The 144,179-nt window shown below is 37.4% G+C and overlaps 2 protein-coding genes and 1 long non-coding RNA gene across 4 annotated transcripts; 1 reads left to right on the top strand and 2 right to left on the bottom strand.

The window, feature by feature from the left end:
• Positions 1-9,377: 9,377 nt before the first annotated feature.
• On the bottom strand, positions 9,378-116,667 carry CRPPA (CDP-L-ribitol pyrophosphorylase A). 2 transcript variants are annotated; one of them, XM_038126986.1, is made up of 10 exons: positions 116,364-116,667; positions 109,163-109,442; positions 91,186-91,335; positions 77,152-77,256; positions 69,732-69,777; positions 61,725-61,822; positions 59,498-59,587; positions 58,626-58,718; positions 52,988-53,116; positions 9,378-11,850 (listed from the first exon to the last, which is right to left on the bottom strand). In XM_038126986.1, exons 1-10 carry the CDS (start codon positions 116,522-116,524, stop codon positions 11,746-11,748), a joined length of 1,257 nt encoding a protein of 418 aa, XP_037982914.1. In that variant the 5' UTR covers positions 116,525-116,667; the 3' UTR covers positions 9,378-11,745. The 2 variants fall into 2 exon arrangements, with proteins under 2 accessions (XP_037982914.1, XP_037982915.1); XM_038126987.1 differs by lacking the exon at positions 116,364-116,667 and adding an exon at positions 115,959-116,357.
• Positions 116,668-129,955: 13,288 nt separating this feature from the next.
• On the bottom strand, positions 129,956-136,206 carry SOSTDC1 (sclerostin domain containing 1). The gene is made up of 2 exons (XM_038126988.1): positions 133,511-136,206; positions 129,956-131,273 (listed from the first exon to the last, which is right to left on the bottom strand). The coding sequence occupies exons 1-2, from the start codon at positions 133,713-133,715 to the stop codon at positions 130,858-130,860; spliced, it is 621 nt and encodes a 206-aa protein (XP_037982916.1). The 5' UTR covers positions 133,716-136,206; the 3' UTR covers positions 129,956-130,857.
• LOC119697012 lies at positions 131,218-132,126 on the top strand. The gene is made up of 2 exons (XR_005255696.1): positions 131,218-131,352; positions 131,744-132,126. It is a non-coding gene; the product is annotated as an uncharacterized LOC119697012 (long non-coding RNA).
• Positions 136,207-144,179: the final 7,973 nt, after the last annotated feature.

The following is a 144,179-nucleotide window of genomic DNA, read 5'->3' on the forward strand; positions in this document are numbered from 1 at the left end:
GCACATACTATCCTAAAGAAAGAGGGCAAGTGAGAGCCAGAGAAAAAGTTCTTTGGTATGGAACAGATATTTATCTTCATCCTTTGCTGATTCTATCCTTAGCCATTAATATGTGATTGCACGACATTGTTTTTAAGATAATGAATGTTCACAAATGTAATTTTAAAAAATTCTGTGTAGGATTTGCTGAACAATATACTTTCTTCTTGTAAACTTTTAAGTTTTAATACAGCTTCAGTTTGGTGGGGTACCCGTGAGCCTGGGACATCAGAGGGCAGATTTTACGCTGTCCTCCTTCAGCTGAAAATCCACAACCTGAACCTTGGTCCATGCCAGGAGGCCGCCCTTTGCCCCGCACACGCGCATCCACCTCATCGTATCATAAAGCCCTTTGCATTCGCTAAACCCACCGACCAACCTTTATCACCCAGAGCGCCTGAATCACCGCTGCCAGGGTCGGGCTGCCGAGGCGCTCGGCGGGTGCGGAGCCGGGCTCGGAGCGCCCGCGGGAGCCGCGGGAGCCGCGGCCGCTGCCGCCCGCTGCCCATTCCTGGTGCTCGACTCCCCCTGCAGGGCGAGCGCCGCCGCTCCCCTGGCCCCGACCCTGCAGTCACCCACCCCGCACCGCCGCCCGAGCACGGGCTTCCCGCTGAAAAGCTGCTGAGACCTGTACGATTATCGCAGGAGCTACCTTACCTCCTCATTGCTTACTTTCTCTCCTCTTGCTCAGTGTTTAAGGGTTTCAGCCCATTTCTTTGTGGCTCTCAGGGGCTTTCAGAGATGTTGTTTTCTCCGTCCTTCCCTTTCTGGTACAGCCCCCTCCTCCTGCACTGCTGCTTCCAACACACCTCTCCATCGTCTCTCTCATCACCGCTCTGTGGCGAAGCTGAGGGGCACAGATGATTTTTTTTGTCCCTCCATGAAGTCTGGCATTTGAATATCTTCAACCAATATCAAAGCCAAAAAATGGCATTTTCTTTTTTATTTTGTTATGAGTAGTGAGAAAAAAAGGAAATTTTGAAACATCTATCTGAGTATTTTCAATCAAAGTAAAACAGTTTGGCATCCAAGTACAGCTTGTTTCAAATGCTTTGTTTGGTTGGGGTTTTTTTTTGTATTAAACTGCATTTCCCTATAATACTGTATTGCCCCCTGGGAGGAATATTCTGCTGTTTAATGCCACATCTTGCCAATGGAGTAGTTTTCCTGGCTGGACATCTATCACGAAGACTCCAGAGTTGTCCAACTTCCTCCCTGTGCCTGCAGCTTGCTTCAGTGCCAAAGAAGAAGAAGAAGAAGAAGAAGAAGAAGAAGATGATGATGATGATGATGATGATAGTTGTCCCTCTGGTACTTGGCAGAGGACAGCTGCAAGATGGTGATGAGAGCCTGATCTGCTCTCCTCCAAAGCCAGCACAGAAGTACAAAAATGCTAGGCCATGGCTTTGGTGAATTGATTGAAGCCTATGTGTTTCAAATGAGCTAAAAACCCTGACTTATTTCAGTTTGGTTCCAGAGATCACTTCAACTTAGTAGACAACATGTTTTCTTCCCAAAAATTCATTCAGGTGGAATATTCCCAAGTGTGGTCTCCTCCTCATCCTACAAAGTGTCAGCTTCAGCCCTAAGCAGAGAGCAGTCAGCAGTGAGGAGGGATGTGGGGATGTTTCCTACTGATGGTCCCTGGGGGGAGCATGGTCCTGAGCTCAGCCACCATCCCCAGCCTTGTTAGGCTGGGAAGGGGCTGAGCCAGCAGCCAAATTGGGCTGAGGGTGCAGGGCACTTTCAGCAAAGTCTGCTCAGGGATCAAGAAGAAGGCTCTGCTTGGAAATGAATGCCAAAGAGTTGCCTGTCTCCAGCCCTCTCCTCAGGTTCCCCAGCCAGCCCCACCTCTGTTCGTGGTGGCACAGCCTGGGCTGGCAGTGTTACACACATCTGTGTGGCCAGCCGTGCTCCCCTAGTGCTGCACACACAAGTTGAAAGTCCAGTCCTCTATTAAATGCTTTCAAAAAACACCAATTCTTAACAGCACAGGGTCAATGGCTCTGTCCAAGAAGGATTTCAGCTCAATTGACGTTGCTCATACACAGCATGAACAGAGATGAGCATTGGTAAATCTACTGCACAACATCAAATGAGTCAAATGAGAAACATGGCCGAGTAAATTCAATACACTGATAAATTCTGTAGTCCAAGGTCCTTGCCTGTATTTGAGGTACATGAGTAATACCACCTATTACCTCTAGAGCCACTGAAAAATAAATGCAGGCAAAACAAGATTTCCATGGTTCAGCTGGTTAATCAAGGGCTCCCTAATACACGGAGTTGTTTTCACCACTTGAGTATCATCTCAGCAGTAATAAATTTTACAAGACAGCTCCTTCAAGCATTTATGGTTTTCAATTTACAAAATACTTCATAAATATGAATTCACTGTAAGAAATGCTGCTGTGAAGTAGCCATTATTCATATTGCACAGAGGGAGAGGCTGAAGTTTACCAATCTGCCAGCTCTCATTTTCCCTGAGCAGGACTAGTGCCCAGGAAACCAGATTCCTTGGTCTTTATTGAGACATGGGACCATGTGCACCATACTCACTTTCCTCTTTAATGGGGGGAAAGGAGGGCAGCAAGACAGTGGGGGCCTAAGGGGTCTCTGTGATCACCTCACCATTCTGGAGCTTCGTGTTTCCTCAAGCAGTGCCTGGGTTCTTGGCCTTCCCCAGCCTCCTTACGGCATCTGTGTCCAGCCTCACTCCTTGGATGGTTGATTTGGGCTGGGGAATTCCTTGGAGAGCAGTCACTGTTGTAAAAGTGGCTGGCACACTGACATCTCAGTGAAGATCAGGAACCCAAAGCAATGCATTCAGTGTACAGCAATATGTTCGTTTCTTCAGAGATACTTTGGCTAGACAAGCATCTGAGTTCAAATTTTGTTTCTACTAATGAACACAGCAGTGACAGTGAGAGCCATAGCCCAGAGAGCTTGCAGGAGTTATCCTTTTTTCAATTACATATATAAAAATACCTGTTTGGACCTGTTCTAGTATATAGTGGAAGCCTCTGCCAGAATCAGTAACCAGCAGTCACTCTTGAAAACATCATTGGTATGAAAAATAAGGTATCTTTGATGTTTTAAATAGCAGATCACCTTCTCAGCATTTCTGGCTTTTGCATCTTTTAATTCCTTTAATCATGATTATTATTATTATTACTGCTATTGTTACTGTAATTAATTCTTTCACCTAATTATATATATCATACTTCTTCTTTCCTCCCCAAGAGTCCTGTTCTAGGAACTTCAGGACTGACCTTTGGCACTGTAGAAGCTGACCATTTCTTCTTTCATCCAATAAAACTTTTATGCACATTTCTCTTCAAATATAAGTAGAAGGGCTATGGTGCACTATATCACAATTTTGTATGTCCAAAATTTGAAATTAGTTGAATATAATGGAGGCACAATCAATTGAATAAGACACTTTTTCTCAGCTGCTTTTATAACTGTTTTGGGTGGGATGAATCACTTTAGATAATTCTATGCAAAAATATGATCAACACTTTCTAAAAGCGATGCTAAAAAAAGTTACATGTAATGATGAGACTCACAGTTGCTTTTAAGTAGTTTATACAGTCATCTGTACATTGCTTCTACCTGACAGCAAATATGCATGAAACTCCAGACCTGAGTGGAGATGGATGCCTGCATGTAGAGAAACCAGCAAGGATTTCACACAGGAGGGCACCTCTGCTTAATTCTGTGCCCTCAGTTCTCTCTGTGTAAGAGGCACCACTGTGAAAGCACAGGATCATCTGCATTACTGTAATGCTTGTAAAATGTGAGTGGATAATAAAAGTCACGACCTAGCCTACAAGGTTAGGCAACTAGGCAGCTCAAAAAGGTCAGGCAAGCAGGCAACTCAAAAAAATTTCCAACAGTGTTTGCAGTTTTACAGTTTTCCTTAACCCTGGGTACTGAATTCTGCAACCAGGAAAAACAGACTTTGACTGCACAGACACAAAACAGAGTTTTAACTGCAGAGGGCATGAAAGAGCTACTGAAGAGCAGAGTGCTTCACTTCCAAGGCATTATTACCAGCAACATAATTTTCTACAAGTTTAATTTTTTTCCACACTGAATATCTACAATATGGCATTTTTGTTTCTAAAGATCCTCTGAGGATCCATCTGAATCCTTTCTTTTGGAAAACAGAAACCTAATAAAGAACATAAATTATTAGACTCATTCTAAAGGATATTTCTTTATGATAATCATGGACTAGAAATCATTCTGTTATCCTCCCTGAACCTACTGGATGTCTCTTCTTACTGAGATTTCTTTCCCATTTTACTTCACACTTAAAACAGGGGTTTTTTAATTTGCATACAAGATTGGTAGTGTAGGCTGTGCTTACATTCATCTGTTTCCCACTTACTGCCATTATGCCCAGCCATTCATTACTGCTTATTTGAGTCACAGACCACATCTAACACAGCGCAGTACAGATAATATTTTCTAGGTTTTTTTTCTGATGCTTCTAAGGTTTTATCAAATTTGGCTTAAGATTCATAAAAATAAAAATAAAAAAATTTAAAAAAAGGAAAATACCTGAGATTTTCACTAAAGTACAAAATAGAATTCAAATATACAACTTGAATATCCATAATTTGAACACAGAATTGTTCAAATGCCCCTTTTGTCTGTAATTTAGGGTTTTCCGGAAAGCTGAAACAAATCTCACTCAGTATGTGTTTTGAAAGGAATGAAAAAGGTCTGCAAAAACCACTACCAAAAATTCAGCCTGAGGCAGATACTTGTTGGCAGGAGCTGTCCCAGACGATAACAAATGCTTTGCCATCCTCCACCTACACACCCTGATTAGCATAAATCCCCATTTTTCCATTAGCCCACATGCTAAGGGTGTTTTCCAGCCTCCTATTGAAGGTAGTTGCATCTTTGTTTTTCACTTTGTAGCTGACACCGTGCCCAGAGTTTTTTCATCCCATCTCAACACCTTAGGTTATCACTGCTGGGAGGGAATCTGAAAAGATGGAGAGAAAAACACTGGCCCTTCCTCTGCCATCAGCAGTATTTGTTGATAATAGTTAACTTGGGGAAGCTTTCAGATAAAATATTGCTGGACACCAGCAGAGGGTGCATTGCTGCCACTGTAATGACCATTCTTATACTGTAAGTAACCATGGTGCAGCAAAACTTTGGACAAATCCTGCACATTCCAAGGCTGTGGAGCTGCCTACACAAAGGTGCACAATCAGAAGGAGGATTAAAGACCAAAGTCAGTGAAGCCAGTTGCTTTAAAGATTAAGAAAAAACCAAACAACCAAGGAGAAGCAATGTGTATTTTCTGCTGTGCACTCAAGGCATTTTGCAGCTTTTCTTGAAATATCCATCATAAAAGTACTTCTTTGATCTGCTGTAAGCAGCCACTCCCAGAAGGGGTGAGAGACACCTCGCTTCCTTCCTTCCTTTTCTTATCCTGACCTACCAGTCTGGAATGCAGTTCACCTCTGAGCATTTTCAGATTTATCATTTTCAGAGAGGTTTGCATGTCACAACACACAACCAGGCTCACTTTACTGCTCGCAAAGACTGCACATGACAGCCAAAGAGAGGAGCCACATCCAGCGCCTGACCCTCCTGCACTTCACCCATGGATATACGCCCTTTAGAATAACAAACACTCATCTTGCTCTCAACACAGGCAGGACCTGCAACTGCAAAGTTAAGAAAACACTGCCCTGCAGTTGAGTCACCGTTTAGGCAAACCTGTGACTCTATTGCTGCAGCCCTACATGCCTCCAGCACATCCCTTTGCAGCAGGAATCACAATGAACCTTCTCTCCCAAAGGCATCCCACCTGGTGACTCTGGTGAGAGCTAACCACTTTTTGCAGGGTTAGTTTCCAGACAGGTAACAGTTTTTCAGCTTCCTTGTCTGAATTTCTACAGAGCAGCAGAGCCCTAAAAGCTAGCATACAGAAGAGAGGGACAAAATACAGTGTCCAAAAGAGGCCAAGTTTTTTTCTAGTCCTGCACAAAATCACTGTTTCAGTCTTATTGTGCTGTCATTGGATTCAGAGTGAGTACTCAATGAGAGATTTTAAATTCTGAACTGCCCTTCAAAAGTGTCCCTATAACCCCATGTACCACAGGCCTGTGGGTGCCTTAAGCTGCCTTAAGCTGGAGTCACAACCAAATTCCAAAACATAGTAGGCATTAATGAAGACCATAACGTTCCCCACCAAATGGCAAGGGAGTTGAGCACAGCATAAATACACATTTATAACTGCAGCACAATAAAAATAATGATGATGATGATGATAATAATAATAAGCCCCTAGCATAACCAGCATGGTCATGTGTGAGTTAGCTGAAGATGGCTGGAGGGAGGAGATGCCATGCATTCTTGAGTGCACTGCAAGGAAATTTCAGTCCCACTGACTTCAGTGGGGCTTCAGTGGGGCCATGTCTCTGCTGTGGAAAGGAGCTGCTTAACACGGCGGGGTTCGCAGGGTTCCTTGCTTTTTGTCTCTGAGCAACTCCTGGCAAAACCAGTGGTTACTAAGTGAAAACACACTTTTTCCAGTCACCAGGACTGTAAGCCATACCTGGATTTGGCTTTTTTTTTCTTTCACTTTTTGTTGTTGCTGCCATTCTGATGGATTTGCAAATCTGGCTCCCTGACTAGGTGCTGACTTTACAAACCCTAGTTTGGCTACTGAAGCAGGGGAAGGGGGGTCTGGCCATGGGGCAGATTGTTCCCCCTCCGTGGGATGGCTCTGCTTACAGCTTGACTCCAGCTAACGGGAGGCACTCAGTGTCAGCCCAGCAGCTGCCATGCAGGAGGTCTGGCCCCTGGGGCAGCTGCTGCTCATCTGCCGGCAGCTGGCAGCGGAAATGACATCTGTTTTCAGTCCCAGCTGTGAGCAGCTCGGAGGTGCCAAAGCCCAAACGCCTCAGTTCTCGATCCAGGAGCGAGGAAGGGTTTCTGATGCCAGACCACGGCCTGGCTTGCAAGGGAAGGGAGGGGGGGATTGTCCCTTTCAACGATGGTGGGCCGGGAGGAATGGAAAAAGAGTGACAAATACGGGGAGAAAGAATAAGCAACAGAAGTAGGGGAAAGGATGGGAAAAGAGCGCAGGAGAAAACAGGAACAGCTGAAATGAAAAGGAAATATGAAATTTGAAGTGACCAGTCTGAGGCACCAAAACAAAAGGAAGGAGGCAGAGTAATGAAAGAGATGCAGAAGTAACAACAAACAACTACCCAAGAGAGACAGTTATCTAAAATGGCTGCTGAAGAGAGAAGTGCCTTAATGAGCTGCATCTGAAGTGCTACTGAACCTGGAAGGCGTTCCTGCCTGCAGCCCTTAGCCCATTGTGCCATTCAAGGGGTCTCCCCTGCAGGTTTTGCTATCTGGTGGAGCTCTGGTATATTCTCTCTTGCCTCCTTCTCTACACTATTTCAATTCACATTACTTTTTTCTTGTCCAAGTCTCTTGCTCTCTCATTTATCTTGGTAACTGTGTTATAATTCAGTGTTGTGGCATTTTAACTGAATTATAATTTTAGTTTCTGAGACAGGAATAGGTGCAGGATGAAGGACAAGATCCATTTCAATCTAAATAGTAAAGCATACTTTAATTAACCTTGTAATAAATATATTAAGAAATGCCACTTTGCTCCCCAGGTTGATGTTTGCAAGAGAAGTGAATTTATTCTATCACGAAAAGTATTTTCACCGTGGGGACTGTTTCCTCAGCACAGGTGCTGAAATTGTGGTTTTCAGATCTCTAAATTAATTGAGTATTCCTGGAAGAAATAATGAAGGAAAGTGAATATTTAACAAGTGCTTTACAGCCCTGTCAATCAAAATCAAGCTACACTGGGAAAAAATGCAGTGTCAGTGACTGCTTCTTTTCCTTGGTGCTTGCCAGAAGCATGAGAAAAACTGAATTCTGGTAAACAACTGGGATGGGAAATGGGCTGAGTGAGATAGATGTCATAAAAAATTACCGGTCTGAAGTCAAAAGTGCGGGCACTGGGGCACAAAGATTTGAACCCATTTTCACCCCGCCTTTGGTATCTCACTGTAGGCACCCAGAGCAGGGCATTAGTCATCAAACTGTGTGCCTTTACAAATTATTCAAAATCAGGTGCAAAATTGGATTGAGTTGGGCAGGAATAATCTTTCTCCAAACTCTGGCCTACAAAAACACTGTTAACATAAGCTTATTCTTGAACTCCCAAACCTTCCTCAACAGCAATGAAGGGACTGTCCGTACTTTGGTGGATGGTTGATAAGATGAACTAGAATTTTTCAGATCAAAGTTATGGATGAAGAGGGAAGAGATAGAAAATAAAAAAAACTTTCGTAGGTCTCAAAGAGCTCTTCTTCAGAAATAAAAGCCATACAAAAAGCAGTGAGGAGTGCCAAGTGTCTGAGGCAGGGAGAACATAGCAACCAAAGTATGACCCTTCTCTAGTGGAATGACCTACAGACAGGAAAAGTTGCTGAATCTTCAGAAATTGCCAAGTAATTGAAAACTTTATGTCTTTGGAAGCTTCTCTTTGGACGGAACATAGAACAGCACTGTGGAGAGGATGAGACTTTGGTGTCACATAGAAATACAAATTTCAATACACAAAAGGCTCCATGGGATCAAAAAAATTTTTGTTTGGCAGCCTACATGAATTATTAAGATAAGCTCAATCAAAGTTGACTCTATTATTCCACTTATTACAATGGGTAACATCTCACTTTCTTTCTCTTTGCTTTTTTTTTTCTCTTTGCTAGTTTGGGGGTGTTGGGGGTTTTTTTGTTTATAATGCCACCATCTTCTATCCTTTTCATTCCTTCCTTCTTCAGAGGACCATCAAGCCTTTTTTTTTCAAGCTAGGTTGTCTGAAAAGCTAAACAAAAAAAAAAAAAAGACTGAATAGAAAATCTTCTACCTAACTGACTGAAGACAAAGTAATACAGATTTCAGATTTTGCATGAAGTGGGTTAGTTTCAGTATACCAATCTAATTCATTCAACTTTGCATTTTTGAAAAGCAAAAACTTTGCATTTTTGAAAAGCATCTCTTGGGCCACACTCTGCATTCTCTTTTCTGATGAACACTACCCAAGGAATACTAATTAGAGTGCTTGAGGAGTAAGGTAAGCAAGGCTGGCAGAGTCTGAGCTTCTATTTACTTTCTGTTATCTCTGTCCAAATGTTCAAAGCAATATGGGTGGTGACTGATTCACTAGTTAAATTCAAAACAGCATGTGTGTACAAAAGGCTGCCAAGTTTCTCATGTATACTGCTATTTGTGAGAAGCTATGCACAGACAAAAAACAATCCGCCAGTTTCTTAATTTCATTTTATATCTTTATTCCCATTGTAAGTACTAACAATCACCCAAAACCCATTTAAATTTGGTTTGGATACACAATAGCATTAATCACAGTCTAGTTTCTTTTTTTTTTTTTTTACTGCAGTTTTAGTATTTTGTGATCTGTTTTAGTAGTTCTGTTGTTGGCATATTTGCCTCCAGCAAAATGGACTTTTCAGTGTTTGTAGATTATTTTAAAACATTGCTAAAGATTAAAAAGCCATAATGTAATGATTAACAGCACATTAATAAAGCTTATTATCTTCCATTTAGGATTAGTACTAAATATATTGGATGACCCAAAACTTTTTCTTGTGCATTGTCTGTTCTCCTTTCAAAATAAATCCATAAACAACTATAATATATTTCTTTTATTACAGCACTTCATTGCAGTATCATTTTTAATTGGATTGAAATCCTCTTAGGAGAATGAGGTAAGTAAAACAACCCTAAAAAATAAAAGCTCTGTTAAAGCAAATGATGTTGCACACAAGCCAATGTTAATGCAGTATCACAGTGTAAAAATTGGAGTGTATAGAAAACATGAAGGGTTTTCTAAATTCACCTTCTTATTATTTGTGGAAAACACATCACAGATTGCATTTTTGTCTTCAAGCAAACAAGAATAACAAAATACAGTCAAAGACACATCTTTCATCATGTCTTTTAAAAGCCTGTGGGACAAATTCCTTCATCAAATTTATTAATGTAAAAGCACATTCAGAAAACTTATTTGTGAGAGCTGTCCTGTTAAATTATGAATACCAGTAATAAATTCTTTAGTTCTTCATTTATTTGTGTGCTCTGCATATGAAGAGACATGAATATATGTATGAATAAAATATGCCTATTGTATAGCCATACACAGAGCTAATATGAATGCTTATGTTGTACAATGTCAGAAAAGGACATTGTACATTATTAATCAAAGCAGAGAGAAGAAAGAAGCAAAGAAGAAAGCAGATGATGCACAAGAACTTTGTTAGTTATCTTTGCATGACTTGTGTGGGGAAGAAAATGTCTGCCTTGGATATAGAACCATCAGCTGACAACTCTTTATTTTATTTTGCAATGAAGTTTGGGACCAAGATCAGCTTCTAAAAGGGATTTAAACCAGAGATATAAATAGTCGTGTGAAGGAAAAGGGACCAAGCAGGGAGCTTGTTATCCTAAGTTTTGTCTGAGCACCAGAGGGAGTGGAACATGGTGGGAGTAAGGGAAGGGATGCTGTTTTTAGAGGGAAACTTGCTGCACTGACAGTGATAGACTGAATCAGGGACTCACTGGACACTTCTGGTGGGGATACTTCTCCAAGACTTTATTCCAGCCATATCAAATATATAAGACACTAACCTAGCCCCTTCACAAATTGCAGGAGAGATAAAATTCCTGGGTCTGATGCACAGGGAAAGACACATGTTTTCAGGGATGCTGCTTGTATTGCTCTTAGTGGTTGTGATACCTGGAGACACTCCACATAATAACCATTCACCATTTCATCTTCCTGTCCCAATGGTCCACACTTGACTATCAGTGCAGTGTATCTTTGAACTCATAATGCTTGCTCTCCTTGCTGCTATTTACTACATGCATCTGCTAACCAGCAAGAGATGAGAATTGTATTCTTATGCATGAATTAACAGACTCTTCCTATATCAGTGGAGCTACAGGAGCTCTGAATGATGGCACATGGGCACTGGAAGAAGTGTAGCACCACAGAGGCTACAGCCAGAGCATACTGCATCTGGAAAACTGAGGGTTAGCACCTCGTTGTACCAATGTGTATCTTTTCTTTGATTTGAGGTTACCTTCATTCCACAGAGAACAGGTACCTGACCTTTCCAATACTTCCTGCAATATGCATTTCTCCTTATGGCAGGAAAGCCACACTCTGCAAGGAACTCTACATTCACTAATAGGTATTACAGCAGCAATTTTAAAATAATTTCACAAGTAGATGAACTGTGCTTTAGGATTAATTTATCTGAAAAAAAAACTTAGTTCATGCAGTCCTAGAGTAAAACACACACACATAGTTAAAGACCATTTTGCACGAATGCTTTGGTGTCCTCGGTCCACCTTTAAAATGATCAGTACCTTGAAAAACATTTCAGTATCATTCCTCACAGTATACACCCAGTGTACCTCAGAATTATTTGTATTTCCTTTTACACTTTATACATAATATTAGACTTGTATTTTTAATATCAAAAATATGCTATTAAATGATCTTAATAATAAATTGCATAAATCCAGAGTTTTCAACAAAAAATAAAATTACTTAAGAGCTTTGGTGAACAGATGATGAAAACTAACATTTCCAAAAGCTACACATAATTTATGGTCTTATGCTACCAACAGCTGGCCAATAAGCTCTGGGTTTCTGTCCTTTATCAATGCCATGATAAGAGCAGCAGCAGAATTTACTGTCTCCTGAAGCAGCAAAGGGTCCTGGAACAAAAAGAAAAGGAAAAATGAGGGAGTAGGGAAAACAATGTATTTACAAAAGTGGAAAAAACAAGTATTTAAAATCAATTTTCAATTATGCCAAATTGCAATATGACTGTTGAAGAAACAAAGCTCTTTATGAGAAGAAGAACTTCTAAAACTTTTATTTTAAGGAAGCGCAATTTCATGGTAATAACCATTTTCTCCGATCTCCTTGACACAAAATTGCTATAATTCCATCTACTCAGAGACCACCAAAAAATTGATTCTGTCACTGGCTTCCTAACTGAATTTTTAAATCTAAAAGGCAGTAAAAATTCTGGGGTTGAAAACATGGAACAAAATACAGGATTTAATTGACTGGCATAGTTAAAGACCTGCAACTTTAAGCACCTACTGAGTCCCATCTTGTAGTCTACCAACTACTTGAATTCACAAAGGCATTTAAGCACTGGGATTTCAATGATTTAGGCTGATTTTTGTATCAAATATCTTCAAAAATTAGTCTGTTTTTTATAGGCAAGTATAGAAACCAACACAGGAAACAGCAATAAAATGAGACATTGATTCTCTGTTTCTAATTGAGCAATCCAGCTCACATTTGAAAGATTCGTTTGTCTAATTACCAAGTTTTCTTAATTGTATGGACTACAAAAGGTTGGCCTCTTGCTACCAGTAAGATTTCCATTTCTGCACTGGGAAAATAGCAATAGGTGTAGTCAGGCATGGAGACATCCCTGGAGCAAGAAACAGGAGAGATCAATTTCTGTGAAGCAACAGAGAAAAAGAAACAGAGAATAACAAAAGTCTAGAGTGGGGGGAATCTACAAAGAGAAATCAAGAGCTGTTCTCCATAGCCATTATGGATAAAACAATAGGGTTTATCCATCCATTTATTCCATGATGGAAGCAATAGGTAAAGACTAGTATACAATGGAAGAGATTATTGGACAGATCATCATGAGGATCCTATAATGTAAGACTCAAATCCATGTATAATGTGATACATTTTACTATTTCCTGCCTGGGGTAGGAGGATGAAGCAGTTTGATTCCACATCTTTTCACCTCTTTTTCTAAGATGCTGCACGAAGGAAGAATTTGTAGAGAACACTTAAGAAATTTGGACTAATGGACAAAGAAAAAACCATTTCCACAACTTATACCAAAACACAATATCAAAACTTGCTTTTTAATAAATAAGGCAACTGCTGAAGGGATCTGCCTATTCAGCTAGCACAGAGGGGAACTAGAGATTAAGAAGTTGCAGTTGAAGAAAAAACTGAAAGGGAAAAGTGTCCCTGGAACATTCTCAGTCTGGAAACAGGGTCAAGAGGAGAACCACAAAAAATGAGAGGGCTCGAGCATCTCTCCTATGAAGAAGGGCTAAAAGGGTTGGGGTTGTTCTGCTTGGAGAAGGGAAGACCCTGGGGTGACCCTTTTGCAGCCTTTCAGCACTTACAGAGGGCCTACAAGAAAGATGGGGTCAGTAGAGTCCATAGTGACAGGACAATGGGCATGGTTTAAACTAAAATAGAGTCAATTCAGACTAGAGATAGAGAAGAAAGTTTTTATGATGGGCAGGTAAAACAATAGAACAGTTTTCTTAGAGAGGTGGTGGATACCCCATCCCTCAAGACATTCAAGGTGAGGTTGGTCAGGGCTCTGAGACACCTGATCTAGTTGAAGATGTCTCTACTTAGTGCAGGGGGGTTTAGGTTGAAGGAATAGGCAACTAACCTTTCAAGGACCCTTCCAAACCAAACTATTCTGTGATTTTATGATAATGTTCTTATTAACTTTTTTACTTATGCAAATGGAATTAAACATGGCAGAGAGGTAACTGGATTGAATTAGAAATAGGTAGTTTATAACTAATTTTTTTATCATTCCTGAAAAAACAATTTTTGTATTTGCCTAGCATTTTGTCCTAAATATCATGAAATAATTACAATTTGTAACCTCACAAAAGATTACACTCCTCAGAAATTCACGTTATATATTCCAATATGCAGTAAAATTATTTATTAGAGTTCTAAAAAACTGTGGTAGAATACAAACACTCATGACGTGTGCCTTGCTTGAGTGATGCCTTTTCAGTTAAACAAGGAGTGCTGAAGTCTGCTGAGGTCCTGCTCCTTCAGAACCTTTTGTCATGGGCCAAGGGTGCAAAGGCAAACTCGGAATTCACTGCTCTGGTTCAGCAGGGCGCTCACTCCCTCATTTCCCATGGGTATAAAGTGCTGGATAAAGCCCAAGGAGAGCGGAAGTCATGCGCACACCCACTCAGATGGCAAACGCTGCGGCTGCTTTCAAAATCGAGCAACGCAGCTCTTGCTATTCAGCAATGCCAAATCTCCTCGTGCCCTTCATCACTTTTTGTTCAGTTTATCTCAAGAAGCACTTCACAATTACAGACACTGTCTTCCAAATGGGCTTCCAGCCATATCTGAAGTTGGCTGGAGGTGTATAGTATTTTTTTTTCCATTTCACAAAAAGAAATAAAATACACCTGGCCCAGAATGCTCTTAATGTTTCTCCCAATAAATCTTTCCACATCCTCTGTTGGTTACTGGATTCAGTACACATTCCTTTGCAGTAATAAATTATTCAAGTTTCTGAACATAAAAGGAAGCAAGAGAAAGAAATTTAACTTTCACAGGAGAGATTGAAAGTTACACCATAAGATTCCTTTAGACTGAAAAAAGCCTTTTCTAAAGCTAAATCCAAGGCTTTGGTGCTAATTTCCATGTTCTGAAGGAAAGACATGCAAACGATTATGAGTAATATTTGGAAGGCAGGCAATGTGGCAAAGTAATGTGTACAGAAACCTACATGCAGAAGTGCTCTAAAAACCACTGAAACTGACTGCTGAATTGAAATTGGTTCAAAAACAGAAGCATAGTGAGTAAGCAGCACAAATTAGAACTGCAAGCTTTACAGTTACTTGACATCTAATAATCCAATTATTAATACTACCATTATAACCCTTCAGGAAACCTATTGGCCCCTGTGTAGGATTGGTCACTCTAAGTCTGTTATTTGGAAATAACCAGAAGTGTTTTTCTTCAAGGGAATATATATAATCTCATTTAGGATAACAAATGCAATAGGAAATATATTCTTATTGTAAATACAGTTCCAGTTGATGGTTTAACTGCCTCATGAAGTACACACTGAGGATTTCAATAAGGCAATCCTTTAAAGTATTTATCACAGGAGTTATTAATTTTAGATTTGTGCTGGGTCCTTCCCAGTAACATTATCCCATTCTGATCTCAGGGTCACCCATTCACTGAAGAATGTCCAGGACCTGAGCCCAGGAGCCAGCCTCTGAGTGCAGGAGAAATCAGTGCCACAGAAATCAAGTATGTGTTGACTTTAACTTGCTTTACTCTCACAGCCACAGTCTCATTGGAAGGAGGTAATAAATAACACAATGAACTGGACTCCTCCTGGAATTTCAATTTGTCCATCCTGTACCTTTCTGAGAATCAAGACTCCCTCTTATGATAACAATCATTATTGTAGTATCTGATGGTCACTGTCTGGGCATAACTTAAAACTTTTGCTGATCATTTCTAGTCATTATCACAACCACCCAACCCCAACCAAAAAAAAAAAAATTCCAGAAAAAAAATTTTAGCAAAAATTTTAGCTACTGATAGGTAACACATTGTTCAATGACTGATGAAACAGCTAAACTATATTTTAGGTATTCTTTCTCTTTTCAAAATCCTGCTAGGACTTTATTTTATTTTAGGCTATCACTCTGCCCATAAGCAGTTCTTTTCAACGTAATTTGAACACCAGAAGATTTTCTAAAGAAAATTAAAAAGAAATAAAATGACAGGATTCAGCAACAAGCCAAGAAAGGAAAAAAATCCTGTGGGTCTTTATTAATTTAAAGTTAAACAAACAAGTGAACACTTCAAGTCCCCTGACTATACCCTTTAAACACTCATGGTTTTGACACTGCAATGTTATTTCTGGCAACAATGCTGATTACAGCTGATAGTGCCTACAGGGAAGCTTCAATAAGGATGCCAGGACAAACTTAATCTACCACACCTAACTCCATTGCACATACAGGCCTCCAAACTTCTTTTATATTCAATGGCATAGCACTAAATCTTTCAAAAATCTCCTTATTAGTTGCAGGAAGTCAAATAATCAAGCAGAACCACGTCTTCACATGTTTAACTGCCTGACGTGTTTGCCTATATTGTAACCAGGATAAAACCCAGGATGTCAGAACAGGAGGATCAATACAAATCCTCCTGCAGCCCCAAGAGCTCTCGCACGTTCCTGCCCACCCACTGCTCAGCACTGCAAGTCCCAGGCACAGAACACCCTTCAGCACGCCAGGCAGCGAGTGCACAGCCCAGCACACACTGGACTGAGCAAACAGGAATAGTTCTTTCCCTCATTAACAAAATCCTTAAAAAAGACTGTGACCTTTGAAGACTTGGAGGCAGTAATAACTTTAATGGATTAATAACTGAAGTTCCACATGATCAACTGGTGTGCCATCAACTTCCCTCAAACCATTGTGATATTTACTGTCTATTCATTTCATCCAGTTGATTTAAATGATTCTCCTGTAAAAAGAAAAACCACCCCCCAAACATTTCTTGGCCATTAATAAATAGAATTTTTTATTGTTTGAACAGATTATTAACTACATTTATAAGCTAAAACCAAAACTTTTACCACTTTATATTTATGTACTTTGGAAAAGAAAGTATTCAGAAACACTGCCAATGTTATAAACCATAAATCCACATAACAGCACTTTGATTCCAAAATAAAATATCTACTTTGTCTGTTATTAAATAGTAAAAATATTCCAATGTAACCATATTGTGTGATGGCTGTAACTCATACTTAGCATTTATTTGATGTAGAGTTTCTGACTGTAGGGGTTCTCTGGTCTGCAGATTAAGACTGGGAATGGCACAGGGACAGAGTTAAAGTTGTGTTTGGAATATGTAATCTGATATTTTACAAATGTGCATTTATTTAAGAAACTGTGAGGATATCTGAATACTTACTGACATTTCCCTTACAATTCATTTCCTTGCTTCAATCTGTTTAGGATTTACTTTTTTTCCCCAACTGAAACTTCACATATAGTCATTTCAATTTACATATGTACTAGCTCAGTTTAAGAATAGTTTGAAAAACACACCTACTCTTTTCAGCTCAAAAAAAGAAAGCCTCTGCAGGTATCACCTCTGTCTTGTAGCGCCGAAAGAATAAAACTGCTGTGCTCCATTATTTTCACTGTCTCTTGCTCTAATATTATTTGACACTCCATTAAATAAAGTTTTTTAAAATTAATAGAATTGTATAGTCCTGATTATATGGCTGCCAGAAAGCCTGAAAACAGGATTTAAAGACACTGCTAAACTTAGGCAATATCAGTATTAACATGGTTATGTTTGTACCAGGAACAAAAAGAGGGCTGGAGCATGTGCTGGCATGCCAGCATGCTCCTGCCCTTGCTGTTCCATTGTAAGCCTGCTCCCTGGCACAGTTTTGGCTTCTGACAGCTAACTTGTTTCCAGACAATGGCTGGGCAGGGTTCAGGGGACAGCACAGGCCAAGGAATGCTCCCAAGGGACAGGCTGAATGAGGCCACCCTCTTTTGGGAAGCAAGAATGTAGCCATATGGAGATGAGGCATGCTGTGCTTTTTAGCCCTAGGACAAGAGAACCATCCCTGGCCTGTTTTACTTACCAGTATGGATACAGCCTACATACCACTGGGAAGTGACACTTGAGCCTTTCTGTCCCTACCAGATGCATCAAGAATACATAGAGCCACAATCAAATAGTGCCCCCCAGACTGAGGCAGAAATTCCATGTTGCTACCACATAAGCACAGTCATTAAAAAAATAAAAACTAACTACTCTGTAGACACCTTTCCCACTAAAACAGAGAAGGAGAGAGGGATGAACCACACTACAAGACAATAACTGTGCTACAATGCACATTCTTGCTACCTTAGGGAAAAAGGCTGTAGCCAAGAGAAGGAACTAATGCCCACTGCTCCTTTTCACAGTGTGGATATGGGTGCACACCAGGTACACCAGGAGACATGGGCAGAAAAGTGCTGAAACAGTCTCTGTTCTGGGAAGCATCTGGCAAAGGACTATGGTGGCAGTACAAGAGGAGCTGCTGCTAATTTAGAACTTCACAGAATGCTGCAGTTTTTACTAAGGCTATACCAGATCCCTCCAAAATTCCCCTGACATCACATACTCAGTGTTTTATTTACTCTAAGAGAAACTGAGTGGAGAATCTAGCCTCCAAAACCTCAACACTTGAAATTTTCTTCTTCAATTAATACTTTCTATTGAAACAGTTCTTCTGAAGAGGGACTGAGGTTCTTCCACTACCAAAAAACAACGATCTAACATGGTTTGTTGTTTAATCACACCATGAGGAATTCATCCGTAGATTCACCAAGAAGCATTTTTTCCCCCTCAAGATATGTACTGGCATGCATCTACACATTAAAGCAACCCCCATTTCTGTAATAGTACAAATAAATCTGAGGTCTTCTTTCTTCTTAAAATGCTTCCACATCACATTTTTAATCCATGTGCCAAAGGATCTATTGATAACTGTCATCTCATACATGATATCAATGCAACAATTTATCTCAATAAGAAGATAGCTATGCAGATCATTCTAAAAGATAAGGAAAGTATTTCTCTGAATATTTTTAGGTTTTCTTTCAAGCAATACATAAGTAGTTAAGGTAGCACTTGAGTTCAGCTAGGTAGCTGGGTTCAAAATTACTAGAGCAGGTTCATAATTGAACCTCTGTACACATAGCCTTCCTTTCTGAACTAAGAAAATGCAATCAATTTTTCATTTGTGGATACTCCTCAAAATATAAATAATTTTGAAATCTAGATACTGAGGATGCAATGAGGATTGAAAAAAAGTGAGTGGCACTCAAAGAACCAAGCTGTCGCTGTGCTTATGTAGTTTAGCACTTAATTAGTGAACTCTGATAGATCTAATTCCCTGCAGTTAAATGGGCATACATTCATGATAATCAAGCCAAATCTGGATAAATTGTGCATAAATACTGTACTGTAACTCTCTCTCATACTTTTGATCAGCCATGCTTTTTATAGTTTATACAAAGAAAATGGAGAGCCATCAAAATTTAAAATGACTATGTGAATCTACTGAGAACAAACAAATATTTTAAATCTTCTGGAGTCTGTGAGGATTAAGTCTCTAGTGCCTTTGCTTTTATCTTTTCATGTAAGATTCACAGATTTAAACCTGAAGGTAAACATTAGTCTTTTGTTGAAAAAAAAACCAACAAAACAGCACAAACAAATAAACAAATAAACTCGAATAGGATTCCTTTCTCTAGTATAAGAATAGACAGATTCACCCTAGATCAGCAGGTTTAAAACAGCTCCATTATCCAGCAGGTTTAAAACAGCTCCATTATCTACATGGTCTACAGCATGTAGGTGACCAGGGTTCAGTTCCCTCCTTCAGTTCTCCAAATCTTTTTTCTCCCATGTAAAAAATGCGGTTTGCATGATCATGCTGAATGATCAATAAAAATTACTGGACCAAAAAAATTCTGTGAAGAGTTTGTTATGAAGAACACTTTCAGTACATTCAATCACGGCAGCTTAGGAAGAATTTTCATTTAGCACTTAGCCACTATCTGATTGAAACCCTCTACAAGAGTTAGTGTGCCAGCAGTGACAGCACAATGCCTGTGAATCATCTTGCCCTCTAAGCTGCTCCAAAAGCTACCTAATGCTTGAGCTAGCAGCCAGTTCCCCCACCTGTATGGGACTGGTATAAAAATACTGGCAGAAATAGGCCATTTAACAGATGTGGTTGTGTGCAAAACTATATTATGTGTTTGAGGTTTCTTAAAGGTGGTCTCTTAATACAGTATGTTACCAAATAATTCTATAGCATGAAATGTATTCATGTTAATATATGTTACTGTGTTACCTACAGGCTCTATGAGGTGTCAGTCTGGTAACCTTGCAAAAAACACCATCAGGGTTTTTAAAGGGAAGGAAAAAATTATTCTTGCCATCAGTACAGGAAAGCTGAAATGCTCCAGAGGCACAGGAACGTTGCTTTCTGCTCTGACAAACCTGCTCTGTGACCTGCTGAAAACCTAAGATTTGTCTGAAGTTGACTGAAGCTCTAGCAAGTCATTCCTCAGTTTTCAGAAAGCTGTGGATCAATCTGATAGCACTAACAAATTCAAGTGGAAGTGGGATTTAAGTGGATTTAAGTGGATTCTATATGCTTCCCCACAACAGCAGCATATAGAATCACAGAATATCCTCAGCAGAAAGGGATCCACAAGGATCATTGAAGTCCCAACTCCTGGGCCTGCACAGGACAGCCCCAAAAATCACTCCATGGGCCTGAGAACATTTTTCAAATACTTCTTGAACTCTGCTAGGCTTGGTGCTGTGACCACTTCCCTGAGGAGCCCGTTCCAAGTTCCCAACCACCCTCTGGGTGAAGAACCTTTTCCTGATATCTAACCTAAACCTCCCGTGACACAGCTTCATGCCATTTCTTTGGGTCCTGTCACCAGTCACCAGAGAGAAGAGATCAGTGCCTGCTCGTGCCCTTCCCCTTGAGAAGAAGTTGTAACAGCATTCCCCTCAGTGTTTCTGTCACAGGCTCTCTGCTGTCTTGTCCACTGTGAGAGTCTATCAATACTTCAATGGGCTGCAGCATTGAGTTTTGCAGCTAGCCAGGAATACAGAGCAGACCCACCACAGAAAAAATGAGTTAACAGGTGCTGGCCTCCTGCAAAACATAACACCCTGATCACATAAATCATTTACAGACCGCTGCACTTCTCCAGGCACCAAGCAAAGATGGAGCAGCTACGGTCTGTATGACTGCATTTGACATGTGAGGCTAGTAGCAGAGCAAAAGCAGTTCAGCATAGTTTAGCTGGTTTTCTCCTATTACAAACAGAGAAATGCAGCACTTTCAAGCTCTGTTTCACTTGATGGCTGTTGTTTCAGCCCTAGCTGACAATGAGAAGGAAGGCAAAAATGAGATTGTAGAGAAGACAGAGAGAAGTGGTAGGGGAGCAAGTCAGAAAGGGGAAGAGGAAAAATCACAGAGTTAAAAGTTTTAATAGGCAACTATCTCAACCCTGAAAATATAAAAGAACCTCACTGCTAAAGATCAGGTGAGATTATATCAATGTTAGAGGCTCTGTCTGACAGGTAACTGTGTCATATACTGCAGGTGAAATCAATAATTTAAAAAAAGTCTACAAAGAAGCACAGAGGACAGTTCTACCCAGTGAGATCTGGGGCCATCAGTGTAAATATTACAAAAGAAAAAATAAATTACAAAAAATTTCAAAAATCTATCTAATGGGAACAGCACTTTTTCAATAAACTTGTAGCACAAGCAAAAAGTTCATATTTAGGGTATATTCAACACAGTATATAATAATATTTCACTATTAGAGGTTTTTCCTTTCTATACCATATTGCATTGACAACATAGATTGGTTTTGTCACTTCTCAAGAAAAAAATTAACACAGTAGTCCACAACCATCTAAGTTGATAACATTGTATAAGAAATTAAATGCTTTCACTATCACAGATTATAGAATTTGGCATACAAATGTGCTGCACTAGTTTCATATACTTTGTGACATACAATTTGTGATTGTGACTAGCAGTGTTATATAAAAAGACTGGACAACTCTTAATTAGTGACTAACAAAATTGTAAGGTTTTTGGAAAGAATGAGTGATGCATTTGAATCTCCTGAAGGATGCTAAAAATCAGTGCAGAGGAAATGTGAGCATTTTTTTTTCCTTTCTTCCAATCTAAAGCACATTTTTCTTCCCCCTTCTATAAGTGCTAACTTTATATGCAATATTAAGCATAATAGACATCCAGATTGCCAAAATAAGAAGAGGCATGTGTCCATTCAGTCTTTAAAATCTTCATTATACAATTCCTACGGACTGTGAATAATCTGAAATACAAGCACACAGCTTCAGTAACTAATTGATTGGAAACATTCCTTTTGATTACAGATATTTTATTTGAGATGGCTCAGAGGAAAAACCATATGGCCTTCTAATAAACAACAACAACAAAAATTCTTCTTTGGGGAAAGAAGTAAACAAAACCCAAGAGATACTGAGGGACAAAGTATGCATAGACATGTGCTGAGCTATTGTTCACATCCAGCCCTGTGGCTTCCAAACTTTTAGGACGATAAAATCAGTTCAGTGGGGTAAAGGCCACATTCCAATCTTGGTTACAGAAATACAAACCAAAAGCAATGACAGTATTACAAGCCTGGTTACTTTGCAGTTGCAGAGACTGAATTTCAACTTCAAACTCTGTATTTTGCGACAGGAGACCTAATATGCAATTGGTTTTAAACTGTTCTCCCAAAATTTCAAAAGCAGCTTTAAAGTGACGCAGATGTCAGTGTTTTGGGCAGCAAGACACAGTGAGAGGGAACGGCTGTTCAGAAGCTCATTGTTAATCATTCGATATCACAGATTTCCCTAATTTGATACTCTTAATTGAATCTAGCTAGTTGCATACAAAGCGTCTCTCAACTTGCATCATCTCGTCATTCTGTGAGGAGGGATTGATTCCAGAATAAATCATAAAAACTTTGTTTATAAGTTATGCACTGAAATACAAAAACATCTTTGAATCACACCTGAATGTCTATCCTAGAGCTTTCATCTTATCACTCAGATTCTACTTCTCTGACCGCATGTCTGTGATGTTAAGGCATAGTTTTTGTCCATTTCTGTCTCTTCCTCTCTATAACTAAGGCTCTACACCCTACTGGAATGCAAAAATATAAATTCCTTGCAATTCAAGACTTTCATGTAAGGCCAAGCTAGTTTACATTTAACAGAAGAACAAAAACTAAATGAAAAAATCTCAAACAAAAAATCCCAACAACAATGAAAGAAACCAACACAGGCTGATGAAAAAGCATCCAGAAATGAGACAAAAGGTTACAAGGACATGAGGTGACATCTCTCCTTGGAGAGTAAGAGGAGAGGAGTCAGCAGGGGTAAAACAAGTTACAACAGAATTTAGTAATAAGATTTATTCCCTTTGTCTCTCACACCAATATTGGGTTTTAACACATGAATTCTGCAGTAATTCTGATTGTTCTCAACATTCTTTTGCACAAAACACAAACTTGTTCCAGCTCCAAAGCAGTCTTGACACAGTGAAGTCTTAACACAATGTAATAAGCAGAAAAGGAACTTAAATTTCTTGCAAGCATAAATAATTCCATGAGCAAAGTACCTCTAAGCACAGGTATGCTCAAATACACTCAAACCTGCTGTGAATGGAGAAAGTGCATTTGCACTCTGTTGTTTTCCTTGAGATATTTTACCTACACAATGTTTACCTACTCACTTAAGACTGGACAATTTATCTGATCAGCACTCTAGGACATGAACTGAATGAATCCCTCCTCAGAAGGCACAAGGAAATAATAATAATAACTTGTGAAAATGTTGATCCAAACTCTCAGTTTCTCTATTCTTTATTTCTTTGTCATCCTTAGCCCACAGTCTAAAGTCAGTGCAAACAGAGCATCTGTCCTTTAGCTGAAGTTTTCAGCTAAACAATGGTGAGGGCATATGAATTTTGAATGATTAATCCTAGGGGAAGGATGAGTCTTAAAATCTGGTGTGAGCAGAGGTTCAGAAAGCAGCAGTGAACAGTCTGTACCTAATCCAACAGCTGGGGCAGGAAAGTATAAAAACACACTAGGAAACCACTGTGGTAAAGTGCTCTGTTTTCACTGGGTAGCCAAGAGGAATGGCAAACACACGACACTGTCTCTTCCCATGGAAGTGTGGATGGAAGTAAAGATATTTACTCTCTATAACTCCCTGAGAGGAGGATGTAGCCAAGTGGGGTCAGACTCCTCTCCCAGGCAACCAGTAACAGGACAAAGAGGAAATGGCCTCAAGTTGCATCAGGGGAGGTTCAGGTTGGAAATTAGGAAAAATTTTTTAGCAATAGTTAAGCACTGGAACAGGCTACCCAGGAAAGTGGTAGAGTCGTCATCCTTGGAAGTATTCAAAAAATTAGTAGATGTGGCACTTTACAATATGATTTAGAGGGCACTGTGGCATTCTATCAAAGGTTGGACTTGATGATCTTGGAGATCTTCTCCAACCTTAATGCTTGTGCTATGATGGCTGTGCTGAGTCTCACCCCCACCTGATCATCCCTCCACTGTTAAATCAAGTGGAGGACTCCCTCCTGCCACTAGCTACTGATTAAACCATGGCATAGCTGGAGGGTAAATAGCCAGTTCCCAAAAAAACCCCAGGAGTGAAGCCCAGTGATAGGAAGGCAGAAAAGAGCACTTAACTTGCCTTGCAGCAAAACCATGGCAAACAGAAAAAGCAGTTAGGAGCATTCCTCAGGGTTCACCAGTAAATCCTTATCCTTCAACTCAAAAATCCTTATAGCTGTAAGGGGACAGATGTGCTTGCTTTTAGATTCTAGTTTTCTCTTAGGCTATGAAGGTCCAGCTACACCACAAAGATAGAGCTCACAGATGCTCTTTTACATAAAAATCAGTTTGCCAAGACAGACTTCTCTTTCTGCCAACAAGTATCAGCCCAAACCATGTAACACAATAGCCTGCCTATATACAAACAAAAGCACTCAAAATGAAAATAGATCCAAGTGATAAAATTTGTAAAATAACCAAGAAATTGTGCTTTTAGAAGAAAGGCTATTTTAAAGCTTTAAAAAGAAACAAAAAGAAATAGAATAAAAAAAAGAATAAAAAAGGAATGAGTCCTGTTTTAGCTGATGGATTAATTTTACTCTATAGTTAAGATATTTTATTAAAAATAAGGCATATTAAATATTTTATTAGCTATGAACACATCTGTTTTTATGAGATTAGTATTCAATTCAGTGCTAATCCTATTCTTCAGGTATGTTGTATCTTGAGTTGCATAACAGAAGGGACTAAGAGACCTTTAACTCTTCCAATTAAACTGTTACCAAAGTTTCCTTTCAGAAATCCTAAAACCATCTTGTGCCTACTTGCAACTTAAAATATGTCTGTGACTGGCTGCACAGGCAAGTTTGGTTCTCCCTAGTACCTTCTGTACTAGGCATTTAAGAACTATCTATGGAAGTTTCCAAGGGCATGATTAAACATGACATGTAAGAGTTTATCATGGCACTCAGTCCTCACTTTAAAATGTGGGTCATCCAAAGCTAATTTAAATCCATGGGCTGAACAAGTGACCAGTGTTATTTTCATGGTGATGGATGGCATCAGTATTTTTCATAAGAAAAACGACTGCCATTTTTCCAAAATAGTAAGGTAGAAGAGGTGATATTGTAGACTCTCTTGTAGACTGCCTGCATGTGAAATGGTTTTGATTTTTACTTTTCCTATAAAAATTGAATATTCTGAATATTAAATTACCCTTGGGAGTATTTAAGAGTGATGAAAGGCTCATGATAATCATGAGACTTGGATAATTAACTTGTAAAATGTCTAAAGTATTTTAAAATATGCTAATTTTGAACAATATTTAAAACAAACTGAAGAATAATTTAGAGAGTTTAACAAAATTGTTGGATTATTCTCTGAATATAACAGTCAAAAATGAAAGCAAACAGAATACTAAGTAGCCTTCACTCTCATAGCAAAACTCTTGATAGCATCTAACCATTACAGATCCTGGATGTAATACTGCTGAGGAATTTTAAACTGATTTTTAAAAGTCAATACTTTTTAAAATAGAAACTTTATAACAATAACAACATTTATGTTTAAGGGAAATGTAGTGGCTTAATTTTGTGGAGTTCTGGTCTTGGTATCCATAGTTACCAAGGAAATAATACTCATGAAAAGGTCAGTTAGTCAAGTGGGAACACTGGATGGCATAGATATGAATCCCAGCATTCACCATGTGAGCTCAGTTATGAGAGCCTGCAGAGTTATTATGTCATAGATTTGTTTGGTAAAAAAGGAAAGGAATGTAGCTCTGTTTAAGCCTTATCCAGAATTAAAAAACAGTTCTGCTGTTCAAATAATTTAGGTGTTAGTTCCAACTAGAAAGCACAACTTTTACTTTTTCTCTTACTTTGACTCACTTTTATTTTTTTCCTTCCAGCTTCAGTATTTGCTTCCAAATTCACAGCTGCATTTAGAAGTGCATGTATCCTTTTACATGGACACTGATTTCACATTGTTCATCTCCTCAGCCTGTATTGATTAGATAAATGTGTGGTTTGGCTTTTCATGGACATGCTTTAAAAGTTTCCTCTGGACAAAAGAAGTAATCTCTGACTCCATTTCCACTAAATCCTCTCTTGATTCAATATCTCTTTTGTCTTCAACAAACTGTATTCCCTTGTGCCCACTCTTGGCCTCAGCTTTTACCCTGCATGTTCTGCTTCCATAAATCTGCTGCCTATTCAGTCAGCAGAATTATGTCTGCAGCAGTACAGACGTGCCACAGCCTCTTCTCTTGACACTCCAACTTGTCCTCAGTCACAATGTCCCCTTCATAACAACTGCTGAGATTCTCTTTCCATTACTTACTTGAAGCTTACCTGGTAAGAACTTTCACATTAACTTTTGCTGCTTAACACCTTTTATATGCTCAAAATGAGATTCCATTCTGCCAGTCAAACAAATCAAACAGCAACGTATTCCCTTCAAGGTCCATTGGGAAAACACAGGCTGTCTTTTGCTTGAGGTTGTTTGTGGACTTGTCCCAGTCCAAAGATGGAACTTAAAAATCCTTTCTAAGTTACTGCATTTTGATTATTTCCCACTGGTCTCTGTATACCCTTTCCTATAACCAGATCAGACACTAGCAGAAAGGATTTCCTGAAATGTTTAGGCTAATCTTCACCTAAAAACATATTCTTGTGTCCATACCTCAGTGATTTACTCTTCTTATAACACCTATGATGCAGCACACATTTTTAGAGTATATAAACTAGACAATATTATAGAAAGATGTAGTAGAAAAAACTTCCTGTCTTCCACTTCCCTGAAATTTTGGATTTTTTTTTTTCAAATATTTGCTCTCTTACCAATATCCTGGACAATATAAGCAATGAGTTCCATAATCTACACTTTCAAGACATAGGTCTTGCTTTTATAGAGGGAATCATTAAGTCCAAAGTCACTACTGAAATCTTTTAAAGTTGCAATTCATATATATATCAAGTATTATTCTTATTGGGAGTAAATTATCTGACTTACTCTTCCTTTTATTTTTTTCAATATACTTTTACAGGATTCTAATACTTGGATGGAAATTTCAAGATTTTAATTTTTGTGTATTTCTTCATGACCAATCTCAAAGCTTTATGAATATACACTATGATTAATTTGTTCAAACAAACTTTCTAATACTTGGATGGAAGTGACGATTTTAATTTTTGTGTATTTCTTCATGACCAATCTCAAAGCTTTATGAATATACACTATAATTAATTTATTCAAACAAACTTTAAAAAAAATGGTGTTGTACAAAATGACAATAAATATCAGTTAGGGGCATTATAATTTTGCAATGACATTTAGAATTATTAATCAGGAAATCTCTAAACATCAACCTAAATATCAGAAAAAAACATATTTTAAAATTCAGAGCTATTTATAAATTGTAATTATGCCAAAAATCATCTTTCCCAAAGCATTTCTAGATTCATTCCACCTCATTAGGATGCACTTAGGGAAGTAATAAATTTCAAAAGCATTGTATATGAATCCTTGTTTCTGCAACTACCATCATGCTAAGTAAACAAATCACAGAATCATCAAGGTTGGAAGAGACCTTCAAGACCAGCAAGTCCAACCATCAGTCCAGCACCAGCAGAATCATCCCTAAGCTATATCCTCAAGTGCCACATCCAGACACCTCTTGAACACTTCCAGAGATTGTGACTCCACCATCTCCCTGGGCAACTTATTCCAATGCCTGACCACTCTTTCAGTGAAACATTTTGCTTTTCTAATATTTAAATATGTGGCAATCAAATTCATATTCTGCAGCAAGTAAATACCAGGAGCTCAAAAGCCAAATCAGTAAGTAGAAGCAATCCTTTATTGTACTTAATTGATAATGTTCTGAGAAAGCTGCCATGGACCTCAGACAATTCTCCGTGTCCTTGTGTTGGCCACTGTGATGTTATATTCTGCTTTGACTTTGGTATGTGCTTAAAGGAACCAATACTGTATTTACACAATAGATAATACATAAACTGTAATAAGTTATGACAAGCATTGTATTTCAAGACAATTATAATTTGCCTCTAGTAGATTTATAAGGCATGGAACTAAATACCTATTGAGTTTTACCACCCAAGAAGTACTGTTTTGGAATGAAATGCCTGGATTATATTACTGATATAAAATGGAAAATAAACATCAAAATAAGGAAACAAGAAATAGACTGATTTGTGAATGATGTCATTGCACACCAACTCCAGGACATTAATTTTATCAAGAAGACTAAAGCTATTTATAAAAGCAATTGCTATCAGATATTTTTCAATTTCTTAAAAGTGTTAGGCAAAGAGAAATACAGTTCAGATGAAAAGAACTAGAAAAGTCTGATAAGCAGCATTACAAAGCAGAAGTATTGCATGACTGTGAGGTTCTGCCTGCACCCACTGTTTATAGTTCATGCACTAATATGATCTGATTTGATAACTTAAAATCTGAAAATAATAGTTTTTTGAAGTTCATATATACAGAATAGCGCTTATTCATGACCAAACAGTCAAAATTCAAGAAGCTTAATTGCATGCATTCATTAAAAAAAGACAGTCCATGAATCCTTTTATTTAAGTCAGGTAATTCAGACTGCTGTGTCATTTGCAACTGTACTTGAGGTTTGTAATTTGTGGAATTTTCTAAAGTTTATTTTGGAATCGGTTCCTTTTCTTGAAAGAACTGCAAAAACATAAAAAGCATCACATCACAAATCACCAGGATAGATTAATTAACTACTGCCCAGGTTGCCAGTCCCACCTTACGTAGAGAGACACATCCAAGATTCAACATCAACAGATCACCAAGACCTGGTTTCGTTTATTTCACTGGATGAAACCACGTCCCAGCAGAGGCCGTTGGCAATGACAAAATCCCTCAACCCTACAGTGGGTAGATATGTACTTTCTGATATCACACATAAGAAGCACCATGTACTTCAGGTGCACTAGCTGAGGATGGCTTCTGGCCAGTGCGTTGCAAGGCTCAGGTAGCATCTTCCTTGGAAAGGTGTGCAAAATGACTGATATGAATTGCTCATTTGTCACAAATATATCCTCAGTGCACTTAATCTGGGACTGTAAATCTTATTGGCTTTATTATAGCATTATTGATAATTATCTGTACCTCAGATATAGTTTAAATTATTCTTGATAAAACATGTAAAATGCATACCTTTGTTTCTACTATAAAAAATTTCAACTATGTTTTCAAATGCCAGACACCTGAAGGAGAAATCAGCATGAACAATGTGCTCACCCAAAGTATGTTTTGTTCACCACTTCTGCTACCTGTCTATTGTTTTCTCTCTTTGACAAATTCTGATTTTCAGCTGTGGCTTCAGACATCACATGAAAAGTAAAGAATGAAAACCAGAAGGTGGAACACTATTGTGAAGCTTAAATGAGCAAACTATAGAATTCAATTACATGAATAAAAATAAAAGCAGGAATCAGATTCCAAAGGCAATGTAAAAAAGGTGAGAAAACGGGCTTGTATATGGGTCAGAGTGTTTTTAAAATGTCCTTCTGTATAACATAAACAGTTCTGAGTGCTTATAGGGATGAAAAAGAGATGTAGCTACATCCCCTTTTTTAAAAAAAAAACAACTTTCTTTAAATTTGGACAACCAGATTGACACAATCCACAAGAAAGTCAGAATTATAAAACTAGGCAGTAGGAGAACAGCTTTTAACATAGCTAGTAAAATTCACTGCTACATCAAATGAGACAATCCAAAAATATATCAGAATTAAACACAGATTCACAGACAAACTTCATGATTTTCAATAGATCTTGGACAGAAAAAGGGTATGTGAGTTCAGAAGTACAACTTTCAAAATTCAAGGATACCTGCAAGTCAAGTAGTTGACGTGTTTGACACTATGTTCCTGATATACTCTGCTTTTGGAAGAGCCAAACTGCTAAAACCCAGAATCACTAAACCTAAAATCTATAAAACTCTCTATATTAACTTCTCTGACTTACTCAAGTAAAACATTACCTGCAATAAAGTGGATGGCTAAATCAGGAAGCTTGTTCCCCTCACACCCCTTCAAAGATATAAATGAACCTCTCCTTTCCTACACAGTGATTCAGATCAGGAGCCTAACACCTACAATTTATTTAGATATCATAGCTGGATGTAATAATCAAAAAAAACCATAATATGAAAATAAATTATTTTTGCTTTTTAAGATTCCATAGAGAACTTTGTATTTGTTAGAAAATCTCATCTAGCAGAGAAAAATTCTTGTGTGAAAAAGGGGCATTAAAAAAAAATCTATTCTAAAGGCAAACATACCCTGATATACATATATAAGCAGCAAAACACCAAACTAAATCCCACAGATTCTTATTTTTAATAAATGCTGTATTTTGTCTGTTGCAATAGCTTATGAAATTATTACTTGAATAGTCACTGAAAATAAAAGCTATATATTGTAAAAAGTGTTGTTTCATCATAGAAATATATGTAATTCTATGCCAGCATTAGCTGTCAGTCATGAACTGAAAATTACACAATAGAACTTCATACAATTAAATCCCTATAAATGATACCTAAGAGGAGGTTGGAGTTTGTTTAAATTGTACTTCAAAGCAGTTGCTATAGCTCCTCATTCAAACAGCCTTGTATTTTCTGCCTGCCTTTCTCTTGCAGGTTTATTTCCAATTTCCCATTTACTGAGTGTCTGTGTAAAGTTCTACAGGTTAAGTAACAGATATATTCTTAAAGACCTGTGATTGTCTGTCTTCAATTTAATTGATTTGCTCAGAATCTTTGTATATAATGCAAACATAAGTAAATTCAGATTCCAGGCATCTCGATTCCGTAGTTCAGGGTAGCAAAGAAGGTTTTACAATGCAAAGTATTAAGTTCAAATATACTGTGGTGGTTTAGTTTACATTAAAAATGAGAATTCTTAAAAGAATTATTTTTACAATTGTGCTGTGTTATTTTCACAACTTTTGTCAACTGTACGTAGAAGATTTTGAAACTGAAAACACTGATCTAGATATTTATATATAGAAAGAATTGAGCAGAATTTGAAATATCCCAATATCAGGATAGAGACAAAACAAATTAAAAACCTTTAAAATGGAAAAAGTTTCCATTCTTCCTTGTGGTCCGTGAAAAGAGTAGCTCTGCACATTAGAAGTCTCCATTTGCAGTATTTACTACACCTATCCCCCAAGGTAAGGTAAACCAATTAAACATGAACGTTTAGGAGTCCTCACACCTATCTGCCCAAAATCAAGTTGAGAAGTTCCATAAGCTTCAGTGAGGGTCAACCTAATATTAATCTCATTTGCATTTGCTAAATGCCTAGATTTATTAAACAAATGACAGAGCATATCAGAAAAATGAAATATGCCTGCCAGATACTGTTGCTTAATTCATGGAAGGTATACAGTGAAACAACGGATAAATGACACATAATGTACGTAACTCACAGATACTGCCAGTTCACCTAAAAGTTCATTTTAACAAATGAACAAAGCAGCTCTAAAATGCATTCTGCATTATCTGTAACTGCATGAGTTTATTGAGTCTATTCCCAAGCTGTACCTATCACACCCACTCAGGCAAAGACAATTGTTAATGAAAAAATATTTTCTAGTTCAATCTGCTCAACCCCTGCTACCAGTCAGTATTCAACAGTGCACTTCCAAGTTGCCTGAAGTCAAGTTTTCAAATTAGAAGCAAACACGCTGGAGGAAAGGAACTCAAATCTTCCTGTGCCATACTGTGTTTCCTCATATGTCCAAGTTTGAATCATTTCTCAGGAAGTATTTTTCATATCCCTTGTCAATAAATGTTCAATCTGTGCCTTAGCTTTCCTGATCCCATCCTTACACATCCAAACTGCATTCCTCTACATTGCCAAGGTTACTTGTCCTTGCTTCCACTGGCTATGCATTTCTTTCCTACTCCTCAGTTTAAAATCCTTGCTCAGATCTCAAGACATCCCTTCCAACCAGAAAAATATTCCTGACAGTGCTGTAACAGGCATCAACCTGTAGGTGTAACTGTCAACATTTACCAGCATATGAAGCAAAACTGGGGCAAAACACCAAAACAAAAGCACAATCTACTTTATTATCATGCTCTCTAAGCAGTGCTGTTCTCAGCTATACAAAACATCTCAGTGCACCAGTGAAAGCACTGCACATGTATAGCCTCACTGCTCTCTTAACATACCTCTTGGAATTATCTATTTCTCTTATAATGTCTAGAATGTTATTTTGCATAGATGCGTTTAGTCTTATATCAAACACAGTCCTTCTTGCTTAAGTTGAAGCTTGTGTTTCAGCAAAACTTTCAATCAACAGCAACAAAGTTTAAATGGCATTTATGTAGAAGGTTTTTAACAAACACCTGCCAGAACACATTATCTGCTTGTTCCTAGGTAATTATTGATGCTGGCCAGTGTCAGCAGGAGTGTGGCCAGCAGGACCAGGGCAGCGTCCATCCACCTGTACTGGAGAGGCACTGGTGAGGCAGCCTCAAAGGTCCTCAGACACCTCAGACACCTCCTGTGTTTGGTTCTGGGCCCCTCACTACAAGAAAGACATTGAAGTGCTGAATTGTGCCCAGAGAACGGAGCTGGTGAAGAGTCTGGAGCACAAGTCCTATGAGGAGCAGCTGAGGCAGCTGGGGATGCTCAGCCTGGAGAAAAGGAGGCTCAGGAGGGGCCTTATCACTCTCTACAGCTGCCTCAAAGGAGGTTGTAGCCAGGTGGAGGTCAGCCTCTTCTCTCAGGCAACCAGTGACAACTAAGAGGAAATACTGTGCAAAGGGAGGTTCAGGCTGGACATCAGGAAGAATTTCCTCACAGGAAGGGTTGTCAGGCATTGGAAAAAGTTGCCCAGGGAGGTGGTGATGACTTTCAGACATCCCTGAAAGTCTTCAAGAAACTGCTGGTTGTGGCACCTAGTCCCATTATCTAGTTGACAAGGTGGTGTTGGATCACAGGCTGGATTCAATGATCTTGGAGGTCTTTTAACAACTTGAATGATTCTGTGACTATTCACAGACAAGCCCTACAATTGTTCATCAAATCAGCAAGTCATCTGCTGCCTTGTATACCTTTGTAGATAGATGTTTACACTTAAGAGAAACACTCATTCTGAACTCTGAGCATTAGAGTTGACAAGCAGACTGTGTAAAACTGTATAAAGTTGCTATGTTAATACCAGCTGGCTTTAAATGTCCCTGCACACTGTGACAAAATGCTTTTTTGGTAATTGCATTCCCACCACTTCACATTTTAAAACATTCTCTAGTTAATGACCAAAATACTACTGAGCAATAACAATGCTTATTGTTTTCACACTTTTTTCATCTTCAGTCTATCAAAGTAAATTGCCATGAATAAAAGAGATGATGAAGACTTTTCCTACCAAGACAAGATCCTTACGTACATAATTTTTTTGTAAATTATGAATTGAACTTTATGAAGCATTTCTCATCACAGTTTGCTTTCCACTCAATTTTAGGCACATAGTACCTTCACTATCTTCACTGTCTTCCTCATAACCAAGCACAATCCTGAATATCCATGAAATAACTCGGGTCTGTGTAGTCTGCTCATCTCACTGTAAAAGCACACGAACAGCACTGAAACGGAACCACCAGCTCCACTTAGAATCATGCTGCTCTTGCAGAATGATTCAGATTACCACACATAGCCAGTGGAGAGTGTAATTCTGATTATCAATATTTGAGAAATACTACCTGCTTGGGACAGCCTGCTCAGAATATTCTCATCTGATGAGGGACATGAACAAAATAACATCTGGAAGTCTTTTATATCACCCACCCCTGTTAAAAAAAAAGAAAAAGCTATTGTCTGGGTTGATGAGTCACGGTTATAACTTTTCTAGTAACTGTCAACTTTCTGATGCCAATTATTTAAATATCAAAATAATATATTTGCCAGAGGCAATAAAAAGCAATAAAATAAAAGTTGGCAGTTTTACTTACATTATAAAAATCTCAATTCAAAGAGTTCATCCAATTAGTAAAAGAATAAATTGCATCGTGTACCTTTTAGCTAAAGTGTTTAATGCCGTTTTCATTTCGATTGTATTTGTGTTTGAGTCCAATAACAGCGAGTGAGAGTGACAGGGATCCATTTTGTGGATCCTGCCATCTGGCACAGGATCCTTTGGAAGAGTCATAGAACATCTGTTTAAGCACCAGATGCTCTTGAGGCAGACAGATGACTTGTGTGAGAGGCACAGATGGTAAAAGGTCAGTCAGATGGGTGTCTTACTGGGCTGGAAGAGGTCTCCTCCAAGGCACAGCCAATATACTAGCTTTTATATCCAGGCTTTTTGGGTTTGACTTGAGCCAAATACCCATTCCAGACCATTTCTGCTCCATACCAGTAGCCAAAAACATAGGAACTGAGTGGAAACTTCTGGACAGGGGTGGAAAAATAGGGGAAATGAAAATAATTTAGAGTAAATAATAACAGTAACAGGTAATTCTGTTCCTGAAGGGAGTAAGGGACAGGGACTATTTGATTATAAAAATGAGGCTGCTGCAGGTAAAAGAAGAGAATTTCCTGTACCAAAAAGAACAAAGGAGAAGGGACAATTGCCTGGCAAGACAGAAAGGCAAGCAGCTGTTGTAGGGAGAGGAGAATTGCTGCTACTTTCCAGTGCAGAAGGGACAGGAAACTGAAGCCCGGGTCAATATTTTAACCCAAAGAACCCAAGAAAAGAGTATCTTCTGGAGTTTCCTAAATTCAGCTGTCTTCACCAGGCAGAGCAGCACAGTAAGAACAGACCAATGCAATGATGCTGCTGAGGACCTTGTAATTAAGCAATACACATTTTGCAGATTTTTACTTCAGTCTAGTTCAAATCTGAGGTCCAGATCAAGTATTTTCACTCTGGCAATTCCAAGGATAGTTACCTCACAAATCTTTGGTTTCTAAAGAGCAGATATATCAGGTGGATACTCGGTGAAGCACTTCATCATCCTTTTGTCTGTCAGACATGGTAACACCAGGTGGCAGAAGCAATGATATTAATCTCCTGTATAAGCCTCACATATGGAGTCAGTCCTTTCTGTTCATCTTTGTTTCCACTTTGAGTCTTCCCGTCTTTCATTACACCGCCACCATAAAGCCACCAGGAGTTCCCTCCCTCTCCTACTCTTCCATCCCTAGTAGATACTCTGTGACAATACCCCAGATGAGCAGAATTCATGGAGCCACTTGAGTCTGAGGAGAGAATGTTTTCTAGGAGTCTCTACCACCACTGCTGCTTTGACTCTAGGCTGGTACCAGCTGGATGAGACTGCATCATTCTGGGACATGGGACAAAGCATACAGCATATGCAGAACTTCAGGATACAGAGGGTTACAGTCAAAGCCTTCTACTATGAGTTGGCATTGTGATTTCATCATGTCATAATAAATTTCAGGTGCCTATAATTTTTTTCAGTTACAGTAGGCAAATATATAATCAAGACTGCCAGGGGCTTTTTTCAAACCGTATTTTTTGAAAGTACATACATAACTCTACAGGGAGAACATCTTTCCTCACATGAAACAGTATGGTATGATCAAGTCTTGAACCTAGAGATGTACACATTACTCATGAAAACTCCAGTGGAACTGGTACTGGAGGGACAGTGGCCACTGACAGTGATGTCAACTGCAAAGACTAGGAGGTTTTATTAGTCTATAGCATGAGCAGAATATTTCAGTAGTATATTTCACATGGAGCAATACAATCTAGTATAATTCCACAGAGGTTCCCTTTGTCATACTAGTGTTACAACTTAACAAAAAACAAGCAAAAAACTGAGGCAAAACACCATAAACATACTTAATATTTGTCAGCTATTCTAAGATACTACAACACAAATACCAGAAGGTTACCTTGGGAAGATCCACCTGGGGCTCCTCCTTCTATACTGCTCGAGTATTGACACAGCCTGAAAACATTTCTAATTTGACAGCCTAAAGCAGCAATGAATTACTAAAAGGCTTCTCCAAAGCCTGTTCCAGTGGACCAGGCTAGTTCTAATTTTACAGTTAAAATGTCCAGAAAACATCTACAAGTCTTATGGGAAAAGTTTCTTATTTTTGCAAGTCTTAGCAAATCTGTGTATTTATTTTGGGGGTTAAATTTTACTTTGCAATTCCAAAGGAATAAAGGGCCCTACTATTGCTTTATGTCACTTTAATAATCTTACTTTAAAATGCTATCATCATTAATAATAAACTTTCCATTTTCTTTCAATGTGAAAGCTTTACTTTGCTAATGTTAATTTTTGTAGCATTATCAACCAGTCTGCAAAAACAGCAGGGTTTTGGGTTTTTTTCAATAGGATATACCAGCATTACTACAGAACTCAGTTGATTGACACTGAAATTATTTTTCCCTCAGCATCTCAGACAATAATTGGGTCTCTACTGAACATCTTCATCAGTTATTAAGGAAAGCTTTTTAACATGCATATGCAGGGAATATGAGGAGTAGTCTGGCACAATTATTTTCATAATTGAGTAGCTGTTATGAATGCCATATTTGTAAATAGAAGCATAAAATGAGGAAATCTCCACAACTTTCCTGTCCAAACTCTTGCTCCTGAGCGATCCACAATCATAATATTGAAAAACTGAAGTACCATTACTATGTCAACATGAACCATAACACTAACAAAACCCTGCTTCTCCCAACCACACATGCAGACAAACCCTCCATTCTCCTAGAACTCACAGGTTCCAGGCTTCTACCCAGCCTACTTTAAATTCAGCTTCCTTGAATATAATTAATGAAACCCCACATTGTTTATAAACATATATAAATACTAGAATGAGGTATCAAAATAAATTCTGAAATACTGCATAATTAATTTGCATGCCACTTGTGGAATATCAAAGCAATGGAATAAATCAAAATCTTACAAGGTAAAAAAACAGGCAAAACAAAACAAAAGAGAAACCAAACCCCCACTATTCAGCCTAAAAGCTCAGAGTGAGGTAGAATCTTTTCTCTATTCCGAGCTTATGATGGAGAATTCCTCACCACTTTTTCTTTCTCTCAAATCTGATCCTGTTCATTCCTCCCAGATCTTCTTACAAAAGATGACAGAGAGACTAAGATCTGTATCTCCAGATCTGGCCAGACACAGCATTCCCTAGAATGTGTTCCCCCACACAGAGCATAGCATCAGTGGTCATGTCATCAATCACGGATGCAGAGAAATGAATATAAATGTGCTTATTTCTAAACCTGATAGCTTGTTCATACTTGAAAAGAGATAAATCACTCCACAAGTATCTCATAAATAATGTTCACTTACAATGAAAGCATTAATAATTGCAATAGTATGTATGAAGATCTACGGAGAAGGCTATTCACCTATCACAGGGTGTGGAAAGAAAAAACTAATAGCATGAACAGTTCAAAAACTCTGAGACACAATAGACTTAAAAGACATAAAATGCTGTGGGGAGGAAAATGTGGAGTCACACAAGAAACTTGTGAAGTAAAGCTGTGAATCCGTACGCATTCCACTCCTCCACAGATACTGGCCTGGGGCTACTATACGTCTGGAAGAGGGTGTCTGTGTGGAGATTTACGAATTAACTGCACTTCATTTTCAAAAACTGCTATTCATCATCACATGGTGTTTTCAACAAGGGCAGTCGAGCTAAAATGCTTCAGCTGAAGCCACTAAGTATTTGCTAACTTGATACTGATGTCAATTCCAGGGTGGAGAAAAGCACAGAAATTAAGGATCGTGGTAGGCCAATTTCACACGAATTTTGCAGAGAACCCTATTTTCTGACTTTTACAACTCCTTTCTGCTACTTGAATTTTTACTACAGCTCATTCTTCCTCTTAGCTTACACTAAAAGCATTGCATCCTAGTTTCTTCTCTACTGAGAGATGCTGATAATCTCTAGCAAGTGAGAAAGATGGAATAGCAAGAACGTGATCTGCATCACTGGTTCTTTTATTTATATCTGACTGATTGAGCAAAAAAGAACAGTTTTGTAGTTGTTCCCAGTATAGCACTTTAGCCTTCTCTATGCCATGTTCATCAATACAATAGCATGCCATGTTTCAATGCAGGGTGCACTTGTAACTCCTGGTAGGCCTTGAGTGTTCCTGCATGGATGAGCATGTTTAGGAATGTCTTGGTTTAAAATAAACATTAGAAACTTGAGTAATAAATATATAACCATCATCTGGATAAGGATGCCTAAAATCCTACTGCCTCTGACTATAATTATAGTAATTAAAGTATTGCTGACTGATGAAGAAATGTACTATTTATGCTGCGGGGATTGCAAATCAACACTTTTTTATACTGAGCTAAGAATCCAGTCTGCATTATAAAACTTCATTGGTATATAAATTAATTACTCATTGGTACATAAAATAACTCACCTCTGGACTGCAGTGATTAATCCTTCTGGCTTTCTCCTCCTGTATTATCTTTTTACTATGATCTGTATTATTGCCATGAGAATAAACTCATCAATTCAAGACAATACTTGGTCTTTACTGGATAAAACATGTTTATGTAAAATGTATGCTCATTGTCCTAAATCATATCTTCAAGATATCTTTCATATGTAGTAAAATATTGTCTCAGTAGATTAGAGCAAATATTTCCGAACATGCCTACAAAGCACAACCCTCAGAAACTTTTTATCTTATTTTAATATCATATCTTTAATCTTATTTTGCTCACTATATCCCTGGAGTGAATATTAAAAAGAAGACCTATTTTACAGTTGTCAAGTGGGGATACATCATCTGAACTGCAAATTTAAATTTAAATGCTTTAGATCTTCTAGAAAGATTAAAAACGTGAGTGGTATTTTCATCTATATTTATGAAGTACGTATTGATAGAGTTTCCAAATTCTGTCAGTAGGAGTGGAAGAGCCTTCCCTCATTCAGAGATGATGTGGTTATTGCAATGCTTTTCCTGTTCTCAATGGAAGAGTTGTGGACTGTGGCCTACATTCAGTTGAGACAGTTTATAATTAATTTTACATTAGATGCCTTTTTGAGAAAATAGAGAGGAAATAAACTTTTCACTGTATCAGTTTTCAATTTTAAAATACAAAGGTTAATACAAGTGTCAGAACTCAAATAATTAAGGAGTTACTGTACAGACTATTTCAGGATATTTTTGCATAAAGCATTTTAATAGCATATGATTATTCACTTTTCACCCCACAAGACCCATTGGGAACAGCACTAACAAGTGTGGCAAACTACCAAGGCTGGTAAAATGATCATGGACTCCACTGTCTACTCCACCCATGCCATAAAAAGCCAAGTTCATTGCTCCTGCCCTGCTCCCAGTCTTATTTCTTACTTATTTCTCTCTCCTGCAATGTTCCCTTCTGTCTTGCCTTTTTCCTCCACACCTCGTTCCACACCCCCCCCCCCCCCCCCCTTAAAATGTCTCTTTACTCCTTATTCTCTCTTCTTGACACCAGGTGCCCAAGCTGAGGGTGGTCATGAACACATGAAAACCCTATTTCAACTAAAACACCACCACCAAATAGGAGCAATAAGCTACAGTGTGTTCCCTGGGGGAAAAAATGGGGAAAAAATGCCAAAGCCTCTGTGGGGTCTGTTCAAAATCTTTGTGGAAAGGGCAGCCATAAAGAAAGCTGAAACCCATGGACAATAATCCATGATGAATACAGAGGAATGTCTGCAAAGTTCACAGCTGTAGCTTTCACTAGCACCAACAGTGTACGTACAAGAGAGAAGGCTTATAGAGCTGAATCACTTGCCTAAATCTGGATTAATCATCAAATCATATTATATTCTCAGTTGGAAGGGTCCAACAAGGTTCACTGAATCCAAATCACAGGACAACCCCCAAAATTACATCATGTGCCTGAAAGCATTGTCTCACAAGAAAACAGTAAAAATTGTTCCTAATATTATGTTGGCTATCCCTACTGGGATGCAGCTTACCTTCCTCAGCAAAGAAAAGTGTCAAATAGGAATTTAAAATTAAATTAAATTCATTTACTGTAGCTTCCAATCCCACCTTGGCTTATTGCTCAGACTGGACAGAGTCTCCAGTAGCAGGAACTCTATCAAGGATCCCTGTGAACGGACAGAAGCTAGGACACTACAGTGGCTGTACAGAAGGAGGAGTTCATCAGATACATAAGAAAGTATGCCTAATGCATATACAGCCAAAATACTGCTCACTTTTGGCAAAGCACAGTGTTAGGACAGGCTACAAGTATTTCTAAGTAAGTGAGCAAATCATATAGCTCAAATGACATTGCACAGAGTAAATCCACCTTCATCTGCTAAGAAAACTATACAAATAAGAACATTTCTTTCTCAATTGGAGAACCACCTTTATGCACAGCCAAGAAAGTTTTTCCTAATGTTTCCAAAAAAGCATTCTATTTTTAAGTGAAAAGCTTTTCTTGTACTTACATTGATTACCTAATAAAGTCAAATCCTACAGATAACATAAATTTAGAGTAAACCAAATTTATAAGGATATCAAGTTACAGTGCTTACTAAAGCTTGTAGAAATAATAATCATGTTGCTACGAATGATAAAGTCACAGGAACAAAAAGAGCCATAGGACTAGTACCATTGAGGTGTACTAGCTTAACCCAATACCAAAGTACACAATCATAGGATCACAGCATGGTTTGGGTGGGAGGCACCTCTAAAGGTCATCTAATCCAACCCCCTTGCAATGAGTCAGCATGTCTTCAACTAGATCACATTGCTCAGACCCCTGTCCAACCTCACTGTGAATGATTCCAGGTTCTGGACAACCTGTGCCAGTGTTTTACCACTCCCAGTGAAAAAACTTTTTTATTTAATCTAAAAAACTCTCCTTGAGTTAAAAACCATTAAAGTTTCTAGTGCTTCTCTGCAGTAGCATTACTTTTGCCTGTACACTTGAACGTCTGTATTCTCTGGCTGAAAAACATCAGCGAGGAGACACAGTTGTTACATTATCAGGATACAGAGGGCTTTTTCTGCAAAACACTTGCCCTAGGACTGAAATTAAACTTGTTGCACTTCAGTATGGAAACAATATCAAGAGACATGTGCAAACATTCAATTTCATACTAACTGACGCTGCCTCAAATGATTTAGCAATGTTTTAGGGTGGACACTGAATATGACTCCAATTTTGGCACAATTTGGTGCAAGCTTATGCTATAAATTAGCACTCTAAGGTCCTCTGACCAATGTTCCCATCCCAAGTGAATCTGATCCTTCACATCCTTAATTATACTGGCAAGTACTCTCTTAAACACAGCTGTACTGCTTCTAGCAAAATGGAATATTGATACAGGATCTTTGGGGGGAAAAAAAGCCAAAGCCAATCTTTGAAAGTTTCACCAGTGCTTCACAGTTTTTAAGAAAAACTTATTATTTTAAAACAAATTTCCCACTCTCTTCTTCTGTAAAGAAAAAGCTATCTTAGCTCTGCCTCATTGTAGCACTTTAGTTTGTGGTGGTCTTTGATTTGAGGCAAGAGTGAACATTATTTTCAAAAAGTAACTTAAAGAAAGATCCTGACTTACAAAAAAAAAAAAAAAAGAAGTATTTAACTCTGATTTGAGCAGCTGCTTTTCAATAATAACTCTGAACATTTCTATATGTCTCTGTGTTCAGAAGGATGTTGCTCATGTCCCTCTTAACCAAGAATAAGGAGGTGGTAATTAGGCATGGAGCCAGTGAGTCTCCAAGCAGTTTGTCTTAATGCTGTAATATCAATTAGTACAAAATATGCCCTTTTCAAACAGAAGGAGAGAATGGCCTAATTCATACCATAAAGAATTAGAAAAGGAAAAACGTACTGAGTTAATTACACAACAATGTTTGCCAAGCAATGGATAGCTGAAATAGATTGGTATTCAAGACAAACACATTTCAGATGAGCTTTATCAAGTCACATAGGCAAGATTGATAAAGTTACTAAAACCAATACAGAAGGAAGGCAAAGACAACAACGTGTAGTTAAAGGAATAATCTTGTATGTAAAATAAAGGAGTTGGATGCTCATTTTTCTCTTAATTCCTATTTTTCAGTGCATGAAGAAAAAGCAACACTATTAGCCACTCGTTTTGTTCAGCATGGACGTTGAAATCCACCTCTTTTAGAAACATACCAGTTTCAAGCTCTTACAGTTGCTGGCACATGAAACCACGCTGGCCTTTCCACTAGAAAAGCAAACCCTGTAAACAACAAAAGCAGCAGTGCAGCTGACGGAACTGCCAACCTCCCTTTGCTATTGCTGTGACTGACACACAACCAGTCTATGAAAATTTTCACTGGCTGTTTTCTCACACCACTAAATTTCATCCCCACTCTCACTCTTGGGATGAACTATTTCAGCAAAGAGATTATATTGTTTAGGATGGAAAGAGGTTTTTTCCAATTCATGCCTGAAAAAAGTGGGGTGTCAAGGTACCTTGTAGCAAAACTTTGATCAGTCAGATAAGGAATTAAGGAAAGTGAGGAAATCATCTGAGTTCACTAGGCCAATTATTCAATAAGCTCTCAAAAGATCATAATTAACATTTATTGGATGATCCTAGGCAGTAAAATGCACTTTTCTCTATCATGAGGGAAAAAACCTAAACAAACTGCAAACAAGCTTTAGTAGAATGTTAAAAAGCTAAGAGGCTGCACCTACAGATAAGTGTTACCTCATCCAAAATTTCTATTTATTGCAAAATTTATGTAAAATCTGAAAAATTGACCTGCCAGTAAGAGTTACTAGTAAGTTAATCAACAAAATCTTACATCAACTGGACATAGATGCATGGTTAGCCCTTATTTAGTAACAGCTAACTACTTAAAATGGAGTTTGGAGTAAACTTTAGGAAGTGTGATTCTGACATACAAACAAACATGCTTAATGGAACTTCAGAGTGCAGTAAATTCACCCCAAAACATTTTCAAGCTCTATAAACAAAGCAGATTCATCTTCTCTCCAAAAGATTTAGAAATAGTACATGGAGAGAACATATACTTCCATAAAAAATAACTCTTCATTTCAGAGGAAAAGGCTTATGCTCTGCCTTTTGACACCATCAATATTTTGGTTTATGAACTCCATGAGCTTGTAAACATAGTTATGCCATGATTCTTTGGAAGAATCTCTTTGCCTTGAACATGGCAAGCATAAAGCACACTTTGAGGACAAAAATCAAAAGCTGAACTATGGAACTGGTATCTGACCTAGTCGAAGGAAAGTTCTGAACCCATTTTATTTCATTTTGAAAAATGAAAGACCTCACAGGAAAAACATCTAAAATTGCACAGTTCTATGAGCAAGTGACCATAAAAGTTGGTGTGTAGTGAGCCTTACAAAGCATAGTTCATTATACTGCTGCTGTTTAAGTAGAAATCACACATTATCTCCATCTTTCATACCATTTCCTACAATTTTGCCTACAAAATTCAACACCTAGTCTGCTCAATTTAAGCACAGAACACTGGAATTAAATAAACAAGGGAAAACCACTTGAGCTCATAGCTGCATAAGAATGGAAAGACTGAGTCAAGGAAAAAGTTGAAGGCAGAGGTTCTGCCAAAAATGTGCATTCATGCTGCTGCCAGTACCACACAGGTTGAATAAAACTCAAATGTAAACAATCCCCTTTTTTAAAAGATTCTGCTGGGTAGAAACTTCAAAGTGCAAAGCAGTTATAAATCAAGACGATTTATATAAGTACATTGCAAAGTAATGGGCCATGATGCTCATTAGAAAATATGACCTCTGACCTGGTGAGAAAGTACACTGCAAGGCTTGGAATATGGTTAAAATATTAGTTAGGAGGATGAATAAAAATTGGCTTAGGAAATCAGCTCCTCAAAGAATGCTTTAAAATCAAATTTAATGAGTTCAGACTGAAAATGCTGGAAAATCTATAATGGTGACATTTTCCACTTTTATTCACTCCAAGTATTCAGCTGGAAAATAACTTCCAGGATATACTTCACAACAAAATTCAGATGAAAATCACTACCCAGTGGAGGTTTCCTATGATCTTTCTCTGACTTCTGTTAAGCCTCAATCCATGCATTTCCACATCTTAAGAGAACAGTTTAATCTAACTTCAAATGCTCTGCATCTCATAGTCTTGAGATATGAACATATTTTCATATTCAGATGTTCCAAAACATATTTAGATGAAAGCCAGCTGAAATGTTTAGAAACTTAACATTGGTGAGATGAAGCTGCCACAAGATTTGCTCCTGTTATCTTTGAATGTTAAAAAATAAATAGTCCTCAGCAACCACAAGTCAGCACCAGAATGCACTGTGATTGTTCTGGCCTTATCACTAATGAAGAGAAGCACCAGGTTCCCAGTGGTGTGCATCATCTCCAGTTTAAAAATTCCCTTAGCAGGCAGAGCAGCCTGATAATAATTTCCAATTTAAAACAAGAAAATTCTGAAAAGATACAGAAAAGAAAGCTGTGACTCTAACAGAAAATTTAACAAACAATTAAATACTCAATAGTAATAGCAGAGAGCAAGTTAAGATGATGAGAAAGTCAACATGTATTTGTTTTTAAGTTTGAATGTGCATTGTCATGTATTTCTTCAAAGGAGTGGGTGACAGTTGATTAAATTTACTGGGATTTCCAAAACTTTCAACAAAATTCCTCCCCAAAGGTTTTGAAGAAAATGAAAGTTCCAGGACATAAGATAGAAGACCTGCCAGGGATAAATCCTTGCTCAAATGACTGAGTAGAGTGGATAGGAAAAAAATGCTTAGTCGTCAGAACAGAACCTACATAGTTCAGGTGGGATTTGTTATAGGATCTATGTTGTTCAACACATTCTTTAAAAAAATTGAAAAAATAGTAAGAAACAATATGAATTTGTTTATGATATGAAGTCCATTAGGGTAGTGGCTGACTGGCATGGAATGCAGGAAGCTCTTTATGAACTGAGTAACTAGACAATAAAATGATAAATGAAGTTGAATGTATGTGAATGTAAAACAATTCATCTGTATTTCAAAATCTAAATCATGAGATATCAGCATACCAGTGGCAAGCTCCTGTGCTTAGGACACTACTTTGCAAAGAACCATCTCTCTTTCTTTGTTTTCCAGTCTACATAGTTGCTCACTAGAGGACACAGTGGAGGCTAACATTTTACACAGATCTCAGAAGACAAGAGCATAGAAAAGAAACCCACCAGGGCTAATACTTCCACAGAAGATCTCTCTGGCTCAGAAAATACTTAAGTTAACAATTCTAAGTGTAAGGAGAAAATTTAGGAGAGTATGCTTGCCCTGGTCTGATCCTCTCCTAGGGATTTCCTTACAGCTGCTGTTGGACACAAGACAATGACCTAGACAAACTTCTGATCTGGTCCATTATGGCCATCTTTGATGCTGACATATTGCAGCATAATGAATCCCACTGCAGTGAAACCCAAAGCTGGGATGTATCAGCACAGATACTTCCAGAGGAGATGGGTGACAAATCTGAAAAAGGCCCAAGTGCACAAAGCAGCTCCTAGGATAGACAGGGTATCACTGGGATCTGATGGCTGTGCACGCTGGGGCATTTTTCATTCTTGACATTATTGGGCCTTTGCCATGTGTAATATCACATTTTAAATACTTCAGCACTGGGTATGATCCACAATGGATGACTTTCACTGAACAATTGGACACAAGCAACAAATAAGACTTGGGGCTTAGTGTCTCAAACACATACAGAAAACCCCAACCACAGGTCTTCCAGCCCTTCTAAAGAAATACCCCAAAGTTAGCCTGAGGCTGGATTGCTTCACTCCTGCTAATATACAGCAGGAGAGGATGAAAGAGGAAATTAATCCTCCCAATACAGATTTGATGGTTATGGCCTCTGCTGCACAAATTTTAGGAATTACCACTCTACAGGAGCCTGCAGAACTGTTACAGTCACTACAATGTACAGCTTGAAGGGAATTTTTGTGTTTAAATGGCTGACGAACTTCCTAAGTTTTCCTGGTCCAATATAGTGATGAAAGATGCTACAACCTTTGCATACATTCACTATAAAAACTGGAAAAAGTTATCTGAAGAATTTCAGCCATCTTTTTAATTGAAAAAGTGCACTCAAAATACAAAACTCATTAGGAAACCAACAAAACAGCAAGCTGTTAACATTTTCAAAATTCCTCTTAAGCACACAGAACAATTTTAGAAAGCTTCTTTGTTACTGTTGTTTTATGTAATCAGAGCTAAGCTAGAAAAAAAACAGAAGTATTCTGTACTATAGGTATTTTAGTTACCTGCTAAATTATGCCTCTGGGGGACAGCATGGAAGCCAAGTGAGAAGAATAATTTTTGATGTCCAACTTAGACAGTAAAAGAGTACAAACATTGCTTTAAGTAGAGAATTGCAGCACTAACAACTCAAAAGTGCAACTGCCCTTAAACAGATGCAATGGACTTCAGAGGTTTCTGTCAGGCAGACTAGCAATGGAAAGAAAAGTTAAAAGCCATTTGTTTGCAAACAAAATTTTGTGTCAAAGTCCTTTCATCTTAAATGTTTATGTTTCCATTAAAAGATAAGAGGTCAACATCAAAGCCTTAATAAGAAATAAAAATCAGAGTAACTCATACTATCAGATTTGAAGATGAAACTCAGATTTGATGCTCATAGTATTTGTTTTTGCAAATGGTTCCAATTCGATGTTTATTTCCTATTACAATAATGTATCCAGAATAATTAAAACTGACATACTTTTCAAGTTCCTATATTGTATATCACATATTTTCCTTTTCAGTTGAGTCTAGTAGTTCACCTCAAATCCACTTGATCCCCAAAATTCTTCACACTAAGAAGGTATTTTTAGAGCAATATGTATTATACAACTGAAATATCCACAAAAGAAACAACTGGCAACCTTTATTGAATAACACTGTCAGAATGGCTGAACTGAGGTAAAAGAGCAAGGATCTTTAAAGGCCATTTTATGAAGTCACGACTTTTAGGATATGTCCACATGCCTTAATTACTTTGGCTGACAAGTTGATGGAAGAACTCTGATTTCTCCAATTATAAGTTCAATAGCTGAAACAAGTTTAAAAAGGTCATGTGTAAAAGGCATAAAATATTAACCTCATAGTTTTCTGTGCAGCTTGTTAAATGCCCAGAACTTGTAATAGCAGAGACAAATTGAGCAACTTTCTGACCTTTCTGTGATAAAAACCTACAGCTATTTAATGAAAGCCCTAAAGGTTACCAATTATTTTTCTTAAAAGCCCATCTTCCTCAGACTGGGAAGTTGGTACTGCACTGAGAAATTGGTTTGTGGAAATCTTCATTTGAGTGCTTTTAGAAGAGTTGCAAATCTGGTTTGTTACCTGTGGAGGTAACATTGTTTGGGCAAGAAGAGGAGGAAGACTTGAGGGGAAACAAACGAACAACAGAGAAAGGTGTCAAGAGAAAAAAGGCAAGAAAATAAAAGAGCATGTATGCATGCATTCAAGGTAGACACAATAAAAATCTGAATAAATGAATAGCAATACAAATTTTTTGATCAATATTATCCAGTATCAAGCTTCAGGATATCTACTAAAATGAGCAGCCAAGCAGCTGTGCTTCCCACAATGTCACACACCAGAGTGTTGCAAGCAAAAGTGAGGTTGCAAAGTTCTGTGTTAATGACCTTTACTGACTGAAAGCCCATAACTTCCCCAACATTTTGGTAAAATTTGAACTAATACATTTCTTAATTGACTAATGTGCCAGAGACATGTTGTTTTTTAATTTCTTGACATCCTCTGAATGTACAAAACAGATGCAAAAGTCTAGGTTGATCAAATAGATTTCAGTTCAAAATACAATGCCATGTTTGTAAATCTTTCTCATCATTTCAGTTCTACTTATTGCAAAATATGCATTCATGACTGATTGCAGATAGTACTAATAGTTAAGGATAAAAATGTGTAAAGACTCCATAAATATCTATTTCTGGTTTTACTGGTGAATGACTGGCTATGAGTTTGCATTAAGAAAGCTACAGATTCTGATTCTATGAGCCTATCCATACAGAAAGTTTCAGACTGATTTGGTTTTCCTTTGTCCTAAACTCCATGGAAACAAGACCACTCTGGCTCATCACATAATTTGCACAATTTTCCTTGATGAAAGAGTGAATAGTCCTAGGATCACAAAATTTAAAAGTCCACCTTCTACCCCTTGAAAATACTAAACAGTAATTACTTGGCATTAAGGATTTCTAGGAATAAATGTAAGTTTTTATATTCATTACAATCTATTATGTCATCGCAGGTGAAACTTAAAAAAATGTCATTTTAAGAAAAGTCAAGTCTCCAGGCAGCATCCCAATCATTTTCATCAGATTGCAATCATTTGACCAATTCTATGCTGATTATTAAGTGAATTGAGAAGCATGCAGAGGTCATGTAGAGCAGAACCTATTTGTTTTTAATGAGTTTCCAAAGTTTTAATTTGTGATTTTACTTCATTTGCCCTCCAGCCTCATTACCTCACTACTGGTTGCCAAACCACCTTCTAGTTTGTGGATTATCCCATTGAGGGGTGTGTTCCCTTTTTTGAGAAACACTGCCTTAATGTTTACCCATGATACTATTTTAAGGGATCTTTGATGAAAAAGAAATCAAAAATGTTTACCTTTGGGGTTTACCAAGACAGACATAAAACACTTCAAGCACACTAAGTATTTCTCGAGCCATCAACCACACTGCAGATGGGCCTCTTGTCTTCAAAACATCTTTAAGGCTACAGTAAGTGATCAGAATGTTTGCATAACAAATCACCCATAGTTCAGGCTCCTTTCAGTTTCAAGCAGCTTCATAACAATTATTCTATTGCATCATTTGTCTCTTTTTAGTGTAGGTACTGTGATTTTTCAGGCTGTCAGCGAATAGTTCCTTTATCTTAACCAAATAGAAGTTTCAGAGGCAAAAGTATTTGAGCCCACTGTACCCTAGGCAAGGCTTAGCACATATATGCTGCTCTGACACAACATTCTGTCAGTCCTTCTCTGAAGTAGGATTATTTTGAATTAATACAGTTCTATAACCAAGATATATTAATGTTACTTTCTTATTTTAAAGCTTTCTGTGGTTTACTATGTCCGTCCAAATGTGCTTTATTTTAGATGATTACTGTTCCTTTTTAATCCCTACAAACAGAAACAAAGTCTTTACTGAAACTTACAGACCAAGATTTTTTTTCTGTAACCATTACAAGCTGTTGAATTTGGACTCCCATGCTAGGAAATGGTTTTTATTTTCTCTTTTGATTATTTTTTGTAATTCAGTCATAAGACTGTTATTATTATTACTATGAATATTTTTAAAGGGAGAAGAGCAGTTAATAAAGAAAATAGGGGGTTTTTTAAAACATTACTGTCATATTCAAGCATAACCACCTGTTTAAAGATAATAATGTATGTGTGTGTGGGTGTGTGAGATCCAGGCCCAATTTCAGTATTATTCTATTGCTCTGAACATAGAACAACAACATGCAGCTGAGATATCCTCCTGAATCTTGTGGCTCTAATGATATAAATCAATAGTTTCAATATCTATCCATCCCTGCATGGATGCAATGGTTTGAGATTAGCTTAATATTCTTTGGGTTTTTAGGAGTTCTTAAGTCTCCTTCTAAGAACAGCTTTGTTTATTGAAGAATTTTTTTATAGGTTTTCCTCCTAATATTCAGAATTAGCTTTCTCCATTACATCCTACTTGACTTGATTATTAAAACAAAGATTCTTATTCTAATATATAATACCATGCCAGTCATTGCTACTTTCAAGGTGAGCTCCTCATTAAATTAAGGAGTTGGAATTTTACTAACATTTTCATCAACATTTGCCAGTAATATTGTCCATAAAAAAATGGACCTTTCTCCCTATTTTAACACACCTTGCTTATCAACTATTTCCTTCAAATTACCTGAAAAATTGTCAAAAACTAATTCTCTAAGTTCAGACTCAGTTACTGAATACTCTTTGGCCCTTTGCATTTTGAATGTGCAAACCACTTCTAACATTGCAGAACTGTTTTAGAAAAGAAAAGAAAATACTAAATGCAATTTAAATTAACTGTATTTTCAGGATGCAAACTAGAGATTTTATGAAGTGGATCTGTATATTAATATCAGTAATGTGGTATACTATGCATGATGTTTATAAGACAAATAATTATTTGTGTACCAGGCACTTGTTATAGGCAAATGAAAGGTAAAAAGCAGGTAATTTATACAGCACATTAAAGCCTTTTCCTTTAGTTCTCCTGATTAGTTTCTTGGTATATCAAATAATCATAAAAATACTTGATATCTTTTTCTGAATACCAAACAAACACTGCTTTTAAGAAGTGAAAATAAAGGCTCATACTTTTTCTTAGGGCTTCATAGCTCCTTCAATGCCATCAAAACTGAACTCTGTGGTTCTACAAGCATTTAATTTCCACTTCCAAAACATTTTAAAAAAGCTATGTTTTCAAAATGTATTTATTTCAACAAACTTGCTTTTCTAATGCAAAATCCAAAAGACTGCCCCCGTTTTCTTTTATCCCAACATATCCTTACACCCACTTAATCATATAAGCCTATGAAACATAACATAATTCCACCTGAACATTACCATGGCCTTGTCTCAATAAATTCCCTTTTTTTTTTTGTTATATTAGGAAATGTGTACCCATCAACTGTGTATGTGTGGTAGTGATGATGTAAGTCTGTCAGCTAGAGATAAACTCCGTGAAGTAACCTGTCATCATTCTTTCCCTGAAATAAACTACAGCTTTCTGGGACTTCTAGAAAGCATCTAGTGACAGAAGTTACTGCATTAATAGGCTATCCTGCATTAGCACAGGTGTTTTGTGTTTCTACTTCTTCTGGACTCCCCATCATGCCTATATGTAATTCCATCCTTAAGCATGAACTCACCAACAGGTTCATCTATTAATGGCTTGTACTAGAAGTAAAATACCTTAGTGACTCTGCTTTAGACTTAAGATTAAAAAAAAAAAAAAAGAAACTTCTAAAGATGTTCTTCTATGTAAAAAATTGCTTTTGTTCACAGTCTCTCAGTCCTACCCAGACCAGCAATAAATTTGGGGCTATGCAATTTCTAGATTCATACACAAAGCCTTTCCATAGGTCTCTACCTAGAAACAATTATGTTCTATATGGGTCTGCAGCCAAAAGTAAACTTGATACGTATATCACATATATACAAATGATGTGTACAACCTATCCTTTTGTTATCGATCGAAGTAGGCAGCAGGAACTCAAGACTATATTCCTGTCTCTGTGAGCAGGGACATGTTTTAAAGCTATTCTAAAACACGACAGCTAGAAATAGTTTACTTACTTTGTGAAGTGTTTTACTCTATATAAGACTTTCTCCATGCTAAAAAAGTGACGATTCTCCCTGCAATGATCTTACATAATGATTCCAGCTTTTTATTTTCAAAGAATGGAGGCAGCAGTCTGCTGCAATCCTCTTATCACCACAGATCAAGAATTCCCACTCAGATCTCAACTGCTCTTATACGTGCCCGTTAATATTAAAATGGTTTTTTGCCATGCACATCAAAATCCACTGAAGATTATAAAAGATTTTGCCTTCTTCCAGTCAGCTTTACTAACTGTTGCTATCCACATATGTCTATTTGATTCACTTGCATATAAAATCATATACACACAATGAAGTCTAAAAGGCAAAAACTGCAGTTAGACCAAAGCAATATCTGAAGTGTTACTTTTTACCATGATAAGGTGAATCTTAGAGCTATATTTCAGTAGTTATTCAAATTATTTTTACAAAAAGAAGCCAGAATTCACCCTGAAAAAATGGGGTTTGATAGCAGCAGAAACAAAACTGAACAGTTGTACGTCCATTGGTGTTTTAAAAACAAGAGATGAACTTATGTCATATAACAGCAATGTCCATATTGTGTTGGCATTAAAAGTCTATAAAAGCATAAACTGATAGGTATTTATATTCACAGCTCTTAATAAAGCAATAGAATTTGATGGGAAAAATCAAGTGCTTGGTATTTAAAATTAAAGCCACATTTAATCAATTATATATAAACCCAAACACATAATTAAAAAAAAAACAGTTAAGATTAACTAAAAAAAAGCAGTTAAGATTACATTAATTCTTCTTTATTAAAATTTCCAGCTTACTTCTTCCTTCAAACTTCAGTTTGCTGAGTTAAAAAGCTGAAAAACTGCACCTGCACTGGAGGCAAGGCAGCCCACTCTTCTGGTTGACAGAACATGTTCCCCAGGCAAATGGTTTATTTTTAAATAGCTTTTGTGAGTACAAAGCATGCTGGAGTGCTAACTCTTTTTGCCTCCAGCTGAGGCAATTTGCTTCTATTACAGACACTGTTTCAACACCTCTACGCCATGCCCTTCCTGTCACCTGAGTACCAAACCCTGTTTTGATGAGGGACAAAATACTGCAGAACTACTGATTGAATGTACTTTCACTATTTTTCTCTTTTTCTAATGCTGAAAAAAACGATTTCCTAAGTAGAAAAGCAAAAAGGGTCCTGACATTCCCACGCATTTCTCAAAAATGCTTACCATTTATTCCTCTCTAATCAAAAAGCTTACATTTTTGTTCATAACTACAGGCTTGTCTGAATTTTGAACATGAACAGGCAAGAATCTTCCCAAAAAATCATTCTCGTGTCATATTTATTTCCCTTTGATTTTGTTTTAAATGAAGATTCTATCATTAATCATATAAATTGCAAAAGAAGATAATTTGCACACAGAAAGATAATTACATACCTTATATTGCATAAGGAGACCATAAACTAAAATGTTTTTCTTTTTAGTTTCTCTTGCAAATTTCTTGATCGTAGTTAGGTCCTCCATCCCAATGCTGAAAGAATTATTTTCTGGAATATCCAAGTGCACCTGCAAAAGAACAGATGAGGAAAAACCAAAATCCACTTTTTCCATAGCGTGCCATTTTAGACTGATGGTTTTTAGTATATAATTTTATGTGTTAAGCACACATAAAAATACAGACTAAAAATGGCTTTTCCTAGACAGCTTCTATTTACTACTGAACTCCACTACTTACACATTTAGGCACATGAAAACTATTTTTTTCAAAGCAGAAGAAACCAATATGCCAGAACATGTCATGCATCTTAAAAATATTCAATTAAATTTGAAAACAAAGAATATTCTTTTATTAGCTCTAGACTAACTTTCACAGGAGGGTTCTTTTTCTTTCTTTGGGTTTTTTACTATCAGAGGACTATAGAATACATGTGTCTTTCATAAGCATCTTGAAGGTTTTCAAGACAGAACTAAATTCTTCTAAGTTTACTTGGAAGCTTACTATCCTTTCAGTATAGCAAATTAGTTGCCTTAATTGGGTTAATTTCAAGATAATACTTCAAGTTTAAAAAGCAGAAACTACCTCAAAAGAAGGTAGGGATATGACCACCCTGAGCCCTTGGGCAGGCAAAGGCAGGTCTCATCTCCTTCAGGGATGCTGCACAAACATGGCAGGCATTACAGGACCTGAACTGAGTTTAAAAAGTGTTTGGACAACACTCTCAGGCACAAGGTGTGATTCTTGAGGTGCCCTGTGCAGGGCCAGGAGTTAGACTTGATTATTCTGATGGGTGCCTTCCAACCTGGCACATTCTATGATTATCTGAATTCACTCTTGGGTATTCTGTGCAGGGCCAAGAGTTGGACTCATTTATCATTGTGGGTCCCTTCCAACTCAGAATATTCTCAGAATATTCTGTGCTTCTGTAACTGGTATTTCCAGGGAGGTATCAACTTAATTCTTTCCCAAGTCTTACATATTCCACATTTTAATCAATTTCCCTTACAAAACTTCTATTAGCTGTAGAAATCAAAATTAAGTATGATGATTTGTGCATATAAGGTTTCAGTGTCTATTAATAGCAGAAATATATTTATTCCTAAAATGAAAATTATTTCAAGTTCTCTTTGTACTTTATGTTCCATTTATAGTGACAGAAAATAGGTCCTCACTCATTTTCCCTTGTAACACTTAAAAAAAACTTGTTTATTGCCTAAATGCATACTTACCAGAAGCAAAGCTATTGTCTTCTACTACACAAGCAGAGATTAATTTTCACAAACACTCATTATTTTGTTAATTCTACCCAAAACAAGGCTAAGTACTACTCATTTACAGCTATTTACAAGAAATTATAAAACCTATTATTTTGAGAGAACTTAACCTAACTCCTCTTTACCATTATCTTCTTTAACAGTTTTGAAAAGAGATTTTTCTCAAACTAACTTTGGTACTGAAGTGCAAATAGTTGCAACTACAGAGCTGAAGTACTAGCATTCCTTTCTTTCTAACCCTAAGCAAAGCAACAACATAAAAATCAAATCCATTCATACCATTTACAAACATGAAAATGTATTGCTCAAAAAAGCAACATCAGTTTAAGAATATGATTTGTCAGGTTACAGCAGAATTGAAGATACTGCTCTGATGCAAACAAGTAACTGCCTCAAGTTTACTTCTGTGATGCCTATTTCTCCTGTAACATTAATCTTCCCTTTTGTCCAGATATAGTAATCCAATTGCTGCTTCAGCTTACAGATGCCATGAAACAATCCAGTCAGGCACCAGGATAATGGATAGGCTTTGCATCTGTGGCAACTGATAGGTGGGAATATGAAAAAATGTCATTGTGTCCAGTGCAAGCTCATCCTTTTATTGGATCAATGCTCACTGGGCTGGTTAAACAGAGAGTCTGGCACAATAATAACACCTGTCATTTCTACAATTAAAAAACATGACTATTGGAAGGCAAAAAACCCCCTTTTTTTCTTAATTAACATATGATTATGAAAAAGTTACTTTTGTCATGAAATCAAAGAATAGACAAGAACTTTCCAATTACCCAAATCCAATTGCATTGGACTGTTCCTAGTCATGAGTTTGGAATGGAAGCAGTTAGCTGCTCTCCCCATTTATTCTTTCAAGAGTTTTACTTTTGAGAGCAGAAAAACATATTTCCCTTATAGCTGGTACTTAAGACCTATGCACTTAAATGTCAATATAATGCTAAAAGTTCTGATTCACATTTGTCTGAGTGTCATGGTTTGACCCTGGCCCAATGCCAGTGCCCCCATGAAAACCCATCCTCCCCTGGTGTCTGCTGTGAGATGTGATCAGAGACAGAGCAAAGCAGGCCTCCACTTGTAAACAAAAGGGAAAAAAACTTTATTATCACACACTTATACAATGAACACACAGAGCAGAATGGAAACCTGTCAAACATTCCTCCTCCCCCCACTCAATTCTCACAGAATGACACAAAACCTCAGTTCTTTATCCAGTCCATCACACTCTTCAAATAATCAACACAGTCCATCTCCACCCTTCCGACAATCACCTCTCATTTCATTGAGGAGAGAAGAGCCCCCCTTGTGCCACAGGCCAATGCCCGTCACTCAACAACTGCACGTCGTGACTTCTTCCTTCCATGTTCAGTGCTCTCACCACTGCACATGGACCAGAGCTGCTTTTAGGGTTTCCCTTTCAAGGATGCCCAGTTCCAGAAGAGAACGACAGTCTCTCACTGTTTCGGGACACCAGTCCCCCCCAATATTTCACCCCCTGGGGCCGAGGGGTCTCACCATTACTCATCACCTGTCGTCTCCGCTCACATCACTCCTTGGCGCCGCCTCCTCCTGTTCGGGACACCAGTCCCCCCCAATATTTCACCCCCTGGGGCCGAGGGGTCTCACCATCACTCCTTGGCGCCACCTCCCCCTAAAATGCAGTCTCTGTATTACAGGAAAGATTCTGCTCATGGCTATACAAGAAAGAGTCCAGCCAAAAGCCACTCTATCATCTCCTCCACCTAGGATTTCCTCAGCTTCTCTCCGTCGTTCTTCACTTGCACCGCTCTCTCACCTTTTATATTTCCTCTCATCCGTCTCTCTCTCCTTCGACTCCCAGAGGATCAGCATTTGCCAGGTTTCCACCTTCCGCAGAAGGGTTAAAATCACAGTCTCTGCTCAGCTTAAACTCCCACACTGCTACACACTCTTCATTGGGCACGGTTCCCATTGCCTCGGCCCGGCCGGTGCTATCAAGTTCAAGATAGCACTGGCACCTCTCTCTCACTCTCTCTCTCCCGAGGAGGGGGGGCTGCCCACTGCTTCTCTGAGTTCCTCCACCCCTCCGTTTCTTCCAAGGCTCTGGCTCACCTCCCTCGGCCGCGTGGCCTTTTCCCCTCCCCCACCCAGCCCGAAGCTGGGCAGGGGAGGTCTGAACTCTTCCATCCACCGGAACCAAGAGGGGCAGATCCCCCTGGGAGCTCTCGCTTTTAACCCCTGTGTTCTCAGAGGCGGATCCATATCCTCAATGGTCAAACCAGGTGCCAATATCCACATCTGGGCACCTATTGGTTTGACCACTACCACCTCCCAAAAACCCACTTCCTCTCAAACCACGACACTGAGAAATATTAATATGTCCTTTTACATTGAAAGAAAGTGTACTATAGGATTTTTCATGAACAATTATTTCAGTTAATATGTTTAGAAAGTATATATATAGGAAAGAATAAAGTTGAGGAAAATCCCACTTATGAGCCTTAGAGAACACCCAACATTGAATTTAAATTAAGACTGCTGAAGGAAGTTTCTGTCCACCACAACATCTGTAATGAGTTTTAGAGATCAGAAATTTTAGGGACTTCAGTACTTCCCAGTGATTAATACAAGACAATGATTTGTTAAGCTAATTCTTGTCACTCTAAACATACCTTCCAGATCTCCTCTTCTTCCCTTCTTGTACTTCTATAAGATAGTATGGTACATCCACCAGATGCCCAAGTGCAATTAGGCAACATAATTTTAACAAATGTATTTCTATCACTGTTTTAAATATTAGCAACTGTGTCCACCTAGTTATAAGATTTTCTTCCAATGACTAGTTCTTAGAAATTTCAAGTAGTTGCCAGAAACAACTGATGGATCTGGAATATAGCAAAGGGATTAAATGTATTATTTTCTCCTACAGCTATTTTAAAAGGAGTCTACCTAAATAATTTGTGCATTCTTCAGGCTCTTCAAGCAAATATACTTTTATTAAAAATGGTTCTGGGTTCTACAATGACTTCAAGACCTAGTATCTCAGGGGCAAAACCCAAGTTTCATGGGGAGATAGTGTAAGAATTACTTGCACTCCTACTTCTTAGGAGATATCAAGACCAGAATATTTATAGCTACAAGTATCAAACCATTTTCACATTCCTAGCATTGCACGCAAAAAAGTATTTAATTGAAAGTCCAGACTGGAAAGTGCTATCAATTGGGCAAAATAAGCATGCTTTTGACACCTTAGCATTAGCTAGTTGATAAATAATTCCAACTTTATCTTCACACTCAAAATTCAACACAGACAGAATTGGTTTTTTATATTCTTGCTAAAGGACTAATGAAAACTAATGAAGTCCAAAAAAAGAGTATTTTGCACATCCAGTGGCATTGTAAATGACCAAAAGATGACTGATTGGAGACATGTAATTGCTCTGATTATGAAAGGCAGAAGTAATTTATCTTTAAAAATTCAGTAAAATAAGGTTTTACCCTGAAGTTCTCCAGAAACAGGGTCAAGAAAATAAGATGGTCTAGAAACAAAGTGCTAAATATTGATGTTCATAGAATCACAGTAACTCACTCCAAGAGAACAGCATACACTAGGTGAGGCTATAATAGGTATGATAGGTTAGGCTCTGCAGAAGGATCTGGACAGGCTGAGGCCAAGGGTATGAGGTTTGAGAGGACAAAGTGCCAGGTCCTGAACTCGGGTCCCAACAACCATACCCAGCACCACAGGCTGGGGCAGAGTGGCTGGAAAGGTGCCCAGTGGAAAAGGACCAGGGGGTGCTGGTTGGCACTGGCTGAGCAGGAGCCATTGTGTGCTCAGGTGGCCAAGAAGGCCAATGGCATCCCGGCCTGTATGAAAAGCAGTGCAGCCATCAGGACCACACATGCATAGCAAAAAGTAAAGCCACTTAATTCTATTTCAACTGAGCATCCAAGCACAGCACATGCTTTGCAGCATCCCCAGCAGAGACAGAGCACAACTGCAAGGCGGGAGTTAAGAGTTCAGTACAACCAGCCAGCCACAATGAGCCTTTCACAGAAATATATAACTAATAAACTGTCATTTGCTACTCTCAGTTTGTTTCCTGACAGCATGCAGTACATTTGTTGAAGTGAAAATTAGTTTCTTTGGAGACCAATAAACAGTTTGAATTTACAAAAAATTGAAATTACGGCAGCAGTGTAAACCTAACTTTAAAAACATTTATATCACATATTACTTATATTTCTATTAAATAATAATTTAAAATAATTAATGAGATGCTTTCTACGGTAACTTACAGGAGTTACCTACCAAAATAAGGACAACCGGATATAAGAGAGGAATATTTGATTTTTCCAACATATCCACTAGTTCCTGGGTTTCTTGAATGGCCCACCTTTTATCCTAAATAAAAATAAATGTTTAGAATTACTGAAAACAACATTTATTTCATAAAAATGGAATTTGGAGAACTGCTATTTACCAAAAAAAAGAAGATAAATCACTTTTTTGCTTTTGCAGGGGGGGAGAGCAGGGTTTGGTTGATTAGCTTATTGCTTTTAATATACTTTTATGGTATTTTCTGGTAAAGTTATAGATGTTTGAAAAATAATGAGATCAATAATATTAATAACCCTTTATATACGTACATATATATATATATATATATATATATATATGTATAACCAAACAAACAAGATTAAGGGTCTTTTTTGGTCTCAGATATGATTCATCTAAAACCAACCTGTTCCCATACATGGACCCAAATAGATATCACATGCCATGCACATGTCCAGAATGGCAAACACTAATTTAGACCACAGTAGCAATGAATGCACAGTTAGACGAGTTCACATATCACAGGCCTCTCCTTATAATAATTCACTTCAATACAACAGGTATGAAAGGAAATTTGAAACTACTTCAGATTTCATCCCTCTTGTTCAAGAATTCATGGCTAGTTAGCAACACAGTGACAGAAGTGTGGAACCAGAGGAGAATGAACGGACCAGTATCTCAAAGGTCAAATTTAGTGCACATCAGAAACACCAAACATCAGAATGAACACAGTACATGAGGACAAAAATAACAAACAACTTATTACTCAAATATTTAATTATTATTTATCTAAATAAACTACAAAGTTTAAGTGTAAAATAAAAGCATGCATCCTTACTACTTACATTTACACAAACAAAATTGTAGCACTGTCCTGAGATGATGTTTTGTAGACAGCTATCATTTGTGCTTAGAGATATTGAAATAGCTTCAACCTGATTAGACAGAAAAAGAAAAAAAAAAATTAAAAATTCTAATTCAGCCTTAACTATCTGCTAAGCTTCCATCTCCGTAGCAGAAGCTGTTCATTTAAATGATTTAAAACCGGGAATTATTATTTCCACTACTGAAAATTGTAAAAAACTGAAAATTGCTCAAACTTTTGGGGCACTCAACAGTGAAGCATGGAGCCCGACATACACTGAAGTATGCTGATCAGGGTAGGCATTCCAGAAACAGCCCTGGGAGCATCAGACATGAACGCTCCTGCCTGAGTTAGGATGTTCAACTGTTTTGAGAGATGAAAACACTGTCCATAAAACAATCTTATGATTTTAGGCCTCTGATTCTGAGAAAACCTCTACAATACTCAGATGTATACATTTTGTCTTCATGAAGTTAAAAATAAAATAAAACAAGTATGCATGAAAGATCAGGTGCACTGGTATTCCAGGATTCTGCCCAGAACATGAGTACAAGACCCATGCAGAGTTTCTCCTTGAAATAATTTCCTCAACAAATATTTTTAAATACTTTCTTAGGTACAGACTTACTTATTTTGCAACCTTTAACACAAGCTAAATATCTTATCTCGGTTCTGTTGATATTATCATGTTATTAGAGACTCTCTCAGAAATTCTTCTAAGAAAATTTCTTTTTAATTCTTCTTTAAGGACATATGTAGAGGTTAACAAATATCCCACAAATAATTATGGTTGCTACAGAGAACTGGAGTGTTAAAAGTATCTAAAATGTTAAAATAGTGGTCCCAGCTAAAATGTACTCAACAGAATGTTTCCCAGTAGATCTCTTATTTAGATCAATCACCTTCCAATTATCTCTTTGAAAAGCTTTCAGTGCAGTACACCTACGTTGCTTAAAATAATTATTTTGCACAAAATCAAATCTCTCTCACACGAGGTACTGTGCTTCATTGGAGAACAAACAGGCTTGTACATATCTTCTTTCTAAGGTTTCTAACGTTGGAAATTCTCTGTATTGGTAAACTTAAAAATTAAATTCAGAGATTTTATTGTTTAAAGGCAGAGGGATAAGTGATATCCTCCTACTAATAGCAGAATAGTTTACACAGAGATAAGAAAGGGATATAACAATGCATCTGGTGTCAGTGAAATGGAGACATACTTCTGCCCCATCATACAGCTATTAACTTATTCAAGTCTGCTAATTTTTTTCACTTTTAGGTGTAGGCAATTAATAGATATAAAGCAAGATTCCATGCTAAATACAGTTCTTCCTGAACAAAACTCTCAGTGCAATGTTAAATGACATTTCCAGATATAGGACAGCAATACAGGTTGATAGGGAAGCATGTCCTTCTAATAATTAACACACCATGCAGAAGATCGACAGACATGAATAAAGCCATTGCAGAAGTAACATTATGCAAATCAGAAAATCTGAATTTTTGAACTATTGTTCCCTGTCTGTTTCTCTGGGTAACAGGAACATATGATATCATCACATGAGATATAATTAAGAGTCACCCTAACACCAGTCTAAGCAATTACCAAATGTTAATCACCTTTGGAAAATGGAAATATGATAGCTGTATTAGAAAGAATAATGAAAAAGGAAAAGATAGTTAAATGCCAGTAGAGCATTCCATCAATATCCTAAAGCAAAGGCTCCTATGAGCATTCACTGTGAGGGAAATGTACCCCTTTTGCTCTACAAAAAGGCTGATTAATTCGATTTTGCATTCACAGCTCTGCAAGAAAACAACCTACTCTTAATTGATTCAAACTCCAAGTCAGACTTCAAAGTAACAAAAGCATTTCCTCTGTAACTTATTTGCAACAATTTGGGCTTACTGAATTCATAAAATCTAAAGAAAATTGCCTCTCTGTTGTCTGCATTCAATTTATCCTCTAATCTAATATGGACATTTTAAGTGGATCTGTAAGATCCCCCTCTACAGCACAACTGGGCAGAAGATGCTTCTTTCTTGGTAACTTCCACACCTGATGTTAATCCCCCTGTGATAAATACTACAGTGACACAGGAAGTCTCAGTTTCTGTTTTCACATTATTAAGACTATTTCTTAGGAGTAGTGGCAACCAGAAAAAACAAATTAATCAGACAGTTGAGAGCCATAGAGTTGTACTTACTTTTATTTGGCTTTTCAGAGATTCAGGAAGGAGAAAACCTACTTGTGCAAGAGTTTCCTTCACATTGGTGATAAGACAAACTTGCTGTGATAGGTTGTCTGTGATCAAGAAAAAAACCCTTCGATTTCATGCAATAATAAACTAATCCAAATTACTAATCTGCTAAACATTACCTGCAATCCACATATTGTTGTTTCTTGACAGAACATTTTAAACAGCTGTAAATTTAAAGGCTACAAGGTACAGTTAATGTAATTACATAATTTACCTCAAAATTCAAATTATATTTTATATCATTTTGTACAACATGAAACCATTACATTAGGTCTGCCCCCAAAGCCCATTTAAATGTATTAAAAGATATTTGTTCAGGTCCACATTGACACTAGATGACAATCAAGAAAACTTTTTGAAAATTTCATCCCTCTTATCACTTCAACAGACAACGAATTGCAGTGTCAGTAATACTGAGTAGATAAAGGCAAAAAAAGAGACAAAAACCCCAGGAGATAGCATAAGTCCTATTCTCAAAAATATATACCAAAAAATTGCCAAAAAATGTATTAATGGTACTGTTTAAAGAGACAGCAAATGTAACTGTTCCGCTCAATAGCAAAGAAGTTGCAAAGTTGTGACAAAGATCTTGGCCTGGGCAACTTCCTAGATCTTTTACTGATGGGGCAAAAATCAGTATTTTGTTGCTATCAGGAACAACAGTTTCAAGTTATTGCCTGATTTGTTCCACAAAACCAATATTTCAGAAAATTATTAATTTCTCTTGTTATTGACTTCAGGTTTTCGATTCAGTGAACATTTTCCTTTCTTTGAGCTAACAAATCAAAACTCAAGTCTGAAACTCTCAAGTCTACTTCAGGCCTTTATCCTTTAGATGCTGATTTAGCACGTAGAACAAAACACAAGATTCTCAATGCTTTTGGCATAGCCATTCCATAAGTAACTAGAAATTTCATACATGTAAAGTCTAATTATTTTTAAAGCAGACTTCAATGAAACTCCAGAGACAGAAATATACCAAACACCACCACAAAATAAATTAGGAGTGAAAGACAAGAAAAATTATAAAAATATGGGCTAACTGGTCTTCAAACAAGTCTGGATATAAACAATATGTATTTGTTGCATATGGAAAGTTATTTCTATAATTACATACCACACAATAAGTTCAATCAGATGCATAACCTCAGTAGTGCAGAAACATCTCACTTTCTATTTTAAACTCACAAACTTCTTTATAAAAATAGACATAAAGACCTGAAATTTAATTTTAAATCTGCTGTAGAGTTAACATTATTAGAAAGTGACTTGTGATTTTTAAGCAATTTTCTGTGACTGGGAAAAGTGATTTAACCACTGAGAATTCCAAAAGATAATTAGAATGGTTTTTTGAATCATGCATATTTATTATGTCCTATATTTATAATGTGACAACAAAAATACTGGTGGCAACTGAGTTTGTATTAAGTTAGCAAGAAGAGGAGGGAGGAAGAAAGGGAGAGAACAATAAACATCTGCTTATAAACCATCACAACCAGATGGAAGTGAGAATTAAAAAAACACATGGCCAGTTCTCACAGGATTGGAAATCAGAGAATACCACAACTGTGGGAGAAATTATCTTCCCATAGACTCACTGGGCAAAAAGTATACTGAACATGCATCACAGTTGGCTTCTACTTAATAGAGAATAACTTTACAGTCTGAAAATGGGAAACCATATTGAATTAATTTCTTATCAGCAGAAAGAAACTAATGGGTAGATTGAAATCAGAGCAAGAGCCACTTGAATTTAGTACTGTACACAAAGTGCAGATACAAAATAGATACACATAATAAACCAGACTAGCATATCAGATTTCAAAAACTCAGACTTTACTGAACTAAGTAATTTAATGAAGAAGGTCAGATTGGAGCTATTACAAAAATTCACATGTGGAAGAAGGCTGTGGAATCCAAAAAGGCACCATAACTTAGGCTCAAACAGTTCTTTTTAAAAAGAAGTCTGTAATCAACAGCAAGTGTCAGAAGTAGTCTCACAAAAGACTGCTCAAAGGCTGCAGCTATAAAAACCCATCTCACTACTCTCTCCAGCCCTCTTAGATCTCTAGTTTCCTGTAATATAAATGAGAAAGGAGAGGCAATTACAAAAAAAGCAACTAAGATTTGCAGGCTGAGTTTAATAAAGAGAGAAAAAACAATGAAGTGTAGAAAACTGTATTTTTTATCCAGAGAAGAAATAAAACATTACAAGGGGAAAGTATGTTAATAAAGTAGGAGAACCTTAAAGTAATGATAATAAACACATTGAAAAGATGCTACATGCTTTTAAGTGATCAAGGAAATGAGTAAAGGAAGTCTGGGAAATCATATTTTATAAAATCATCATAGTAAAGCAACAGTTCTGTTCTAGTTGAGGTTTGAAACTCAACTGCCATTTAAATCCAAAGTATTTCAAGTGGTCAAAAAAGATCCATATGTTAATTTAGACTGCACCTTTCCTGCATTGTAGGAAGGAAGACTCAGTGGACCTTTCCTCCCCAAGACTGCCCGTGTCTCATTTCTGCTAAGACAATGGAGCTCTGTCACTTAGCATAGTCACACTGAATCCAGTGAGCACAGCTGGAGTGCTGCCTCATGACTCCATGAGCTTTTCTGCCTGCCAGTAAAACTGACTGTGTGCAGCATTGCCTTCCTGGTTTTCAGAATTCTGTTTGGGTGAACAAAATAGTCATTCTGGAAAGCCACAACATGGCCATGTCACAAGGAATTTTAATACTCAGCTAAAAACATTTTGTTTCCTATTGGACCCCTGGAAGGGTGACATCAGGAGGTCTCTCCTTCAAACTCCTCAAAGCAGGATCACCCACAAGGTCAGGCCTGGTCACTCAGCCCCTTACTGCTCAGCCATACAATTTCTCCAGGCAACCTGTTCACTGCTTGGTTGTCCGTCAAGAGTGAAAGAGGTTATTCCTTTTATCAAGTTGGAACTTCCCTTGATTGGGTTTTTGTGTTTCCTCCTGTCCTCCCACAATGAACCACAGTTCTACTTAAGTACTTTCTGCCATAATTTCCTTTTCAGCTGCCCAACTCTTTTTTAGTTGTTTTCTCACTATTACATTACATATCAAACTCTCTACCTTGCTTTGGCTTCCTCTACTTATTTAAACTTACTGTTTCCCTGGAAAATTCCTCTTGCCAGCCCACATCACCCATTTACTGCCAACTTCATTCCAGCTGTACCTGATAATGGAGTAGTGTTCCCTATTCACATGGATCACATTTGATCCCTTCCAACACTTTTTAACATACACTCAGAGCATAGTTTTTGCATTTAAAAAAAACCAGTTAATACTTTGTACTGTCAAATTTAAACATTAAATTTCCCTATCAGGAGTTTTCTTCATTAAAGCTAAATTTGATACAAGATTTCAGAATTTATTCCATTAAGCCTCTTTTTTCTACATCAGAAAACCTCATTTTCAATTTTTCCACACCCTCCTTTGATATGCTGAAAGCTTTAGATCACATTATTATGCAGCAACACCTGCCACAGTCTTTATCCTAGGATCATACCCAATTATAAATTAAAATGTGTTCATGTTTATGGAACTACCATAGTTAGATGATGTATTAAGTGTACTCTGATGGAAGACTTAGAAGTTTACCTTGAAGAGCATGCCACAAACAAGCAGCAATTAAAATAATACTTTGTTTGAATAAAGATAATAAATATCATATCCTAGAGAATTAATACCATAAGAAAAAAATGCATCTGAATGGCAAATAGGTTTTAGCCTACAGACATAAATTTTTTTCTCTTAATTGCACATATATGTGTGTACATACACTTGTTTTTGGAAACGTGTTTGTACCACACCATTCTTAGTTTGCTATTATAATTCTGATTATTTTGGAAGCACATCCTAATCATTGAAATGCTTTTTAAGTTTGCAGTGAATTCCAAGTAGTAAATTAATTTATCAGAATTCCATTTGCATTTTCTACATAGCAATGGTTTGACTGGTCTGGAAATTCAGTATGGTTTCCTCTGGCATCTTTAGAAACATCTTTGCTATGAGATGCTACTACTGTAAACACACGAAAAATATACTGCCAAGCATTCGTTCACATTCAACAGAATAGTTGAAATTGTTATTTGAATAATATAGGTAACCAAAAATATCAAACAAGTTTTTTGTTGTTGTTTACCCATCCTCTATGTCTCTGTAGCCACAAAAACTAAAAATCAAACTTGACACTGCCCCTACCAATATTAGTACAGAGGAAAAAAGGAGCATTTTCTGATAGAAGGCAAGAAAAGAGGGTTGTTTTCACCTGACAGTAGCTATTCCAAGGAGAATTCCCCACCTGCCAGTCTATTTCTTTGGCTCAGAGATGAGAACAGCCATTTTTTCATGAGCATGCTTATGAAAATGCAGATAAGATCTCTGTCCTTTGCTAAACAAGGCTTATCTCTTATTTTATTTTTATAAAAAGTCACATGGTTTCTTCACAGAACACAAGTCATAATATGTAGCTCCCAACAGCAATAAACAGTTTGAAGGCATTATAATATTTTTCTCCGCACTTGCAAAAATCATCATTTTATCTGCACCAACAGATACTTCTTTAGCCAAATGTGAGGGCAAATTAGCCAATCTGCAAATGCTTGCTCTTGTGAAAAAGTGATTTATAAAGTAAGGCCCTTGAGAAAAGAAAAACAAGAAGAAGGAGGACAGAGTGTCAAACTGTAAGTTACAAACTTCTGAGAAGCACCATTTAAAGTTTACATGTTGGAACTAGAGTTCAAAGTTATCTACCTTGAGGGCAGTAATCCTAATGGAATTTTTTTAGGATGTTTTGTATTATCCTGATCTTAACTACATTTCTAGATGAGTCACCCTTATTGTAAGACAATGTTTTCCTACTTCAAGACTATTAAAAATAGGCGTGTACCACCTTGTCCGCATACTCTACAAGTTTATACCTGCTTAACTAAAGAAAAGCATTAAATTTGCTTTTCACAAAAGATATAAAAGAGAATTAAGGAAGTCAGGAAACTAAAAAGAAATGTCTTAAGAAAACAGTCTCAAAAGAAAAATAACTTATTAGTCTGTTTACATCAGTAAAATGTTTCTTTGTGTTGCCTTGAATAAGAATGATATGCATGCATATAATATCTAATGTAAAACAAATGCATGTAGGGATATATGTTTTTCTTACTTCCACCTGAGTCAAGTTTAGCAAGGGAGAATTTGTTGAATTCCTGAAGAAAACCAAAAGTTTTGATCACTAATAAACTGCAGATGATATAAAATTTGGAATTGTAGTCACAAAATTAAACGTGTACACTCAGAAGTTCTTCATCACTACTGAACTCATCCAGAGATAAAATGTGTATCCAGTACAGTAAACAGGTAACTTAATAATAAACAAATCAGCTGGGAAGATTGAAACAGCAGTGGGGAGCAGTGTGAGGCCAGAGCCCTTAGTACCCAGCACTCTCCCAGCCCATGCATTCAGCTTCTGGGATATCTCTAGAGGACCTTGACAGCATGCAAGGCGGCATTTAGAGAGCTGGTATCTTGCAAGTCTACTTGACAGTCTTCCCCCTGAAGCACTCTACATGGCTCAAGAAGTGATGTGCAAGAGCACATCACTTACACAACAGCATGTAGTGATAGGGCAAGTGGGAATGGCTTCAAACTGAGATTAGATTAGATTCAGATTCGATATTAGGAAGAGATTCTTTACTGTGAGGGTGGTGAGGCACTGGAACAGGTTGACCAGAGATGATACAGATGCCCCATTCCTGGAAGTGTTCAATGCCAGGTTGGATGGGGCTCTGAGCAGCCCAGTCTAGTGAAAGGTGCCTCTACTGATGGCCATGGGCTTGGAACTAGATGGTCTTTAGGGTCCTTTCCAATCCAGGCCATTCTATGATTCCATGATTCTACAATATAGCGCCCCGTAGTGGGTTCTGAACTCGCAAGAAAAGCGGACACTGTGAAATAGTCAATTACCCAGCTTCTAGGAAAGGCCTAACTGGGCATGCCTAGGCTTGTAGGATGGTTGCCATTCTCTAAGGTGACCTGTTCTTGAAGGTTTCCCATAGGTGCCACACAATACAGCAGAACATAGCTAATAAGATTTCTTCTGTAAAACTAACAACCATAAGACAAAACGATGCCATACAGAGGTACATCAGGATGATGCTCCAAAGGACAAAAATAATTTCTCCTCTTAAATATGCTTCATGTGTGGAATGAACTGTGCATAAATCATCTACCTAATATTAATTTACGTGGTTCAACTGTCCACTACCAAAATAATTCATGCTATAGTCACCTGAAGGTCTGAAATTTTAAGCCTTTTGAAGGGCACAAAATAGATAAGGCACAACTTTCAAACTGCTATCTTGAAGGACTAACAGTGCCAATTCAAAACCCCATTAAAGATAATTAATGATGTAAGATAACTCTGTTATGCAGTCTAATTGGCTATGAAGGATTCATTATTCTACTTGCCTAATGAGCAAAGAACACATACAGCTTCTGCTTCCTGAACTCATGCAATGTAGCAAGAAGCAAATCTAAACTTCAACAATCTTAAAGTACAGATTGTCATAGAGACCACCATAATAAGACTACCGTGGTTACTGAAGCAGATATATTGCATGCTGCCACAGCAAAGGGACATTAGCTAAGTAAAGGGATTAGCCCGATTGACTACCATGAAGGTCTTCATTTTTACTTTAAACTACACAAGCTTTTTATTATAAGCAATAGCTGAAAAAGATTGTACTGGCTTTAAGGCCAAAAAAAGGTGGTAACATGACATATACATATATATACACACACATATATATATATATGTATATGTATATAGAACTAATGTAACAACTAATCTCCTTGAAAGACCTATGAGATTATTGAAGCCCTTGTATACACAGGAGCATGGAAATTCATTTGGATAAAGGTTAGTTTTGTTCCAAGTTTGTAATTTTTTGACCACTGAGGAAGAGTCTGGCTCCATCTTCACTGGAACACATTGCTTGTCAGAATCAGAAATTTCCAAGCTTCCCAGTTCTATCTTTTTGATTTGTGCCTGAAAAATTCAATCAAGTAGTTGTAACAATGCATCTAATATGAAATATTTGCCCACTGTAATAACGAGAGTGAACAACTAGCCAGTCACTCTCCGTGCCTCAATAGCACACAGGTTTTCCTCTAAATTACTTAAATAGGAGCTGCATTCTTTTCTCTGGAAAGGAATTTTTAATCCAAAGGGAAGTCCCTTTCCCTTCATCAGTTTCTGAGGTTTTATCCCTGAGTTCTCAACAAAAAGTCAGGCAAGGGTCCCCTGAATCACTGCCTATCAGTTTACAATAACCATCTCATTATACAGTATTTGAGAATTCTTTCTTCCTACATTGTTTTTAGAGTGAATCCACCTAGATAAAGGCTAAATACAGTCTTAATGTTAAACTGGTATGAAACCACTGCCACCAGGAAAAAGGTTAACTGTTAAACTGTTCAACAAAATATTTATAAATTAATGAAATACCTCTATATCACATAACTGCTATATCAATTTCGGCAACAACTGCGTGTATATAAAACAGTGAAGAGCCCTAGAGAGTTAATATTTAATTTTCACTCTACTATGTAGGATAGAAAGACAAAAGATATTCAGAATTGACCTGCAAATGAAAGAAAAAAATTGCTTATTCCTTATAAGGCCCTTCAAAATTAATCTCTATTTGACTGTAATATACACAGCTTTTTATAAGGTTCTGTATTCTGAGAGAAGTAAATAAAGATAAATATGCCTAATAGAAAGATTCCAGTAAACAAGCTAAAACAACTTGCCTAAGCACATTTTATCCATCATATAACTTTTCTTAAAGACATTTCAAACTATCACACACAAAGTTCTTAATTAGAATCAGGAATATGCAAACTGACAGTCACAAGGACAAACACGTACCCTTAATGATTGATTCAGCTGCATACAGATCCCGCTTGTAGGTCACCTAAAGGACAGACAAGCCTCATTAGATTTAACACAGCAGGAAGGAATGTAAAACCAATAAAACAATGCCCTGAAGGCAATTCTTTACATTTTAAACACCATAAACAAGTGATACTGTCAATTTCTTAATTTTGGTAAAATATCACTCGCAATTTATGAGAACAGAAGTTGCAGAAACTACTGGAGACTTGAGAAAACCTCTTTCCCAAACATTCAGATCTACTTAGAACTCATTTGAAATCTAAAAGTATTTCCAATCCTTGAAAAAATCACGAAAACATGATAACACATCTATTTTTTTACACATTCATTCTACTCCAATTTCACTGCAAATAGATTAATTTTTAACAGGACTTGGGAATATAAAATTGACAGCCAGGGAGAAACCTTGTTATTGCTTTTACTAATATAGGTGCAATCTTTCAGTAGTGCAATACCATTATTGTTAATGAGAGTCCAAATAACCAGTGGGAGTCAGTGAGACTACAAGTAAACAGTGTGAGCTTTCAGAGAATTAATAAACATCAAATTCTTCTTGAAGACATTAATCAGATCAAGTTATATTAACAATAAGATGCTGAATATTTACTTGGTACTTGCAAAAACACTCTTCATAACTGTCTTTATACCCTCATGATGCCTGACAGTCGCAATAGGCTTTGCAAATAAAATCACAGAAAATTAAAGTCAGCGTCTACCCAGGACATTATAGTCTTTGCTAGCAATGCCTTCACAGTGACAAGCAGTGGCTTGAACTGACATGAGTATTAAATACTTGTATTTGTTTTTACTGTAAATTTACTGTTTTTACTGTAAATTTAATGTTTTTACTGTAAATTCATTTTATGCTAGATAAAATTTTACTGGACTTTCTGAATTTTTTTTTCTCCTGAGTCTGAATAAATTTTTTTCTTTCTTTTTGAAATGAACTGAACAGGATTCCAAAAGCTTTAGTGCTGCAAGGTAAATCTTTCAGCAGGACACCACTGACAGTATCAGCATATTAGTCTCCAAGTAAGTGATTACTTGATTTTAACATAAGGATTCTTGTAACCACTTTCCTTTCAATCTCATAAATTAGCTCTGGATTATCGTCAGACACAAATTTCCCACTGCATTATATTCTTTTAAATATATTATATTCTTTTTCTCATGATTTCCCACTGCATTATATTCTTTTAAAATGAAAAACTAACTTACTTCCCTACAGTTTGTCCTGCAAGAGGAGCAGCCAGAGAATTAATCTACCCTGATAAATGTTTGGAGGCTGACTTTACATACAGACATTTACATTTCTACGTAGTATTGGGAAGAAGCAATGTCTTGAAATTAGATTTAAGGATAGAGTGAGAAACTGAGTGACTGATTTTGCTGCAAAGGTTCTATTCACCAGATTCTAGAGGGTCTTTATACTGAACTTTCAGCAAAATGTAACAGATTATAATCTCAAAACCTATCAAGAAACAAGATTAAAGTCTGTTAGAAATAGTCTCACATCCTAACATTTACGGTCTCTTTGAGGTGCAAAAATATTTTTAAACAGTCTGATCTAAAAAAATGGTAGGTGCAGTCTTCAAGAAAACAACAGAGGAGAATAAAAACTTAAGAATAAACCTTTAAAAAATCTCTTCTGAAATTCTGAGACAGACATCAGTAAATGGTTTGTTTTCTAGAGAAATAAGTCAACAAAGACCATATTAACACGCTTCATTTGTAATTCTTTCCAAATCTTTTATCCTAAGGGATAATTTCAGATAGGAGCTCCTATAAGTTTTGTGAAAATTGCAGAGTTCACAGAAAAACCCTTCCAGATATCATCTGCAACCACCCATTACCAGTCAAGGAGGAAGAGTTTCTCTACTCCTCTTTCAATTTGACTAAGATGTTAAATTCAATTCCATGAATGTTCCTTATTTATAACAGTTGCACAGAGCTTGAACCCAGATTTCTCTATAGTATTCTAGATGCACTTGTAATACTTGAACATCTCTTTTCTAATTTCCTATTTTTGTTTCTCTGACATACAGTATTTTACCCACACACAGTGTAAACTTCCTATCCTTTGGGATGCCTACACCACATTTAAAGTCACTGCCTTCCAAGAACAATGCACTAAATAAGACCTATACTTCATTTGTTTTTAAAATCAGTCCTTTATATTTAGCTGCAATGAAAAGCATACTCTTTGTTGCAAATGTTTTCTAAGTAATCCTTATAAATAGGTTACTTCCCATCAATTATACTTTTATTTACAGATCCTTAAATCTTTGCCTGCAGATCCTTTAATCTTTGCCAGATTTAAACTGTTAAATACCTTAGACACAATAACAGTTTCTGCAGAAACTGGTGAGAATTATCTTTTGAAATATATCAATTATCTAATTTTTCATCTATTTAATAAGAACTAGTACAATTACAGTCATCCTATTTTTAATTAAGACATCATGTAGTAACAAGTCAAACTTCTGCCAGTTGTATGTTGTATCAGCACTACCATCTTTATCAGCCAAGATTACAGTCTTGTAATAAAGTCTTGAAGTCAATTTCACAAAATAAATAAATTCCATGTTGGCTGACATTAATTACTTTAATCCCATAACTCTTTATTGATCAGGTTTTGCCTGTAGCAGTGCACCCTTTTGTTTTGTTGATCAATATCAAACTCACAGACTCCCAATTACTCAAATTCTCATTTTTCATATGAAAATATTAATTTTAATTTGTCCTCTTGAACATACAGTGATCCAAGATTTTCAGAATGTTATTACTGCAATCAAGAATATGATTAGGCCAAATATTAAAACTCAACACAAATACCTCACATTCACAAAACATGAAAACATGACCTGCTTTTAGCAACAGCAGAACAGTCTTACTTATTAAACATCTCTACTTTTCTGTATAATTGACAATCTATTGTAACTTAATAAAGCCTCAAAAATCAGCAGATGACTTGGTTTTTCTGTGTGTCTATTTTTGTTAATTATCAGACTACCATTTTTCACTACCTGGGAAGATGTTGTTTTAGAAATTATTCCCCAAAATTACTTCCATGTGATGTTTAAAAGTCTTCTTCAAACTGATTTAGTTTGATGAGTGGTTCAGACTTACAAAAATGTACATTAAATTCAAAAATACAACTCTTTACACGATAAATACAAGGTTATGATCACACACATACAAAAATGCACTGCATTTCAGTTTAATGAAATTTTTCCCCTCTTACACTGTGACATCGTACAGAGCTCCTTTGTATGGGATAATTCTGTAGGATTAGAAAATAATCTGTTGCTTTTTAAAAATAGTGAGGAATTTTCACTCTGTCAACATTGCCTATAAATCTGTCATAATTTTTAAAAAGTGTTATTATACTGAATTTTTTATCTACAATACACACACATATTATAGTACAACAAACACATTCTGTTAGTTAATTTTTAGACTATTTAGAGTATTTAAATTATTTTTACTTCCAAGGTATCAAACACAGAGAAACTGAAAATGTGGTGTTGATAGAGACTTTGTTTCTTTTTTTTTTTGCGATCGTGATCCCAACTATCTTATAATTAGCTATATAATAGCTGTCTTTAAAATAGAACTTATGAATATTTATAACACTGAAGTAATTTGAATTACTTGGCTGTTTTCACTACAAAAAGTGATTTTAATTTTTAAATTTGTTCCCAGAAAATAAAAAAAAAAACTATCTCCTGCTTTAGCTCCAACAACAACTTTGAAATGTTACTCTCCCTAATGCGCAAGTGCTCAGGTAGAATAATTAGTGTTAATTCAAGAGGATAATATATAAACACCCACAACATTTTCCCACAGCTTTGAGTCATTTAATGTTATGTAGGTTGCGCACCACATGCATAAACTGAATTCTTACAAATATCTGATCTGTTTTAAAGATTCAGGGTCCACATAGGATGAAACTGTCAAACTGTTAATTGACTGCAGTCCTTCTGGCTATGCATCCTCTGAAACCTCACCTGAACAATGATTATTTATTTCAGTTCTTATTTATCTGGATAGAATATCCCTTTGCTTTGTGTTGGAAATATAGGACTGGAGCCATTGAAAGAATATCAGTCCTTGGCATATGAAATTTCATTTAGCTCAGCATTAAAAACTTAGCAGAAAATAAAAACAATATATTACAAATTACATTATTATGACAGCTAAGGAAAGAAAATTGTGTTTCTGAGAGCTGATTAGTAACAACAATAGTTCCATATCATTTTTTAACCAAACACCACTTAAGAAAACTGATAGTCTTCTGCACTTCATGGAACTGCAGACTGAGCATGACTGTTCTTTAATAGTACTGCTCTAGGTCACCTGCCAAACACCTTGGTACAGAGTGATCAACACCAGGTGCTATTCAAGAAGGAGCTGTATTGCTCCGTAGGCTCTAAACTGAAATGAGTATTTTCTGCAGAAACAATGTAATATTTTACAGACCTTGTCATTTTTATGCCTTCCACTTTTAATGTCTTTACAAGCCCCAGAAGACATCAACAACTTTTAGCTACAAAATTAGACAGGGCACAGGATGCGAGGAGGTACTTCAATGGCCTGGCACCAGCATCTTTGTGTTTATGTAAAATATTCACTGCTCTGCACCGCCTGCAGCACAGTGCCTGCACATAAATGGGTGCTCTTGCTACTGTCACACTCTGCACAACACTGTCAACACTGAGATTGTGCTGGGTTGACCTTGGATGAATACCAGGTGCCCACCAAAATTGCTCAGTCATTCCCCTCTTCAAGTGGATAGGGGAGAGAAAACATAACAAAAAACTCATGGGTCAAGATACTGGCAGGGAGAGATCATACAAACCAGACTCAACTCAGGGAAATTAGTTTAATTTAGTTTAATTTATTACCAATCAAATCAGAGTAGGATAAAGAGAAATAAAACCAGATATTAAAACTTCTTCACAGTACCCCTCCCTTTTTCCCAGGCTCAACTTTACTCCCAATTTCCCCCACCTTCTCCCCAGTGGCACATGAGGATGGGAACGGGAGTTGCAGTCAGTTTATATCTCTGCTGCTCTTTCCTGCATAGGGAGAGGACTTCCCTTTCCACATGTTATAATTTTCCAAATGTTTATAGGCCTCTTTCAAGTCAGTGCTACTGCAATGGATCCCACATGCTATAAAGTTTACAGCAACAGAATGTTTAACTTTTTCATAAACAGTGTTGTAGGTGACAGTGACACTTCAACAAGTCCCTTTTATAACAGATGTGTACAAGTTCAAGTCCAAATGAAACTGGGGACTGGTTACTAGTGCTATTCCTTGGGGCATGATACTGGGGACAATACTAATATCTTTCTTAACAACCTGAGAAAGGAGAAATACCCTCAGAAAAGTAGTAGATGATAACAAATGAACAAGTATTCATTCAATATGCTCAAGGGTCCAATAGTAACTTAGAAAGATCCTGAAAACCTGGATAAAGGAGCTGAGAGAAACTTTGTGGTCTATAACAAACATAAACACAGAATCCTGCATCTGGAACAAAACTACCCTGGGCAGCAGCAGTCCATGCTGATGCTGAAATACAGAAAACAGCTTTAGAGAGAAGGACCTTCTGGAAAAGCTGAGCATGAGTCAGCAGTGGGGAGCAGTGGAGAAAAGGAATCCAACAGGGCTGTATCAGCACAGAAGTAGTACTTATTACAGGTAATATAGGGATTATTCCCCTGTATTTGACCCTTCAGAGAACAGGCTAGAGTGCTGCTTTTAGCTTTGGGCTCCACCGGTACAACACAAAGAATAACAGGAGGAAGCCAGTAGAAGACTGCTAAGATGGCGTGAGAGAACTTGGCTTGTTCAGCCCAAATTACAGAAGATGGAAGGTGGGGAAGGGTTAATTAATGGCCATAGTGAAGAATAAATTGGACTTTTCTTGCAGAGCTTTCTGTTGGCCTTTCTTCCTTTCCCAGTGCAAGAGGGATTAAGGGAAATATTGATGAAATATTATGAAAAAAGCCCCCATACAAGGTGATACTCATTAGAATTGTCTTCCTGAGAGAGCCTGTGAAATTTCCCTTTTTGGAGATATTAAAAACTTAGCTGGACAAGGCCCTGAACTGCCTAATATAACTAACCTGGTCCCACTTTCAGCAAGGTGTAGGACCAGATGACATCTTTCTATTTCATTAAGACTTAATTATTCTGTCATTCTAAGCTACATTTATCTGCTGGACACCAGTAGTATCTACAGATAACAAAGAACCAGATGAACACTATAATGAGCTAAATGAGCATTAGTGGTTATTTTGCTACCCTTCACATAAGTACCATGCTTTGCAATATGCACAATGAAACCATCCAAAAAATTGTGTAATGTAAATATGCATGACATAATCTGTCCCTCAGAAGACTAAATAGTAAAACAGACCATATGCCGTTTCAGAAAGACTATATATCCCCAACAAGGTATCAAAAGAAATTTTGTATGCAACCAATGCACAAATAAATTTTGCTGTTAAATTGCACAGGAAACTTGCACTGCAGATTCAGGAAATTGCCTTTCTTTTTCATGAAAGATTTGAAGATTTATGGTTATACTATTAGAAAAATAATGTCTCATTGGAGGAAATTTACTGTCAAAGACAGATGCAGTGATTTGAGCTTCCAGCTCCTTCAATGTGGTAATGAATAAAATAAAATAAATAAAATAAAATACAAAAAACTTTAAAACTGCTTGACGCAACAGCTACTAAAAATGAATAATGTCCCACCATCCAAATCAATGATATGCAATACTTTGAAGTAGAAGGGACATATGCTTTGGCATCTGTAAACAGAGCTGCTTTGTCATTCATCAGGAACCTACCAGATTACCAGACAAGGTAAATTATGTCTAAAAAAATTTAAAAGATTTTTTGAAGAGGTCATAAATATTACAGTGTTACTGAATGTAATGAACCACTCTAAAAATAAAATCGTTTATAACCAGGTATTTGGCATGATTAAAAAAAAGTGGTCTCATTACAGAAAAAGTGGAGGAAAATAGACAAAAGATATAGAAATAGTACAGGAAAGCCCATATTATAAAAGAAAATTCTTAGTTTTGGAGATTACAGATTTATAGTTTTAGAGATTCTCAGGTCCATTCAAATACCCAGATGTTTTTCCTGTTTACAGGAAAATGCTGTCTTCATTGAATATCTCAAGTAACACCTGCCCAAATCTCTCTACAATAATGAGCCCTAAAAAGAGCCCAGACAGAACCAATTCTGAAAAATGAAACAGAAAGCCAAAATTACAATTTAAAACACATCTGAATTTTTATGGTAATATGCAAATTTTATTATTTTTAAAAAAAATATATAGAACTAGATATTATTATTGTCTTTACCTTCCAGAGGTCAGCTGTTCCTTCAACAAGTTTGGCATTTGTTTTACAGTATTTCAGAGCCAGATGCAAACATTCAGTTCCATAATCCAGGTCATAGTCTGTGCACTGTAGTAATGAAAAAAGAAAAAATATACTAAATTAGTCTTAGATACTTCTAAGCAATAACACATTTTCTTTCATTAATGAAACCTTACATCTCAACAGTCCTAGCCACAGTAATACATCTGTATTAGGCACATAGGTTCAGCATGGATCAGAAATAAAACTGTTCCAAGAAGCTTATGCCAAATTGTGACTATTCAGCAAAGTCCTACAGAAGTAAATAAACACTTCATAAGCACAGATTAATTCACTTAGGTGCGGCAAGTACCTTGCTAAACCTTTACATTGTTAAATAAATGAATGAGAAGTTACATGTATAAAGAAATTCTTGATGCAGTTGAGAGATGACTCACCAATAGACACCTCTGACCTTCCAGTGACAAACATTTAGCATACAGGAACAATTTAATAGATGTAGAAACATGACTCTTCAAGGGCTGTTTTGGTTATTGCAGCATCAAAAAAGGGATGGCAGTAACTAAGAACCTCCATATTCCTTATGAGATTCCCTCTATCTTTTTCTCCAGTTATCTGCACAGAAAATAGCAGTCCTATGCTGCTACATGAGCCTTACTGATAAAAAAAACCCAAAAATCAAACCACACCAAACAAAGGTTTATCTACCTTTTAGTCATCTAGAAAAGATATTATGTTCTTGACACACCCTTCCCAAGCAGTTTGGCTTCCTATTGATACTGATTATAAGAACCTCATTAATGAAAAACTGAGTAGGGAGAAGAATCTTCTGAGTCAAAACATAGGTAGAAAAGCAGGAACTGGGAGCTTATCAGTCAGGACTACCTCAAGATGAATTAGCCTAGGATAAGAAAGTTCTACTCTTTTCATATTGCTAAATTACCAGTCCATCCAGAAACACAAATTCCATGTAACAAGGATAACTTAAGATAACATCTTTTATTTTTAAAAAAGGAGGTATTTGAGAAGATCACAGGCTGGCTAGCCCACTATCCAGTCTCTATTTCAGAGTGAGTTGTCAACAACAAGTAAGAAAGAACAAGGCAATAATATGTTCTTATTTTCCCAGAATGCTCCCTTTGCCTCATATAAAGCTATTATTCTGGCTTCAGAAATCCCTATAATAAAAAGTCCCTGAGGGACACACTGAACCAGAAGCAACCGCCTTAACAGCACTCAGTGAACAACAGGATAACTAAATTTACTCAATTATTTTTTGAATAGCAGTATTTTTTAGCAACTGCAGCAGGGAGTATCTCATTCATCGCTCTTTTCATCACATGCTCTGTTATTCTGACAGAAAAACCACCTTCTCAACTCTTCAAAATGTTCCACCACATCTCACATCTTTCCACAGATAAAGAGATCAATATCTATTCAGTCATTTCATGTGTGGAAACTAATTCAAAACTTTGATCAACCCTTTTGTCCTCCATTTATCTATACTTACCCATGAATTTTACCACAATAACCTTCTACAAACCTTCACAGTTAGCCCTCATCTCTACTATGCAGAAAATAATGCACACATCCACTCCCTATTTCAAATTATTTGTGAACAAAAAAACTGCAGAGGACTCAGTACAGACCATCATAAAATTCCAGTGGTGATTTACTGCAATGAAAACTGATCATGCACTTGACCCTGTTTCTTATCTTTTAACAAATAATCTACTCTGGTAAGTCCTTTATCTTATCCCAAATCTTTACATTTCCTTCAAGAGTCTTCAGTAAAAGCTTCTGTGAAACATCTTATTAATGCACTTAGGGTATTATCACCTCAACCAACCTCAAACAAAATGCCAGTGAAGTCCTTAAAGAATGACAATTAGCTCTGCAATACATAACCTTTTCTTTACAAACAATTCCACTGTGTCAAATTTAACCACAAATCTACAAATTCATGTTTCAAAGATACTGTCCTCAGTAATTTCCAGTCCCCTCCGGGATTCAAGAAATCAAAATTGTCAAGCATGTAAAAATTTCAGTGGATTAAAGAACCAAAAGAGAGTACTGCAATACAACCTGCCATTCTTTTTATTAACTTCCTGAAGAAGTTGATTAAACCGATGAAGAAAATTTTTAGTTTCTATTCTTGTTTTATAATGTATCAGTGAAATTCAAGGAATTCATTTGCATTACACATCTGAATTGCAATACTCATACACACAGACATCCTAGGAAAAAACATAGGTATCACTTTTATATTATTTAAATCAGTGAATTCTGACATTTTAGTTTGCCAGCCAACTTAGAAAAGTACTTTAAATGTTACTGTTCTTTACAGTTTTTTAGTTTGAGTTACAAAACAAAATGGACACAAGAACATAGAGTAACTTAAAAAGGAAAGGATTTCAAAAAACCACTTTGGAACATTTTTACATTAAGCAGAAATTTAAATAAACAGGATACAAAAAAGGTCAATAAAGAAGACAAAGGAATAGGGAACTCTATCATCTCCAAAATACATTAAAATGCAGTGATCCCTCAAGTAAAGAAGTACAAAGATAAAATGCCAGTAAAACAAGAAATGGCCTAGTAACTTTCAATTCCAAATATTTATTACCAAAATGTTTCCTTCTTTCATTTTGTTTTGAAAGAAAATTTTCTGGTACAACGCAAACAATTTTCCACCAATGTGAACAACATATAGATTAAAAAAACCTCATGTATTTTTTATTTTTGCTTCAGAATGGAAGAGAAAATTTCAGAAATAAATTCAGCTGTGAAAGAATTTACTTGAATTATAACATTTTAAAATATATGGGTAAGTAATGCAACTAGGACAAAACTAAGCAATTGCAAATTTTTAGCAAGGTATTAATCACATATAATTAGTTGGGAGTGGAGAAGTTCCAGAAATGGGCTAAGGCATCTTGAGAGTATTGCTTGCTTCAAGGGATGAAATATGACAGAAAGCAAAGTAATAATTAAAAACATATTTCACTAACACTTGTATATCATGACATTAACCAGTCTAATTATCTGTAATTGTTTCAGCCTAAACATATTGTCAGAGTGTACTGTTCTCCAAGTCTGATACACTGATGTCAGAGGAGAACAATGAAATGAAGTAGCAGCACAAGGCCAGCTGTTTATATACCATCTCATGCTAAACATCTTCACATGTGAAATTTTAAACCCATATTAAAAGTGCAGAATTCAAAAGCTTCTAGAAATTCAGTTAACAAATTAAGCATTATTAGAGAGCACCTATAAAAAACCATCCTGCATCAGGCACAGCATCACCAGCTGGTCAAGGGCAGGGATTGTCCCGCTCTGCTCTGCACTGGTGCGGCCTCACCTCGAGTGCTGGGGGCAGTGTTAGAGTGCCCCAACATAAAAAAGACACTAAACTATTACAGAGTGTCCAAAGGAGGGCAACAAAGATGCTGAAGGGTCTTGAGGGGAAGCTGTATGAGGAGGGGCTGAGGTCACTTGGTCTGTTCAGTCTGGAGAAGAAGAGAGTGAAGGGAGATCTCATTGCAGTTACAACTTCCTTACATGAGGAAGCAGAGGGGCAGACACTGATCCCTTCTCAGTGGTGATCAGTGACAAGACCCAAGGGAATGACCTGAAGCTGTATCAGTGCAGGTTTAGGTTGGATAGTAGGAAGTGATTCTTCATCCAGAGGAAAGGAGCAGGCTCCCCAAGGAAGCAATCCAGCACCAAGCCTGGCAGTGTTAAAGAAACATTTCAACAATGCTGTTAGGTGGTGGGACTACTGGGGATGTCCTCTGCAGGGCCAAGAGTTGGATTCAGTGATCCTAATGGTCCCTTCCAACTCAGGATATTCTATGATTCTACAAGAAATCCAGAATATTTGTGAAGAAAATTCTTACTGACCCAGGTATACAACCATTCTCATTCTAAGTCTTCTGTATGTAATTCAGTGTATGTCTAGATTCAATTAACAATACAAAAATCTGTTTAAAACTCTTACTCTTTCTAAAGCCCCTTTATTACTGAAAGCCTTTTTAACATAAGTTTGACAGTGTACAGTTAACTGAACTTGACATGCACACATAGCTTTGTGAAACAATAGACATAGTTTAAGTCTCAGACCACAGATTTGAAATGATGGAAACAGCTGGAAATATTGGCACAAAACATATCCACAAAAGAAAGAAAACATAATAGTTTAGCTCTTTAAACAACACAGAAGGAAATATGTTACTTAAAAATGCTTTTGTACTGTTGAATATTCAAAGGCATTCCAATAGGTAGTTTTGGGGACACTTTTTTGTGGGTAGTTTTTTTTGTTTGTTTTCCAAGAGTGGATGTTTGAATAAAGTGCTACGAGTGGAACGAGATACAGATTTTAGCATTACACTAAGTCTTCTTCCTCTTCCCCCCAAATTTCTTTGAAAACATTTTGAAAAATACTACTACATCCTAAAATGCAAGGTGTAAACATAGAATAAGAGGTTAGAGAAAAGAGCAGCTATGCAGCCTGTGTCTCCCTGGTATTTAGTAATAGTCCATGTGCTTACTAGCTTCCAGTACAATACTTTGAACACTAATTTACTGTATCTTTATATGGGAACCAGCAACCATACAACAGAACTAGCACAGATTAAAAAAAGGTTCAATACAGGACTGTTATTTTCTTATATTTCCATCATTCCTTAGTTTATAATGACACAAAACAATATTCTTTTATGCATGAACTGAAAGGAAATTTTCAGATATGCTCCTTTACACAGCTATCTTCTGTGTAGAGCTTGTGTAGAGCCAGCATTTTCACTTCCGTAACCCTTGACTGTGTAATCTTTAGCACTTTTTCCAATGTCAGCAGAGTCTCCATTTTATTCTCCCATGTAAATCTATTCTGTAGCAATATCAGAACACTTGCCCTTAAAATGCATAACTAATCAACAATAGCAGAGCTTTAGGATTTTTCCAGATGCTGGCAAATCAAGTTTCCACTGCTGAAGTGCCAGAATACATCATGAACATTCATCATCAGGAACATTTTACTGAGTTAAGAAAAGAAGTAGACACAAGCTCTCACTGAACTTGAATTAGCCTATTTTTATCATATTTTATAAAGACTTTTTTGCCACGCTCATTACCAGTGAAACCAAAAATTGCTGAATCCAACAGTGGATTTGCAGCAAGCACTCAGCCTACAGCACTATGCCAGCAGAAGCAGCAAACAGAAGGAGGAAACATGAATGAGGAAACACTGAGATCAACGTAAACCAGATTATCTCATCTCTGAAACTATTTTTACTGTAGCTAATTATTAAAACTGTTGTGACAAACATCCAGATGCAGTAGTAGTGAAGAGAACAAAGATACAGAAGTTTATTCCCTAACAGAATTAAGCAAGCCTTTTTTTTTTATACAGATCTGTATCTATACCCCAAAATCTTTTAATGCAGTAACTGCAAGTGCCTTCTCCATACATGCCATGATTTCCTGGCAATGTGCCATTAAACCCCTGAACGCTTCCTGATTGCTTATTGCAATATTTTGGTACTCATGTTGTTGCTTCCAAGTACACTAAATATGTACCCATATTTTAATTACAACATGAAGAAATAAGAAAATGGCAATAATCTATGTGACAAGAGTAGTAGCCAAAACTCTGTGTTAGGACTCATTGTTTACACTTTTTAAATTATCTTGCAAATTGGAAAAACACTTGGGAAAGAATTATTTGCACAAGACAAAGACAAGAAAAATCTTGCCCTAATATAGAAAATACAGATTATTTAGGTTATTGTAAGAATATCTGAAGAAGTAATTGTTCACATTCTCCCAATAAAGAGATGTCTAAATACGTCACATTATAAAATTAAGAAACCAACAGATAATTTAATCTAGGTTGGACGCAAAGGTGAGCCAAATTCAGGCCAAGCTAAAATGAATATTTAAATTTTAAATTTTTTTAACAGATAAGATTGTTCATTCTTGGAACAATTTACTTCAGATAAATCACCTCTTGAATTATGCAAGATCATAAATGGTCCTTTTCCATGCCTTTCAATACACCAAACTGTCAATAATAAGAGATTAAAACCTCTAGCTTCACTACCTGGTCTTCTTTGTTACTCTCAGAACAAGCAGCAGATGACAATTTAGGTGGGTGCTCTCCCATACACAGGGTACCAGGATCCTCATTCAGTATTCAGCATTTTCTGAGCCTGTGCCAAACAGGTGATTCCCATGGATTCAGGACACTTACCAAGGTAAAGCCAGTAACACCACAGTATTCTCATAACCCAATCTAACTTCCAACTTGAATATCTGCATTGTGTCTTCTTAACATACACCTTCCAAATTTTATCTGAAGACAAAATGCCTTTTCAGTGCCATAGAGATGCCAAATTTCACCCATGGAGTGGAAGCTTTGCACCACTTCAGCAAACAGTTCCAAGAGCTAATATGCGAATTTGCAAAGTTCTTTGAGATCCTACAGGATGAGGAGTGACATAAAATGGAAGTAATTATCCCATTAGCAAAAATCCTTTTTTTTTTCTTGTGTAAGGCATTAGAATCTCTCCAAACATTCTTGTGGCAGAATTTAATTAGGGCAAGGTGGGGATTCAGACAATATCCTGGCTCTACCATTGCGCCAAAGAACTAATCAAGTACAGAGCTATCTAAACTAGCACAGTTTTCTCCAGACCACCAATCTAGCTTCACTTTTTGAATAAAAGAAAGCATTACTAACAAAATTTATTTTAGCATATTTACCCTGAAAAGTATTCTTTAGAATTGGGTAGGCTTTAAGGATAGGAAAAAGTATTTATTCCTCCCTGCTCCTCAGGGCAAAGATGTCAGGTTAAAAAGATGCTAGATGGAATAGCATATCTCTCTGGAAAATATCTCAGAGCTACAACCCACAGACTATACAAATTAGGATATTCATTTAGGTGAGGTTGACAGCACTGTAGTTAAACAGTCTGCATGCATCAGCCTGACAATGAACGGACAAAGGCAGAACCCCTGCAAAACTGCCTTATTAAAAAATTAGCGCCGTAGCAATTTTGCATCAAAAAAAGAAAAAAATTATCAGCTTTCAGTGTGCATTAAATGGAACAGAACTCACATTCTATTGAGGTTCCAAATAAACAATTTTTTAAAATGTGACTAAAACAAGTCATAAAATCAAAGCTGAAATGGACCACAACAATGAAAGGGTGCTGTTGATAATGTGAAATTTCTCATGTAAAAAGAAATAGATTACCTCCTAACATTAAGTAGTACACAGATTTCCTTGTCAAACCATTATATCTAAAATCCTAATGACCAATGAAAAATCAGAAAGGCTTCCTTTTGTTAGATTATTTCATATGCTTAGATTGTACATTGGAAAAGTCACAGATATTTGCCATCTTCATACAAGTAGTACACCAATAATTAAAACTAGGGCTAGGAATTTCAAAAAACTATTCAGCTGAGTATCCAGCTTACTTGGACCAATCAAGTAGGCAGTTACACTAAAACTGTAATTACCTGTTATATAGGCAGATGGAAAAATGGAAGAATGCTGCCTTTAAGACTCCATACAAAGAACATTGGTTTGTAGTGCTGTCTTCATACAAATCATACTACAAGATTACTATTAGTCTAGCCAGCTCTTGCCTAATTCACAAATCACTTCTTGATTCAGTATTTCAGAATACCTTTAATGAGAAGGAAGAATACCTATAGACACAAACTGGAATGCAGAATTAGGACAAACACAATAATGGTGTTACATGGCATATATTTATAATACATGGCATATATTTATAAGACCTGAACATATAACTATAAACTACAAAAGTAAAGTGGGTGACCAGAGCATGGGGATGTGGAAAAGGAACTGGACCTACACACACGCACACAGCATACAGGAACTGCAAAATCCATTTGAATAAGAATGAATTTTGAATATAAATGATCATCCTTACAATACAATACACTTAATAAAAGATTCCTGATGCTTATTTTAAAAAGACAAAGGCCAAGAAACAACTCAGTACAACTTATGACGAAACATATATTCTATGCACTATTTGTCATATGTTTCAAACAATGGTGATCTCTTTTTCAGAGCTTTTACACTACAAAAATGAACAGGTCTGACCCATACCAGTAACGCAGGATGGAAGAGAATCAGACAAAAAAATGATCCCCAAATGAATGCTTACAGGAGATAAAATATTAAGTTGGTAAACCTTGGTGACAACTTACATGCCTTGATACACAAAGTTTCATGTTTGGTGAATGTTAAAAATAAAGGTTGAGGTGCCTTCAAGATTCAGATATCTTTAGTCTTGGCAAGCAGATGAGCAGTGTTTTTTTCAGGATTCCAGCACTAGAATTAAAGGCCCAAATTTTGTCTCACTTATATCTTGATCATTCAGCCCTTTTTCTGAATCTGACCCTGTCTCCCAAAGTTGCCAAGGTTTTAGTCAACAATTTGTCTACTACCGTTCATCTAATCGCTTCTTGCTCCTGGCAATAATAATTTGACAGACACTGATGATTTTAACAAAGAATGAAGCCACAGGAAAATCCCCAAATCAGTCTAGACATTTTGCCTCGAAGGACTTTGCCTGACCTATGCCAAAATATTGCTAAACTGCTACAGCTGACTCCACTTCCCTGCTACAGAGGATACTAAAATGCTTCACACATGTTTGAAAAAGAATGCCAGTAATGTTGTGCCCTTTCAAAAAGTACTTTAGAAGTTTACAAAATCCACATGGAATACACTCCCTATTATTTACATACAGAAAAGACAATACAATGAGTAAATACTTTTAGAATGGCCCTAACAATAGCCAACTTCCTTTCTTAGTCTGGCAAGGTCTTCCCTGAACATTTCTAGGGGTTTGTTCCAGGAGAACCATTTTAGGATTTCCTTTTCTTCTACTAATAACCAGGTTGGACAGTTCAAAGACTATCTCTTTTCCCCATCTCCACCCAATCCGTGGACATCTTGCAATGATTTCTTTCGAGAGTGGAAGAACATCTGCCTCCCAGAATTCAGCATCAAAGTATGTGAATGATTCTCTCTGACACACTATTGTTTTGCATCTTGTCATTACTATGTTTATATATAGCTGTTCTCTCCTATGCAGGCAGATGTTGTAATGGCCCATAAGTAAATGTAATTGCCTAATATTCAAAGAGTGGTTAATGTTGGCTATGAACAGATATACTAATTTAGTGTAGTCCCAAAAAGTACTAATCTCTACATATTTTCTACACAGATTAGATAGAATCCCTAAGATCACACAGATCTGTGGGGATATCAAGGAGGAGGTTACAGACATGAATCAGAAAAATGTCTCAAAACATGTTGAAGCTCATTCTCCTTCAATGAGTATTCCTGCTTCCTATTCCTATTTTTTTTTTTTATTTCAGCTTCATTGTTCTGATTAGTTAAATATAAACTTCCACACTCTGCAAAAGGTCTACTATCAACAGATGATTAAACTACCTATATATGTAATACAAACACCCCACCCTCCCCAAAAAGTGTGTAATTCTTGCAATAAATTTCCACAGGTATAGCAGATCTTGAGGAAAATTGTAAGATAATGTATAAATGATCAGCAGAAAAAAATGTGTATTTATTTATAAGATTCTTAAAAGGCTATCCCTTAATTTTGAATTAGTGATCAGATTTTGTCATACCACTCACATATGAAGGATTCCTTCAGAATAGGATTCTAACATAACCTGCTCTTTTTTCAGCTGTCGGTAGCTATTCCCTCTCACCAGGTTTTTGGCTTCCCTGGACTGGTGGCACTGGGAGCAATTCTCTGGTATTCCCCACATTCATGCTGACAACTCCTTAACCATTGTATCATCTTACCAGGGCTGTTTCCTCACATATCTGACATAGAAGTGGGTCAGAATCTCCCACCTACCCCACTCATCTTCTGCTTCCATTTTTGTTTGTTTCTCTTCCAGTTCATGAAAAGGTAAAGCTTTTTAAATGTTCCTGTTACCTTTCCTGCTTTAGCAGATATATTTCAAGTGTTCAATGCTTTGAGTATTTCAGCCTTTATATACTGTTATATATTATATATAGTTTATATACTATATACTTGTGTTACTTTGTACAGAACACATGACATGACACAACAAGATGCGTTGTGTTAAAGACCAAAAAAACCTTTGAGATCTTTGTGCATTTCACAATATGTCAAAAACAAGTATTACAAAAATCAGTCTCAGCCTACTCTGATTAAAGGAAAATGGTAGTCTACCTGACTTCCTGATACTCTAATTCTTTTAAAAGGTACTGCTCGAGGGAACACTTGACTTCTGGTAAGAGAAGACTTTCCCCCACCCACCTCCTCCAGGCTTGCAGGATCATACTCCACATTTGTTCCCATTTAAATTAAGAAGTGGAACAGAAACATGAAACTACCTTAAGCAAAAATGAACAAGTCTGGTCTAAGGAATCTATCCCTCATTTTCTATCTTTGGAAAGGATGGATTCTCAATTAACACTTAAACTTTCCTGATTTTCCTTGGGATTGATAAAAATAGAAAAGAAACAGGTGCTTTTAAAGATCAGGAATTTGTTATTAACATAACAAAATAAAAATAATTTTTAAAGAGTTAAATCGGCTGATTTTGTCCCAAATAGTTCGGAATTGAAGTAAATCATAGATTCTGCCATTTTTTACAACTTTTCCAGAGGTTTTACTAGTTATTAGAGATTTGTGGTTTTGGTTTTATATTTTTTAATTTGTCCATTTACTGTGGTTCATTACATTGTGCAGGAAAAGAGAACTCACAAATTAGGACATACCAGAACTTAGAGTAGTGATGCGACACCACATTTATTCCCTTAACAAATTGATATGTCCTTTTACCCAAAATCCCAAGGAAAATCCCTAGCTAACATAAAGCCTCCCATCTGCAAGAGCCACACACACTATAAATACAGTTCTTTCTCCCCTTGCAGTTGTTTGCATTGGTCACTTGTCCGCCCTGAGCCAGATACATATTGTACAAAAAGAAGTTGTAACTTTTATAAATTTTATAAAGCTTGTAAATTGTATAAATTTGAAAGTTAATAGTTATGAAGTCAGAAGTCTTGACATCATAACAGTTAAATCAGAAAGTAATATATATCTGAACAAAGATCTGTTTGGAACACTTGTTTTAGGCAACAGGGAAGATGTCAGACCAGAAACTAAATTAAAAGCATCACAATGAAATGCAGGTGAACAACCTGGCTGAATTGCTCACAATCTGTTCTGGATTTTTGGTGCCAAATGTGAAGGGGATTCCCTGTAGAACACATATATTTTAAGATACTATTGTAAATCAATCTTTGATATTTGTACATAAAACTAATTAGAGGAGATTCAACAGGGCATGTATTTTTCCCCAAGTCATTACTATACTTTTTTTACTTGAGCTAGAAAAGGAAAATGTTTTCTAAGGAAATTACTTAATTTGGTAAAGATCATACAAATATATTTTCCATTTATTAATAGTGTTGCTCTGTTCTAGTTCTAGATAAATTTAAAACAGCAATAAAAAGAGAAGCAAGCACCTCTAGTGTGCTCTTCCCAGATTGCTACCAGACAAGAAGAGACAAAAAAGACTGCAGATAGCAAATCTGTAAGGGACAGATAACTGACCTTTAACTGAATTCTGCAACTTTGCAGTAAATATATTCAGAGATCTTACATTCACAAACACATCTGGAAGTCAACACTCTAAACCTATCTACTCACATCCGACGGTGCACTTAAATAGAGATGGAGCTTGAAAGCAGTATTCCACATAACCCACAGTGTAACCGAAAAGCCTGTGTTACTCAAAGCACTAATTCAAATGGACGGCTTCTTTCCAAGGAATGCATGCTTGACTGTTGTTTTTCCCCACACTGTTGTTGCATAAAGGTCACAACTGTATAAAATACGCAGGCATGGGATCATGATCCCAGGCAGAGTCAGCCAAAATGAATTCCATTCCCAGCTTCATGAATGACTTGCAACAGGAGTAACAAAATTATTTTCTCTTTTTTGTTCATCTGTACAATGGTACTTACCTTCACCAGGCTATGGGAATTGATTATGGATATGTTAATATTTAGAAAGCATCATAAGCTGCATCCATTCCTACAAAAATCTGTCCTACAGTAGCTTGACTAGGTTTTTCAGGACAACGATTATCTGTCTTTTTTTATTTGTTTGTACAGTTCCCTGAACAATGGGGTCTTAATCCTTGACTTGGACAGCTAGACACCATTGAAACATAAATTATTAGGAAACAATATGAGTTGAGAGATTTTAGCAAAGTGTTATACTTCCCAAGGGTCCAGACACAGAGCATTAAAATGACCAGAATTTAGCCAAAGCAAAGGAAACTGGGGACAAGAAACCATAGCCTTGGTTGCTTCTAACAACTTTGGTGGCTTGTTCTTGAAAGAGCGGGGATACAAAAAAGAAGACTGATGGAATGCATATGTGAGGAAAAAACTCTATTCAGAGGAGCATAGGAACTGCAAATATAGTTGTCTTTTGAGCGAGGCATTTAGGACAAGAGCTTCTTATGTATTTGCCAGCTCTACCATATTTGCAAATTATAAACAAACATAGTAGAAAAATACTGGGTTGTTTGGGGAGTGGGGAGGAAGGTGGTTGCAAGAAGCAGCACATAAACATGAAATTTGCCAAAAGATACACAAATCAAAAAGGGTTGTATAACCAACAGTAGCTGTTGTCTCTTGAGATGTGTTCTTACGCACATAGAGGATATATTTCTTATGAATATACACACTACATTCAAGGTAAAATCTCAGAAGTATCAGCTGTGTGTCATATACGAAGAACAACCCCCTGCCTCCTATCAGAAGCAAAAAGGTTGAAGCCAGTCCAATCACTTGAGTAGTTCTTAATTTTGGATAGTCCTTCATCTTCAGCATTTAATATCTTCAAGTTTCAAGCATAAAGGGTATGACATAGAATTTGTGCCAACATTTCTAAGGAAAACAATTACTGAACAATTAAGTAACAGCTTCTTCATTGCCTGTCCTCACATTCTTCTGTTGTTAGTGACTTCTAAGCTTTGTACTCTCTCAAAGTGAGTATCAGAAACTTGGGCTTGTTTAGAATTGAAAGACTGACGGGAAACACAACTGTCAGCATGAACATGAAAAATAATTCCTACCAAGTGACAAATGAAGAAATGCTCTGCTTCCAGTCAGTCTGGAAGATACCTGGACAGGCAATTTCCACAAGGTGATGAATGAAAAGGAAGCAGTGCTGAGACGAAAGGCTGGAATGTTTCCAGTAAACTGTGAATGCAGGGTGGGGCAAATGAAAGCCGTCTTCAGGGCAAATTAAGGCAAAAGAGTCAGGGTTTAATACATTATCCACAACTTTAACTTTCCTGAATAAAGTTAATTTCAAAGCAATATATTAGGAAAAAAATGAAAAATTACAACAGAGACAAGTAAACATTATTTTCAGCTACTAACCAAAGTATGTATAATACACATGCAACAAGAAACAGAATAAACATTTACCTAGATGTAGAAAGTTATATTATCTCAGTATTTTAGAACAGCCTGTATCCCACTAAATTACTATAAAATGTCATTATTACACTGTGCATCCAAAACCCTTTGATACTCTCAGTCAACAATACATATTTTATACAGACACCTAACTTGAAACATATAAATCCACTCATTTAAGTAATTTATTTAATGCACAATAAAAAATAAAGCAAATTTGTCTTTCCAGCCATTTAGACCCATCACCCCTTCTCATATTAAAAAGTTAACTCATCAAAAATTTGAATAAATTGGAATAAGGCTTTTTTAAAAGACTCAGAAGTAATAAGCATACAGTTTGATGTAATCTGAAACAGGTACTGAAACTCTATTCTTGAAAGAAGACAAATAAAGTTACCTTTTTTCTTTTTTTTCAACTAAAGTAAATTAAAAAAAGGTCTTAGAAAGCCTTAATATCTTACCTGTTGGTATGCTTCATAGATTATATCAAACAAGAAGGCCTGAGGCATTTCACTTGCTCTGTACCTGGCACGTTCCAGTGAGTGGTCCAAGCAGCCATCAGCAGCAGAGGCAATAACAGTAGAAACTAAAGGACGAATTGCTCCTGCTGCCTGTGGAACAAAACACAATGAGAGACTTAAATGTTATCAACATTAATTTATATCACAAAGCTTTAGTCAAAATAGCTTAAAAATTGGGATTTTTCCTCCTTTATCTTTTCTACTTCTCATAATCTGTAAACCATACTACTTAGTCTGAATGAGACTTTCAGGATTAATGTAGCAATGGAAGACTGTAATCAAGGTACAATTTACCAAAAAAAGAAAGAAATCTTAAGCCCTTCATAAGCACCTACTGCAAATAAATGTACAGATCTAAGATGTTCATTCTTCAGACTTTCTTCTCCATACACTGTAGGCAGTTTCTTTGAGGACAGGTCTAGGCCTATTCAGATAGCAAACAGCAGCAGACACAGCTGAGAAGTCTTGACAATCCACAACACCTATTGCTTTCACAGATCTCAACTTGATCTAAACAGATCTAAATTGATCAGAACTAAGCTACAAGAAAAGTTTCAGAAAAGTGAGCTTGCTCCCCTGTGTTGAATTCACCCTGTGAAATACTGAGTAACCACACTTACCAGTGAAATCAGAGGGAACACAGCAGATACATCTGAAAGTACTTAATATCCAGCAGCACAGTGCTGCAGAACACTTATTTAAATGCTTATATTTCAGTTTTGGTTTGCTTAGGTTTGAAACCAATTAAACATATACCTTTGATTTTTTTCATCAATATATAGTACTAAAGATCTGTGGCATCTCTGAAACAGAACTCTCCTATGTGGCTTTAGGCATTTTGATAGCAGAAATTTATCCACACTTCATCAGTAACTTATCAAATGCTCATGTGCCTCGGAGGTAGCCTAAGACACTTGGGACAAGAATGGTCCATACAATAATGAAGAAAAGAACGCAATGGCAGAACACTGCTTACCAAGTCACAGGGCAAAAAAGCATGCTCTCCATCAACACTAACCACTGAGAACAGCATCTTCACACTATACTGCTTATTATGAATTGCTAGGATGAATAAAAAAGAATAATTGATGCTGTTTCAAAATATGTGGAATTATCCAACATCTTAAAACAGTATACCTAGAAAATCATTCCCAGTGGTGAATTCTGACACTTTTTATTGCAGACACATATTTTCTGAGGTTTAGTGAATTTTGACACAGAACAAAAGTAGGTCTCTTATTACATATGAGGAATTTTACTTATCACTGTTGGCAAATCCTGCCCGAATACATGAGTCCTGTCCATTCTTAGAAGATTTCTGACCTCAGATAATCATAAAATGGCAGAGAAAGACAAAAAAGGTTTTGGCCACCTCAGAAGAGAAAGAACAAGTTCTCTTCCCTCCCCCTTTTACACTACTAAACAATAAAACAAAGGCAAATGCAGTTAGCATGTTGTGCACTTTATGAGTTCCAAACTACAGTTTTTGAGTTCATTTTTTTACAGAATGAATACAGAGATGTGATCCAATTTCTCATGCCCAAAGAGTTCTGATATGCATAACCAACCAGGGCAGGGTGAAGGAAGAGTCAAGACTCAAAAGAGACTCGTGAGAAGAGAAATATCTGAACTACTTTCTCAAAATCTGAAAAGCACTTTTCCTTTCTAATACATGGAAAGAGATACCTATACAAAAGCTACATGGAGCAAAACACTATCATCCAAAGACAAAATGTGGTACAGAAAAGTCAGTAAAAAGCAGGCAATCATATAAGAACTGTCTGTAGAGAATCTCAAGAAGTCATCTAGGCCACCTTTCTGTCCTAGCCAGGATGAATTTTATTTCTCTAATAGAAAAGACAAACTGAGAAAACTAAACACCACTATAATTTTAGTAATATGTCAGGGTATTAAATGAGGTGTAAATTTAACAGATGTACTTAGAGCAAAAGCTGTGCATAGCAGAAGTAAAGAGACTAAATTATCTGCAACTTGTCCCTTCTCTATTTCCTACGATTCAAGGACATGGATTATTACATCTATATCCCAGCTGCTGGGCATTTGGACTATGTTATTTTGCTCTGCCATCATATTTTAATTGGTCACACACACACACATACACACAAAATTATAAAATTAGAAGGTCATGGGAAAAGAGAGAGAGCAGCATGCTACCCAGAGTTTTTCTGTAATTAGCTATATATTTGAAATTTTTTTTCTGGAACAGTTACCATTCGAGAAAGCCATTTAGCAAAACAGGGTTCCTTAGGCTGATCCAATATTTTATTACAGTTTTTAACAATCCTGTCATGTTACATTTTCAGCATAAAACAGGCTGGAAGAATACAATGTGATTTGCGTAACCAAATCTCACAAGTGAAACATGCACTCTGAGGAACAAAAAACCAAACTGCAATTCTAAGTAAAATTGAATACTCAGAATTATGTTCTTAAAAGAACTCAGAAACACATTGTTTTCTTGCCATCTGGTTTATTGCACAATAAAAAATTATGAATATCTGTATTGGTATCTTTGTGACAATACTGAACCACAACTCCTGCTCTGCTGAGACCTAGCTCTTCCAAACAATTCAGAATGACCTAATTTCTACTAAATCCAAATGCAATATTTTTTTAAAACTCTGCAATTAACGTCTCAAGTAATTGAAAGCTTCACGGCACTTAACATTTAACAAGTGCATTTTTCAAACAACTACAGTTTTCTTTTACAATACCCCACAACTGAGTCCAGCGTGGCAGGGTGAGTTTTTCCCCTCTCTTCCTACCACTTCAATAGGAAATCACAAGTTGGGCACAATAAGATCTTTTTCTGCAGCAGGTCCTCTCAAACTATACCTGACACTGATTGAAAACATGAAATTTAATACAAAGAATAAGATTCAAAGAATAAGACTTCTGATCACGCAAAGGAGAGAAATTCTGTGTATGCAGAAACAGGATAATAAGCAGTCATTTGATTTAAAAGAAAGCCTCAACTTTTACTCCAGGAAAGGACAACTCAGTCTGTGACTGAAAGCAGAATGGAGAGCTCTGGTACTAGTAAAGCCAAGAAGTTTCAACTGCTCAGAAAACCTTCATATGATAAAGAGTGGAAGCCCAAAACCCCAAAGACTGAGCTTGAGCATACTTGCTAAGGTGCAGCAGCGAGTCAAAACCTTAAAATCCTAAGACAAAATACAGAAACTGATTCTGTTTTGCTCCCTACTGGCTCACTTTCCATAGGACCTTTCTCTGTCTCACAAACACACACAGGCTGTCTCAACCATATGAAGTGACCCAACACAGAGCTGCATTTACCACCTCAGTGACACATGAACTACATTAATTCCTAAGGCCACTTTCAGACTGTGTGAAATTGGGACCAAGGAAAGCAAAACACTGGCCTGTGGCCCTGTACTGTTTTCATAAAGCACAAGAGAGCTCAGTCCCAAACACAGGAAACTCTGCATCTGCAGTACTGCTGGCAACATCCCTGAGCTGGTATAAGCCAACAGAGCTGCCAAACCCAGGCTGGCTTACACAGACCTCACCACGCGTGTTTCTGCTTCCAAAACTGGCTCATTGCATCTTCATTCATGGTCTAGGCATGGGAAATCAATAGAATTGAGCTGTGAGTTTTGTCTTCTATACAGGCCAAAGAGGGGCACACTTTTAAGATGTGTGGTTCATTCTACAGTACTGCTTTCTGGTTAGCACAAACCTTCCCCCTACTCTGAAAAGCACAAAGCCTTTCTGAATTCCACCTAGCACCCTTGCAATGAACTGAATGGGGAATTTAGAAATTTAAGACAGGGCTACAGACTACATTTTTTTCATTCAGAAACTTAAATATTAGGGCACAGAAGGGACAATATTACAATAAGGCAGTATTATAGCTAAAGGGACTTTTGTCCCCAGTAATTGTGGGGTGTAAGTGAAGAACACAATCATTCAGCTAGTCCACATCTATTCAGTTTCAACAGCAAGCATTTTAATCTTTGCAAGGGATTCCCATGCTGGCTTTTGCAGTTATAAATCAGTAACAAAAAATTATTTCCATATTAGTAAAAGAAGGTATATACTGAGTTTCAGGTATTTGAATTTTATTTGTTCTAATTTGAGAAGTATTGACTTGCTCTTTATGTCAGGAATGCACAAGCATTTGGCCTGGCTCTCAGATGAGGACTTGAGTTCAAACATGAACTTAAAAATTAATAAAACAAAGAAAACCTATCCTCATTTGAAATTATAAGTACTTACTAATGTCACTGTAGTTCTAAAAATCTGTTTTGCACTTTGAATTACCATAGCACAAAATACAAATCCTGTGAGTCTAAAGCAAGTGCCTGGGTCTTATACTGACATTTCCCTACTCAAGAGTACTTGTCTTCCAATTTCTAATAATTTTAAGCCAGACCTCAAGTAGGTTTGCTTTCAAAATCATACAGAAAATGCATACGTCCTTCCTGAATGTGAAGTGGATACTCAACAGACAGTTAAACTGAATTTCTTTAAATGTCCATTTTACAGCCTTCAAGCCACCTACTTCAAACACATTCAAGCACTAACTTTGGCATGTCCAGGAAATGCATTTCTTTTCCTCGTTTCTGCACATTTTGTTAAATAAATCAGTTAAAGTATTCAAATATGAGTGACCAAGCTCTTAAAATACTGCTTCATAGCATAACAGACATTGAAACAAATACCACTAACTGGTTATTTTTATTTTGCAAATAAAATATTGGAAGAAAAAACAACCTTCTATTCTATAACTTCCTTAAAGCAATGCTAAAATGTCCTAAGAATGCAGAATTCTATCAACTTCAGGGGAAGGGACAGAATCCTGTCCCTCAGAGGCAAGCTCATCCATTGATCTGGTGAAACTGAACCCACTTCCAGATGCTTTTAGAAACAACAGGTGTCTTTTATGACCCATTTTAAACTGAACAAATCAAAAACATTTACAAAAAGGTTCTGAGTCATGTGTTCATTTTTTTGCGTAACTGCCTAGACCACAACATGCATTCAAGAATTAAAGATTCGATGGTGACTGAAAAAAAGGTAGAGAATGAAGTGCATGAGGAAGGTCGGTATAACAAGGCATCACAAGTGTTTCCAGTGGATCCAAGGTGTACTAATCCACCTTTTCACTAAACAGTAACATATTGTTCTCAGTTTATCATACTTCCACTCTAATAAGATGTTGTTTAGATGCGTGTATTCAGTGAATCCATAACCAGGGTGAGACTTAAGATCAGACAGCAAAATCAGTCCAAGGATTGCTGAATCCAAAAAGTATTAATGGCATATTTTATTATAAAATTAAATATGAATTTTTAGATCACAGAAGCTGACACACAACATAACAACTTGCTTGGCTAACATAACGCAGTACAGCTTACTTTTACTGAAAATTCATAAATAATTAAAATCCTCACTTTATCTATAATAAGGTAATATTAGGTAGTAAAATCCAAACAGAACCCATTAAAATTTTCATAAGGATTAGGGAGAGTGATGGAGCTTTTATCACAAGCAACAAATCATCCAGCTAACAGCTACCCAAAACACAGTGCAGTATTCACTGGAGACCAACACTCCCCACTTACAGCACAACACACCAAGAACAAGTTATCATAGAGCCAAAAGCTCCAAAAGTGCATGAAAACCAACACACATTGCTGATTTGGTCATTTTGGGTAGCCAGTGCTGAAACAGAACAATGGTAAAAAGCTGCAAATCTCAACAAGTTGAATGACATAGACTAGGAATAAAATAAAAAAAAAAAGTTGTAGCGGCACAAAATGCTTACAAAAAATGTCAGAACTACAATTCCTTTTGTTTTAGAACAGTGTGGTAACAAGTTCAGACAACCACAGATCCTCCACGCTGGCCTACTAAAACAAAAGTATGCTATGTCTTTGGCATACTTACCTTGTCCCCATTAAGGCCCAAGTACTAATGTAGACCCACAAAGTCCAAACACACAGCCAGCCTGGAACCCTCAACTTAAGAGAGTGGGAGTGACAGCTTACAACTTTACAGAGTCTAGTCATAAATGAGCAAAGCCTTCCATCTCTCTAACAAGACTTCTTTTCACTTTTTAATTGCACCAACAATACTTTTCTTCTCCATTCATAGCCTCTCCCTCCCCTGAAATTCATTTTCCCTATGCTATCTTCTCAGCTGTATAGTAGCATTAGGTAAGTGTATATTTTATGTTTTATTTCTTTAATATTTAAATCACCCCAACTAACAATTCAACGTTTTAATATTACTTAGGAATAGGCCTGATATGAGACATAGAAAAACAAGCCTTTGATTGCTAAGTTTAAAAGAATGTTCCTATTCTTAAGCTTTTACATGTTTTCTCAATATTCATATTTATAAATTTTAATTCTTTATTCAGACTTGTTATCAACTCTGACGAGCAAAATAGAACTGAAGCAAGACTCACAAATAATTTAGCCACCCTGCCTTAGAAAAAATAAATTTGGCTTGCATGTATACACTGAAAATAGAAGTACATTAGAAATACATTTTCAAAATTTCAAAGCAGCTAACTTCTTTGAAACTGTATGCTGGAGATGGTGGGGCTTGTCACACTTAGTAGGACAACTATGTCCATCTTGAAACACCAATAAAGTCAGTTTTACAACTGTGAACTTGGTAAACATACAAGCAATTCTATCTTGCTTTTCCATGAAGACAAGGATTGCATTAGGACACTGGTGAACAATGTAACAATAATAATCAATGTTAATTTAGACAAGCTAGGTATCTAACAGTTTACAAATATGTCCTGGAATGGTTTTTGTTGGGTGAAAGACTGTTTATATGTTTCCAAACACTCTACCATCTCATAAGGATTTAAGTCTAAATTAGGTCTGGCTATGAACCAGCAAAAGAAGCTCAGAATAACTATGATTAATTTCTTCACATTTTTTTCCATCAAACTGTTTCCACATGTTACTACACGGAGAGTATTCTTTTACACAGATCTAGCTACTTTCCAGGAAGGGCATTCACAGCCATCTACAGTATGAAAAAAATACAGAATCTCTGATACATGAAACAGGTAGAAACTTGCACTTCTATTCAGACATTTGCATTCAAACTAATTGTATCTACAGTAATCAACATACTTCTGACACACTCAGTAATTACTATTTAAGTTAGAAGAATTGTCTCTACTGAAAGATTTCCTATTTCAAATTTATCAAATAGAACCTTCAAAGCAAAATTCAAAAACTTAATTATAAGATTAAAATATTTCACATATTTAAGAGGATGTTCTTTTCAGATTCCTTCTATATCTAATAAAACAAAGGCATATAACCTTTTTTTGTAAAATAAAGCAATTAGAGAATTACTTCTAATAAACATTTAAGGTATAGCATTAAAATACCGTATTTTAACCTTATCTTCTTTTTGCTTTTCATTTTCTGTATTTTGTATCCAGTTCTTATCTAGGACTACATTTCTTTTTCTATAACCAAAATTCTTAATCTATGAGAAGTTTTACAATTCCAGTGCAGAGATAGAAGATTTAGAGTATTTCCTCTTCCAATCTATAGAAATCCTAGCAAAACAGCTCTATTTCAAGGGACAAGATAGAGGCAGAAACAAAGTCATGACACAAACCATAAGCCACCATGCCTATACAGAAGTACAGTTGAAAACAACTGCTCAACCACGCGAGCAAAGTTTTCTAAACTTAGATGTCAACACTTTTTCAAGCCCAAACTAGCCAAGCTTCCAAACTGAACTATACAAGCCTGCACACAGTCCTCAGGGTTCATAACCTCATTCTGCACCCAGAACCCACCTACTTTCTGGATAGCAAGGCAAGGCAGGAACTTGGTTGCATGGTTTCAACTCAAACCTGACACCATCTCCCCCATAACTCATTCTGTAAATGTTGTGTCCAAAAGACCCCCCCAAGCCAGCTGCACACTTCTCTTGAAGGACCAGATACAGCATGGAGTCAGTCAGGACTACAGGACAAGCAAGATGACTCAGTAAAGAACAGCGCACCACAACAAAGGTAGAGGTGCTCTCATTAGCATAAAGAAACATAAATTTGAGTCCAGGGCATAGCATACTTTCACCCACACTCACACCCAGACTCTCCCATGTAGCACAGACACTACTTATGTGACTGTGCTGTGGTGGGGCCAGGATTCCTTCTACCTATTCTACTGACAAACAAGCACAATCTGCAACCTGGGCTGTGTATCCATCAGAAATTAAGCATGAAAAAAAAGGATTACCTTCTTTCTGCAAGTGTATCTTTTTTAACAAAAAGAATAATTCTTAAATTACCTTATTTTGAATTTTGTTGGGGAAAAGAAAAAAACCAAAAGATGAAATTCATAATCCTTACGGCTACGGCATGTTTGTTTCTCATTAGCGAGCACTAGAATTTCCTTTACGTAGGCAGTATCACCAGTCAGTGCAATTTCAGCTATCTTGACACATTCGCACTGGCAGCTTTTAATTGCCCAAGGACAGAACTGGTTGAAATGTTAAATATGCCTAGTCTTACACAGATATTAAACCTAATCATCAGCCAAACAAAAAGAAGGTTAATTAGAACACATGTAAGGAGTTTTGAACTCTAGGAAAAAAAAGGCTTGTATGCTAAACTTCACCTAATTTCCTTAAAGTCTGTTTACCCAGCTGGCTAGAAGCAACAGTCAAACTCACTAAAATTGGGCACATGTTAATCTTAAACCAACACCAGGAAGGAAGAAGTTATAATTGTGTTTATTCCTAGCTGAAAGAGAGGGGATGTTTAATCAGAAATTTAATATACACTTTGATCCAATGTTAATGAGCTGACACTATGTTGTACATTGAAATTACTTCAAAGACATAGGATGCCTTAAACAAATGTAATGTATATTTATGACACTGTTTAAGAAAAAGAAAACATTTCTTCTAATGAGGTCACCTTTATCAGAATATACTATCTGAGTAAGTGGGGATACCACATGTACATCAAGACATGTCAGAGCCCCAGTTAGCTAGAGCAAACTAAGGAAGATAACAGCAACTGTTGCTCAAAAATTAAGATTGCACATGTTCTTTTTTACTTTACATAATTTTTGTTCTTTTGTATTTAAAGCATTTATTTCTAAGCATCAGTAAATACTGTATTGGCCTGATCAACCACATGCTAAATTCTAAAAGTTATTCTGTGGAATAAATAAGATTTCTCAGAGAAAATAGAAAAGATTCCCCTCAAAAAGACAGAATAATAGGAATACATAAATGAAAAAAAACCCCGATATTTAAAGTAGAGGAAAGAAGCAGATGTATCACAGACTACAATTTTTCAACACACAGCACTGAAAACAAGCTCAAAAATGTACCATAAGTGGAAAAGATGCAAAACCAAGTACATATACACTAAGGAAAGGGAAGAGTGGTACTGCAAACAATGACACAACAGTAATGTCAACATTTTATTTCATATCAAAATTGGATTTTTTTAAAAAACAGACTGAAAGTAAGTCATAAGAATGTAATTTATGTTGTTCTTGTATCATGAATTACTGACAAATTTTTAAAACAAGAAAGTATAAAATACAAAAGTTCACAGGATTAAACCAATATATATGTTTTTAATGTGTCATACAAATTATATGGCATTTCTTCTAGTGCATTCTTTATCTGTTCAATCCTTGTGAGAATCCAAGAATGGTCAAAGAAGTTAGTGTTTTCCATAATTACAATAGCACAGTACATTACATAAAATATTTTTTGTCATATTATTAGCCAAAAAAGGTCTTACTACCTAAGTCAACATATTTAACTTTTTCTTTTTGTCACAGTGCATTAACTGGAAATGTTTAACAAGATGCTCTCATTTAAGAAGTTTTTTTTTCTTCTTGATACATTCTTGTAAAATATTTTAAAGTTTGGCATAGAGTCTGTATAATGCTATTAACAATTTATATTAAGTATATGATACACACCACACATGGCATCCCTCACCTCAAGTGCAGCACATGAGCACATGCTGATGCAGAGTTTCAAGACTGTCTTATGACCTATTTATTCTTTTCAGTTATCAGCAATAGTTGTACATTAAACACAATTACAATGAATTATTTAAGATGTATAACTTCGTCTAAGCAATTCAAATATTTCACAGCAAATCACGTGACCAGTAACCCACCATCAGTTTTCAGTATTTTTTGAAGCATTTTAAATAATACTTACAGTTTTACATTTTGGTATTCATTCAACCAAACTGATAGATGAGCTACCAGCACTTTCTTGTTTTAATTTGTGCTATACTGCAAATCTAGGTGGCAAAATTTAAACAAAACATCTGCTCTAAAAATTAATGAAACGCAAACCCAAAAATTTTTGCCACTAAAATGAACAAAACTGTTTATTTTATTTTGACTGCATAGTATTGACTTGCATTAACAAGAAATTAAGCACAACTTACAGTCAGCAAGACATCTTTCATACCCCAAATACTGATTTACATTGCAAAAAGCAATCAGCGAGCATGCACTCTGCCACAAAGGATTTTGCATATTACAGTAAATCAATATAAGGACGAGTTAGCGCTTGTATTCAGTGAAGCAGAAATCTTGATGCAACTGCCACAGGAGTTAAAATTGGTTTTAGGGGGTTTATACTTTAAGAAGGATATTTTACCTCCAGACAGCATGCATCATTACAAAATCAACATCGTGATGTGAAGGATACTGATCCTCTGCATATCATTTAACATCATTTGCATCATTTTACGAAGAAGAAAAAAAAAAAATCTCAGCATGTTGTAGGAAGACTCTTGCACAATTCAATCAACCAAATGCAAAACTGCAATGTTTAATTAATAACTCTTTTCCCACGCTTACAGTCCTGAGCAACCAAACCCCACAGGCACTAAAGTTTGTGGTCACACAGTGCCCTAAGCAACTCTGCACATGCTTATCAAATGTCTTTGCCTCATGAACTTGCTCAGCTGCTTCTCTCAGAACTCCTTGTGCCTCTCCTTGCAGCAAACCTTGGATTCAGGCTTCCTTCCCTTACAGACCATTAAATTCAAATCCCCTCTTTATACAGGTTTCAACTAACACTTTCTGTTACCAAGGGCTTTATAATATAGATCACTACACCTTGCCATGTCAGTTTGGCTCAAATAGTGACTTTAATATATGTCTGTGTAGATTTGATATCTCACAAATATTCTCCTACATGCTCCAGGGCTCCTCAAGGCAGTTTTAGTTCTTTCTGTACTACAGCCCACTTACTTCTTGGAAATCGGAGGATAAGCACAGAACCAGTCCAGCAAACTATTCTAGCATACAAAACAGGCCAAGTTGGCTTTCAGAAGCTTCACCTAACCTGCAGGGCTGGTGTTGTCCTCGCCACAACCACCCAGATTACAAAATGCAGCTGGGAACATATCTGCTTCAAAACTCAGATAATCTTTCTTTTCAATGCAATATTTGGTGAAAAGGAGTAAAATTTTCAGGCCTGATCTTTAGTCAGAGAAGTATGGCTAAGAACCTCTTTCACATCTTGGCATGTAGGAGCTGCTAGAATGATCCAGGGCCTTTATTTAGCTCCTCACACATGCTGGACAAGATAAGATTTCCCTTATTTTAAGGAACTATTCTTTAAACCTTTTATCTGCTGCAGGAAGAAGAAATCTGAGTGCTAAACAGACTTTGCTAAAGGCTGCTTCATTTCCCAAACTTAATATTTTTTTCTCATATAGAGCATATAGATTTTAACTAGCTTCAAAAAACCAGCAGTACCATATATGTTGTTTCTCTAAATTTAAAGGGGGTATATTTTATAGACATTACAAAAAAATGACCCAAACAACCACTTAAGTATGGGAAACTACGCTCAGAATTAATTTTCAGAGTAAACTAACCCTATCTAAAAAAAAAGGAAGGTAAAAAACAATGTGTGTAGACTTCCAGAAACTAAAAAGTGGTGGATTAAGCCATCTTTTAGAAATACTGGTTGTGTTAGTACTAGGCTGGTTCTATTACTACAACACACAAATGATGCCAAGAAAAAATGGGAGATTGTAATTTGAATTTCTGTCTATGATTTATATATTTCAGTTGGGTGAATTGCATCCTTCATAATAAATGTGATTATTCATCTAAAGCACTTAAATTGAGACTGGGAAATGACAGAGCTGTTTTTCCCCTTACCAATGCCCTCCCACCATCAAATATTACATCTTGTTAGGACTAAGACTACAAGTATTTACTAACAATGCATTAGTTCTCCATTCAACAGGGAAAACAATTAACAACTTCGCTGAGAAGGTTTTAATTTCTATGGGAGCAAAAATGCCATAAGCTATGGAAACATCCAGCTTTCAATAGTTATCCATTAAAAAGGAAAAATGCATTGTATACCTGTTTTTTGTACAACAGCAAAACCACACTTATTTCTTCACACATTCTGGGCTGCTAAGGAGCTCCTGATGTTTACAATAATGTAGAATCATAAAATAGTTTGGGTTGCAAGGAACTTTTAAGGGTCATGTGGTCCAACCCTGCTGCAATGACCACAAATATCTTAAACTCTGAGTGAGATCAGGTTGCTCAGCCTTGTTCAGCATGACCTTGACTGTTTCAAGGGATGGGGCATCCATCATGTCTTCAGGAAAACTCTTCCTGTGTTTCACCACCCCCCTGTAAAAAATATTTATCTCTATCTAGTCTGAATCTACTCTTTTTTAGTGTAAAATAATTACCACTTGTCCTAATTCAACAGACCCTGCTATAAAGTTTGTTGCCATCTTTCATATAAGCCCCCTTCAAGTACTCAGAGGCCACAATAAGGTCTCTCTGGAGCTCTCTTGTCCCGGCTAATTGACCGTAACTCTCTCAGCCTTTCATCATAGGAGATGTTCAATCCATCTGATCATTTCTGTGACCCTCTGCTGGACCTGCTCCAATAGGTCCACATCTTTCTTGTGCTAAGGGCCCCGGTACTGCCAGATGCAGTACTCCAGGTAAGTTCCCATGAAAGTTGAGTAGAGGGACATAAACTCTCCTGGCCCAGAACACAGTTGGCTTTCTGGCTGTAAGGGCATACTGTCAGCTCATGACCAGCTTTACATCCACAAGTACCCACTTTTCTGAAGTGTCCTCTCAATCCTTTAATTCCCCAGCCTTTACTGATACAGGAGCTTGCACTTGGCCATGTTGAACCTCAGTGTTCACACAAGACCACTGCTCAAGCTTGTCCAGGTCCCTGTGCACAGCCTCCACCCCTCAGGCATATCAACCACATCACTCACCTTGGTGTCATCCATATATTTGCTCAGGGTGCATCTGATCCCAGTGTGTCTGCATCAGTGATGAAGGTATTAAGGAGTACTGGTCCCAGTATGAACCCCTGAGGAACACCACTTGTCACTGATCTAAGCTGGACAGCGAGGTGTTAACTATTACCCTCTGAAGGCAGCCATCCAACCAATTCCTCCTCCACTGAACAGTCCACCCATCAAATCTTTCTCCAGTTTTAATAGAAGGAGATTGTGGATGACTGTGTCAAAGGCCTCAGGGAAGACCAGAGAGGCAACATCCATAGTTCTTCCTTGTGCCGCTGATGTAGTCACTCCATCATGGAAGGCCACTAGGTTCATGGAGCAGGACTTGCCCTTGGTAAAGCCACAATGGCACTCTCTAATCCCCTGCCTGTCCTCCATGTGCTTTAGTAGGCTAAGAGCATGTAGGTCTTTAAATGCTATTTTATTTTTAAATTGATGAGTAACACCCCTACAATTCATTAATAATTATTTTTACACTGACATTAGTCACTCTCCTAAAGTACAAAATTCATTCCATTCATGTCAAGATGGTAATAGTAGTATTGTAGTTATGATATTTTATGAAAATCCTTTTGTTAGGATTTTCTTCTCTTGAGAAGTTGAGGGGTTTCAGGAACAAATGTAAACAATTAATATCTGCTGCTGTGGAATGCAACAGGTGGAGCTGTGATTGGTCCTATGTGGTTGTTTTTATTTAATAACCAATCATTATCCAGCTGTCCAGACTGTTTCGGTTAGTCACAAGCCTTTGTTATTCATTTCTTTCTATTCTTGTCTTGCCTTCTAATAGATTCTTTTTCTCTGTTCTTTTAATATAGTTTTATTTTAGCATTTTTAATATAATATATATCATAATACAATAAATCAGCCTTCTGAAACAGAGTCAAAATTTCACGTCTCTTCTCACGTCCTGCGTGCCAGCAAAGCCACATAGTATGGCATCAGTTCTTGATTCTGTTTTTGCACAGGGGTCTGACAGGACAGTGAGAGAACTGCAAAGCATCAAGCATACAATGAAAGCAGAACTTCTGAGACCATAGGCAGAGGATAACTTCACATGACCCAGTGTATAAATATGAATCAAAAACGATCTTGTCACTGACGCAGCCTTTGCAGCTGGTTAAAATCAGTGTTTGAATACAAAAAAAGAGGACAAAGACCACCTGTAAAATATTCTATAAATGGCAAAACCATAGGTTATAAGAAAACAAAAAGATCCAAGAGCAAAAGTGCAAAGAAAGGTCAGAGGGGGCAAAACCACTCCAGCATTCTGTCCCCATTCATGCACACCACACCAGATCATCTTATTTATCCACCCAAATCTTCCTTTACTGTCAGTGAAGGAAAAAGAGGTGTTTTTTGGTTTGCCACCCACCAAGTTTTGCTAATGTAACTCAGCAACCATAGATAGCAAAATCAGTGGGTGAAACAGGATCCACAGGGGTCCGTGTTTTCTGCTCCAGCCTTCTGCTACAGTAAGAGTGATACTGGCAGCACAAGGGGAGCAGACTGAACACAAGAAGTAGTGTTTTCTGTCTGGGGGTATTATTTTCACCAACTGCCTCTGAGTAGGGGTCCACAAGACTAAGTAGCACCGTACAGCTGTATTGGCATGTAAGCCTTGTTCAGGTCCTTGCTAAAGCTCAGAATAAAGTAATGATGTTAGACAGCTTCCAGAAACCAGCTTTTAAGAATGCCATTTTGACTTAGTCCTTTCAACATAACATACTGTACTTTCAAATCTAGTTTATGTTAACCAGAGGAAAAAAAAAAAGTCTTTGGATGTGCCCACTTTTTGTAAACTCTCAATAGCAGAACTGACAAGTTCCCCCTCACCTTCCTGATTTCTTTTTCATGTAAGCATTTTTCATTTTAGTTATGTTGTTTAAAATGCAATGTTGGCAATGAGATATTGCTAGAGGCTTTGGACTGATGCCTTCTGAAGATTCCATTTTTCCCAGCTTTTACTGGCTGCAAAGAATTTGTTTCTAGAAACATATAATTTTAATTGCAAAATTACCCCAAAAACATAAATGGAATTTAATTGGTTACAAAGTAATATTTTGACATAATCAAGGAGTTGTTTGGGGGGTTTAAGGCATAATTTATTAGTTCTGGTTAAGGTACACATTTTTATTCCCACAGGCAAATAACAAACTGATTAGTAAGTGTAATAAGGCAGTTTATTTGTCTGACAATTGGCAGCTAGAAGTGAATAACTTACTTGATCAATTGCCATTTTAAAGAACATTAAAGCTTCTCATAATTATGTTATCTATATGGTATGCAGACATATAACAATACAGCATTACCCCTATTAACATAAGTCATTTAATATGATGTTTCTGCCAGGTTTTGTACCTTTCTACATAATGCAAGAGGAAGTAATTAGTTTTTGTACTGAAAGATTGAAGAACTGATATCCTTTTAGATATGCAAAGAATGTGACCATAGGAAGAACTAAACATGATAGCGGCTCTCGATCAATTTTTTTTCTGATACTCAAAACCATGCATGCCAGTTTTGAAAAAGTCACAGCTTTCCATTTACTTCCTCAGAATTCTGCAGTCCTCAAGCAGAAATAGCCACCTGTCTCTGAGAAGGTGGTTTTCCAATTTGTTACATAAAATGAAATTCTTCTCGTGTTCCTTAATTCAATTACTTTGTCACGTAATATCAATAGCAGCCAGCTTTTAGAGACTTTGAGCACACATCTCTCTGATGGCCCAGCTGAAGCCAGTGGATCTCAGCCAACACAGAAAGCCACCACACACATAACATTTCAGTCAAATGTTATGCAGTGAAATAGACTATTATACATGTACTCAACCACCTTTTTGAGATCAAATGATACTTCAGTGATCCAGGTTAGGAAATATTTACTGGTCTGAAGTTCAGATGAACTAGAATACACTGACGAGAAGGTCCACGGAGACTGCCCTGCTTCCCCCTACTTTTTTACTTTAAATACCTTACATTCAATTAAAAACAAAACCAGGAGAAAATATTATACTAAAATCACAAAACTTTCAAGAAAAAAGTGAACAAGTTAAATTCAAATGAGATATGATATACCTTAATATGCAAAGACATTACAAACACATTCAGAAAAGTTATTCTCATTTCAACCCAAAACCAGTACATTTAACTCCATCCTTCTACCACTCTCAAAAAATCACATTCAAAACTGACTGACAAAGAGGATTTATTTTAAAGTCTTTGGCAGAGAATTAATTCTGAAATGCTATTTTCTGCTACATGAGAAAGAATTTTAACAAGATTTTTGACCTAACAGAACTTAAGTTTTAATAACTGGAAACCTGTGTTCTGGATCACTGAAAACTTTAGTGCAGAGTTTCTTTTATTGCCATTTCTTATTAAGCCTATCTAAAAAGCTACAGGCCTACTAAGAAGAGGCTCAATATATTTAGATTTGCAACATAACATTCTGAGAGACTTGACAAATTTGATTTTCATAATAATGTTTAAGGCATCAATAATAAATATTTTAACAAGCTATATATTCCCCTTCCACACTACGAAGGTGTAGGAGCACTAAGGAAACACCACAGTTCATTCTTTGGACTCATTATTGCACTGTCAAAGTTGTGAACCACCTGTCAACTATCTTTTACCACATTTTCTGGAGAAGACAAGCAGTGGTACATTTTCCTAGTTGTCTAGTACCCGAACAATCTGCTGTCACTAATGACTTCTACCTCAAACTATGTCCTTGAAGCAGGGAAGCATTATGCATCTCATCAATGGAGAATTAAAGAACAAATTAAAGACAGCAGGTTTTGCAAACAAGCCTGTGGCTAAGTCATGATTTCTTACATCTCTGACTTGGGCAGTTCATCTAACAGTACCTCTTGTTGCTAGTGCATGCCTCTCCTATCTCCTTGCACAACACAACTTCTTATCAACTCTTCCCCTTCATATATCACTTTCTCAGCAATCTTTTTGGTTTCTGTGAGTAATCCCAGTCCTCAGATGCAGTGTTAAACAGGAGAATATCCGACCTACAGCTGGAGGATTCCCACTTACCCTGTTTTCCAGCAGTCTGCAATGTTTACATGTTCTAGAACAATTTAGCATTAATACACAGACAGCTCTTTTGCTGCTTATTCAGGATTTCCATACAAGTTTGAGATTAAAGCACAAAGTCTGCACAAAGTACTGCAAGTCAAACAATGCAGTACGCACACTCTTTGGGTATTATTAGTAATCACTAACAGAACTGCTCTAGCATTAGGTGATAATTCTACATGGAAAAAGAGGTAAACTATCATTACATAACCTACTTTTCAACTAACAAATTGCTGATTGATTCAATTGCTTACTGACAGTCTCCATGGCAACAATTATTCCCTGTACCAAATAATACCTGCAGCATTTATAAATGTCAACCTCCCCCACCTGACCTCTCTGCATAACAGGGAATCTGGATCTGTTCTACTTTAAAAAAAACTCATTAATAAAATCGCTAGAAAATTCCTGATTTATCAATCATGATTTTAAGCTGTACAGCATAAAGCACATTACAGAGTTCTGTATAGTAGAGTTCTACTGTATAGTACATACCCCATGTTCTTTAGCAGCCATAACCACTTTTGAAACAATGTCTTCTTCAACAAAAGGCCTCACAGCATCATGGATAATCACTACTTCTGGCTTCTGGAGCAAATGGCTGGAAAATTCATTCTCTGCAAACACTTTCAGTCCATTGAATATTGACCGGTGACGAGTTGTTCCACCTTCTACTACCGTAACTCTTTTGTGGCCATATTTTTCAATGATAGTCTTCATTTTTTCAACATTTTCAGGAGAGACCACCACAATAATGTCAGATATCCAACTTATCCTAGAAAAATCAGTACAAAACCAGAGAAAGCAGACATGAATGACTCAATAAAAGTAGACATAAATGACTCAATAAAAGATATGTGAAACATAGAAATTCATAACAATAAAAAAATCAAGATGGCTACATAAAGCACCTCTCAATATACCCAAGTCCATGTTTTTGTACTCCACTCCTTAAGGGAGAGCTATAACAGAAGATTTATACCAGTGACACTAGAGTTCTGGGAAGGGACTTGCTCCCAACAACCACTTTGCAGGGGGGCACATTCTGATAACTCTTCAAAAGCCTTGAAAACATTTCTTATTCCAGCATCATGCCTAACTTCAAATAGAAGTTCTAAATCAAACAGAACAGTTTGCTAATCAGTTTCTAATAAAATGGTAAATCCTGTGGCCTGGAATACTCCATGTTCCAGTGAAGCACATGGTGTACAAGGGAATAAGACAATCAAGAAAAAGAAACAAAAGAGAAACAAAGATCCCTATCAAGACAGGCATGAGCAGTAATTGACAGAATGGTAATGAATGAAAACTGTAACACTTTAATATTGACAGGAAACATTACACTGGCAGTTTGAAAAAAAATATTTATTAACACAAAGGTTTCTGCTGTAGGAAGCTAGAAAAATGTCAAAACATAGCTGTGCTAGTCAATAATATCACATCAATAATGCATTTTTAGAGATCTCCAAGATTTTACTGTTGGTATAAGTCTTGCTCTAGAACTGAAGGGTTGTGTGGGAGGCAGTGAATGACCCATAGACCACAAGATTAAAACCAATCACAACTGAAGCTAGCTGGAAATCATACTTCTGTCAAAGTACCTAGAAATACAAATTCTAGTAATACGTGGCATACTGTACTTCAATACAACAGAAATACCATAATTCAAATCCATTGTAATGTCTTATTTTCTAAATACCTATGTAGAGAACATTTTAGAAAGTAATTTTGTTTCCTTTCTGTGTCTGCACAGATGGCAGAAGAGTGTTTTAGCATGTCAGACAAGAAAGTCACCAGATGAGCAATGATTAAAAGAAAAATTACTATGTTAAAATTACCCATGTGTAGCTTACACGCCCAACTAGGGAGAAAGAGAGACAAGTACGATACACTGACTAAAACTAGTAAAGCTACTGAAACTAATATTGCAGACACAAGAAGAACAAAGATACTAAGGACTAAATATTTGCAGTTAGAAAAATAGAAGGATGAAATTCACAGTTCAGAAATACATAGGCACAAGATACTGATTTCTGCAATGACACGTGAGAAGACATTGCCTGGGAACCATTCTTACTTCAAAAGCAAAATTAATCTGTGTTACAAACCAGGTGCCTAGAACTATGTGAAACAACAGAGCATCTTCCACCTTATTAATGGGTGGTGGGGGTTGTAATTAATAATACTCCGTGGAAAACTATTTCAATTAATTGTAAAATAAGTATTTAAAATAAAGTTCTATTAGTATTCTTCAAAAGAAAAATACTTGTCCTTATGTTCATTTTACTATTAGCAAAGGCAGAAAATACAGCCAAACCAACATATTCTTAGCATTCTTTAATGTATTGAAGTTGCCCAAATGTAAAATCTGAAATCATGTGGTTTAAAAATCTCTCATATGATTTCTGGCATACTCTTATATTTAACTACAAAACATAGCACTTCTGCATGACTTCAATTTGGAACTAGGGCAAACTAACTGGATTAATCTCAGTTCCTCTTTTAAATACTGAGAGTCAGTCATTTAAAAGAGCAAAATTCAGAAAGGGCTGTTTCACACTAAATGAGAACAAGAGCTCTGCATTTGGAGACTGTAGCCTTACACAGTACCCAGAAACTGGACAATCTGCACAGTCACTGTGACTGCATCAGAAGAGCACTGACATTGCCCTTTCTGGTGTCAAAGGAAACAGATTATGAGGCAACTGGGTAGTACACAGCATCTTCTGAGAAGCGGGGAGGAGAACATAAGTACTGGCCAGCCTGTGATAAATCTCCACACAGAGGGAGTGGAATGGCTCAAGGCCTCCAGTGGTACAATACACCAAAAAGTGACAGGATGCGGTCACAGCTCCACCCTGTGTCTGCATAAACACATTTGTAAACTGGAGTATGTCCTCCTTAAACTCATTCTGGACCCACGTTCTATAATTAGAGCTGGGATTTAGGGATGTAACATATTCATATAAGAGGATAAAGGTATCGTCCAGATTGATTACACACAGAACAGCTTAGGGCTTGTCCCACTAAAACTCATGAAAAGTACTAATCCAGTAAAGTATGCTACAAATTTTAATGAATGAGAGCTGTGCACCACACAGGTTGCTAGCTCTTCTGAAGATCTGCTTATGGAACTGTTGCAAAATGTTTTAAAGAAGTAGAAAGAAGTAGTATACACTCAATCTGGCAATAAATGAATCCTTTTCCCCTCCCTTAATTTGTCACATCCTTTCCTTCAGAAAAATTTCACACTAAAATAATAATCTACTCAGGATTGTGTAGATTCCAGTTTACTAGATTTTCCAGTCTACTGCTCAAATCCAGTTTAACAACACCATTTCAAACACCATTTCAAATTCATAACTGTATTGGATCAAGCTTCAGAAAGAATCAGCATGACCCATAAAAAAGATCACAATCCTGTGCCCCAATATGTTTTAACAACACACAACTCTAATGCTTCCATACAACACAGACTGTGGTTCCAAAGTGGAAAATCAAGTCTGACCAAATGCCCAGCTACAATCACTTTACCACTGCCTTGGGATGACCCCAATACTAGCAGAAAGCAAACAGTGAAGCAGAAAGGACTATATGTTTCTTTCCGGCAGCTATCCTCCTCATCATCACCTACATATAGACATACTGCCTAGAAAAATATATTGTTCCAGTAAATTTCAATAGAAGTGCAAACACTTACAGTAGCTGAGCTAGAACAGAAAGTAGGGGAGCTCATTGACTCTGCAACAGATTAAGCTATTCCTTCAAAACACAGGCTGCAGAGGAAATGAAACCAGCCCACTTTGAAACTGTATCACCTAAATGGCATGCTGAGGTACTAAAGTGACCCAGACTTAACCCTCTACCACTTGACTCACATAGAAACCAGTGCTGAAATCTGATATAAGGCTCAAATACCCACACTCAATCTCTTGCAATTCTTACACTGCCACTAAAAAACTCTTCAATATAACCTACTGAGACCAGCAAAACAAAGCCAGAACCAGGCAGTTGCTGCTAAAATGGCTTTAGCAGTGTTAGGCAGGATCTTTCACTGTCACAGAAACTTTCAGAGGTGCAAGATAAATCATTATATTACTTTTGCTAACCTTATTAAAACACCAAATAAGAAAGAAAACATCAAGAACAAAATCCATTTGCCAAATGCAAGTGTAACTTCTTTTTGCTCTATAAAAGCTTTGTTATAAATTTATTGATATATGAAAAAATATATTCATACAAATTTATCTCTTACAGTACAAAAATGGAAGCGGGAAGCTTTTAAAGTAGATTAAGAAAGTTTGGAGGATCTCATGTAGAGAAACCGCTCAATTTTTTCCAGAAATAAAATGCTCCTTATGAGTCAGACATGATAAAAAAGATACTTCCATAAAATTTGCTGTAACTATTTTTTGCTCATAAGCTATTTCAAAAAAAAAGGCTAATGACAACTGGACAAAAAGAAGTATCATAGTAGATCCATTTAACAAAACTGTAATTGTGTGACCTATAGAGCCAGTCAATATGCATCAGTCAATGGAGGAAAACACTTGGCAAATAACTATGCAAGACACTTCTAAAGAGGTGCTTCTTTGGGAGCTTCCTCAGGAGATTTTAAGAGACCTCCCCCTGTTTTAAGATACTACAATAAAGAAAACAAAGCTGTCTGAAAACTTTATGGAAAATTTTAATTCTGACAGTGAAGATATCAGCTCTGGTTTCCTCTTTTATAACCACCAAGTATTGCACTTGCAACAACTGGTGAAATATGAGCACAGCGAGAATAGCAGCAGCACATTTTTTCACAACTATTTTAAAATCAGTTTTTACCTTAGTTTGTTTTCCTCGTTACAGATCAGTGAAATATGCATGTATGTGTGCATACAGAACCAAGATTCCTCCCTGCCTCAGAAAAAGAATTGAAAAGGTTCCATTCTAACAAACATATTTACACCAAAAAGAAACCAAATGAAGGAAAATCTCTGCTAGTTGTTACAGAAGCAAAAACAAGGAATGACATTCTAAATCAGTGGAACTTGTTGCAAAAGCCTTGCCTAACTCAACAAAAGCAGGAACAAATTCAATGGGAAAAAGAGACATTTAAGTCTTCTAACACACTTTAATTTTAGCCTGAAGGTAGGGCCTGACCTTCCTATCAGTGCCACTGCAGTGGCAATTAAAACCAACAATTTCTTCTTACCCTAGTTTTGTTCATCTCCTCTTCCTCAGGGTATCATCTGTGATTATTATTGGCGGGCCAATGTTCTACCTGCTGCTATCCTGTACAACAGGATGCAGAGCTTATTCATTCATGTCTGCTCCTGTCTCAGCTGCCCGTTTTTTCCACATTGATATTTAATAGTCTCACTACTTTCAGCTGTACAGCATAAAAATCTTTTTCTACTGATCTCTAAAAAGCACGTGCAAAGATAGCTGCACATCTTTGAACTGCTCATGTATTTTTGTCTATACACTGCTACTTCTTTTCTAGATTTAAAAAAGCTCCAAAACAGCCACACCAGCTGAGATTTCTGTTCAGCAGCAGTTATTAGAGGCTATGAGTCAATGACCCATTCAGTTACATCAGGTAAACAACAAACATAAGATATAGTATCAAGCTAAACACAAAATCTGCCATTTCTGGGTAGATTATGTGATAAACTGCACTTCCTCAATATTACATGCTTGTGCTTACATATGCACAAAGTAAGAACAAGGTACATCCTTCACAGTTTCAGAGCCAGAAGTAGAAGTGTTGAGATGAAAATGAAAGCCATCCCAAGCTTTGGAGTACATCTGTTCCCAGCTCCTCATACACATCCATACCAATCAACACTCCAATTCAGCAGAGGTGGCAGGAAGCTCTGCCTGACAGAGCAGTGGCAGGGGTTATTGCACTCCTAAGCAAAAGCACCAAGTTACTGTCACAATCAACTTGGCTGAACTGTACAACTCGAAACCAACCTTCAAATTTTTTGCATCTTTTAGGACAAATATAATACTGTTGCTCAAAGTACGGCTATTTTCTCAGAGCTTATTGGCAGTAAAAATAAAGGTTTTTTCTTAGATGCATAACATTTCCTTCCCAAACCTCACTCTGTTCTCTTTTCCAGGTCTCAAATACACTGAGTGAGGATATAATTCTTCTCTGTAGATTCCCGTGACATTTTGGCAGAAATTACAGCTGTGGCAAGCTTTGGATTGGATGCTTTACTTACTGATGTGCTTAGCTTTGCAACTGGCTGCTGTTGAAAATTAAATAAAGAAAACAAGTAGTATTTCTTTCATAAAGTAACAAGTGACCTGAGGGAAGTCTCCCTGGGTGGGAATGGAAAAAGAGTCCCAATTTTGAAGTTGTACAAGTTTCCATGTTTTAAGAACTTTGGGAGATGCTGGCAATTTTACTTCTTTCACCAATCAATTTTACTTCTTTCGCCAATCTCCACTTCTCCTCATTTATTCCCTCTAAAAATCGAAAGGCTTGTTTTCCTACAGGTTACTGCAACACATCCAGAATTCCACGTGACACTCTGCTCCAACCTGCAGTGTTTCAAGTGACACTAGATACAAGACTTACATTATGTTAACACTTGACAATAATATATTAACTGTCAGTCACATGCCTAGAACTCGAAAACCTTATGGAAAGGAAAAGCCTAGCTGCTAAGAAATCCCTTTAATCCTTTGCTCCAACATAGAATCATAGAATGTTAAGGGTTGGAAGGCACCCTAAAGATCATTTAGCCCGAATCTCCTTGCCATGGGCAGGGATATTTCCCAGTAGACCAGATTGCTCAAGGCCTTATCCAACGTAGGCTTGAATGTTACCTGGGTTGGGGCATCCACAACCTCCTGGGTTGGGGCATCCACAACCTCCTGTTCCAGCTCCTCACCACCGTAACGGTAAAGAATTTCTTCCTAACACCTAACCTAAATTTTTCATCTTTCAACTTGTACCCATTACTCCTTGAAGTATCACTACAACATAAACATGGAAAAGTTACACTTGCGCCTTCACACTACGTAAAGCCAGCAGCTTCTAGTCCAGCAGCTATAACTTAAACATTTTTCCTTCAAACTTCCTGCTGATGCAAGGTGTTTTACTATGAGCAACAGTGGAGCATAATACAGTCCTGTACATCAGTGAGTTCATTCATCCCATCATGAGGAGCAGATCATTTTTCGAGGCTTTTGGACATTATAAAGACCATCTCCAATGGCAGAATAGATCTCTTTTCAGGGCTGATGGATAGTCCTATGACTGTCTCCAGCAGCTGCGGTGGGCTCATACCTCATCAAACCTGCCACTGCAGCTACACAAACCCTCGAGCTTCGAGGCTGAGTAGGCTCGAACAGATGATCTCCAAGAGCCAAGGAATGCGGCACTCCCTCGAAGCATGAACAGGGCTGGGGAAGGAGGGCGGAAAGCCACCCGGGATGGCGGCGCTAGAGCCAGGCTGGGGTGGGGAAAGCGTCCGGGACTTCGTCCCAGGTGAAGGGGCCCAGGCACACCTCGTTCCCTTCCCGGGGTGACCGGGGCGGGGAGGGACGGAGAGCAAGGCAAACTAGACCCGCCCAGGGCCTGAGAAGAGAGCAGCGGGGGCTCTCCGAGTCCTCTCCGGGGCCCGGGGCCCGGCGAGGGCCGACAGGAGCCCGCGGGGAGCGGTCGGAAGCCGAGCGGCGCCGGGCTCGTTACCTCTCCATGGCCCGCACCGCGTAGCTGACGAGCGGCCTCCCCTGCACGGCGCAGAACTGCTTGGGGGTGGCACCGCCCAGGCGCTCCCCGCTCCCGCCCGCCGGCAGCACGACCGACACCGACACGCCGCCGGGAGCGGCGCCGCGGCTGCCGGGCTCCATCTACGCCGGGCCCGGCGGCGGCTCCGCTCCGCGCCCCCCGCGGCAGGAACAGCGCAACCGCCCGCCCGCCTGTTTTATTCGCCCACGACGTCCGCGATCCAAAGAATCCAGCGCCCGCCCGCTCGCCTGCCCCCGGCGCACACCGGGCCCTACCGCTCGCCCCCCCCCGCGCTACGCGAGCCCCGCAGAAGCTGCCCCGGACCCCGGCAGCCCCGCGGGAATGCCCGGACCGCGGCGAGGGAGCGCCTGGGGCAGCGCGGCAGGGCCACGGCGGGCACGCAGGAACACTGCCCGGGCACGGCCGCCATGGGCCCTTTAAGTGCCCGGCAGGCGGGCGGCTCGGGGCGGGGCCGCGCTGAGGGGCGGGCGAGGCGCGTCCCGCCCGGGCCCGCCGGGAGCGGGGGAGCCGCGGAGCCTGTCTCGGTGAGGAGATAAACACGGCCAGGGGGGCCGAGGGAAAAGCAGACGGAACCCTGGGCCCTGCGTCTTCGCGAGAGCCCAAGAGGCTGGCTGGGAACACCTGCTGAAATGTGGTGATTGTTTCCCTTCATCCTAGGAGGGGGGGATTGGAATAGGATCATATTGGGATTGTTAAGCTTGGAAGACCTCTTAAGTCATTGAGTCCAATCGTTAACCTAGCATGGCCGTATTCACTGTTTAACATTTCCCAAGTGTTATATCCACACACCTTAGGAACACTTCCAGGGATCGGGGTTCTGCTTCTTCCCCGGGCATCCTGTTTCCATGTCAGCCCATTCAATGAAGAATTTTTTCTTAATATCCAAAAACCTCCCCTGGTGCAACTTGAGGCAATTTCCTTTTCTGTCCCTTGCTACCCGGGAGAAGAGGCTGATTCCCGCCTGAGTCCAGCCTCCTTTCAGGCAGTGTAGTGAGTGATGGGGTCTCCCCTGAGCCTCCTTTTCTCCAAGATAAACAGCCCCAGCTCACTCAGCTACTTGTCACGGGACTTGTGCTCCAGACCCTTCCCCAGCCTCTTTGCCCTTCTCTGGACTCACTCCAATGTCTTTTTTGAAGTGAGGGGTCCAAAACTGGACACAGCACTCTAGGTGTGGCCTCACTGGTGCCAAGAATAGTAAGACTACCACACACTATTTCTGATACAAGCCAACATGCCACTGGCCTTCTTGGCCACCTGGCTCATGTTCAGCCACTATGAACCAGCACCCACAGGTAAAACTCAGTGGCAGTCAATTCACTGCAAGGATCTGGGATGTTTCAGCTCGTCTCATGGTGTTCCTGTAAGCAGTGATGGCCCAGACATGTTTGGAAAATTCCCAGGGCTGATTCCCATTAAATGGCAGAGGAGGCATAGTCGGGTGATCACTTGTTAAGACCTTAGCGAGGTGGCAGGTGCCAGGGCAAGCCAGGAAGCTGAGCCAGTGGGGGTGGGTCAAGGTCAGGGAGGCATCAGACCAGGTGCAGACATTGGAGGCCAACAGTGAAGACTGCTTAAAAGTAGCTCCCAAAGCAAACCAAGGAAAGAAGGGTTGAGAAGAGTGTTGCTTCTAGCTTTTTCTTAACAGCTCTTACTGGTGGAAGGACTGTATTTGTATTTGACTAGTTGGACTCCTTAACTCAGTCATCCAAGCTTGAAGGTGGGGATACTCGCGGCCCTGGCCCTTGCCTCTTTGACATTATTTTTAGGAAAAATTCAGTGTCTTAGATGCAGGCTATCCTAAAATGACCAAAATCTTTAGAGTCTGCAAAATTTCTTCATATCTTTGAGAAGATAGCCTATTTACAGCTTTTCAGGGTTCTCTTAGTTGTATTAAGAGGAACCTAAGAAAAACACATACAGAGACCTTTCTGAGGAGTAAGCATGAAAGTTTATGTGCCAGCTGGGCTGCTTTGCCAGTGCCAGCTGTGGACTGGAGTAAAGTGATCATTCGGGCTTGCAGAGGCATCAAAAGTAGGAGTCATACAATAGAAGTGAAGTGATCCCTTCTAGCAAAGGCAAGACTCCACAGGTATTCTTGATACCTGCAGTAGCGGGAGAGTCATGCAGAGCACAGGCACTTTACATGCTGAGGTGTCAAGCTTTTGGAATGGAGACTTTACAGCAGAGAAGGAATTAGCTAGAAATTGAACTGCCTTCTCCCAGCAAGGGCTGGTCTCATTGTCTTCAGTACAGTTTAGCATGTGGATTTTTTTTTTAAATCCATTGGCTCAGCAATTGTATTAAACTGTTTATGTTCTTTTTTAGCAGGTCTTTTATTTTCTTTTCTTGGAAAGCATTTCACTACCTAATTCCTGACTGATGACATATATTTGTCTGTTGTCTCTTTCAAACTTCTAAGTTTGCACTGAGTCAGCATCACTTCATTATTATAAATGCCCCAAATTATTTTTTCTTCTTAAGCTAGGCACCTTTAATATCCACGATCATCTTAGATTCTGATTTTTTCTTGCAGCAGTTCTATACAAATGCGTTCATGGAAGCTTATTCTGCAGCATTCCAATTTTTTTGGTTTTTTTTTGGTGAAACGTATTCTGAACTCCTGCCTCAGGTCTTCATGCATTCATTCATAAAAACCACACCTCTTGTTTGCCTTTCTATAAAGAACAAAATAAGTTCTTTTTAGTTCCATGGCTTCTCACACTGTACGTGAGTTCTGGGGAGTAGGTAAGACATTCCCAACACCAAAACAGCCTTCAGAACTATTTTCCCCTTCCTTCTTGACATTGTGGTTTTCTGTGTCTTCACCTACACACACAATCTGTTGTGCCCAGTACCTTCTTTCTTGTCCAGCCAGTGTTTCCCCACTTCATCTCATTCATTAATATTAACTTCTGTGAAGGAACATGTGCCAGTTTGGTTCTGTTCTTGCTCTGAAGTCCATTTGCCTTACTATGCTAGGGATATTACACTTGATCAATCCAGAATAAATTATATTTGAGGGATGGACTTTGGTGGATGCAGACTTCAGTGTCATCAAATCTGTTGTATATCGTGGTGAGATTTTACAATCCAGCCAAAAAGCACTTTGAAGCTGCTTTTGGCTGCACTTGAACATGAAATGTTTCTGAAGTTCTCATGCTTTCCACAGTCCCTATGGAGTCAAAAGATTCTTGACTTGTGCTGATAGCCTCTGGTAATTTTTCCAGGAGCCCATCAGATTCTTGGCATCTTGGTTATACTGAACTTGCTACTGCTATTTCTCCTTTTTTTTTCTGTTTTCTTAGACAATGATATGGAAGGAAGAGCATATTTAACATTCCTATATATTTATATTATGTTTTACCATGAATTAAGAAAACTGGGATTTGGGGGTTTACATTTTTTTAATATTCATTTGTTATTAACATGCAGTGAAGCACTTTGTGAATGCAGCGACACTTTGTGAATGCATAATTTATCTTCAGTTCCATTCCATTGTACATTTGGTATTTAATCAATATAATATTTTAGTTGCTGTGCATATATATGCATGCTCATACATAAACATTGGAAGTGGGTAAAATGTAAATTTACACATATTGCACAGGTTTTTTTTCTGGATAAAAAGGGACAGAGGCAGCATTTACCTCAAAGCAAGTAAAGAGCAGGCTAATCTATCATTTCTGTGCAGGGGTATAACATCTGAAACCACAGTTGTAGTTTGCAATTATGCAGTAAATATGCCAATCATATGTTTGAGAAGAAAAGTGGGGTTTTTTTTCTTTTTTTTTATTGAAGAAAGAAATATGTACAAATTGGAATCAAATTACAGTAGTGAAATGCACCTGACAACTTGACTGCTGGGGGAAAAATCATCTGTTTCTATGACTGAAACTCATAATAGGGTTTTTAGAGAACATTAAGTTATGGGAGTGGTGGATATCATTCTGAAAGGCTTTTATGGAAAAAATAGTGAAAGAATAAAATTTCTTAATTTAAAATTGCGGTTGAGTCTTCTGTATAGGGGGTATAGCTGAGAAATTGTTCTTTTTTCAAAACTCTTGAAGCATTTTATTTTAATGCAGGTAAAATAAGATGAATTTGCCTTTTCCTGACAAGCAGCAAGGTTCACTAGTGTTTTAAAGGGAAATGCACGCAATTGAAGAATATTTTGCAAGTTAAAGTAAATTGTAAAAGCAAAATTAGAAAAAACCCCACAATATACTGTGGAGGTGCAAGATCTCCAAACAACAACATAAAGATAAAAATATTACAAATCTGAGAGCCCTTCTTGAAGCTAACATGGCATCTGTAGCATTGTAAGCAGTTGTGCAGGCTTTTAACCAGAACCTTGTGTTTGCAGGATTGTATTTCACTAATTTTATCCAGATATAAATTTTTACTTCAGTGATGGCAAGCCATAAAATGAACATCCAGAGCTGTAAGGAAGGAAGTGGAATGCCAGCTCTCTTTAGACAGTTTTTATGTTCAAGTAGGATAACAGTCTTGGCTCTCCTGAAGTCACCAATAACTGTCTCAAATCATAGAGTCACTGTTTACAGAAACTGATACAGGTTCTTTGCCCATCTAAAGAGATTAGGAAGCCCCTCAAAGGATAGAATTTCAGTTTTTATCTTGCATGTCTGTTGCTATTTGTAGCACTTTGCACAAGATATCCAAGTCTTAGGTTTCATGGAAAGCATGCTTATTTTTTTCCAGATATTTTATTTCAGTTCTGATTGATCACTAGAAAAAATAATCATGTGCCAATTTTATTTTATACTCTTCACAGTTTTCTAGCTGTTGCCTGAGTCTGAGGGCTGATCAGCCCTCCACGTGGTCCTTTTAGACTGACTTACATCTTCACTATTTCAATCTTTGGTGCGCAGCAGCTGCCTTGAGGTATTTGCTCTGTGGTGACAGTGGTTTCCAAGTCAATATAGTGTCATAGGGAACATAGAGCTTGAGGCAGTATAATAGATGGGGCAATGTTGAAAAGGGCAAAAATATTTTCTTTCCAAAGCATATTTAGTGCCTTTAGGGAAATCTTATCTTATTTCACATTAGCATATATTTATAGTTGTATTTTTACAAATATGACTGCTAAGGGTTATTTCTTGGTCTGAGATTCTTTGATGGAAGATGCTATAGATGTGTGGAATACTTAGATAAAGTGTTGTGCTATTGATTTGCTCCTATTGGTATGTGGAACTGAGATCAAACCAGCACGTACAGCAAAGGAGTTACACACATGCATAACTTAAATTATGTGAATGTCGACTATCAAATATCAAAGACTGCTTACATGCCTTACATACAGTGTGTGTAGAGCCACCTATAGATCAGATCCCTAAGGGTAATTCTGAGTGCTATTTCCTTCATAGGCAATTCTGCAAAATATATTTTTTTTAATAGTTGAAGTGTAAATAGAGAATATTAATGCTAGAATTGTAAAGGAAATGTAGCCTTTGAACACAAAGGAGTGTTTTCATGCTTGCATGTCATTGTAGGTATGTTGAAAAACATGCATTGCATTTGACCTGTTGTGTCCTGTGTGCTTTACATGTGTAAGCCCATTTGACATTGTTTTACATGGTTTTGATAGCTAAATTTATTCTATGAATACTTGAGGCATAGAGGAGGTATCTTGTGTGCTGTGCAAGTGCTAGAAAAAAATTGACACACATTGATTTTGATGTTTGGCATATATTTGAAAGCTTCACCCTAAAATGTCATATTTCCCCTGAAGTGTTTATCCATTCGCTATCTGATAATCATCCAGGCCTCTGGGATGAGGAAGGTTATTTCAGGAGCTGATTAGTATTTTGTGTACACAAAGTAAAAGAATTTAAAGATAAGAGAATTACCCTATAGTATGTAATCCAATAATTCATGAGTGAAATTCCCTGACTGCGGGAGAATTCGTGTAACTCAGAAATGTTAAACACTTGAAAAAAGACTGCTACTGCTTTGGGGAGTGCTTTGGCAAGTAGGTGATAAGATGGAGGCCTTGTGATTTTTCATTAGAAGTGGCTGACTAGTCTTAGACACTTGGCTCTGGAAAGGGTCTTTGTAGATTCTATGTGTGTTGGTCACATGCTCAGTAATGCCAGGCTTCGGTAGGCCTATCTCAGCTTTAACACCACCGTGTAGTGTGCTGTGAATAGGAGCTGTGGTTTGGGGTCTTTGGCTGTCAGAGTGCCCTGGATGGTGGCACTAATGAAGACACGCAAGCTGAGGGATGGAAATCGCTGTGGCTGTTTTCCTCTGTCACTGTGACATAAGAGCCACAGCAGCCGTTAGGATAGTGCCATATCATGTCAGTAAAAAGGGAAATGTTTATTTTTGACAGACGTCCAGTCATGACTGAAGAAACAGTTACCTCTGAGGAAAGACTAATGGTAGTCTCCTTTCCCCAAGATGATTCAAAGTAGAGATAGTCTATGAACTGGTTAAGTAACTGGTGTTAGTAAGTGGTGTTGAGCCACAGATGTCAAGATGCCAGTGATACAGAATGATGTAATAAAACATTAGAAAATATATAAGAGTTGAAGTTAGATTTGGAATAAAGATGGGATTTTCATGGCTCTGAATCTTTGTTTTAAATTTGATGTGTCTATATTATCATGCTGTGTTTTATTCTTTATCATCTTCTGCATTATTTCCATGGAATGTTTGTGAAGGAATATTAAACAATTCACTGACCTTCAAGTGATTGAGACAATCAAATTACACCAATGAAAATTTGCAGATTTGGTATATTTAGGTAGACAAGTTTTACTATTTATTGCTGCACTGAAAGCATTGTTTCTGCATCCCTTGTCATGTTAATAATGGTCCTTACTTTAAGAATACCAGGAATGTTATTCATTGGCCCTACATCTAAGAAATATAGGTGAAGTCAGTTTGCCAGAGTTCACAGAGGAGGGATTCCATCCATGTCAGTTTTTACTCAGTAAATGAAGACTGGTTCTAACTATTCCATTGGGGACTGAAATTGCAGCAGGCAAGGCAAGGTACAATCCAACACAAAACTGGACTTAGTCTTCATTGCCTCTTTATATGGTATACATGAGACAAAACAATCATGTGCAAGTAGTTATTTTTCTCCTTTTGATTTTTTGGTGCTACTTTCTAACCCTTTTGGTAGTTGGTAAAGGGATGTGCCTTAAAATGCAGTCTGCCTTGTGGTAAGGTTTGTGAATCTTTTTTCTCTTTCCAAGCAGTTGCTTTATAGTGAGCAAAACATGCAGGATGGTAGTCCCTAAAAACAGTAGTCTTGTCCTAATCCTTTGACTTATCCTTTGCTGACTTTTGCAGTTCTAGTATGAAAACGTCAGATTGGAAAGGGTCAATCCTTTGAGCCTGTTCAATTTTTAGAAAGATCAAGGTTACAGATTTTTCCCAACTGCAGCAATGTGGCTACCTATGGTCCAACAATTTATACAGACTGAGCTTGTTTAGCATACACTGCTGAGCAACCATCAAAGGTTAATCATTTTCCAACATACCAATCTAGCTGGATGCAAACCAACTACTTGATGAAAAATGCTCTGTATCCTGCTACTGTTTTTCTGAGTATTGCAGTCCAACTCATTTTACTTTAAAAATTCTTCCTGGAACTTACCTGTGCCAATACTATTGTGGTTTTTTTCATATTTTGTTTTGTTCAGTACCAAATGCTTCAGAAAATGGATTAAGTAATGCATCCTTCTGTGCCTCTGTGTGTGCGTGTGGTGTGTGTATGAGAAGGAATTGTGGGACGGGTAACGTAAATATTGTAAAGAAACGAGCCTGGTCACTGAAACACCATGGGAAAGAGGATTTGATTTTGCTAGAGCCAGAAGTTTCAAAGGGAAGGGCAGAAACGAACAGATTTGCAAGGGACTGCAGTATTTGAGTTAAGACTACCACAAAGTACTATGCTCTTAAGATTCAGACAGTGGCTTGAACAGTGTGTCTAATGTGGGCTTTTACGGAAGACGTATGCTAAGAAGTATTAAATTATTAAGTATTAAATTACTAAGAAGTATTAAATTAGTATTAAATTAAGCAAATAAAAATGGAAATCCTTAATATTTACTTTATTCTTGGCAAAAGATGTTGCAAACATTTTCTTCTGGGAGAGATGTGAATATTCATAACTGATTACAAAAAGATGAAAAAATATGGGGACAGTAGTTGCATAACACCTAGAAGAGGTTTTATGCATAATTCACTAGTGTATTCTTGATAGTCTTGTTTACAAAATCAGATTACTGTAATTTTATGCATATATATATGATATTTGATATATTTTATGTAGGTGGTAAGCAAGATTTTGAGCCAAATTCTTCAACAAGGAAGTCCAGGTGTGTGGCAGACTGATAGCTTTCTAAGAAATCTGTGCATGAATCTTGTCAGCTTAGGCAGTATTCATGCTCCTCTGAAATAGGAGGCTGTGGTCACTCACCAGAAGATATGAACAGTGCAGTGGAATGTGCATTTCTGTGAAGATGGCAGATTCTCCCTGGTTCAGTGTGGAACAGGACAGACTCACTGTGCTGTGCATTCTTCCATTTGCATGGGAAGTGAAGGCAGAGACAGTCAGAAATGGTTTTCTGCCACGTGTATTTAGACTTGACAGTCTGCTACATCCCAAGGGTAGTAATGTTCATGGGCTGGTGGGCTTGGCAGTCTGCAGATGGAGCAAGTCTTTTGAAGTCTTCATGAAAAGTTGTGAGGATAGAAGAAAATGAAGAACACACAGCATATGCTGTCCTCCACGTGCCATTTTGTTCATTTATTTTGATCCATCTTCTCTTCTTTCTCCTCTTCTAGACATAGCCAGGTTCAGGCATTTCAATATCTGAAAACAGATGCAGTGCAGTGATACAACCAGTTCCCAGGTGCTATAAGCTGTTCTGGCTAGCGTGTCCTAAAAATTGCAATAAAGATGCACAAAAGCAAAAGTTTCAGCAGGCATTTTCAATGAAGACAATAAAAATACACCAAAAGCAATTGTTCCTTGCTAAAACCAAAATTTTTGCAGCTTTGCATTTTAGAAACACTCAGACCTCTGTTTTCCATCCCAACTTAATGGCCATAGGGAATCTAAAAAGGCTTTCTCCAACCCATCCCAAGTAAATGAATAAATAAATAAGCAAATAAATAAAATAATAATCTAACCAGCCACAGATGCTTAAACTTGCTTCAGCTGCAATTCAAACAAAGTCTTTGTACTGCAGAGTGTTTTTGCATAGTCACTCCATTTCTCTGTGGCTGTTCTTGTGGTAGGGCTAGGCAAGTACTTTTCTCCTTAGGCCCTCTCTCAATTCTCCACTGTTTTATATAAAAGAGTTTTAATGACTGTGCCTGGATAGCTCTTCTTTATCCAACCAAACTTTAGACTTCACAGAATAGTTTATGCTTTTATTAAGTTGCTTTACAGCTTCTTCACTATGTCACTTCTCACTGGGCCTAACAAAACAAATCAAATGTGGAACTCCTGAGCCAAGTCAGCATTGCTTTTCCTCTCAGTAGTCAAAATTTAAAAATACTGCATCCAGATATTCTAAAAAGAGATTTTAAATATTTATGTATCGTAAAGAAAGTGTGCTGTAGTAATGTAATTCAGAATAGCTAAGAGTTTAAACAATGAGACAATTATACACTATTGTACAACTACTAAAATAGAGCAGGGGACAAGAAATAAACAAAGTGTTCAAAATATTTTTTTGTGATTTAGTATTTTTTACTTAAGCAGATGGTAGTAAAAATCACTTTTTGACAGGCGTTACCGATTGCAGTTTAGTAAACAGAACTATATTATCATTTCAGGGGATTTTGATTTAGGCCTCTTTTCTGATAGCTGAATTATTTTATTTTATTTCATTTCATTTTCCATTACATTCAAGAAGTACCATATTCCACAAACATCCCTATTAAAGAAGTTGTCCAGATTTTCCTTTCTGTTAAGGCATCCTCTGTATTCCTTTGTGGTTGTAAAGAAGCATTAAGAAGGCCTGAACTTCAGGTAATGTAACATCACCTCTTTTCACTTTTCATGTCAAACCAAAGGGAGGTAAGAAAATGCAAACTCCCAAAATGGAGTTACAGTGCAGTGTTTCTAAAGACTTCTCTCAGCAATTAGTAGAAACTACTTATTTTTATGGCATGTTGTTCAATTAAAAATTAAGAGTATTTTCTTGTCATGGAAATACTGAGTGAGGTAGATGTTTGAATATTAACTCAGTGGTCGGCAATATCTCTTGTAAATCACACTTTTCTAGTGTGTTGGTCCACATAACTCACAGAAGGAGTGAGCTGAGAGGCTGGATGTCTTTCAGGAAGATGCATGGGCAGGCTTTTTGTTGTGGGGGCGACGTTCAGGCAAAATTAGCAAATCCAGTGACAGAATGTCTGCTTAGCTCATAAATCTCTAGAGAATTTTCAGGTTTAGCCTGGAGTGATGTTTATATGTGTGTCAATGAACTTAAAATCAAAGCCTCGTGCCTGGCCTCCGGGAAAGGAAATGCATCATGAGAATAGGATGCCTTCCAACTCTAAGGATTCCTTATAATTTTCAACTGAACACCTCCAGGTTAATACTGTAGCAACAAGACTCACACAGTGGAATGTATTGAACAGTCCTTTCTTGATTAATGTTGTACTTCTTCAGGAAGGATATAAAGGTCAAGGTTAGAAGGACTAAAGTGATTTACTAGCAGAAATCTGTTAGGTATTTTGAAGGCTGTTATTCAAATGTCTGCTTTATTTCCAAACAAATGACTGAGCTTGGATTGGGTGATTTGGATTCCAAGGCTGCTGGAAAGGCGAGAGCAGCAGATTTGTTACTATTATTAAATAACTGAATAAATAAACTTGTTAAGGGCCTTTCTAGTCTAGATTGCAAATGCCAGGCCCTTACGACTTCCACAGTTGATAAATGTCTTAATGACACATACTATCTACCACTGCCTCTAAGAAGTGTGCCTCTGAGTGCCTCCATGCTATCAAAACAATCAGCATCTGGCTAAGTTTGTTTCTAGTAATGTCTAAGGAAAATTGATTTCCACTCATTATAAAACAATTTACCCCTTAGCTGGGAGCAGATTTCATCAACTGAAAAGTAATGAAATAGTGATGGCAGATTAACAGATTATTTCTAATTTATTCACTTTTAGTTTTCTAAAGAAGCAAGTATGAGAAATTATAAAATTATTAGGCTCTTTTTTAGATGTTTGAAATGCTTTTTAATAAAGCATTTGGAATTCTGATCTGCCTATATGATTGAACATCAAGACAGTCTACTTCTATATAATTTTAGTGTAATAAATCCAAACTATTTATAGTCTAATGTATGAAAATATTTATCTAATCTGACTCTACATTGTACTTTTCCAAAACATTTACATACTTCTTGTATCTATTTGACTTAATACTTTAGTTGAAAATTTTAACATGTTTGGCTTTCCTTTTCAACTTGGAAGTAAACTTGAGATGTATCATGTCTAAAATTATTTCAGTTTCAGCACTTCTCTTAAGCAAAGACTCTCTGAGTCTTTGAGAAACTTTGGCCACTGACCTCCACAAGAGCAATGGCCCATATACTGCCCACTGCAACTTTACATGTTAGAGATTCTCCACAAGAAACTAGTTAGATGTACTTGTGTAATGCCTTTTGTCTGGATCCTTGGATAGACCCTTGTGAGTTCAAATGTAACAGGATGAAACAGAGGGCAGACTGTATAGGTCACATTGAAGCATTCAGAGCTACAAGCTGCATCACAGAGTATTATTCCTTCAGAAAATTCTACATTAACACATTTCTAGTGCTGCTTTCCTGCAGATCTCTCCCACAAAAGGCCAGACATGGCCAAAGAAGAGACCTTAGCTAACTCAGGTGGCATGTCAAAGTCAAGTTGCTGCTGATGGACACAGCTCCTGCTGGCTTCCCTCATGTTCCCTCAAATATGCCAGACTTAGAAATGGGCCCCATGGTCTTTCTATAGCATATCCAGCAAAATTTCACAAAGTCATTTTAGCAGAAGTGTGTCAGATTATTCCCCTTTGGGTAGTTCTGCATAAAAGGACAAACTAGAAGTTATTATCCCTATTTCTAAGTGTTAACTGATATTAAACATGTATTTTCTTCCTACAGTCCAGCTGCATTGACTGAAGAAAAGTTATGAGAAAGATGTGCAGTTTTTTCATCCTTCTTATTTCTGGAAGTTAAACACATAATAGGTAGAGCAGCTTTACTGATTTTTAGTGACTGTTGGCATTGAAATCGGTTATATTTTGGTCCATTATCTCAATATTTTGTGTTTCATCATCTTGAATAAGTAGCTGGATAGCAATTTAAAAATAGATAGAAGTTTGGCATTTGGAAAAAAATTCTGTCATGAAATGATTGAATGACACTATAATGTCTGTTAAAATAATAAAAAAATCCCTCTAAGTCTGCTGAACCTATATGCCTAGCAGCAATGTCATTTCAGTTCTCTACCTGCTAACTCCTTTATTCATCATCTCTCCTTTTATGCTTAAAAGAGGCACCTTTAAGATCAGAGAATTTAAGTATAAATGGTCTCTGGTCTCATCATTTTGATATTTTCACAGTCAAAATTGAATTTGAAATAACTAGTTCATTAATGCCATGGGGGTTTTTAACTGTACTACCATGTGGATCACTTAAAATTGAATAAAAAAGTGTATCTCTCTTTTACATATGGCAAATTTTAAAGTGAATTATTGAAAGTAACTTTGAGGAAAAATCATTACATTTTGTCAATAAAAATTAGGATTCAGTAAGTCAAGTCAGGCAGCAGCAGTGATTTTCAAACAGTTCTACATTAATGATCAAGATCTCTGCCAAGAACTTCATGATGAATCTTTTGAAATTAAAATGCAAAATAGGATGAGCTAAAAAGAAGGTCAAAGAGAACTTGGGTGAGACCTTATCAGGTAAGATTTTTCATTACTCTCTTCTTGTGTAATTTTTACTTTGGGTGCAAATGGATTGTAAAAGTTAATGAACAGCAGAATCCCATGATGAAATCTTGCCCACAGTGTTTAAATACAGCTTGAGAGATTAGGAACAGGTGATTCATGCACTATGTGTTGAAAAGTAGAATAATTACTAATTTTCTGATACATTCTGTAAGAATTTGTGAATGAAAGTTCAGGTTATCTATTGGTTCTCTATAGAAAAAAGGAAACCATATGTAATTTATACCACTGTACTGACTTGATCATTACTAATGAAAAGAAAAAAATGGATGTCTCACTAGCTTGTAAAATTTCTCAAATACACACTTCTTCTGAAATCTAGAGCTTGAGAATTGTTAAATAAGAACCTGACTTGGACCATTGATAAGCACCATCTGTTAAACAGTCATATAAGATTTTTACATTGAGAAAGATTGTTTCAGTGTTAAATTTTATGGACAGACTTTTTTAAACCAATTCATATTCTCCCTTTTTTTAAGTTTAAGTGTTGTGATTGGTTGAAATGTGTGTATTTTCATACAGAGAGCCCGACAATACCATTTTTTAGCAGTGTTTATTTTTGTAAAAAAAAAAAAGAAACCAATGAATTTGAAAGGAAGTCATATCTGTCTTTTGATTGCACTCTTTTTAAACAAAAATAATACAAGATGAAGAATGAAAAATACAGTTTTTATGTTGCTATGTCAAAATAACACCTAAGTCTATGAATGTTCAAAATTAAAATATATATACCTAAATGCTAAAATGTCTATTTTACATTATCTACAAAATGTATGTTCTAATCCAGCCCCAAATCATAGGAAAATACTTTGATGCATATGAAAAGCTATAAACATAAGGAAATTTTGAAGGGAAATACACATAAAAGCTCATTAAATAATTACAACAACAAATAAATAGTTTGTTCAGCTTTACTTTTTGATTGCTGCCATGCATATTTTAATTTTTTGGTATACTGAGATAAGAGAAAGGTGAGCATGCAAAGCACTTTTTTTTAGAATTAATCTGAAAGCAGATACAAGGTGTTGTATTTTAAGCTGTTGTCAGAAGATCATAAAACATGATATAAAAGGCAATAGATGTGATAAATGTTCTCAGGAAAACACACAACAAAGCATCATTTTACAAAATTGACTTCGGTGAATACTCTTGGCAAATTTTCTTTGCTTCCATGGCTGGAGAAATTGTAAAAGTTTATAGTGTGGTTTTGGAAGGCTTGTATTATTCCCCATCTTGAGCATTTGGAAAATCACCCAAAAAGTCCATATGCTGAGAATGCCCCTTTTGATTTTGGTCAAAGCAATAAGCATGTAGTGTCAACTGAGAACACAGCAATGGCAGACTTGTCTTTAAGCAGTCAGAATGGTAAAGCAAATGGTTACAGGTGAGTTCAATTTTGGCACAAGGAGAGGGAGATGAGAGAGCGGAAAATGTTTGACTTCTAACTTGTACTATGCTTGCTGGATTTACTGGCTCTTTTCCTTTCTTTGTGGTGCTGGATGGGTTTTGCTTGAGAGGTTCCCTCGAAGTTGTGGCTGGACTCATTGTGCTGCCTGGTGTATCGCTTGCACTTGCAGGCCGTGACCACAGTTATTTTGTAGGTTCTTATACTTCCATCCTGGCACTGAAGCTGGATCCTCTGAGTGCGAGTTTTGTCATTGACACATCTCCACTCCTGCGAGCTCCGCCTGCTCCAGTACTTGGTTCCGTAACCTCCTCCAATCCAGTTGGGCAGCAGTGGCAAAGGGAGGCATTCACCAGCACACACCAGTTCTTTCAGGGGATTAATGCTGGTGCACTGGCCATCTGAGATGTACTTGGTGGATCTCAGTTCTCGACAACCAACTTGAACGCGATCTGCAGAATGCACAGAACAAGAAACACTGAGGTTCAGAATGGAGTGATTTCCTTAACCAGTCATTTTCACATTAACCAGGTATGTTTTACAGAAGTTAAAGTAGGCTTTAATCTTTACAGGACATCTCTTTACTGCTGTGTCCCCCAACACAAGGGCCTCAAGTGCTGATGGTATCTCGGGATAATACCACAGCATAAAGAAATCCTAATGACATGCACTCCAGCAGTTGTGGTAGAAGAGGCAATTTTATCCTCTATACTTCTTCTCAGTGACATACCTTTTAGAAGAGAAAAAATGCCCCAAGGGAAGAAATGTTTCCTGCTCGTTCTCAGTCTAGGGAATCTGCTCTGTGATGTTTACAACAATTATGTTGGATCATTAGCAAGGGGGAAAACACTGCTTTGGAAACAGTTGAAATGCTTTTAAATTAATTTCAAACAGTGTGTTTCTTCTCATTCCATTGTTGCAGTGGACTGAACTCTCCCATGAACTCTGCGGCTCTGAGCAGACACTGCACAAGTGGTAACAGCTGAAGTTACCACAGAATGGGGTTCTGCCTATGAAGTTTGAATGATTAGCAGTAACAATTTCAGAGGGGTCCTCTCGCCCTCAAGAGAGGGCGAACACCATCTTTGTGAATACTACAGTAGTAGTCTGTATATTATCTGTAACATAGAGGATCCTGCAAATTCTCCCGGGCAGCTGACAGAGCCAACATGCAGAGCTTCTCACACAGGCATGTTTGTACCCGTCTCTATGTGCGGCTCTGCACCCTGCAATAAACACAACTGTTTATTTCAGTAATTATACTTTGAAATAAACGCCCACAGTGTGCTTAATTTTAATAAGCAATCTTTACTGTCTGTGCTCTCCCTCTTTCCGAAGGACAATTACGGCACAGATTCTACACACAATGCAATTAACTAACGCTTTTAAAATAGAAGTAATTACTAGAAACATTTCAGAATGAATCATAAGAGGCTTTGAAGGTACATCTACATATCACAGCTACAGACTGCTTCTGTTTCTACTTGGATTTTTGGAAGCAAGTTCTGAACTGAGGCACTGCATTGAGATTGCTTCATCCTGTCCTCTGTGTCTCAGGGTGGGCAGGAAGAGGGGACTGTAAATCTGCAGGCTGATCCCAGGGAATATTGACAGAGCTGCTCTACTGCCTGCTTGCAGAAGAGATTCAAGCTTGCCTTCCCGCAGCTGCACTCTGGAATGTACCTGGAAGCATCTGGTCACAGATCTGAGTTTGTCTTTCCTTCTGTTTTTCTGTCTTCCCTGGCTCAGCTTTTCACCAGTGACAGCTCAGTGACAATGAATACCTACTGGGCTGTCCCAGTAATCTCATAATGATGAGATGTTTCCTGTGCATTAAAACCCTTTAGCATTCATAAAAGCTGACACACCTGGCTTAGCTGAAAGGTATCGGTGTCACTTGTTGCCTTCACTTTCCAGGGATGACTCTATTTTTATCAAGTTGCTGTGGGTGGGTTGATGTGTGTGTATGTTTCTCTGTCTGGATTTCTTTCATTTTAAGGAGGTGTGCAGAGTAGAGAACAGATAAAATCAGCAGGTTTCTACATCCCCACATATCTGACTTATATACATAAAACTCAGAAGGAAAAGACTGGATATAAAAAAGGCAAGTTAGAGCAGAGATCATAGGTAAATTACGAGCTGATTTGTTTACTTTTGCTGGAGGTGTTAAGCGGGTAAGTGCTACGGCAGGAAGTAAAACTAAACAGCGGGAACAAAATTCACAGTTTTTTATTGCACTTGAAAAGTAGCCCAGACACCTCCCCTGCCCGCAGTGGGAGGTGAGTCAAAAAAGCGAGTGCTCTGGAAATGCCTCTCTCTCCTTTTTCTTTATCTCGCTTCCCTGCCGCATAGATGCCATAGAATCCGGCATTCCTGGATGAACCTCCCTCAGGAAGTAACCTGGCCGAGAGAGCCGGTCCTACAGGACTTCCCAGCACGGGGGTGGGAGGGCGGCTGGCTCGGAGGCCGCCCGGCGAGGCAGATCCCGTCCCGGAACCAGCAGCATCTCCCCGTGGCCCGGCTTCCCCCAGGCGCCGATTCCCTGGAGCGCCGCGCTCGGGCCGGGGGGGCCGGGGCGCTGCCACGGGATGCGCGGCTCCGGCCGGGGCTCCGCTCCCGCTCCCGGGGCCGGACCGGGCGGGGCTGCCGCCCACGGCTGCGGTGGAAGTGCCGCCGCTGGGATACTCACTGTTACGGTCGGATCCAGCGCTGGTGTAGTGCCTGCCTCCGTTCCTAGCTTGATTCAACGTGCTGTTGCTACTTGGGCTCGCCGCAGCGGGTTTAACAACGTGAGAATAAAGTATCTCTGTGGCATCGTTCTTGAAAGCCAAGTAGCTTCTCGTGAAGATGCAAGCCAGGAGAAAGCCGTAGAAGTGAATGGCAGGGAGAAGCATGGCTGGTTCAGGCTGTCTGACAAAGCTGGATGAAATCTTTTCCTTCTGCTTCTTCTGTGTAACTGAAATTGCTCTTGCAGGTTTCCTTTATATATTCAGAGAGGTTTGGCATTCATTCAGGTGTAAAGTTGTGGATAGCTTCAGAATGAAAACCCACAAAAGGGGTGGGGTCCCTACATGAGCTGCGAAGACCTTTCACCAATAGGAGAGAAGACTGCAGTAAAGGAGGAGTTAGATGCACTAATTGCAGGATTCCTATTTGGGGCTTTTGAGGGTATCAGAAAACTCTTGGGAACCAGCACACAGCAGCATTCAGGCTGAGACCTAGAGACTGCCGGCTCTGCCCTTCCATTCCCTATGGTCCTGCATGCTCTGGCACTGTGGCATAATGTGACTAATGCGGTATCAGAATGAGTCTCTCTTGCCCAACTTATGCAAAGTTATGTACCCTCTTCCCAAACTGAGATGAGCTCTATACGGATGCAAATTTATAGAACTTACAGAAGACTGCAAGTTACACAAATACTGTCTGCAATATACCAAAATTATTTTTAAAAAATATTGTGAATAATTTAAAGCTGCTTCTAGATGCTTTAAATTATGCAGCTTTGATCAACAGGGAGTTCTGCAAAGGAAATTACTTGGTTTAGGGGAATATTCTTTCTCTGGTGTGCAGAGTTATAAGTCTGTATTTCTGTATCACCACACATAAAAAGTGTCTCCTCTAGGCTCCTTAGTACAAACATATCCATATTCATAGCCTCTCACCATGCTCATTCACCAAACTAGTCTTTTTTAGTTTTTTACATTGCCTAGAGCATTCTTATATTTAATGTATTATTTCATTTGATAAAGAAACAAAGAGAAAAAATGCAATTTTTTTTTCCAAAATTTTGGAAGACTAATCCTAACTTTGGCATACTTCTTTGTTGTGGCATGCACTTACTTGATTTTACATAAAATTGCATGGCCCAGGTACAAATGCCAGTGTAACTGAGATATTGCCAGTAGGCCAATACTTGCCTGCATCATGGTGAATGCTCTAATTATTTTCAAAATAAATAAAACAACTATGATCAACACTGAAAACTCTAGTGTTCTAACTAAAAAGGAAACCCTTTTCTTGGGAAAAAGCACAGCCTTGTAGAAGGCCATATTATGTAAAGATTAGACTGTAATCTCACTTACACTCTCTGTAATTAAGTTGGTATCTAAAGTCACACTGGATTTTATTGCTGTAATAAAATCATAAGTGGAACACAGGTTAGTTACGTCTATTGCCAGGATCAAAATCTGTCATTCAGAGAAGACAACTTTGTTTCACCCTAGTCACAAGCAGACTAGTCACAGCAACTTTCCTCTTGCATCACTAAGAAAGTTATCCTGGATTTCAGCAGGAGTAAGGACACATCCACAGTGAGTGCCAGACTGATAGCTTTTGCTTAAAGGACACAGGAAAAACAGGAGTGTTGCAAGGTGAAGTGAGTTTTACTGGCAGAGCTGTGTGTGGGGAAGTTGAGTTGATTGCCTGCATCTATTATGACTAGCCCAACCCAGTTCTGGAATAACAAGAATGTTGCAAGGCAGAGTGAGATCTTTCAGCAGGGTAATGTATGGAGGAGTGGGATCACTGCTAACCCCTTACAAAATGCCATGTTCTACTCTCATGGAGAATCTAATCTAACCCCAAAAGCAAAGATATACATTTTACCTTCCCTTAGAAAACCAAGTTTTTTTAAGCAATCAAAAAATATATGTACATTTCAGATCATTAATATTTGAGCTGCTTTTTTTTTTTTTTCAACAGCAGTGAGTCTTGTAGATGTTGAAGTCCTACTTAATTTTTTTTTCATATTCACAGATCATACAGATCTTTACACATCTCGCCTACCCTGCAGGATAATCTCTGTGCTGAACTGAGACGCTGTAATTAAAAGCACGGAACCAATTTTCCAGTTATTCACAGTACCTGTGTATACCAGTCAGGATACCTCTTCCTAGTAAAGAGATTTTCCCACATTAGACAAGTCTTTAAAAAGTCAGAGGTTACCTTGAGAGCTATTTTCTTTGAAATAAGGCATATAATCTTCTCACAGGGAAAATTAATGGGACTTTGGAGTTGTTATAGGGCTTGGTCTACAAGGAGCTTGCTAGGCCTCAACCTTTTCAGCTTTCAATGAAAGCTTTCAATGAAAGTATCCTTTCAAATTTAGTCTAGATTAATCCATTAGGTTTGTCACGTACATCTCTTGGTCTTGTCACTTAGAGAAGGAAGACCTCAAGAAAAGCCTCTTACTGCCTTCATAAAGGAGAAGTTTGGCCCTGAACTTGCCACAGGAAAGATAATGCAGATCACTTCATTTTTCTGTGCACTAGACACAGAGTAGACATTGTTTTAATTTTATTTATGTTTCCGACTTGTTTACATACATTGTATGAAAATATTGTGATTTCAGTTTCTTGGTCAGTAGTGTCAGCCTCCCTGCTTTGAAAGGTAAGCAAGCTTCTGAGGAGTTTGTCAGTTAGTTTGATACTTTCTTTATCAAATCTAGAGCTTGCAGTCTTTCACTTCTTCTGAATCTCCCTGAGAGGGATTAGAAGTTGCTTGAAGGAATTCTGATCAGATAAATTTGGTTATTCTTCCTCAGTGAACTTCAGAATAAAAAAGTGTTTCTTGTTGCTTGTAACTCAGAATGAGTTTACAGACTTAAAATATATTTTGCTATCCTTAGTTAAATGTTGTGATAAGTTCTCAAAGGTGAAGGCTCGAAGTTATCCTTGTCGCCTCCAAAATAGACTTATACAGTGTATAGTCTGTTCTCATTCTAGTCAGATTTGATGGCTTGTGTCGAACATTGCTCTGCTTAATCTGTAATACTTGCCATAAGGAATATATTACACAAGGTCTTTGAAGTCTGTACTGGCTTCCTTTTTGCCCCTGGGCATAACTCAGGATGTTCTTATTGATCTATAAAACTCTATGAGCTTTGGGTCCTAGGCAGTAAATTCTCTCTCCTTTATCTTCCATTATGATGCTTAAGATTAGCTGGGGCATACTGACTATACCTGAGTGTCTGGAGAGGTTGAGTGCTCAGTGTGAAGGGTCCCAAGGATACAAGAGAGCTTCATTCTGCTGCTTGGCATAGTGCAAAAGGCCCTTGTTTATTCAGATACTTGAAAAGTGTCTGTGGGGAAGACACAGGGCAGAAACCCATTAACCAGATTAATTTAAGTGTTTGTACATGTAGCCAGGGATAAAGTGCTACATTTAACTACACGCTTTTTTCAACTTAACTGCTCCTCCTATATTAACAGCCTTGCTTCTGAGTGAACCTAGAAAGAGTGGTAAAGCCATCCATCACTCTTCAGAGAGAATGGTATCCAGAGTTATCTGCACCTTAAATCCTGCTTTTTGCATTTTCTGTGATGGAAAAACTGTGCTTTCTCAATGGATGTGGAATAATATAAGGCACGCGTTCCATAATGATCCCAAAAGAGAATTCCCTTCTTCATGGTCATTTATAAGTCTGTCAGGATCCCATTCTCCATGTTTCTTAGACATTCTAATGATGTCCAAAGGGCAAAGTTTTGTGCAGAGTGCACACACCTGTCTAGCAGCACAAAACAGCCACAGGGAATAGAAGAGTATACACTGACAAGTACAAATGACTGTCAGAGAGCCTTGCAAACCACATGATCACTGAACATGCACAAAAAAAAAAAGAAGGAATCCTCAATTTTTCATAAAACTTAGGCCTGCCCAGTTTTAATAATGACAGAAAAGGGCCAGAATTAGAATGAAGGTGTCATGGAAAGAAAGGTTCAACATTTGTGTTTATATTTTTATTCCAAGAAGACCACTGCACTTTTGACTTGTTTCAAAGCCAGATATTTTGAGAGTAAGCACAGGCTCAGATAAATGATTGCAAAAAAATAAGCTGACATTTATTACTTTGCACCTTAAAACAGAAAGGACTGTCAGGATATTTTCTGTTAAGCAATAAGTATACTAGTAATGTACTTCAAAGCTGCCTAAAATGTGATTTGGAGCTTGATAAGAGAACTTGTCTGAAAGTGAGGTAAAATTGTAATAAATGCAACTGTTGAGAACTTGTAAGCTGTTGTGCAATGTTAGCATAGTTTTAAAGCTCATACAGAAAACATGTTAGAGACTCAAGAGGCCCTCCCATGCTGCAAATTCTAAAACCAAAGATTTTTTGAATACTGAGGTTTTTCTATATTGACACTTTTAATTTTTCTCAGTAAATTACATCTGAGAGATTCAATGGAAAACATAACATATATTCTCATTAATAAGAATTACTAATTAGTTCTGATTTATGTCTTCTTCATCTCCCTGAATGCCATATTACAATTTTTTTTTCTGCTTGCTCTTATACATAATGTAGACAAAATAATTTAGGTCAGGCTGTGGCTTCAAAGGAGGTAAATTATACTTTTATCAAAAAAGACATTAAATAGACTGAAAAGGGGGGAATTTTTTTTTAATTCTAGGAAAATTTACAGTAGAGTGAAGAACCCTTCTTGAACATTTGCAGTAAGATTTTAGGACAAGTTTGAAGACAATATGGCTTATCATCCAAAACATATTTTATGATTTCTGCATGTGTTGAAGAAGAAAAAGTACCAAAACAGTTTTCAAATTAAAAAATAATGAGAATAACAGCCTGTCCATTGGTGATAACATTTTCAGAAACTCCTAGATGACACTGAAATGTAACACTTATCTTTTAAGGAAATTTAGGACAGGAAAGGTGGATTTTTTTTTTTTACTCCACGTAGACACTGAAGTGAACTGGACTTTGGTATCTACATATTTTGTAAAGTGTTGCCCTAAGGAGTGAAAGTCCTATTGATTTTCAGTGAGCCAGTCACTTAAATGCTTTTGAAAATTTTACCCTCAGGTTAAAATTCTGAAACTCCTACTCAGTGTTAAACAGGCAAAGTCCCATCAGCATGCCCCAGTTGCAAATAAAACAGAAACTGAGTAAAGGTTTTGAAGTCAGACTTGTTTCTTTATGTGTAATTAACTGAACTCTTAATATATCACTATGTTTCAGTAAACTGCTTTGTGTTTCTAATTATGTGGTCTGAAATGATTACAGTGTATTTAAAAAATGCACACTCTACTACAAACCAGCAAGAAAAATCTGGCACGGTGTCAGGATTTCCAAGGCAAACACTTGCCAAACCTGTTGTTAGATCCAAAGTCATAATTTAAAAACAAGCCTACAAGGTATCTGGAAGAAGATCCCTCTTTCCTTCCTTCTGCTCCATCTCCCACTCCCTTTACAAGGAAATAACTTCACCTTATCAAAACAGAACACTTACTGACATTGTCTCCTGGTAGGAAACTTGTCCCTGCCACGTTCAGATTTTAGTTTCACGTAGTGCACATTCTTGTTAAAGAAAAAAGTTACCTTCACCAAGAATGATAGTGTCCAAATTCTTCAATCAGATAAACACGCACAACTCCCTGCTGAAATTAAGGAAGCTCCTGAGGGCAAAACCTGGCCCCAAATTAGAATTTTAATAATTGTAATACTGTATAATCCTTTCCCTGCCAAGAGACAAAAATGGCCCATCCTGCACAAAAAATTCACAGGTTTACCACACACAGTATCAGGGTTTCACCCATGAACCGCAATACAGTTGATCAAAGTCTCTAGAGCTTATTTTATTAAAATTAATCTGTCCGATATGATGGTGCATTTGTACAGGACTGAGAATTTCTTATTTGCAGATGTGGGATCTGCTATAATCCAGCAAGGGTTTTCACATTATCACCCCAGACACAGTTTTAAACACTGGGAAGGAACCTTCATTAAAATGGAAATCTGTTTCTTTCCTAGAGGATCTATCTTGATGTGTTGGTTTTAACTCTTGGCTACTGAGAGTATTTCCTTCCTATCAGAAATTAGTTTTACCTAATTTTTTTTTAGTTTCACCTGATTTTTTTTTAGTCCCAAACTGTTTCATGCAATAAATGAATGAATCAGTCTGAATGAAATTAAGACAGAGGACTAAGTATCATCTGACTACACAGACACTACTGCCCATTCCAGACTTCTTTTCCGGCAATTTTCATTACCTTGAATTCACATGCATAAAGAAAACATAACAGGAAGATTAGATTGAGATTTCAGTAGAATGCTCTAGAATTTCTTTTTAAATTACATTTTTACTGAACTAAAGCTTAATAAAACTTATTTTGACAACAAAGCATTAACTAATAGAGTGGAAAAATGCACACTGAGAGTTAAGGTTCCAAAATTCTAAATGCCTAATCGTTTTTAGGCATTTTTACAGTGAAATCATTGTGTTGTTGCAGTTGAGTCATGCCACTCACAAATATAACACATAGAAACACATGCACAGTCTGTTTGGTGAAGAGTGTGAAAAATGTTATTGACATGAAGTTGAGAGGTGGGAATGAATATTCAGTACATTCCACCCATTCTCCAGGTTCTATGTAAAATTTAATATCAAAACACTTCAGGGAAGAACAAGAATGGCAATTCTTTGCAGCCATAAATGTCAAGATTTCAAAACCTTTTCTTCAATCCAAGTCAGAAAAAAATCTTCACATGCTGAGTCTCCTTACAGAAGAAAATTCAGAGAAAGAAGAAAATCTAGCTGGATGTTACTATTTTTATTTTTTCTTTGATTAATCTTGACTTTTAATAGTGGCAGTTCACCAGCAATAGGATAATCCATGCCTTAGGTTTTAAAGGATTATTTATCTTCTCTTATCTAAGATTAGAAGTCACTTAGTATGCCTTCATGTTAATAAATAATTATTAGCAGTACTTGCTTCACAGAGTTTTAAGCAAAACAATCCTCTAGCCTGAAGTGCACTGGGATTTCAATTTTCATCTAATGCTCTATATGTCTATATGGTCACAACAGATCAGCACTTTGAATTAAAATGTAGTTAAAGTTATATGATTACAAAACAACTTAACAATGAAACCGCTGTCAGCAGAGATAATCAGGAATGATTATTTTAAAATTACTACTTCTTCGAAGATTAAACTTTGTCCACACTGCTCGAAAGTGGCCATAACAGAAGCTCTTGTCACTGTTGCACCTCACATCACTGTCCAGGAACTAAACAGGCTCAACAACAAATGCATGTTACACAGTATTCAAAACCTTGTCTCTATTTATGCCTGTAACCTTCAGGCAACTAAAACACTCTTTTTCCAATGCAAAGCATGGTTGTTGTGACCGACATTTATTTTGAGACTTCAGTCTTTAGTCTTTGGAATGGCAAACTGGTTTAGATGACTTAGAAACAGTATTCAAGAAAGGAAACGTCAGAACATTCTGTTTGTTCACACTTTCTGCAATTCTTCAGAGCTTTTCAAAGGGTTGCTTTTCTAAAATGTATCCTAGCATGGAAATGTTAGACAAATAAAACTTTCATAACTGTCAACATCTGAGTTTGTTTTTCAGCAGGAATATCTCCAATAAATTTTCACCCTGAAGAAAACCAGAGTAGTGTCCTTCCTTCTTGGAGTTTTCATCTGAAATGTAGCTCTCATCTCATATATTCATGCCTGCCTGATTAGAACAACAAAATACTTTTTACTGTAAATGGAAAATCCTGCAGGTGGAAATTCCCTGGCCTGATTCTTCCCTGATGGTAACCAGACTGGCCTCCTGTAAGTCTTGGAGATGCCTATTTCCTTTGTCGGGCTGGATGTATCAAGCTGCCTTGGTATAAACAGCCAGTAAGAGATGGTATTTTGTTTAATTTTTGTTTTTACTCATGCCACATGCTACCTTTGCTACCACTTAGGAGGCTAGGATCATGAAATCTTGTCTTCCAGCCTCCCTTCAGAGTTTTGCCTCACAGATGCTCATTTCCATCCACTTCTTGCACAGCTGAATGGAGTTAACGCCCCGTGACAACTCCCTCCTTTTCTTTTTCCACTGCAAACTCTGGCAAGCTGTTGGAGCATGAGAGGTGTGATAACAACTGCCTGGCATTCCCCTGTCTGTCCACCTGGTTCCTCTGTGCAGGAAGCACATTTAGCAACTGAAAGAGGAGACAGAGGATTGGGAGCGTATCTCTCCAGAGATTTTTTTTTTCACAATTGAATTTTCAAGGAAGGAAAAGCATTTGAAGTATCTATAAAAGCTGCATACTTGCAGAATGTCGGAAAGAGCCAGTAGATTAGGCAGGTCCAGGACGCAATTTGGGGACATATTTTATAAATTTGGTATTCTGGGGAGATTTTACAAGTTCCTATGACTCTATGAAAGTACCTGTTGCTATAGAGTTCCTTACAACAGTGAAGAAACATACTTCTGATGGCTTTCTTACTTTATGCAAATCACATAAAAGAAAACTAGTTTAAAATTACTCCTATATGTAAAAGAAATTATAGCATAGGTTTTGTATTTTATAGGTGTAGAGGATGCCAGTAAATGTTATAGCTCAAATGCCTACCTGAACTTTGAGATTTTGCCCTCTCTAGCTGATATAAAGTTTCATCGCTGCTTCTTACTTGAACTTTACCACATTTACATGTGTAGCCTCTTATAATTTGTGCATAGAATAGATGTCTTTTGCTCCTTTTAAAAAATAATTTAGAGAACTGAAAAGAGGATCTCTTACACAGAATAAACTCTTTTGTTCTGGTCAACTCAATTCATAATTCTTGTAGACATAGTATCAGTATATGGTCTGTTTAGAAAAGAACTAAAACTGAAGTGCTGGAGTGAATTTATCAATTAATTACTTTCTCTGTTGTAAAGTGAGGAAAGCTGTTCTTTTATTACAATTAATTCAGTCAACGAGTATAAACAAAAACAAAATTATATGATGGTTACTCAGGACAGAGGAATGTATGGCCATGAAATGCATTTTATTTTACATTCTAGAAAACACTTTCAAAAAAACCTGTTTAAGTTAGATAATTTGTTTTCTAAACTGTCACAAGGAAGAGCCATGCATGCTTTTTGCTTCAGCATTAGGGATCCTTGCTGAAGTCAATGGAAATCCCTCAATCATCTCACAGGGAGTTGTGTTTAGAGCCTCCATGCAGTAAAACACTCACCAAGGAAGTAGCTGGCCAAGTTCTGATGAGCTGTGTTCTGAGTTTCTGAGTGTGCACTTTAAAATAACCCAAAATACCTTTCCAATAGGTGGCACATGGGATTTCATAGTCTAAAATGTAAATGCAGCAATGATATGTCACCACCAGCCCAGAAAGCTCTTAGGTAACAAGTTTGGACTTAAAGGCTAACATGAACTTTAACTGTCTATATGAAGTAATCAGATTGGTCTTTTTACTAGTTTTGGCTCAATTAGCATTAGATTCACATTTCCATGTTAAAAAGAAACATTCACTGTATTTATGAATAGCATGGTTATAAAAATTTTGATTTATCCAGCTTGTTTAAATAGTTTACATATTTTCATTGTTTCCATTACTTTATGTTTATTACTAGTGTCAGCACACTTGTGCTAATTATGTGATGGCAGTCCTTCCCGAGTACTCATTCCAAACATCTGAGGGAGGACTTTATTCATTCTTCCTGTTCAAAGTGTAGTCTGTTTTGAGGTCATTAGTGAATGTATTATATCCTTCCCCCCAATATGCATTGCTTCCTATGGACATACAACACTGTAGCTCCAATTTCTACCTCATGCCACATGCAGTAATGCCACTATAAAAAAAATCTGGGACTGTCCATGAAAGAGAAGTTTGGGAATCCTCCCATTCCCATTTGGTCCTTTTTGTATCACTAACAGTTCTTTATTTTGATACAATAGGTAACGTAGCAATGACTTAATACCACATCACCACATAAGACTTATCACACTTTGTGAAGCTACAATACCTGAAAGAACTTGAAAATATCTTAATTACCCCACACAGAAAGATTAAAGGAAGGAAGAAAGTCCCAGGAATACAGAGGGTGCTTAATGTAATCATACTTCGGGATTATTCTTGGCGAGGGGTGTTGCAGAGGATTGAAGTCAGTCATTGTTTGCCTTATTTCCTTATTACCGTGTGAGGAGCAGAAACACTGAGTGTGCTCTCCAAATCTAGCCTTCAGCTTTGTGGCACATATAATCTTTGCATGGTAAAAGTTCAGTCTGTATCCTGAACCTTAATTGGTTTGGGCTCCAGCATCAAAAGATGGCGGTGTACTTGAAAATATCTCATTAATCTAATCTCATGATTTTGGGACCATTACAATGCATTTTATGTCTAGGATTTGCCTCTCTACTGTCAGGCATGTGTGGATCTCTGAATATTCTCAAGACCTAACTCTCCCATCATTCACACCACAAACTCTTAAACTAATACCGAGGCATTATTTAGATGAGTGCCAGGAGGTGGAAAAACTCTCACTACTCTCAGAAACGTTGATTATACTCAGTGGCTTTGTGTGGGCCAAGCTTTTGTTCAGGCAGCCTGCCTG

The sequence above is a fragment of the Motacilla alba genome, chromosome 2 (assembly GCF_015832195.1).
Source record: "Motacilla alba alba isolate MOTALB_02 chromosome 2, Motacilla_alba_V1.0_pri, whole genome shotgun sequence".
In the NCBI taxonomy this organism is placed as follows: Eukaryota; Metazoa; Chordata; class Aves; order Passeriformes; family Motacillidae; genus Motacilla; species Motacilla alba.

Excerpts from the sequence above, each read along its gene's own strand:
- CRPPA (XM_038126986.1), bottom strand. The coding sequence starts at position 116,524 with ATGGAGCCCGGCAGCCGCGGCGCCGCTCCCGGCGGCGTGTCGGTGTCG. Across the intron at positions 109,443-116,363 it reads GCGGTGCGGGCCATGGAGAG|GATAAGTTGGATATCTGACA; the intron begins GTAACGAGCCCG and ends TGATTTTTCTAG. Across the intron at positions 61,823-69,731 it reads AGCTGAATCAATCATTAAGG|ACAACCTATCACAGCAAGTT; the intron begins GTACGTGTTTGT and ends TCTTGATCACAG.
- SOSTDC1 (XM_038126988.1), bottom strand. The coding sequence starts at position 133,715 with ATGCTTCTCCCTGCCATTCACTTCTACGGCTTTCTCCTGGCTTGCATC. Across the intron at positions 131,274-133,510 it reads CGCTGGATCCGACCGTAACA|ATCGCGTTCAAGTTGGTTGT; the intron begins GTGAGTATCCCA and ends TGCATTCTGCAG.